Source organism: Aotus nancymaae, unplaced genomic scaffold (assembly GCF_030222135.1).
Source record: "Aotus nancymaae isolate 86718 unplaced genomic scaffold, 86718_ANA_hifiasm-v0.15.2.pri h1tg000124l, whole genome shotgun sequence".
NCBI classification, from domain to species: domain Eukaryota; kingdom Metazoa; phylum Chordata; class Mammalia; order Primates; family Aotidae; genus Aotus; species Aotus nancymaae.
The window spans coordinates 961,703-1,083,598 of NW_026988539.1; the positions used below are offsets into that span (position 1 = coordinate 961,703).

General features: G+C 58.8%; 4 protein-coding genes across 9 annotated transcripts; all 4 read left to right on the top strand.

The window, feature by feature from the left end:
* The first annotated feature begins 24,756 nt into the window (after positions 1-24,756).
* On the top strand, positions 24,757-71,201 carry TCF3 (transcription factor 3). Its single transcript, XM_064371199.1, has 20 exons — positions 24,757-25,701; positions 26,088-26,198; positions 30,164-30,236; positions 50,055-50,128; positions 50,330-50,408; positions 54,029-54,096; positions 55,056-55,188; positions 56,374-56,423; positions 57,643-57,745; positions 57,827-57,996; positions 58,079-58,211; positions 58,682-58,740; positions 58,825-58,903; positions 59,913-59,986; positions 60,281-60,439; positions 60,520-60,643; positions 64,525-64,663; positions 64,830-65,065; positions 68,767-68,912; positions 69,242-71,201. The coding sequence occupies exons 2-19, from the start codon at positions 26,127-26,129 to the stop codon at positions 68,907-68,909; spliced, it is 1,968 nt and encodes a 655-aa protein (XP_064227269.1). The 5' UTR covers positions 24,757-25,701; positions 26,088-26,126; the 3' UTR covers positions 68,910-68,912; positions 69,242-71,201.
* Positions 71,202-73,244: 2,043 nt separating this feature from the next.
* Positions 73,245-77,852, top strand: LOC105706155 (cytochrome b-c1 complex subunit 10). The gene is made up of 3 exons (XM_012436327.3): positions 73,245-73,352; positions 76,512-76,660; positions 77,688-77,852. Exons 1-2 carry the CDS (start codon positions 73,303-73,305, stop codon positions 76,630-76,632), a joined length of 171 nt encoding a protein of 56 aa, XP_012291750.1. The 5' UTR covers positions 73,245-73,302; the 3' UTR covers positions 76,633-76,660; positions 77,688-77,852.
* A 4,416-nt stretch (positions 77,853-82,268) lies between these two features.
* Positions 82,269-98,275, top strand: MBD3 (methyl-CpG binding domain protein 3). Of its 5 annotated transcripts, XM_012436328.2 has the most exons (7): positions 87,526-88,170; positions 88,631-89,518; positions 89,839-89,998; positions 90,410-90,547; positions 92,499-92,589; positions 93,474-93,651; positions 96,606-98,275. In XM_012436328.2, exons 2-7 carry the CDS (start codon positions 89,328-89,330, stop codon positions 96,802-96,804), a joined length of 957 nt encoding a protein of 318 aa, XP_012291751.2. In that variant the 5' UTR covers positions 87,526-88,170; positions 88,631-89,327; the 3' UTR covers positions 96,805-98,275. The 5 variants fall into 5 exon arrangements, with proteins under 5 accessions (XP_021532368.1, XP_021532367.1, XP_012291752.1 ...); XM_021676693.2 differs by lacking the exons at positions 87,526-88,170; positions 88,631-89,518 and adding an exon at positions 82,269-82,321; XM_021676692.2 differs by lacking the exons at positions 87,526-88,170; positions 88,631-89,518 and adding an exon at positions 82,308-82,417.
* Positions 98,276-108,684: 10,409 nt separating this feature from the next.
* MEX3D (mex-3 RNA binding family member D) lies at positions 108,685-121,486 on the top strand. 2 transcript variants are annotated; one of them, XM_064371221.1, is made up of 3 exons: positions 108,685-109,291; positions 119,291-120,640; positions 120,778-121,486. In XM_064371221.1, exons 1-3 carry the CDS (start codon positions 108,685-108,687, stop codon positions 120,825-120,827), a joined length of 2,007 nt encoding a protein of 668 aa, XP_064227291.1. In that variant the 3' UTR covers positions 120,828-121,486. The 2 variants fall into 2 exon arrangements, with proteins under 2 accessions (XP_064227291.1, XP_064227292.1); XM_064371222.1 differs by lacking the exon at positions 120,778-121,486 and having other exon boundaries at positions 119,291-120,654.
* The last annotated feature ends 410 nt before the right edge of the window (positions 121,487-121,896 follow it).

The following is a 121,896-nucleotide window of genomic DNA, read 5'->3' on the forward strand; positions in this document are numbered from 1 at the left end:
GCAGCTGGGCGAGTCAGCGCGTCTTCCTGGGTCTGCGAATCCTCCCTCTGCGCCTCAATTTCCAAACCCACAAAACGGGGGCTCCGGTTCCCCATGCCCCGTCTCGGGAGCGCAGGGCCGCGCCGCACCCGGACGCCCCCCGGGAACGCGCCCCCCAGGCCCCGGCCGCAGCGCCTTCGGGGAGCCGTTTACAAGAAGCGGCGCTTCCCCCGCGCTCCCCCGCGCGGCCGCGGTTCCCAGCCGGGATAATCTAATCGCGTTTCCAAGGCTGCGATCGATAACCCCGAGGCGGCGCCAAAACGAGGCTCTTAAAGGGCCAGCAGCCCCGCCCGAGCCGGCGGGGAGGGGGTCGTGAGGCTGGGACGGGCTTTGCGGGTCCACGCCGCCGGCTTGAACCCCACCTCCAGGCTGCGGTGCCGCAGTCGGAAACCGGGGTCCCGGGAGGCTCAGGGCAAACCTATTCCCTATCTGTGTCTTCTCCCATTGCCCGGATGGGGAAACTGAGGCTTGGGAAAGGAAGGGAGCCGCCTGAGCTAAGCCCACCCTCTGTGGCCTCTGCCCCCCCAAGGCCTTGCCTCCCCTCCCGCTCGGGGGCCCAGACTACCTGTCCCAGAATCCATACAAACGCCTTTAGCACTGAAAGTCCTCCAGAGCCCGGCTCACCAGCCTGCTCCGGGGCTCCTGTGTGCCTGGAGGGTCATCTTCCTGCCTAGCCTGCGCACCTGCTCCCCAAAACCTCAGGCCGGGCACCTCTTTTCTTCTGCCCTGGTGGCTGGAATGGGGAGCTGCTCAGAGAAGGAACAATGGAAGCTTCCAGAAACGGCCATGGTGGAATCTTCTAGAAGCAGCAATGGTGGCCTGCCCAGGAGCTCTAATGGTGAGTTCTTTTCTGGTTGGTCCCCACCTCTGACCACTGCCTAGCCGGCGGCCTGAGGCCAGTGTCTTCTCCCGGGTGTGTACATTGGGATGAGGGCAGCACTGTCAGCCCAGGGACTGTGTCTTTCATGTACTCGGTTCTCCAAAGGACTGGCCTGGACTGGACCCAGAGTCCGGACATCAGAGAGGCTGAGCCTCGAGGGAAACTGAGGCACAGGGAGGGTCAGGGTGAGTGTGTGGCCCAGGGCTCGCCGGACCTCTGGCCCTGCTGACACTCCCACCTGGGACCGGCTCACCCTTGTGAGTCCCACCACCCCTGCTCCAACTGAGCGAAGCCCTGTCCTACTCACACTGGGAAGCCAGGCCTGACCCCACTTCCGTGTCACCTTCCGGGTCCGGGGTCGGGGGCTGCAGGGGTGACAGGAGATTGATCCGGTAGACGACCTTCTGGCCACTGTTGCCAAGGCGATGGCCCCTGGGGGCGGTGGGGGTAGACAGGGGCAGGGAGTGACAGAGGGACAGAGGGAGGGAGGGGTGAAGGGAAGGAGGGAGGGACAGCGGGAGGAAGGGAGGGAGAGCAGGAGGCGCCAGCAGCAGTACGGTCCCCAGATCAGAGCCTCCTAGGCAGCTGGCCTGCTAGGGCGACACAGCCCAGGGATGCCTGGGAATGAGTGTTCACCCCTCCCTGGCAGTCTGCCATTGACGAACCACCATTGGGCTGCTGTCCACAGCTTTGGCTTGGAAGCCAGACACAGTAGCCACCACCCAGGTTCACCCAGGAGGGCCGGAAGCCTGGGAGCTGGCACCTTGTCTGCTCTCCAAGGTAGCCTCTGGTCCATTCACCCACCAGGACCGGGGTAGAGATCCTAGAAGAGGGTCCAATATCCCAGGGCCCTGCAGGATGAATAGGAGTTCGCCAGGTGGAGAGGGAACGGTAAGGAGGAGGGAGGCAGCCAGCTCATCCAGCCAGACCAGTGGAGAGGAAGGGGTGGGTGAGTGTCAGGAGGGTCTCTGCTTGGCAGGCTCTGTGACGGGGGAAGCTCTGGCTGAGGCCAGCTGGTGACGGCTGGGTTGTGGAAGCTGAGCATGGATTTCCCATTATGACGGGTGCTGCTGAGCATGGCTGGAGGACGGTTAGGCTTCTGAGCTGGTGACTGCGTGCCCGCTGGATGCCGGAGATCAGGGTGCAGCATGGACCCCATACGTGGCCCTGCCTCCTAAGAGCTCCACTCTGCATCTCTCGGCACAGGCAGCAGCTGAGGCTGACTGGGGACCTGTGGACCCCACACACGGCCCTGCCTCCTAAGAGCTCCGCTCTGCCTCAGCACAGGCAGCAGCTGAGGCTGACTGGGGACCTGTGGCAGGAGGAAGGTGCCAGGTGCCGGAGGCTGCAGCCCCTGGAAGGGAGGAGATGGAGTGGAGAGCTAGGAGGTGGGGGCAGGGGCGGGGGAGACCAGGGAGAGGCCAGCTGGGGGCGACCTGGACCCTTGGGCTGCAGGAGTCGGATCATGGTGTCACGATGTTTGGAGCAGCAGAGCTGTGGGAGGGCCTGGGGTATGTGGGGCCTGACTCAGGGGTGTCCTGCTGGGACCCCATCCATCAGGTGCCATTGCACTTGGGGATCCGAGCATGGACTGTGGCTGTGTGCCCCCATGCACACACACAAATGTACCTGTGTGAACATGCAGTCTCACCAGAACACGCAAACAAGGCCGGGCGCGGCGGCTCACGCCTGTAATCCCAGCACTGCGGGAGGCCGAGGCGGGCGGATCACCTGATGTCAGGAGTTCGAGACCACCCTGGCCAACGTGGTGAAACCCGTCTCTACTAAAAATACAAAAATTAGCCGGGTGTAGTGGTGGATGCCTGTAATCCCAGCTACTCAGGAGGCCGAGGAATCGCTTGAACCCGGGAGGCAGAGGTTGCAGTGAGCCAAGATCGCACCACTGCAGTCCAGTCTGGTGCGATAATAAGAGTGAAACTCTCCCCCACCCCCAAAAAAAGGGCTGGGCGTGGTAGTGCCGTGCCTGTAGTCCCAGCTACTTGGGAGGCTGACGCTGGAGGATGGCTTGAGCCCAGGAGTTCTGGGCTGTAGTGCGCTGTGCCGATGAGGTGTCCGTGCTAAGTTTGGCATCAGTATGGTGAAGCGGAGGACCACCAGGTTGCCAAAGGTCGGAGACGGAGCGGGTCAAAACTCCCGTGCTGATCAGTAGTGGGATCGCGTCTGTGAATAGTCACTGCACTCCAGCCTGGGCAACATAGCAAGACCCCGTCTCTAAAAAAAAGAAAAAGAAAAAGAACACACAAACACACGTGTTTACCAGGGCACACGTGCAGACACAGCAGGCCACACGTGAACATGTGTATGTGTGAAAATTCCTGGCACATAAATGCAGGTGCACAAAAACAAGCATGTCTCGGATGTAGCAGCATGCAAACGCGTGTGCCATGCACGCACAGGTGTAAACATGGCTGATCATGTGTGAATACCTGAGAACACGGCAACGCGCTAACACGTCACAGTCCATGTGCCCCCACGCGAACGTGCCGGCACACGGATGCAAATCTGTACACAGGAGTAAGCCCGCTCGAATTAATTATAAATCTTCTGGGGCTTAAAAAAAAGAAATGAAAAAGGACTGAGCCCACAAGCCAGAATGCCCAGGAGCACGGTCGATCACGCATGAACATGCCTGTCTGTACGCATCACGTGTGGCACACCTGAATCTACCTGAGCGCCGCACACGCAGAAGCACACCCAGCACACGGGAGCACGCTGTTGGGGTAAAAACGCCTGAGCCGGCCGGGCGCGGTGGCTCACGCCTGTCATCCCAGCACTGTGGGAGGCCGAGGCGGGCGGATCACCTGAGGTCGGGAGTTCAAGACCAGCCTGGGCAACATGGTGAAACCCGACTCTACTAAAAATACAAAAATTAGCCAGGCTTGGTGGTGCGCGCCTGTCGTCCCAGCTGCTCGGGAGGCTGAGGCAGGAGAATCGCTTGAACCCGGGGGGGTGGAGGTTGCGCTGAGCCGAGATCGCGCCACTGCGCTCCAGCCTGGGCGACAGAGCGAGACTGTCTCAACAAAACACAACAAAACAGCCTGGGCCTGCGGGGCACTTGGGGAGGGGAGCGGGTGCACGTGGGAGCGCGCGCCCTGGGAGCGCCTGCGGGTTTCTGCGCTGCGGGCGCGCCCTGGTGGATGCCAGCCCCGCTGCAGCCCCAGCCCCGTCCGGGAAAGGGGGGTCCCAGGCCCGCCTCCCTTGGTCTGGGCGTCACGCAGGGGTGAGGAGGGGACCGGACGGGGCCAGCAGCAGCAGGACACGCACCGCGGGACCCCCACTTCTTCTTCATCCCGCTCCCTCCATTCTTCCCGTGGCGCACGCCGAGTCTGGGGGAGTCTGGGGAAGCTCCGTGTCCCACACCCCTGGCGTCCCGAGCGGGGCCGAGGCCTTCCTGAGCCCACCTCCCCCAGTGCAGGGTGGGGTCTGCGAGGTGGAGGCTCCGGTGCGGAGTGGGGGAGGGGAGGGGAGGACCCGCGGCCTCACCCCAGTGGCCACCAGGTGGCAGCACGCGCGCTCGAGTGAACCCCGGGATCAGCGAGCCCCACCCGCCACCGCACCGCATCCCAGGCCCACTGGGAGGGGACGAGTCTGGGGCGGACCCTGGGGGATCCCGAGCACCAGCCTCGCTGCTCTGTGCGTCGGTTTCCCCACTTCCCAGGGAGAGGAACTGAAGCCACAGGCGGCCGGGCGCGGTGGCTCACGCCTGTCATCCCAACACTGTGGGAGGCCGAGGCAGGCGGATCACCTGAGGTCAGGAGTTCGAGACCAGCCTGGCCAACATGGAGAAACCCCATCTCACAGATGCGTGGTGGCATGCATCTGTAGTCCCAGCTACTCAGGAGGCTGAGGCAGGAGAACCTCTTGAACCTGGGAGGCAGAGGTTGCAGTGAGCCGAGATCATTCCACTGCACTCCAGCCTGGGTGAAAAAAGTGAAACTCCTCTCAAAAAAAAAAAAAAAAGATATTCTTGGCCAGTATGTAATCTTACCATCCTCAACTTCAATGGGTAAAATCCAAACGTTTTAATATACTCCGATCTTGAATTCACAACTTTCCAAATATGGGATTCTCAGGATGGAGCCAATTGGAGAAAATTCCAGAATCCCGGTTACCCTGGCCAATGGCAGTATTGATACCCAAATGCAAGCGTGGGAAAGGCTGGGTGTGGTGGCTCACACCTGTAATACCAGCACTTTTGGAGGCTGGGACAGGAGGCTTATTTAAGCCCAGGAGTTCGAGACCAGTCTGAGCAACATAGCAAGACTCTGTCCTACAAAAATTTATTTATTTATCTATTTGTTTATGTATTTTTGAGACAGAGTTTCACTCTGTCGCACAGGCTGGAGTGCAGTAGCTCAATCTTGGCTCACTGCAGTCTCTGCTTCCTGGGATCAAGTGATTCTCTTGCCTCACCTCCCAGGTACCTGAGATTACAGGCGCCCGCCACCACGCCCGGCTCTAATTTTTGTATTTTTAGTAGAGATGGGGTTTCCCTAGATTGGCCAGGCTGGTCTCCAACTCCTGACCTCAAGTGATGCGCCGGCCACGGCCTCCCAAATTGCTGGGATTACCGGCATGAACCACGGCGCCCAGCCTCAAAAATTTAAATAATTAGCCAAGTGTGGGAGTGCACCCCTGTGGTCCCAGCCACTTAGAAGGTGGGAGGATCGCTTGAGCCAGGAGGTGGAGGCTGCAGTGAGCTATGATTGCACCACTGCACCCCAGCTTGGGCGACACAGCAAGATCCTGTCTCAAAAGAAAAGAAAAAGAGCGGCCAGGCATGGTGGCTCACGCCTGTCATCCCAGCCCTTTGGGAGGCCGAGGCAGGCAGGTCACCTGAGGTCAGGAGTTTGAGACCAGCCTGGCCAACAGGGAGAAACGCTGTCTCGACTAAAAGTACAAAATCAGCTGGGTGTGGTGGCGCACACCTATAATCCCAGCTACTCGGGAGGCTGAGGCAGGAGAATCGCTTCAACCCAGGAGGTGGAGGTTGCGGTGAGCCGAGATCGCGCCACTACACTCCAGCCTGGGGAAGAAGAGCGAAACTCGGTCTCAAATAAAAAAGAAAACAAAAAAAGCATTGGCAGAGACTCCATGATTCCCGTGAGCCTCAGAGCAGGGACCCCATAATGCCGAAGAGTCCCTGCAGCTCCCAGAGGCAGAGACTCTGCAACCTGTAACCTGCGGGCCAGCACCCCCAGCCAGGTGAGGAGGGCCCTGGTCCTCACCCCCTCCCCGCCTCCGTGGTTTCAGAGCCACTGCACCTTTAAAACCATGTGCCAAAATTAGCAGCTCTGCTGTCATTAATATGCAAAGATGCAAATCAGGAAGTGATTAAGCCGCAGCCCCAGAGGAGGTTTCTGCAGCCGTGGATTCTATTGTCTGTGAGGGTTGGTGGGGTGGGTATCCTGGTGGGGGGATCAGGGGTGCAGATCCCGGGAGGGAGAGTCCTGGGGGGGTAGTCCCAGCTCTCAGGCTCCCGCCCCACACACACAGCCCCTCCCAGCTGCCCTCCCCAGGACCAGTGGGTAGGGGTGACCTGGGAATGTGTCTGGGGGCGGCCCTGGGAGGGACCCTCAAGGCCCTGGTCCTGCCTGCTCCCCCAGCCGGGATTCCTCTGGTCTCAACGGACAGTTTCAAATGCCTGTAGGCGATTCCTTCGAAATTCTCCTTCCCCATCTGGCTGGGAGCCCCGAGGGGCTGAGACCTCTGCCCTGTGGTTCCGGAGCACACGGCCCAGAAGGTCCCTGCAAACACCTGCACGTGGGAAGTGGAGGTGCGTCACGCAGGGTGTCCGGCCTGTGAGAGGGCTCATGGCTTCTCCCCAGGGGCAGAGACCTCAGCGCAGGCTCAGAGGCACTGGCTGACCCAGGGGTGCAGCCAGCAGGGGGTAGGGCGGGGTGGCAGCCCTGGAAGAGAGGGAGTAGCGGTGCACCCAGCCCCCATCAGGGCCAGTCAGGGGAGGCCCAGTGAGGAGGGGAGAGAGAGACAGACAGAGACAGAGAGATAGAGACACACAGAGGCAGAGAGAAAGAGACAGAGAAACAGAGACAGAGAGACAAAGAGATAGAGACACAGAGAGAGAAAGAGACAGAGAAACAGAGACAGAGAGACAAAGAGATAGAGACACAGAGAGAGAAAGAGACAGAGAAACAGAGACAGAGAGACACAGAGATACAGAGAGACACACAGGCAGAGAGAAAGAGACAGAGACAGATAGAGAAACAGATAGACAGAGAGAGACAGACACAGAGAGAGACAGAGACAGAGACATAGATTGACAGAGACAGAGAGTCAGAGAATGAGACACAAAGAAACAGAAAGAGAGACAGGGGAAGAGAAAGAGACAGAGACAGGGAGGCAGAGAGACAAAGCCAGAGACGGAGGCCAGCTGAGAGAGGCAGAGGGGGACCCAGAGAGGGGACCCAGAGGCGGCGAGAGCCGACCCAGCGCCGCCCCCCGCGGGGGCTCCAGCTGGCCCCCAGCCAGCCGCCAGCTGCTGCCTCCTGCCCACCCTCCCCCGCGGCCAGAGCCCCAGCTGCCGCCGCCACACACGAGGCCACCCTTCAGCGGCCCCAGCAGCTGCCCCGGGACCCCGAGGCGCCCTGGGCTGGGAGGAAATGCCTTCTCCTGGACTGGGCTCCCCCGCGCCTGCCAGGCCTCCTGAGCCTCAGTTTCCTCACCTGTGAGATGGGGACCCCAGCCCACTCGGCCTGGGACTTTATGGAGCACCTACTGTGTGCCAGGCCTCAGCTGGAGGCTGGAGGTGCGGGGCGGCCAGCCTGGGCCGGGGCTTCTCTCGGGAGCCGGGCAAGCCGGGAGTCGGGGCGCAAGCGGGGCTGATGATGATGTTAAACCCCCGAAGTTGATGGGGAATGAGGAGGAGCGGCACAGGCCCTGAGGTTCAAGCACCGGGGAGGCTGCGGGGAGGGGGGCAGAGGGGTCTGGGGCACCGGACGTGGAGGGGAATGGGGCCTGCCAAGAGAAAATAAAGCTCAGGGCCAGCCGGGCCAGTGCTGGGAGGGTCCCACCTGTGATCCCCAGTGCTGTGGGAGGCTGAGGCGGGAGGATTGCTTGAGGCCAGGGGTTCGAGACCAGCCTGGGCAACACATCGAGACCCCGGCTACACAAAACATAAAAATTAGCTAGGCGCAGTGACGTGTGCCTGTGGTTCCAGCTGCTTCGTGGGAGGCCGAGGTAGGGGGACCGTGGGAGGCCGAGGAAGGGGGACCGTGGGAGGCCGAGGAAGGGGGACCGTGGGAGGCCGAGGAAGGGGGACTGTGGGAGGCCGAGGTAGGGGGACTGTGGGAGGCCGAGGTAGGGGGACTGTGGGAGGCCGAGGTAGGGGGACCGTGGGAGGCCGAGGTAGGGGGATCGCTTGAGCCCAGGAGGTAGAGTCTGCAGTAATGATTGTGTTGCTGCACTGCAGCATGGGGGACAGAGCAAGACCTTGTTCAAAATCATAAGAAGGAAGGAAGGAGGAGGAGGGAGAGGGGGAGGGGGGGAAAGACAGGGGGAGGGGGGAGGAGGAAGCAGCAGCCCCACCGGCCTTTGCAGGGCTTCACACCCCTTCCCCAGTTTATTGCTCCCTCTGGGTTCCGCCCCCGGCCCTGGGCCTGCCCTGACTCAGCCCTAGCTGCAGGTGCCTGTGCCCGGGTCTGTGTCCCCTCGGGGTCAGGCCCAGGCCAGGACGGGAGCGTGAGCGCAGGCATCGGGGCGGCTCCGTGGGGCCATATGACCCCGTTCCTCCCGGGCAGCCCTCCCATCCCCTCGGGACCGTCCCTGGCCTCCCGAAGGGGCCTCCCCTCCTCACTCCGCGGGCACCTGCTGGGAGGTTGACAAGCCCAGCCTCTGAGAATGCGGGCTCCTTGCCGGGCAGGACCGGGCCAAGGCGCTTTTGCCATCCCGAGTCCTTTTCTCCGTTAAAAAGTAGGACCGTGGCGGCTAGCCTTGTTATGAATTCATTATTATTACAGTTTGTGGGAAAACGATTATTGTTCATTGTTTTTCTTCTGGTTTAACTTTTTTTTCCTCTGAGACAGGGTCTCACTTTGTCTTCCATCCTGGAGCGCAGACCAAGGCTGCAGCCCTGGGTCACTGCGGCCTCCACCTCCTGGGCTTAAGCCATCCTCCTGTCTGGGCCTCCCCAGGACTGAAATACAAGTGCCTGCCACCACGCCTGGCTTTTTGTATTTTGTTTTTTTTTTTTGAGACAGGGTCTCACTGTGTGGGCCAGGCTGGTCTTGAACTCCTGGGCTCAAGTGATCTTTCTGCCTCGGCCTCCGAAAGTGTTAGGATAATAGGTGTGACCCCCACAGTGCCTGGCCCTGATTTTAAAATAAATTAAAATATGTTTGGCTGGGCATGGTGGCTCACACCTGTAATCCCAGCACTTTGAGAGACTGTGGCAGGGGGAGCACCTGAGGTCAGAAGTTCGAGACCACCCTGACCAACATGGTGAAACCCTGTCTCTACTAAAAATACAGCAATTAGCCAGACATGGTGGCACTCGGGAGGCTGAGGCAGAAGAATCGCTTGAACCTGGGAGGCCGAGGTTGTAGTGAGCCGAGATCACGCCACTGCACTCCAGCCTGGGCGACAGAGCGCTCACGCCTGTAATCCCAGCACTTTGGGAGGCCAAGGCGGGGCGGATCATGAGGTCAAGAGATCAAGACCATCCTGGCCGACACGGTGAAACCCCGTCTCTACTAAAAATACAAATATTAGGCCAGGCGCGGTGGCTCACACCTGTAATCCCAGCACTTAGGGAGGCCGAGGCGGGTGGATCACGAGGTCAAGAGATCGAGACCATCCTGGCCAACATGGTGAAACCCCGTCTCTACTAAAAATACAAAAAATTAGCTGGGCACGGTGGCGCGTGCCTGTAATCCCAGCTACTCAGGAGGCTCAGGCAGGAGAATTGCCTGAACCCAGGAGGCGGAGGTTGCGGTGAGCCGAGATCGCGCCATTGCACTCCAGCCTGGGCAACAAGAGCGAAACTCCGTCTCAAAAAAAAAAAAAAAAAAAAAAAAAAAAATACAAATATTAGCTGGGCGTAGTAATGGATGCCTGTAGTCCCAGCTACTCGGGAGGCTGAGGCAGGAGAACACTTGAACCTGGGAGGCGGAGGTTGCAGTGAGCCGAGAATGTGCCACTGCACTCCAGCCTGGGTACAGAGCGAGACTCTGTGTCAAAAATAAAAAAAGAGAGAAAGGGGGAAAGAGAGAAGGAAGGAGGGAAGGGAGAGAGGGGGAGGGGGAGGGAAGGGGAGGGAGAGAAAGAAAAAGAAAGAGGGAAAGGAAGGAGGGGGAGGGGAGGAGAAAGGAGGAGGGGAGGAGAGAAAGAGGAAGGAAGGAGAAGGAAGGGAGCAAGGGAGGGAGGACGGGAGGGAGGGAGGGAAGAAGGAAAGGGGGGAGGGGGAAGGGGGGGAGGGGAGGGAGGAGGAAAGGAGGGGGGAAGGAGGGAGGGGGAGGGAGGAAGGAGGGAGGGGGAGGGAGGAAGGAGGGAGGGGGGAAAGGAGAGAGGGAGGAAGAGACGAAGGAAGGAAGGAAGGGAGGAGGGAAGGAAGACAGGAAGACATTTTCATGGGCCCCTAAAAGCCTCCCAGGCTTCGTCCTGTTGTGTCCTCTGGACAGATGGAACTAACCTCCTTTGACAGATGAGAGCTCACACGGTTGTATGATCACAACCACAGTGGACTCACTCAGCAGTGCTCTTTGTCCTGAGCTCATGCTCAGGATCAACCTGGTGGGGCCTCCCCAGAACACCAGGGGTTTCCCCCAGCGGACCCCGGGACAGCAAGAGGCCTCCCCACCCCCAGGGAAACGCCCAGAAAGTGCCGATACTGGAGGAGGAGGGGGTACCCCGTGGAAGTCCACCCACTCCCATCCACGGTTCTGCAATCTTAGTCATGCAGCATCTTCAGCAAGGTGACGAACTAAATGTTCTTTTCATTTTAAAAAGGGGCCGGGCATGGTGGCTCATGCCTGTAATCTCAACACTTTGGGAGGCCAAGTCAGGAGGCTGGCTTGAGCCCAGGAGTTGGAGACCTCACTGGGCAACATGGCGAGATCCCATCTCTACAAAAAATAAAGTTAGTGCGGTGTGGTGTGCCTGTAGTCCCAGCTACTTGGGAGGCTGAGGAAGGAGGATGGCTTGATCCCAGGAGTTGGAGGCTGCAGTGAGCCGTGATCGCACCTCTGTGCTTAAGCAGCCTGGGCAACAGAGCCAGACCCCACTTCTATTTTTTTTGTTTTTTTTGAGACCACTTTTGCCCAGGCTGGAGTTGAGTTGCAGCTCACTGCAACCTCGTCAGCCTCAGCCATCGCCTGAGGTTGGAAGTTCAAGACCAGCCTGACCAGCATGGTGAAACTCATCTCTACTAAAAATACAAAAATTAGCTTGGCATGGTGTCGGGCACCTGTAATCCCAGCTACTAGGGAAGCTGAGGCAGGAGAATCATTTGAACCCTGGAGGTGGAGGCTGCAGTGAGCTGAGATCGCGCCACTGCACTCCAGCCTGGGTGACAGAGGGAGGCTCCGTCTCAAAAAACAAACAAACAAAAACATAAAATACACACAGGCAGAAGCCGTCATCTTAGAGCGTGAAGATGAGGAGGGTGCTGAGAACCCTGGCAGTCTTTTCGCTTTTTGAGACGGAGTCTCACTCTGTCGCCCAGGCTGGAGTGCAGTGGCGCAATCTTGGCTCAGTGCAGCCTCCGCTTCCTGGGTTCAAACGATTCTCCTGCCTCAGCCTTCTGAGTAGGTGAGATTACAGGTGCCAACTACCATGCCTGGCTAATTTTTGAATTTTAGTAGAGAGAGGTTTCCGCAATGTTGGCCAGGCTGATTTCAAACTCCTGGCCTCAAGTGATCCGCCGACCTCGGCCTCCCAAAGTGCTGGGATAACAGTCAGGAGCCACTGCACCCGGCCCCCGTCAGTCATTAATCAATGTCTCCAGGACAGCGGCTCACTTCTCAGCCTCACTTTCCAAATATTCCATGGGTTTGTATCCAGTGGCCGTTTGTATTTCATCTTGTGCGAATTAATCATTCATTTCTTTGCATGGTTTTCTTTTTGAGTTTTTTCCTTATTGATTTGTTGGAACTCTTTATATATGAAGAACCCAAATCTTCTGCCTCTTATGATGTTGCAAGTGATGTTTCAGCTGAGCCTCATGCATGTGGCCTTATACATATTGTCAAAATGAAATTTTTCTGTAAGAGAGGAGAGCTTGGCCGGGCGCAGTGGCTCACGCCTGTAATCCCAGCACTTTGGAGTTTTTAACACTGGAGTTGGGGGTTGATCAAAGTCTGAGGCGGGCGATCAGGAGGTCAAGAGATCAAGACAATCCTGACCAACATAGTGAAACCACGTCTCTACTTAAAATATAAAAGTTAGCTGGGCGTGGTGGCACGCGCCTGTAGTCCCAGCTACTCGGGAGGCTGAGGCAGGAGAATTGCTTGAAGCCGGGAGGCAGAGGTTGCAGTGAGCCGAGATCACGCCACTGCACTCCAGCCTGGCGCCTGGCAAAAGAGCAAGACTCTGTCTTAAAAGAAAAAAAGAGAGACAAAATCTCACTCTGTCCCGCAGGCTGGAAGGCAGTGGTGCGATCATAGTTCACTGCAACCTCCAACTCCCAGCCTCAAGGGATCCTCCCACCTCAGCCTCCCTAGTAGCTGGGACTACAATTGCACACCACCAGGCCTGGCTAATTTTATTTATTAATTTATTGTAGAGATGAGGTCTTGCTATGTAGCCCAGGCTGGTCTTGAACTCCCGGCCTCAAGTAAGCCTCCCACTTCAACCTCCCAAAACACAGGGATGACAGACATGAACCACCATTCCTGGCTCCCAAAACAAACATTTTTCAACCAAGGGAAAGAGAAAAAAACGTCCAATATAAACTCTGAAGCTCATCCCACCTCTTCAAGATCTAAAGTAAGAACTGAAATTCTCCCCCACCCCCCAGAGTAACCGCCAAGCCCTGGGGCATTTCCTCCTGCACTTTTTCGATATGCTTTTTTTTCCCTTTACAAAAGCTTCACCCCAAAAGCATCGGGGTGAAGATCGGGGGTCTTTAACTTGTATTTCATTTCCCCAGAGAGACGGCCTCAGGAGTCTCTTGGCTCCGCCACGCAGGCACGGGAACCGACTTGCGGGATGGTGGACGGCGGGTTCTGTGTGCGGCCGGGATGGGGCTGCTGCACAGCTGGGTGGCTCCAAGTCAGGCGTTCTGTGCCGCGAACACAGCTCTAATGCACAGCCCTGCCCACGCCATCACGATGTGTCTTGTTTTTTGTTTTGTTTTTTTTTGTTTGTTTGTTTTTTCTTTTTTTTTATTTTTCTTTTTATTTTTTTAAAGACGGGGTTTCACCATATTGGTCAGGCTGGTCTTGAACTCCCGACCTCAGGTGATCCGCCGGCTTTGGCCTCCAAAGGGCTTGGATTACAGGCGTGAGCCACCACCCCCGGCCTGTTTTGGTTTTTTTTAAATTTATTTTTAAATTTTTTATTTTAAAGAGACTGGGGTTTTACCATGTTGGCCAAGCTGGTCTCGAACTCCTGGCCTCAAGTGATCCTGGGCCTCCCAAAGTGCTGGGATTACAGGCATGAGCCACCACGCCTGGCCAATGTGTCTTGTTTTTAAAGGACTGCCTTGGCATGGGTGAGCACTGGTCATGCCATCATATTTATTAGATTTATTAGACTTTGGTTTTATATTTTTAGCAGGGACTGGGTTTCAGCACATTGGTGAGGCTGGTCTCAAACTCCTGATGTGATCCACCCACCTCGGCCTCCCAAAGTGCTGGGATTATAGGCGTGAGCCACCGCACCCAGCCAATTGTTCATTGCTTTGCGTGAGTTTTTTTGTTTGTTTTTTCCTTATTGATTTGTTGGAACTCTTTATATCTGAAGCACCCAAACCCCTTGTTACAATGTTGCACATAGTTTCTCCTTAGCTTTCTCATCTCATCTAACTTCACTGTGAGTCTGTGACAACTCAGAAGTGTTTAATTTTTATGTAGTCAAAAAACACTTTTTTTTTTTTTTGAGTTGGGGTCTCACCGGGTCTCCCAGGCTGGAGTGCAGTGGCATGATCTCGGCTCACTGCAACCTCCACCTCCTAGGTTCAAGCGATTCTTCTGCCTCATTCAGCCTTTGAGTAGCTCGGATTACAGGTGTCTGCCATTGTGCTGGACTAATTTTTGTATTTTTAGCACAGAGGGGGTTTCAGCATCAGGCTGGTCTCGAACTCCTGATCTCAGGTGATCCGCGCACCTCGGCCCCACAAAGTGCTGGAATTACAGGTGTGAGTCACTGTGCCCAGCCTAAAAAAATACTTTTTTTTTTTTTTTTGAGACTGACTCTCGCTCTGTTGCCCAGGCTGGAGTGCAGTTGCACAACCACGGCTCACTGCAGCCTCCACCTTCCCAGGCTCAGGTTGATCCTCCTGCCTCAGCCTCCAGAGTAGCTGCGACTACAGGACATGCCACCATGCCCAGCCTAATGTTTGTATTTTTATGTAGAGATGGGGCTCTCAATATGCTGCCAAACTTGGTCTCAACCTCCCGATCTCAAGCAATCCTACTGCCTGGGCCTCCCAGAGTGCTGGGAATACGGACATGAGCCGCTGTGGCTGGCCTGTGTGGTCAAATTTGAAGAATTTTCTCCTTGCACAATTCTGGACTTCGTGCCTCCTCTATGCCTGAAGAGGGCAAGGAGACCGGGTGTGGGGTGACCTTTGCTGAGCCTCTTCTGATCCCTGCACCTCCTCACCCTAGCCCATCTCACACGCAGCCACCCCTAGTTGTTAGAAAACTCCTGACCTAGCCAGGCCTCATGGTGCATGCCTGTAATCCCAGCTACTTGTGAAGCTGAGGCAGGTGAATCGCTTGAACCGGGGGGTGGAGGTTGCAGTGAGCTGAGATCGAGCCACTGCACTCCAGCCTGGGCAACAAGAGCAAAACTCCGTCTCAAAAAAAAAAAGAAAGAAAGAAGAAAGAAAAAGAAATCTCCAGGCACAGTGGCTCATGCCTGTAGTCGCACTTTGGGAGGCCAAGGTAGGCGGATCACGAGGTCAGGAGTTTGAGACCAGCCTGGCCAACATGGTGAAACCGCATCTCTACTAAAAATTAGCTGGGTGTGATGGCAAGTCCCTGTAATCCCAGCTACTCGGGAGGCTGAGGCAGGAGAATCACTTGAACCTGGGAAGCAGAGTTGCAGTGAGCCGAGATCATGCCACTACACTCCAGCCTGGGCCACAAGAGTAAAACTCCGTCTAAAAAGAAAAAGAAAAGGCTGGGCATGGTGGCTCACGCCTATAATCCTAGCACTTTGGGAGGCCTAGGTTGGTGGATCACCTGAGGTCAGGAGTTCAAGACCAGCCTGGCCATCATGGTGAAACCCCATCTTTATTAAAAAAAAAAGAAAGAAAGAAAAGAAAAGAAAAAGAAAAAGAAAAATATTCCTGACCACACAAGAAGGACAAGTAGGGTGCAGACCTGAGGACCTGCAGAGGCCAGCCCTCGCCCCGGAGAGGAGAAACCGGGGCCCACCTGCCTGCCTCCCAGGCACCGATCTTGAATGATGTAACTTGTGCAACGTTTTCATTTTCTCTGCAAACACCCAGTGGGGCAGGCTGCAGCCGGGAGGGAGCGTGGACCACTGATCTGGCATCTTCGGACCTCAGCGTCCTCCTCTGTGAAGTGGGGCTAACCACAGCCCCAACTCCATGGGCCAGTGGGAGGTTCACAGCAGCAAGGTATAAAAACTGCATTGGTGGCTGGGCATGGTGGCACACGCCTGGAATCCCAGCATTGTGGGGGGCCGGGTGCGGTGGCACACACCTGGAATCCCAGCACTTCGGGAGACCAAGGCGGGCAGATCACGAGGTCAGGAGTTCAAGACCAGCCTGGCCAACACGGTGAAACCCCGTCTCTACTGAAAATGCAAGAAATTAGCTGGGCGTGGTGGCGGACGCCTGGAATCCCAGCTACTCGGGAGGCTGAGGCAGGAGAATCGCTTGAACCCGGGAGGCGGAGGATGCGGTGAGCCTAGATGGTGCCATTGCACTCCAGCCTGGGCAATGAGAGGGAAACTCTGTCTTGAAAAAAGCAAAAACAAATCAAGGGAGGCTCCCAGAGGAGGTGGTCCTCAAGCCAAGCGTGGAAGGATGAGGAAGAGAAGACAGCCAGGTACAAAGAGAGGAAAGTTGATCCAGGAGAGGACACAGCCGGGGCACAGGCTCAGAAACTGACAGGCTCTTGGAGGGGCGGCCCTGGAGCTTCGGAGATGAGGTGGGTGGGGACTTCGGGGCTCTGTGCAGCAGGAAGACATACAATGTCCATGGAATGCAGGGCCAGGCTGAGAGGGGGGCAGGGAGGGGGCAAAGCTGGGGTCCCAGCTACAGACATACAGTGTCCATGGAGTGCAGGGCCAGGCTGAGAGGGGGGCAGGGAGGGGGCAAAGCTGGGGTCCCAGCTACAGACATACAGTGTCCATGGAGTGCAGGGCCAGGCTGAGAGGGGGGCAGGGAGGGGGCAAAGCTGGGGTCCCAGCTACAGACATACAGTGTCCATGGAGTGCAGGGCCAGGCTGAGAGGGGGACAGGGAGGGGGCAAAGCTGGGGTCCCAGCTACAGACATACAGTGTCCACGGAGTGCAGGGCCAGGTTGGGGGGGGCAGGGAGGGGGCAAAGCTGGGGTCCCAGCTACAGACATACAATGTCCATGGAGTGCAGGGCCAGGCTGAGAGGGGGGCAGGGAGGGGGCAAGGCTGGGGTCCCAGCTACAGACATACAGTGTCCATGGAGTGCAGGGCCAGGCTGAGAGGGGGACAGGGAGGGGGCAAAGCTGGGGTCCCAGCTACAGACATACAGTGTCCACGGAGTGCAGGGCCAGGTTGGGGGGGGCAGGGAGGGGGCAAAGCTGGGGTCCCAGCTACAGACATACAGTGTCCATGGAGTGCAGGGCCAGGCTGAGAAGGGGGCACAGAGGGGGCAAAGCTGGGGTCCCAGCTATAAACAGGGTGGCCTGGATGGGGGTGGGTGGCACATTTGTCATTGCCACCCCCTTCCCCGGCCCTCAGCACAAACCCAGGGATCAGCTTCCAATTCCCCATCCCTTTTGCGTCTGCGTTCCCTCTGCCCCGTTGCCCTTCCTCCCTGTTCCAGCTTTGCAGGCTCAGCTCCAGGCAGCTACCCCTGCAGCCCTGGGGCTCCCCAGCCCTGAGTCTCCTCCTGGAGTCTAGTTCTCACCCCTTGGGGTTGCAGGCACCTGTGATCCCCTGCATCTTAGGGTCCTTGTCATCTTTCCCCAGGAGACCCCCCCACCAGTTTCCCGTCTGCCTGACAGGGGTCTCTTTCCGCCCTCCCTGTTGCTCTAGGCATCTCACCCCACAGCCTCCTCACCGGCCTCCACCTCCCAGACCCCCTCCTCCACCCGCAGTGAGACCTGTGGCCCCCTCAACTCCTCCAGACTCGAGAATAAAACCCAACCTCCTCAGCGTGGCAGGGTGTCCCTGGATGACTTCTGACCTCCTGGCCTTGGCAACCACAGGGCTGACAGCCTGGAATGCCCTCCCCCGTTTCTGGAAGGCACCAGGTGCAGGTGAAGGAGCCTGGGGGGGGCAGGTGGACGGGGGGCAGGAGCCCGGCTAAGCCTCAGGCGTGGGGCCACTTGGGTCCTGCCTCGATTTCCCCATCTGAATAATGGGATGACCTTCTCTGTCCCTTGTGCAAAGTTCAGGGGAGCCAGAGATCCCGGGAAGAAGGGAGGTGCCCTTACCATGCCCAGGGTGCACTACAGAGGCGCCACCACCCCCATGTCGAGGCGGGCACAGGTCAGCGGGGCTGCCTTTGGGCAGGTGCGTGGGTGGCGGGAACTGAGAATGGGGCTGGGCTCCCTGGTCCCTGGCCCGCCCCCGCCTCGGGGTAACTGGGCCAAACAATGCCCCGTGGGGGTGACGGGGAGGTGCCCCGTGTTTGCACAGGCCGCCCGGGAATGTGGTGGGACAGGCCCCCGGGGGCCCCTGAGTCAGGAGATGTGGGCACCTGGCCAGGAGGGGGCGGGCCGTCCTCAGCAGGTGGCCCTGGCCCTGGCCCTGGGAGTGGACGGGAACCCGGCAGGTGCAGAGAGGCTGCCGGGGGCGCGGATGGAAGCGGAGTGTGGATGGAAGGGGGCTCGGATGGAGGGGGGCTCGGATGGAGGGGGGCGCGGATGGAGGGGGGCGCAGATGGAGGGGGTGCTGATGGAGGGGGACGCGGATGGAGGGGGGCGCGGATGGAGGGGGACGCGGATGGAGGGGGGCGCAGATGGAGGGGGTGCTGATGGAGGGGGACGCGGATGGAGGGGGGCGCGGATGGAGGGGGACGCGGATGGACGGGGGCGCGGATGGAGGGGGGCGCGGATGGAGGGGGACGCGGATGGAAGGGGCGCGGATGGAATGGGGGCGTGGATGGAAGGAGGCTTGGTGGGGCCAGGCTACATCCAGAGCTGGGCTCACCCTGACTAGGGACTGACTGTGCCTTCTTCACACCCCTCCCATGCAGCCCCTCCTGGCCACGCCTCGCCTGGTCTCAGGAGGCCTGGACACCGCCCTGGACAGGGGCCTCCTGTTTCCCCTTGAGGCCTCTCCCTTGCCCCCGGCTGGCCCCACTCAGAGAAGGGTTCCCCCATTTACACGTCAGGTCCCTAACCGCACATCCAGCAGGTGGGCTGCTAACCCCTCACACCCTGCAGTTATCCCCCGAATGTACCTAGATCCACCCAGCTCATGGACCCCGCGATCCTGTGATCATACCCCTCTCCTGCTCAGATCCCACCAGGGTGCTCTAGTCCTCCCGCCGTGAGAACCCCGCCCCTCCCTGAGGCCTAAGAGGCCCTGCCCGCTCTCTGACCTTGGATCCTCTCCCCTGGACTTTTCTGGGCCCCGTTCCTTGAACACCCCGCACCCCTTCCCGCCTCAGCCCCCCGGCCAGGCATGCTGTCCGCTCTCTGCCTCTTGACCTCATGCATCTTGAGGCCATAGCCCAAGGTTCACTGCCCCAGGGGACCCGTCACCGTGGGAGGTGGTCCTGCTTTCCCTGAAGGCCGGACAGCAGGAGGTGTGAGGCTGCCACCAGTCACCCTCAAGCCTCCCACCCAGCGCTCCTGGCCCCCTGGCTCCCGGGGACAAGTCCAGATGGAGGAGCAGGAGTGGGATCACCAGCGAGCTCCTTCCCCTCCTTGGCGTCCTCACAGCTGGATGTCCCCGAGAAGTCAGGACCCCTTGTGATCAGGCCCCAGGGACTGTAGGATGCCCTCACTGCCCTATTTCACACCACAGTCTCCTCCCTCCTTGAGGGGGGAACGATCAGAAGCCACCCACCACCCCAAATCTCAGGAGATTTCCCGGCCCAGGTCCAGCCTGCAAGCCTGGAGACACCTCGTCCCAGAAGGCAGGAAGAATGGGGCTGGGTGTGGGGGCTCATGCTGCTAAAGCCAGCACTTTAGCAGGCCAAGGCAGGAGGATCGCTTGAGGCCATGAGTTCGAGACCAGCCTAGGCAACATAGTGAGACCTCATCTCTGCTGAAAAATAAATAAATAAAAGAAGGCCGGGCGTGGTGGCTCACACCTGTCATCCCAGCACTTTGGGAGGCCAAGGCAGGCAATCACCCCGGTCAGGAGATGGAGACCATCCTGGCCAATATGGTGAAACCCTGTCTGTACTAAAAATACAAAAATCAGCTGGGCATGGTGGCGCATGTCTGTAATCCCAGCTACTGGGGAGGCTGAGGCAGGAGAATTGCTTGAACCAGGTCCTGGGAGGTGGAGGTCGCCATGAGCCAAGAATGTGCCACCGCTCTCCAGCCTGGGCGACAGAGTGAGACGCTGTTTTAAAAAGATAAAAATAAATTAATTAAATAAAAATTACAGCAGGCCCCGTGCTCATAAGGCAATGAGCCCTACCCTGGCTGAGTCCCAGCCCGGGGCTCTGTGGGGTGGTCCTGAGCTGGTGGCGTTGGGATCAGCCCTTCGCTGGCAGTCTGAGCCGGAGCAGGAGGCCCCCCCCCCACCTCACCCCCCGCCGCTGCCTGGAGGCAACACCCATTGTTGTACTGGGGCCTGACGCGGGTGATAAGTGCTGACCCTGCCACTCCCTCCTCCGCCCTTGCTGGGGGGCGCCGGGGGTGGTGCCTGAGTGTGTTCACATCCCGGAGACGTCAAAGGTGCCCACTTTGGGGACAGATGGAACAGGAGTCCGGAGGCTGGCCCCGCGGTCCCGGTCCGAGTCCACCCTCTGTGTGGACAGCTGTGGCCTGCACACGTCCGGAGGCCTCCCCTCGCCCCCGGCTCCCGCACCGACCGCTGCCTGGTGGGAACCCATCCTCGGCCTGAGTTTTTCTGACAGAGGTGGTGCCGGTTGGTGGGGGCGCACACAGTAGGTGTGGCGGGAACAGGCGGCAGGTGGAGAGGCCCCACTCCTCCTCCAGCCCCAAAGCAGAATAAAGGCCGCAGTCAGGAGGCTGGCTGGCTGGCTGTCCCCGCACCAGGGCCCTGGAGGCAGCACCCAGGCCTCGGGGCTGGGCAGAGGTGGTGGCCGACTGGGGCCCCCCCACGGGCTGCCTCACCCAGTGACTCAGCCCAGGACGGACCTCCTGGGGGAAACAATGGAGGCCTGTGGTTGCCGGCAGAGAGATCTTTGAGCCTCAGTTTCCTCATCTGTACAATGGGTGGAACCACACAGGCGGGAGGACCTCACGGTAACCACATTCAGGACTAGACGAGGGACCCCTGATGGGCCACCTTTCCCGGGAGAGGAGGGCCCGGGAGTGTCACCGTCCGCAGGGCTTCCATGCCTGGTGCAAGGCCCCGTACACTGTCAGCACCCAATAATTGCACAGTCCTGCCCCGTGCAGGGGCACATGCCTGTAATCCCAGTACTGTGAGAGGCCGAGGCGGGAGGATCACTTGTGCCTAGGAGTTCAAGACCAGCCTGGCAAACACAGGGAGAAACCCCATCTGTACAAAGATACAAAATTATTAGGCCAGGTGTGGTGGCTCACGCCTGTCATCCCAGCACTTTGGGAGGCCGAGGCGGGTGGATCACGAGGTCAAGAGATCGAGACCATCCTGGCCAACATGGTGAAACCCCATCTCTACTAAAAATACAAAAAATTAGCTGGGCATGGTGGTGTGTGCCTGTAATCCCAGGTACTCGGGAGGCTGAGGCAGGAGAATTGCCTGAACCCAGGAGGCAGAGGTTGCGGTGAGCCGAGATCGCGCCACTGCACTCCAGCCCAGCGATGGAGCAAAACTCTGTCTCGGAAAAAAAAAAAAAAAAAAAGTGCCAGGTGTGGTGGCCCGTGCCTGTGGTCCCAGCTACTCAGGAGATGGAGGCGGGAGGATCGCTTGGGCCCAGGAGGTCAAGCAGTGAGCTGTGACTGCACCACCTCACTCCAGCCTGGGTGACAGAGTGAGACACTTTCTCAAAATAAGAGTAATAATAATGAGTGGTCTGTGAATGGATGGTTGCTTCCCTTCTGTGGGTGAAATTGAAGGGCTCCTCAGGGGGACTCTGGCCCCCACCCTGTGGCTCGGACCCTGAATGTGAGTGGGGAGTGGCCCACAGTGAGTGAGGCTCCAGCCCAGCCTTCAAGAGCCCCCTAAGCTGGAATAGGGAGAGCCAGACCCAGCCACAGACACCCCCACACCCATGGGGTCACAAGCAAGGGCCAGGGGCTGAGGAGGCTGGGGTGGGATGGGAGCTGCTTCGAGACCTTAGCTCCAGAGAGGCCTTGAAGCAGGGGGGCGGTGCAGGGAGGCAGGCATCAGCTGTGAGCACCTACTCTGTGCCCAACGCCCGCCCTTCCACTTTCTAGATGGGGAAACTGAGGTCCAGAGAGTAGCAGGAACGTGCCCGAGGTCACAGTGAGGTGGAGAGGGATGAGGGACTGCAGCGCACACCCCGGGACCCTCAGCCCTCTCACTAGATCTGCAGCAGGTGCGGGGAGTCTCTGGGCATGGAGGGTCAGAGTGTGCACGGCTCACTTTGGGTGCATAGCAGGAGGGGCTGCTGGTTTCGGTAGGGGGGCCCCTGTGGCCCCGCCTCCCTGCTGGCCTGGACTGGGCACAGTATTGACTCGGGCTCCAGATGGGGGTGGGCAAAGCACCCCAGGCAGAGGGCACAGCAGATGTGGAGACCCGGGGTGGGCATGAGCTTAGCAGGTTCTGGACCAATGGAGGCAGGGTGGCTGGAGCCAAGCGGGCCAGCGGGATGGTGGTGTCTTCCCAGGCTGGGAGTGGAGTGTAGATTTCTCTTTGGAGCCCTGGGAGATTGTGTTTTATTTATTTATTTATTGAGACGGAGTTTCACTCGTCACCCAGGCTGGAGTGCAGTGCCACGATCTCGGCTCACTGCAACCTCCGACTCCCGGGTTCAAACGATTCTCCTGCCTCAGCCTCCCGAATAGCTGGGACTCCAGGCGCTCGCCACCACGCCCAGCTAATTTTTGTATTTTTGGTAGAGATGGGGTTTCACCATGTTGACCAGGACGGTCTGGATCTCCTGGCCTCATGATTCGCCTGCCTCGGCCTCCCGAAGTGCTGGGATTACAAGTGTGAGCCACCGTGCCTGGCTAATTTTTGTATTTTTATTTCGTTTTATTTATTTATTTGAGATGGAGTTTAATTCTTGTTGCCCAGGCTGGAGGGCAGTGGCGCAATCTCCGCTCATTGCAACCTCTGCCTCCTGGGTTCAAGTGATTCCCCTGCCTCAGTCTCCCGGGTAGCTGGGATTACAGTCACATGCCACCACACCAGGTTAATTTTTTTATTTTTGTAGTGGTAGGGTTTCACCATGTTGGCCAGGCTGGTCTCAAACTCCTGACCTCAAGTGATCCACCTGCCTTGCCTTCCCAAAGTGATGGGATTACAGGCGCGAGCCACCGCGTCTGGTCAACTTTTTAAATTATTTCAAGTTATTTAAAAATGTTTAGAGATGAGGGGGAGGGTCTCATTATGTTTTCCAGGCTGGTCTCGAACTTCTGGCCTCAAGTGATCCTCTGGCTGTGGCCTCCCAAAGCGCTAGGATCACAGGTGGGAGCCACCTCGCCCGGCCTTAGGTGGGGTCACTTTTTACTAAGATGTAGACATCGACTACTAAGAATAAGGAAGCCGGATCCGGCCTGAGTTCTGTCCAAACTCAGTTCCAAATTCACATATGTTCGGGCTCTCCGCGGGGCTCTCGGACCCCAAGATGGAGAGAGCCTCGGTTTCCCTGCCAGGAAAATGGGTCTGACGTGGCCCCCTACGGGCCGGGATGCCCGCTCCAATTACTCGACACGAAGAGCCGACCCGAGGAACGCAAATACAACCAAGCCGAAGGGGTCGGGCGGGCGGCAACGCCAACTTGAGAACAAAACTCCAGGACCAACCCCTGCCGCTTCTCGCGGCCTCTCTCTCGCAGAGTCCCGCCTCTCCTGCGGGGCGGGGCCGAAAAGGGACAAGGCGGGGCCTCATTACGAATGGCTGGGATCCCCGCCCATCAGGCTTTTACGTCTCCCGATTGGCCAGGACGTTCTGCCTTATCTTTCAATCTCACGGTCCTTATCCGCTTACGTCAGATTAAGCGCACACCTTCGTGTGCCTCCGCGGGCGGGGATAGTCCGTGCTTTCTCCCCGTGCTGTGGCCCGACCGCCTCCACTGCGCGTCCGCGCCCCCGGCTCCGGGCCTGGCGGGGATTCGGGGACCTCACGAGCATGCTCGGGAGGCCTAGCTGCGAGGTTCGAGACCGAGCCGTCCGAAGATGGCGGAGGGGTCCGCGTAGGCCGCCGGGCGGGGCACGTGGGGGCGGGGCGAGGGCGGGGCCGCGCGGGGCGGGGCGGGGCGGCGCGGGCGAGGGGCGGAACATGTCTCCCGCCGCAGGAAGATGAGGCAGCGGCGGCGGCTGCGGGCGTAGCGGGCCGGAGCCGACGCGGCGGCGGGCACCGCGGGCACCGCGCACGGCGCTGCCCCAGGGGCTCCCCGGCCGGCCGCACTCACTGGCCCCGCGGGACGGGACACGCGGGTGTGGGAGGGGCCCGGGACACGCGCGCCGCCGCCGCCGCCCACGCGCGACCCTCGGGGGCCCAGCCGCGACTCCCCTTTGTCCGAGGGGGGGCCCCGCTTCATGCCGCCGCCCCCTGCGCGCCGCGTGCCCGGCCGCGCCCAGCAGGTGAGCCCGGTGGGGGGCGAGGGCCGCGCCCGGGACCCCCGCGCTTTGTGCCCAGGGGACTCCGGCCCGCCCCGCTCACGCTGGGGGGGGGCGCGGAGGAAGTCGGGGCGGGGGCGGCGTCGGGGGGCGCCCCGGGGCCCGGGAGTTATTGTTCTCCAACTTCGTGCGGCGCCTTGGGGGCGGCGACGAGGAGGGGCCCGGAGCTCGCCAGGCCCGCGTCCCCCCACCGTCGGGCCGGGCACTTCGGGAAACTTTGCGCAGCCCCGGGCGGGGGCGCGGGGGGCGCCGGACGGGCCGAGCAACTTGGGCGCGAGGACAGCCCCCGCCACCCGGGCGCGCGGGGACCCCGGGACTCCCCCTTCCCCGGGTGTTGGGGGGGCCCGGCCAGGGCGGCGGAGTTTCGGGGGGAGCGCGCAGGAGGGGCGTCCTTTTGTCTGCGCGGGGAAGGTGCCGCGCGCTGCAGGCGCTGGTCGGGGCCGGGCGGGCCGGGGGGGCGCGCGGGGAACATCTGCTCCGCGTTAATGCGGGCGAGGCGGCGGCCACGCTGCGAGCTTCAAAGGCTCCCGGGCCGCGCCGCCTGCACCGGCTGCGGGGGGAGGGGGGGTCCGGCTTCCTGGGCCGCCTCCCCCTGGGAAAAAGGCGTTTCAGGGTCCCTCTTCCGCGCCCTGCAAAGTGGCTTCAAACATCTTCCAAGTCTCCAAAAGTCCTTGGGACGCCCCAGAAGTCTTCCAGCTCACGTAGACATGCCCGTTTCAGCTTGCCACCCCCTCCAACTAAGTCTGTCTTAAAGTCGGTTTCAACTACTCCACAAAAAAGTGCGGTTTCGTAGCCCTCAAAGTCGGTTTCACACGCCCTCCAAAAAAGAAAAAAACTTAGCGGGGGAGGGGCTCCGCTGGGGCGCCCGTTTCACACCCGGCCTCCAGTTGGCAGACAAAGAGGGGATTTCTCCGCTTCTGAAGTTGGGTCTCTCTCCACCTCGGAGGCCCCTCTCCACCCCCAGCCTGGGAGGTGTCTCCCGGGCTGCCCCCGCCCCCTCCCCCACCTGGGGACCTCTTGGGGAAGGTGGAAACTGGAGGGGCCTGGAGTGGATTTCTTTGGGACGAAGATTTTTCTCTGCACCTTTTTCTGGGGGTGGAATGGGAACTGGCAGGTGGATTCCTCATCCCCCATTCTGGTATGGAACCCCCTGGGACCACGCAGGGGCATCCTGGTTTTGGGACCCCCGTACCCCCCACGTAGGGCAGGAGAGAGGAGATGTCAAAGTTTTGCTTAAAAATAATTCCCGGGTACATGGTGGCGGTAAAGCAACCTAGGCTTGTGTTTTTTTACCCCCTTATACTACTGGGGTTTTCTGGGGGGAGGAGATTGAAGGGTTGAGGGAAGCTTTGCCGGTCCCTACATAGGGCTCACCTCCCCCCCCCTTAAGTCGTGAAGTTTGTAAAAGGGCTTCGTGGTTTTCTGACTTGTGGGTTTCCTTCATGTTGAATTTAGGGGCAACCTGGCCTTCAACGTGCTGTGACATCTGCTGCTGGGGGGGAGTCATCAAATTTTCCTCGGGGTGGGGTAGGGTCGGGGTGTTCCTCCCCTTCTCGGAGGGGGGCCTGGGAGGAAGCCCGGGGGCGGTTGGAAATAGACGTGGTGGAGAAAGGAGAGGATCTGGCCGCCCTGTTTGCCCTTTAAAATTGTCAACTTGATTCCCTGGTGGTCCCTGGGGGAGGTAGGGAGTTTATATTTGCATGCCCTCCCCCCATTTTTCAGACTCCCTATGGCCTCTGGGGAGGGGTCTCAGGGACCCAGACTCTGGAATTCCAGCTTCCCTGGCCCCGCTCCCAGGGCCCGCCCAGAAGCCAGACCCCAGGGCAGGTGATTCCCTGCCCTGCGCTTTTGACATTAAGCTCTTCTTCCCTCCCTGTTTCTCCCTGTCCGTCTCTCCCACGTCCACCATGCAGGGATTCCAGTCCTGAGGTGCCCACCCTGGCCCCAGGAGAATGAACCAGCCGCAGAGAATGGCGCCCGTGGGCACGGACAAGGAGCTCAGTGACCTCCTGGACTTCAGCATGGTGAGCCAGGAACCCCCTCCAGCTGCCGACACCCCTCGCCCCCAGAGTTCACGGGAAGGTTTTCGGGGCGAGTATCTGCTGAATACTTGCAGCGATGGGGCCTCGGCTGTTTGGACGGGAGGTCCTGGATGGGGCTGGGAGAGTGGGCTGCTCTCTGGCAGGGATGCTGACAGCCCATGGCAAGGCCTGCGCCATTGGGATTTCTCCCGGACACAGCATGGTACAGCCCATTGCTTTACAGATGGGGAAACTGAGGTGGCAGGACCACCCAGGGTCTTCAGCTTCTCTGTGGGGAGGGCTTGGCCTCAGCAGCTTGGTCCTGGGGCCCCAGTTTGGCTGGCTAAGCAAACTTCGGCCTTGATCTTCTGATCTGTAAAATGGGTCTGATCAGGATTGTTTACTCCATTGTAGATAGAAAAATTAAAGGTAAAAGGCCTCAGGACTCCAGCCTGGATGACAGCAAGACCCTGTTTCAATAAATGGAAGCAGGGCTGGGCACAGTGGTTCACACCTACCGTCCCAGCACTTTGGGAGGCTGAGGCGAGAGGGTCACTTGAGGCCAGTAGTTCAAGTCCAGTCCAGGCAACATAGTGACACCCCATTTTTTTGGTGGGGGTGGGGATGGAGTTTCGCTCCTGCTGCCCAGGTTGGTGTGCAATGGCACGATATGGGCTCACTGCAACCTCTGCCTGCTGGGTTCAAGTGATTCTTCAGCCTCAGCCTCCCTAGTAGCTGGGATTACAGGCATGCGCCACCATACCCAGCTAATATTTTTTTTTTTAGTAGTGATGGAGTTTCACCATGTTGGCCAGGCTGGTCTTGAACTCCTGACCTCAGGTGATCCACCCACCTCGGCCTCCCAAAGTGCTAGGATTACAGGCGTGAGCCACCGTGCCTGGCCATCCCCATTTCTTTAAAAATAAATAAATAAATAAATAAATAAATTAGCTGGGCCTGATGGCATGTGCCTGTGGTCCCAGCTACTCTGGAGGCTGAGGCAGGAGGATCTCGTGATTCCTGAAGGTCGAGGCTGCAGTGATCTGTGATTGTGCCACTGCACTCCCTCCTGGGCATTAGAGTAAGGCTCTGTTTCAAAGAACAAAAGGGGGTGCCCCATGTTGAGTGGACCACCCTCTGTGAATGGGGCAGGCACGACCTGGCCCGTAACGGGACTCCCCTGGTGGGCAGAGGACACAGGCGTGAAGCTGTGCGGTTAGTCACACGTGGGTGCCGAAGTTACGATGCCAGGAGCCGGGCTTCAGGCCGGGTTAGGAGTGAGTGCGATCTGCAGGGCAGTGAGCAGACAGCAGCACCACCATTGTGACGGTCACGGTCATCACTGGGGAGCAGGCAGGCCGGTGGGGAGGGCAGAGCGGCTCCCTGGGAGTCCCAGGTGTTCGGGTCTGTCCCAGAACAGCCCATTTTCCAGCTGGGCGAATGGAGGCTCAGAGGGTGCCAGCCTTTGGAAGTCAGCTCAGGCAGGCACAGTGAGGCTGGAGCCCCAGAGCCCCGTCGTCGGGCACCGGCCGCTGCTGGGCGTCCTGAAGGCCCAGGGCCTCGGGGCCACGTGCTGTGCGTTCCTGGAGAAGCCAGGGACCTGGGTCCGTTTCTTCTGGCCTGTCTGCAGATGTGCTCGAGTCCTGCCCCCGCCCCCATGCCCAGTAGCAGCCTTTGGGGTTGAAACAGGTTAGGGGAGGGCACTTTCAGTCTGAATTTAACCTTCCCCCGGGTGAGGCGCAGGCCAAGGTCTGTCAAAAACAAAAGTCCCCAAACTGAAACACCACCAGCCCCCCTGCGGAAAAAAACAGCCCCGGGCCGGAGGGGCGGGAGGGGCCGAGGCCGAGGAAGGGCCGCGCTGGTATTTTTGAGCCTCGAGCCCGTTTTATTTCTGCCTCCCTGGCTGAGTAACCCAAGGTGCAGTTTGGTTGTTTTTGTTAAACTGACAAGTCACAGACCACTGGGCCGGAACGGATCGGGGTTTGGGGGGAGGGGGTGCAGGTTCAGCCTCAGGACCTGTTCCTCACCTCGCATCTCAGCTCGTCTCCCCATCTCAGGCTGGAGCCAGCAGCCCCTTTCCCAGGCAAGAAAACCGAGGCTGGGTGCAGCGAAGTGCACGTCCTCGCCAGCGTCTCCCCCCTCTGGCTTTACCCAGAGCTGGCGTTTCACCTGCTGGCCCGTTTGGGGGGCAGAGGCAGTCCTAATGCCTGCCCACAGCCCCAGAGTGGCCCTGTGCCCCCGCCACTCTGAATAACTGTGAGGGAGGAAGCTGACCGTGCTGCCCAGACCTCGGCTGGCTCTGTCGGGCAGGGAGGACTGGGGGATGCTGTCCTGCGCTGACCTGCCGTGCATGGGTCCCAGGCAGTCCCTGGCGGGAGTCCGGGGCTTAGTCCCGAGCCCAGGATTGCAGCCACGCCTGCCCAGCGCAGGTGCCCATGGGCGTTTGGGTTTCGCAGCATCCCACGCAGCCAGAGCCTGAGTCCATTTCACAGAAGAGGAAGCCGAGGCTCCAGGCGGCGCGGGGGCTTTTCTGGGCTGCTCACGAGGCCTGCGGAACCCCCAGGACGCAGCCCGCTACCCTGTGGCCCTCGCCACGTCAGCACAGCTCTGCCGTCCTAGGGGGCAAAGCAAATAGAGACGCGGTCGGCTGCAGCTCCTTACATGGGCTGGCTCAGGCCTGCCTGTCCCCGACGCTGGCCTCAGTTTCCCAAATGGAGAGTGGGCCTCGGAGATCATGGCCCTGGGGAGGCGGGCACCCCTGAGCCGGTGGGAGGGGTGCGGTCCGGGGCGAACTCTGCCTCCAGCCTGGGTGCCAGCCCTGCCCGCGTGACCGTTCTTCCCCTGGGGGGCTAGGTGAGAGTGCGACCTCCATTTCCCCTTCTGTGGAACCAGGGAGTGGGGGATGGAACCCCGTTTCCTGAGTCCTCTTTGCTGCGGTGACACCAGTCCCGGGATCGTGGCACAGGCACCATGCCTTCGCCTGGCTGGCTCGGGAAGGTTTCGGGGATGGTCGGGTTGGCCGCTCCTCAAAAAGCCCCTGGCCCCGATTCCAGCCACTTTGATCCCTCAAGCCCCAAATGGGAGCTTTAAAACCCAGCCCCCTGGGGAAGGGCAGGGCAGAGAGGGTTTTGTTTTTTTCTGTGGCAAAAGGTTTTGTTGATGTTGGCTTTTCCGGTTAATGCTGCTAAGCCGTTTAATCTTGAGGGACTTAGTGCCCTGGGTACCGGTGACCCGGGCGGGAGGAGGGTGGCAGTCCTACACCCCTGGCACCCAGACCCCGGATCAGCTGTGGTGCGGCCTCTCCCCAGCCCCTCTGGCTTCCTGCGGGCCCCGGGCTCCGTCCCGTGTCTTCGGCCTGCTGCCTGTCCACATCTCGATTTCCCCTTCTGCCAAGCAAACCCATACCCAGCCCTGGTAGGGGACACTGAGCCCCACCCGCTGCTGCAGGCCCTGCCGCCCAGGGCCAGTGCACACACCCGAAGCGGGGAGCTAGCCAGGCCTCAGGCGTCCGGGGGCTCGTGTCCACCTGTCCAGGGTGAACCTCTCACTTTTCAGAGCCGGCAAGTGAGGACAAGTTTATGTCACTCAGAAACACAACCTTGTGTCATCGTGAGAGCTGTTAAGTTGTATGTTTAGTCTAAACAGGACGCTCCGCCCCCCAAAGTGAATGCCTGGGAAACAGCAGATTTTCACTTCCAGGGATGCTGTGCCTGGCGGTGCAGCAGGATGGTCATTGTCTGGAGTTTCCTCGCTCTGGGCGTGGGTGTCGGGGTGCAGCGTGGCTGAGGGCCAGTGGGGCCTCAGAGTCTTCTGGTCTCTGGTGGGACGGAGCAGGACAGGACGGGCCTGGATGGAGGCTGGTTCCAGGTCCCCAGGGGTCCCCAGCTCTGCTCCCTGCCTGGGTTCTAGCCGGGATTGGGGTCTGGTTTGCTGCCTGCCCCGCTCACCTCACCCCTCCCTCCCTGCAGATGTTCCCGCTGCCTGTCACCAACGGGAAGGGCCGGCCCGCCTCCCTGGCCAGCGCGCAGTTCGGAGCTTCAGGTAGGACCTCGCCTTCCTGCCGGCGCCAGTGGAGTAGAGATGGAGGGTGTGCGGAAGACGGTGCATGGGGCCAGGGAGGCTGGGCGAGGGGCTGCACAGGCCGGGTCAGGGCCAGCCAGCCTGAGGACCCCCGGAATCAGCTGCTCCTGCCCGTGTGTCCCTGGAGCCTGGGGCAGGGGCAGGAGGGGGGCCTTGCTGTTAGGATGGCATTGGGGCTGGGCTTCTGTCTGGGTGAGGATCTCCAGCCATCCACAAGGGGGAAACTGAGGCCCTGGAGGGTTGTGGCGCAGAATCTCAGCTCACTACATCCCACCCACCTGGTGAGCCTCCACTGCTTTCCTTTAGGCATGGATTAGGCGCTTGCTGTATGCAGGGCCCAGCACCAGGGTGACTGGCCATCCTGGTTTGCCCAGGGTTAAGGGGCGATTCCTGGGACCTGGGACTCTGAGTGCTCAAACCAGAAAGATCCCAGGCGGACGTGGAAGAGCTGGTCACCCTCCCTGGTGACCCAACGGTGGGCGGGACAGATGGGGGAGACGTCTGAAAATCCTGAAAATCAAAACCAAATCATGGCCAGGACTTCACTGGCCCCAGCCAGGGCCAGGCTGCCCCAAATTGGGGACTCTGGGGAAGGTGTCTGCAGAGGGAGTGTCGGGCAGAGCCCTGAGGGTGAGAGCAAGGGGCTGGGGAACAGTGTGCCAGGCAGTGGGAACAGCTCCTACAGAAGCCCTGAGGCAGCACTGGTGGGGGTGGGGGGGTCACTGTGTTTGTATTGGGGCCAGCAGGGAGCCCTGGATGGTTGTGGAGAGAGGGTGGAGTCTGATGTGCATCGTGGGAGGCCCACTCTGGCTGTCGGCAGGTGTTGGGGGGCTGGGCCAGGTTCCCGATGCTGCTTCAGAGCCTGTGGGTGTCTGCGGACATCAGCATCTTTCTTGTTGGGGGGGGGCCTGTGGGACTGGGCCTCGAGGCTGTGTCCTTCCCACTTCTGGGACCTGGGGAGAAAGTTCCGTCTTGAAGTAGTTATCTGTAGGAGACCCCCGGGGTGGGCTCTGGCTGGAGTCTTGGGGTTCTGAGTGGTGGGTGGGGGGGTCTGTACTTGGGCACCCCCACCCCCACGTGGAGGGTCATCGGTTTTCCGCCCTCACTGCCCTGCGATGGCCTTCCCCTCTGCCTGAGGAAGTGGCCCCATGGCTAGCCGGAATGCTCCCTAAGGCATGGAAATCCCCGAACGCCACCCCGCCAGCCCCCCGGAAACAGCCTCAGGAACTGGACGTGCTGAGCTTCCCTTCTCGAGGCAGAGGGTCAACCCCCGGGGGCTTCCTGGAGGAGGAGGCGCAGCTCCCAAGGTCATCCATCCTCATCCGCCTGGGCCTCTGTGTGGGCTTACAGCAGGGCCTGGTGTGGAGGAGGGGTGGGAGGCGTCTTCCCTCGTCCGCTGTCTTCTCTCATCCCCTCAGCTCTGGCGCGCACCCCTGGCTTTGAGGCTGGTGCCCGGGTAGCCAGAGCTGTGGTGTGCAGGCCGCCTGGCCCTGAGAATGCTACCTCTGGGATGCCTCTGCCTGGACGCCCAGCCCGGTCCCAGCAGCAACCCTTCGAATGTTTGCAGATTGGTTTTCCCTGGTTCCTGACAGCCTCCTCGGGAGCTCTGGCCCTGCGCCAACGCTGTAGGTGGGGAGGGTCTTGCCTCGTCCCTGCCACAACATCGGGGCGGAGTCTTTGGCGGCCCAGGGAGGCCCAGCGTGTTGCCTTTCTCGCTCTTGAGGGACGTGTTGTGGCTGCTCCAGCCTGGGACCCCTGCCCCCCAGCTCCTGGACACAGTGAGGTCCCCCGACACCCCGGTTCAGTCCATGTGGTTAACACCAGCCTAAGCCTGGGGTGGTGCAGGACGCAGAGCCCCAAGGCTGGAGTTGGTGGCACCCCCCTCACTGCTGCCACTCTCCCGGCCCCTGCAGGCTGTGGCGCTGGCCCCGGATGCAGCCCCCCACAGAGCTCCCCCAAGATGGCCACCCGTTCTATCTTCGGGTTCAGTGAGTCGGTGGGTACGAGGGGTGGAGGGGTCCTGGCCGGGCCCGGAGCTGCTGTCATTTTCCTCCTCCTCCTGTTCTCCAAGGACCCGGGAAGAGGGGAGTTTGGGGCTCATCAGCAGGATGGAGCCTCGGAGCTGTGCGATTCCTTCCCAAACTGCCACCGCTTCCCGGGAATGGTGGGTGCGGCCTCCTTCCAGGCAGGGCCCGGTGGGCTTCAGGGACCCCGCCCTTCGCCAGGAGTCCCCAGCACTGGTGCGGTCCTCCGGCCGCGTTCTCCACCTGGGCCCCTTCCTCATGCACCCTGCTCTAGTTCCTGTTTAAGTCACCTCGCTTCTCTTAAACTCGATTGAAAGGAAATTTCAGATCTGAGAGTCAGAAGCCCAGGCAAGCGTGAAAGGTGTGCCTGAAAATTAACTAAACGTGAGCTTTGCCTTGTGAAGGTTCTGCCTGTTCTTCGACATTTATAATACTTAAAAATTGGCGTCAAGAGAGGAGTTAGGTACTGGGTGAGGTGGCTCATGCCTGTAATTCCAGCACTTATAGGAGGCTGAGGCAGGAGGATCGCTTGAGGCCGGGAGGTCAAGGCTGCGCTGAGCCATTGCACTCCAGCCTGGGTGATGGCAAGACCCCAATTCAAACAAGCAAAAAGGGGCGGGACACAGTGGTTCACGCCTGTGATCTCAGCACTTTGGGGTACCAAGGCGAAAGGATCACTTGAGCTCGAGCTTGAAACCAGCCTGGGCAACACAGCGAAACCCCATCTCTAGTAAAAGTACAAAACTCGGCTGGGCGTGGTGGCGCACACTTGTGGTTCCAGCTACTTGGGAGGCTGAGGCAGGAGGATTGCTGGAGCCTGGGGGGCGGAGGCTCCGGTGAGTCAAGATCGCACCTCTGCGCTGCAGCCTGGACACAACAGCCAGACCCTGTCTCAAAACAAAAGTAAAACAAATAAGGCATTAGAGATGAACTTAAGGAAAACCAGGATTTCCCGGTTGTCTGGGCTGGAAAGCATTTTAAACAGGAGTAATTTCTGTACGCCTTCTTCTGCCCACCACGTCCCATTTTTGGAAACTCAGGCACAGATCTCTGAGTGACACCTCATCTCCTGCCAAAAAAGACAGGATCCAGGGCCACGAGAGACACCAGGAAATGCTCGCTGACAGAGGAAAGGAAAGTCCTTCCTATTTTTAATTTCCCCGTAGCTTTCTCTGTGCGATTGTAAGTGTAACGCATGCTCAGAATGACAAGTCACAGAGCAGACACCTCTGTTTTTAGAGAAAACCCTGGAGTAACCTGGCGCCGGGGATTTCCTCTGGGTGAGTGTCAGGGAGTGGAATTGTTAGGTCCGTGGATTTTTTTTGTTTGGAGATTTGCTATTTTCACCCAGGCTGGAGTGCGGTGGCGCCATCTCAGCTCACCCTAACCTCCACCTCCCTGGCTCAAGCGATTCTCCTGCCTCAGCCTCCCGAGTAGCTAGGACCACAAGTGCATGCCATCATGCCCAGCTAATTTTGGTATTTTTAGTAGAGATGGGGTTTCACTATGTTGGCCAGGCTGGTCTCAAACTCCTGTCCTCAGGCGATCCGCCCGCCTTGGCCTCCCAAAGTGCTGGGATTACAGGTGTGAGCCCCTGTGCCTGACCTCCGTGGATGTTTTTTCACTTAAAAACGTCCCTTGTGGCCGGTCGCAGCGGCTCACGCCTGTAATACCAGCACTTTGGGAGGCTGAGGCAAAAGGGTCACCTGGGGCTAGGAGTTCGAGACCAGCCTGGCCAACATGGTGACAACATGGTCTCTCATGTGATAGGTGACAAAGCTGATGTCCTTTCCTGCCATTCATTTGGTTAATAGAGGGTGATCTTTTCGGAAGGAGATAGACCCTGTGCGTGGCTTTTTGGTGAATTTTCTGTTACTCTCTTGAGCCCTCGTTCGTGGAGTCGATCCACTTTTTTTATTCTGAAGTCATTCAAGATTCATGGGAAGTGGCAGAGGGTGTGCTTCTCACGCGGCCAACCCAGGGGTACCGTCCTGCCCACCCACTGCCCGTGGTGCCGTCAGACCTGGGAAGCTGGCATCGCTGCCACCCGTGGAGCCTGGTCACGTTCCACCGCTTCACACTCACGTGTGCGTGCGTGTGTGTGTGGGTGTATGCATGTGTCGGTGTGTGCGCGTGCGAGTGTGTGTGCGGGTGTCTGAGCATCTGAATGTATGTGTGTTGGTGTGTGTCTGCGTGTGTGCACCTGAGTGTGTGCAGATGTCTGAGCATCTGGATGTGCGTGTGTATGCATTTGCGTTTGTACATGCGTGTGTCTGAGCGTGTGTCTGCGTATTTGTGAGTGCGTGCAAGTGTGTGTGTGCGTGTATCTGCGTGTTTGAGTGCATGCGTGTGTGTGAGTGCGTGTGTGTGCATGTGTGTGTGGAGACTTCTCTGCACTTTCAAGGCATGCACGTTTCTTAACCCCGGGAATCAGTAATCTGTTCTTCATCTCTACATTTTTTTTTTTAATCCCTGGGTCTCACTTTGTTATCCAGGCTGGAGTGCAGTGGTGCAGTCATAACTCACTGTATCATGGAACGTCTGGGCTCAAGTGAGCTTCCCACCTCAGCCTTGTGAGCAGCTGGGACCACAGGCCCGCACCACCTAGCTAATTGCAAAAGTATCTCATTTGTAGAGGGCTGGGTCAGCAACTCACACCAGTAATCCCAGCACTTTGGGAGATCGAGGTGGGAGGACTGCTGGAACCTGGGAGTTCAAGACCAGCCTGGGCAACATGGTGAGACCCTGTCTCTAAAAAATGTCAACTGGGTGTGGTGGCTTACACCTATAATACCAGCATTTTGGGAGGCCAAGATGGGTGGATCACATGTGGCCAGGAGTTGAAGACCAGCCTGGCCAACATGATGAAACCCTGTCTCTACTAAAAATACAAAAATTAGCTGAGTGTGGTGGTGCATACCTGTAGTCCCAGCTACTCAGGTGGCTAAGGCATGAAAATCACTTGAAACTGGCGGGTGGGGGGAGGTTGCAATGAGCTGAGATTGTGCCCCTGCACTTTGGCCTGGGGGACAGAGGGAGACCCTGTCTGCAGAAGGGAAACAAATGTATAAATGGCGTTTTGCTGTGTTTCCCAGGCTGGTCTTGAACTCATGAGCTCAAGTGATCCTCCTGCCTCAGCCTCCCAAAGTGCTGTGATTACACATCTGAGCCATTGTGCCCAGCCCAGTTTTTCACTTTGAATATTGGCTTTTTTCTATTATGTTAGCATAATTCCCTGGAGATCCACCCAAGCTGTTGGCTATATCATTTTTCTTTTTATTGTTGCCTCGTTAATATATTTTTTGAGACTGAGTTTTGCTCTTGTTGCCCGGGCTGGAGTGCCATTGTGCAGTTTCAGCTCACTGCAACCTCTGCCTCCCAGGTTCAAGTGATTCTCCTGCCTCAGCCTCCTGAGTAGCTGGGACTACAGGCACCTGCCACCACGTGTGGATAAGTTTTTGTATTTTTAGTAGAGACGGGGTTTCACCATGTTGGCCAGGCTGGTCTTGAACTCCTGGCCTCAGGTGAGCCACCGTGCCCGCCTACCTCATTGACTTTTTCACAACAGCAGTAGTACAACCGTTTACATTACTTTTTTTTTTCTTAACAAATTGTTTTTGTTGCCCGGGCTAGCCTGGAACGCGTAGCCTCCTCAAGCGCCAGGACAGCTGGCCTGAGCCGCTGCAGCTCCCCTTTTTTACAGAATTTTCACAATGGAGACGGGTTCTCAATTGAACTGGGCTCAAGCAGTCGCCTGCCTGGGCCTCCCAGGGTGCCGGGATACAGGTGTGAGCCACCGCTCACCTCACCGTTTCTTGAGCACCGTGTGTCGGACACAGAGCTTGGCTTATTCGCTGGACATTCTCAGTCCTAACAGGTCAGCAAAGTAGGCGCGGTTATTACCCCACGTTACCGGCCAAGAAGCTGAAACTCAGTGTTTCGTTTATGTTGCGGCCTTTCTTCTGACTTTTCGTTTGTAAATGTTACTAATGATGGAGGTTTTCAGTTTGTCTTGGTGGCTTACAGGTTTAATTTTCTAGGGTCTCACCCTATTGCCCAGGCTAGTCTTGACCCCCTGCTCTGAAGCTGTGTTCTTGCCTCAGCCTTCTGAGTAGCTGGGACTACAGGTGTGAGCAGCTGCACCCAGCTAATTAATTTCATTTTATTAATATTTATTTAGAGACGGAGCGTTGCTTTTTTTTTTTTTTTTTTTTTTTTGAGACTGTGTCTCGCTCTGTCGCCAGGCTGGAGTGGAGTGCAGTGGTGTGATCTCGGCTCACTGCAACCTGCACCTCCTGGGTTCAAGCGACTCTCCTGCCTCAGCCTCCCGAGTAGCTGGGATTACACGCCACTACGCCTAGCTAATTTTTTTTTTTTAATGGAGATGGGGTTTCACTATGTTGGCCGGGATGATCTTGATCCCCTGACCTCGTGATCCACCCACCTCAGCCTCCCAAAGTGTTAGGATGACAAGCGTGAGCCACTGTGCCCGGCCAAGTTTTGCTCTCATTGCCCAGGCTGGAGTGCAGTGGCACCATCTCGGCTCACTACAACCACCACCTCCTGGATTCAGGAGATTCTTTCACCTCAGCCTCCCGAGTAGCTGGGATTCCAGGCACCCACCACCATGCCCGGCTGATTTTTGTATTTTTAGTAGAGATGGGGTTTCACCGTGTTGGCCAGGCTGGTCTTAAACTCCTGACCTCAGGTGATCTGCCACCTCAGCCTCCCAAAGTGCTGGGATTACAGGTGTGAGCCACCATGCCCGGCCATATTTTATTTTTTAGCAGAGATGGGGTCTCCCTCTGTTGCCCAGGCTGGTCTTGAACTCCTGGGCTCAAGTGATCTCCTGCCTCAGGCTTCTGAGGTGCTGGGACTACAGGCTTGAGCCATCATGCCGGGCCTCTGCGAAGTCTTAATCTCAGATGTGTGGTTTTCTGGCCTGGGTGCCCTTCCTGAAACTCTTCTCACTTCTAGGTGGGACGGTGTGATCCTTTCTCATAGGCCTGTTTCCCACCACCTCAGCGTGAGGAGGAGATGGCAGAAGATAGTAGAGGGGAGAAAGGTGTGCCTGGGCGGTCCTGGGCAGAGGAAGGGAGTGAGAACGGGTGAGAGGGAGGGGCCCTGAAGAGTGAAAGGGCGAGGGTGGAGCTGAGGCAGGTCAGCATCGTCTGCCCCATGGGGCTACTCAGAGCACACCTTGGCTTCCCACCCAGCACCACTACAAGGAAGGAAGGCTGGGTGGGCCTGCGAGAGCGTCCCTGGTGATTCTGGGGAGAAGCACTTGTCTGCTTTGTTTTAAAGGTCATGCCTGTAAATAAGGACCACATCCTTTTTATAAAATTGGGTATATGGCTGGGCTGTGGTTCGCACCTGTAACCTCAGCACTTTGGGAGGCCGAGGCAGGCAGATCATGAAGTCAAGAGAGCGAGACCCTCCTGGCCAACATGTTGAAACCCTGTCTCTACTAAAAACACAAAAATTAGTGGGGTATGGTGGCAGGCACCTGTAATCCCAGCTACTCGGGAGGGTGAGGCAGGAGAATCGCTTGAACCTGGGAGGTGGAGGTTGCAGTGATCTGAGATCACAGCACTCCACTCCAGCCTGGCAACAGAGCAAGAATCCATCTCAAAAAAAAAAAAAAAAAAATCGGTATACATATTTGGTACAAAGAAAACTTGTAGCATGAAAGAAAATAAGGATAAGCCACATCCTCTGAGATGAATGTAGTAAAAGCAGAAATAAAAGACCAGAAAGCCAGGCTGGGTGCAGTGGCTCACGCCTGTAATCCCAGCACCTTGGGAGGCCAAGGCATGCAGATCATTTGAGGTTGGGAGTTTGAGACCAGCCTGACCAATGTGGAGAAACCTCTTCTCAATTTAAAAAAAAAAAAAAAAGGACCAAAAAGGACCAAAAAGCAGAAAAAGAGCCTTGCTACTGGGAAGTTTTTATCCATCTGTTGGGTTAAAGAGGAATTAAAACGGTTGTGACACAATAGACAGGAGTTGGCAGTAATGTAAACTCAGAAACTATGAGGTGTGGCCAAAGCTGCGCTTGGGGGAAGAATCATAGTCTTCTGCATTCTCGTTATTAGCACAAATGGAACAAACAGAAACAGAAGTAGTAGTTAAATTAAGAGGTTATCCAACAACAGAATAAACCAAGTGAAATCTTTTCTTGATGATTCCAAGTGCCTTGTAGCGTTTCCTATGTTGCTGCTTGTTTTTTGTTGTTTTTCTTTGGAGACAGGGTTTTGCCTGTTGCCCAGGCTGGAGGACGCTGGTACAACCATACCTCGCTGCAGCCTCGACCTCCTGGGCTCAAGCCATCCTCCCATCTCACCCTCCCGAGTAGCTGAGACCATAGGCGCACACTACCACACGTGGCTAATTTTTAATTTTTTCTAGAGGCAGGGGTCTTGCCGCGTTGCCCAGGCTGGTCTTGAACTCTTGGGCTCAGGGGAAGCTCTTGCTTCGGCCTCCCAGAGTGCTGGAATCACAGGCGTAAGCCTCGGCGCCCAGCCAGCGGCTCGGTTTTAGTTGCCGTCCTGCTTCTGTTCTGTTTTAGATGTCCTTTCCCCCATACTTTCCAGCGTGCCGATTCTGCTGATTCCTTTTTTTTTTTTTTTTTTGAGTTAGAGTTTTGCCCTGTCGCCCAGGCTGGAGTACAGTGGTACGATCTCAGGTCACTACAAGCTCGACTTCCCGGGTTCAAGCGATTCTCCAGCCTCAGCCTCCTGAGTAGCTGGGACTGCGTGTGCTCATTCTCATGCCCAACTAATTGTGTATTTTTATTAGAGACGGGGTTTCATGGCCAGGCTGGTCCTGATCCTGACCTCAGGTGCCACCTGCCTCAGCCTCCTAGAGTGTTGGGATTACAGGCATGAGCCACCGCCCCCGACCTGATTCTTGTTCATGATCTTTACAACAATTAAGTCACATGTCCTGCCCCTCCCCACAAGAAACTTGAGCTTTTTTTTTTATGTTAAATTCATAGACAAATTTGGCAAGAAGCGTTTGCCTTTACAGTGCTGAGTCGTCCCATCGTGAGGACCTGGTATCGGACCCGCTCATTTAAGCTCTCCTTTGTCGTCCGCAGTTTGAAAATAAGCTTTGGCCGGGCGCGGTGGCTCACGCCTGTAATCCCAGCACTTTGGGAGGCCGAGGTGCGTGGATCACGAGGTCAAGAGATCGAGACCATCCTGGTCAACATGGTGAAACCCCGTCTCTACTAAAAATACAAAAAATTAGCTGGGCATGGTGGCGCACACCTGTAATCCCAGCTACTCAGGAGACGGAGGTTGCGGTGAGCCAAGATCGCACCATTGCACTCCAGCCTGGGTAACAAGAGCGAAACTCCGTCTCAAAAAAAAAACAAAACAAAAAAAATAAGCTTTGAAAATTGCAGCGTAAGACGCTTAATCGTGTTGCTGGTTTGGGGTGTAATTTGGTCGCACGTACGTCAGACAGGGTGGCGTGTAGGTGTTTGAGGATTTTCTGTGTAACAGTGTACGGTGGTTTCCCTCGTTCGTTTGGGTTTTGGGTTTTTTTTTTTTTTTTTTTCTGCGACCGGGTCTCACTCTGTCACCCGTGATGGAGTGCAGTCGCCCGTTCGTGGTTCACCGCAGCCTCGACCTCCTGGACCGCGCGTAGCTGAGACTATGAATGTGCGCCACCATGCCCAGCGAATTTTGGTATTCGTTGTAGAGATAGGGTCTGTGTTGCCCAGGTTAGTCTCAAACTCCTGAGCTGACGCAATCCTCCTGCCTTGGCCTCGCGAAGAGTGGTGTTTCAGGCGTGAGCCGCCACGCTCGGCCGTGCTCGTTTTCTGTCTTTGTTCACTCCTGAGACATCCCTTCGGTTTTTCTGTTTGTTTTCACACGGAGTTTCGCTCTTGTTGCCCAGAGTGGAGGGCAATGACTGCTGTGATCTCAGCTCACCGCAACCTCCACCTCCTGGGTTCAAGCGATTCTCCTGACTCAGCCTCCCAAGTATCTGGGATTACAGGTGTGCGCCACCACACCCAGCTAATTTTTTATTTTTAGTAGAGATGAAGTTTCTCCATCTTGGCCAGGCTGGTCTCGAACTCCTGACTTCAGGTGATCCGCCCGCCTTGGCCTCCCGAAATGTCAAGATTACAGGCGTGAGCTGCCGCGCCCGGCCAGTTATTTGTGTTTTTTACTTGGTCCAGTTTTCCAGGTGAGCCATCACTGTTTTATCCCCAGACCCACAGCTTCCCCCCACCCTAGCGTTGCCTCTGTGCTTTTTACATTGTATGGTTTTTCTAGAACCAAATGGTGGGGGCGATGGTGGGGACCCCACTCTGGGCAGGCGGGTTGGCTCAGCCCTCCTTGGCAAGCCTGACACTGGCTGTGGGTTCAAGATGGACCTTCTGTCTGCCTGCTTTTGCCATGTTCAGGATGTGACCCCTGTCCTGTTTGAAGATCCATGGCGGGCGGCCAGCAGCAGTGCATACGGGACCCGGAAGGTCCCGGCTTCCCACTCACCCGCTGCTCAGCCAGCTGCGCTGCCTCACGCCTGTAATCCTAGCACTTTGGGAGGCTGAGGAGGGCAGATAACTTCATCAGGAGTTCGAGAGTAGCCTGACCAATGTGGCAAAACCTTGTCTTTACTAAAAGTATAAGAGTTAGGGCCAGCCACGATGGCTTATACTCCCAGCACTTTGGGAGGCCGAGCAGGGCAGATCACAAGGTCAGGAGTTTGAGACCAGCCTGGCGAATACAGTAAAACCTGTCTGTACTAAAAATACAAAAATTAGCCGGGCATGGTGATGGGTCCTTATAATCCTAGTTACTTGGGAGGCTGAGGCAGGAGAATCGCTTGAACCCGGGAGGCAGAGTTTGCAGTGAGCCAGGATGGCGCCGTTGCACTCCAGCCTGGGCCACAGAGTGAGACTGTGTCTCAAAAATATATATGTATATATTTTAAATCATTTCAGTCACATCTTAAGCTGTGCTACCGTTCGGCTCTCAGACAGCACTCGGAAGCACCCGTCCTTAAGTCTGTGCGGGGCAGCCGGGCCCGTGTCCTCAGTGCGCTCACTCTGGTTTCTTTGCCCTTCACTGGGCTGCCCCGTGCATCCTCCATTTCATTGACTTTGCTTCCGAAGAATCCGATTCATTGGCAAATCGATACTGATCAGTTGACTGCTTTTCTGTCGGCATTTCTTCTTCTAAAGGTTTTCTGGTGACTCTGAAATCGCAGGCCCCCTTTGCTGACGTCCGCCGTCTGCTGTTTCATCACGGGGCTGTTGAGGACTGCGCCCCGGGGACCCTGTCTCATTGGCTTCCATAGTGCATGTTTTTCTGGTATTACTGACGTTTCATGCTTTTTTTTTTTCTAATGTCCTCTTGAAGGCAGGTTTCTTCAGAGGTTTCTGAGTTCCAAGTTGGAGGGCCCTTCTTGACTTCCAGGTCTCCAGGGCCAACAATCAGCTTTGGCTTGAATGCTAGCTACCGTTTGGAGGGTGCGGACCTCCTCTGCCGAGGCTGAAACACGGGCTGTTTCTGCCCTCCTTCACGAGTGCTTGAGGGCTTCTTGGGTTTGAAGCTGCGAGGCCTGTAGGTTTCAGCTGGACCATATTTGGATTTTTTTTTTTTTTTTTTTTGAGACAGAGTTTCGCTCTTGTCGCTCAGGCTGGAGTGCAGTGGCGCATTCTCAGCTCACTGCGACCTCCGCCTCCAGGGTTCAAGCAATTCTTCTGTCTCAGTCTCCCAAGTAGCTGGGACTACAGGCATGCGCCACCACACCCGGCTAATTTTTTGTATTTTTAGCAAAGACAGGGTTTCACCATGTTGGCCAGGATGGTGTCGATCTCTTGACCTCGTGGTCCGTCCACCTCGGCCTCCCAAAGTGCTGGGATTACGGCCGTGAGCCACCGCGCCCGGCCCATATTTAGATGTTTAATCTTTTTCATGTCAGGCTGAGAGCACCGCCCTTCCCCGCCATGCTGTTTGTCAGTTTCTCGTATATTTTGAAGTATTTGGATGCCAGGTTTGTGGGCACATGCGGGCTCAGGACAGTTGGATTTCACTGTGGACTGAGTCATTGTCAGCAACAAAAGAAAAGTCCCTTGGCCTGCTGCAGTGGCTCGCGCCCGTAATCCCAGCACTTTGGGAGGTCGAGGTGGGCGGATCATCTGAGGTCAGTAGTTTGATACCAGCCTGGCCAGCAAAGTGAAACTCCGTCTCTACTAAAATACAAAAAATTAGCTGGATTTCATAGCAGATGCCTGTAATCCTAGCTACTCAGGAGGCTGAGGCAGGAGAATCACTTGAACCCAGGAGGCGGAGGTTACAGTGAGCTCAGATCGTTCCATTGCACTCCAGCCTGGGTGGCACAGCGACGCTCCATCTCAAAGAAACCTCCCTTGAATTGAGACTTTGATATGTGGCTGAGCACAGTGGCTCAAGCCTGTAATCCCAGCACTTTGGGAGGCCGAGGTGGACGCATCACCTGAGGCCGGGAGTTCAAGACCACCCTGACCAGCATGGAGAAATCCTGTCTGTACTAAAAATACAAAAAATTACCGAGGCGTGGTAGTGCACACCTGTAATCCCAGCTACTCGGGAGGCTGAGGCAGGAAAATCGCTTGAACCTGGGAGGCAGAGATTGCAGTGAGCCAAGAACATACCACTGCACTCCAGCCTGAGCAACAGAGTGAGACTCCGTCTCAAGAGAAAAAACCAAAGGGACCGGGCGCGGTGGCTCACACCTGTAATCCCAGCACTTAGGGAGGCCGAGATGGGTGGATCACCTGAGGTCAGGAGTTAGAGACCAGCCTGACCAACATGGTGACACCCCATCTCTGTTAAAAAAAAAAAAAAAAAAAAAGGAAGAAACTTTGAAACGAATGTTACGACCCTTCCTTTTCATTCGCGTTGCTTGGCAGATCTCCGCGTACCTGGTTGTGTCTCCTGAGTCGCTTGTTCTGCAAGTGTCTTTTGTAGGCGCCGTGTTTTTAGATGAGGCATTAAACGCCCGTCCATCTTAATTCTCAGCCTTTCCTTCCGTAGGCTTAGTGTCTGTTTTTCCGCCTGTGTGCTGCCGCCCCTGGATCGCTTCTGCGGCGCGCGCGTTTTCCCGCGCGGTTTCGCTTCCAGGGCGCGCGCGTTTTCCCGCGCGGTTTCGCTTCCAGGGCGCGCGCGTTTTCCCGCGCGGTTTCGCTTCCAGAGCACTCGCGTTTTCTCGCGCGGTTTCGCTTCCTCGGCGCGCGCGTTTTCCCGCGTGGTTTCGCTTCTAGGACACTCGTGTTTTCTCGCGCGGTTTCGCTTCCGTTGCGCGCGCGTTTTCCCGCGCGGTTTCGCTTCCAGGGCGCGCGTGTTTTCCCGCGCCGTTTCGCAGGCTCTGTGCTGCTTGGCGCCTCTGCTGCCGGTTGCCTTCCTGGTTTTGAATGGCGCGTTTAAGGCCGTGATTCTGTGTAGTGGTCGGTACTCTGCGTTATGAGTAACGCGCTTAAACACTCCGTTTCTCGCGCTCTCAGCTTCCGTAGTGAAATCGCACGTGCCCCCTTCCGTGAGAAAGTGAAAATGGAGCCTGTGTGTTTCTCTTCCCTGCGGGTATTTGGTGTCAGCAAATCGCTCCTTTTAAAAAACATTGCATCCGTTCATAATTGTGTGTGTGCGTCTTACTAGGGGGCGTTTGTACCTTTATGTAGTGGCTTCTGCTTACCGTGAGGGCCTGAGCAAATGACATCTGTGTTTCGCATGGGTTTCCTCATCTGTACGGTGGGGATGATGGAAGCCATTGCAAGGTTTTGGTGAAATGAGAAAAAACTCGCAGAATGCCCCCTCGGGGCTTGCGCTCGTTTGCCTGTTTGGCACGGGTTCTGGGAGTCTCTGGTTAGTGGTTAAATGTGCTCACTGCCCCACTTCATTCCGTAAAACCCCAGGCTGTGTCATTTCTTTCTTCTTTTTTTTTTTTTTTAAAATAAATACGGGGTTTCACCACGTTGGTCAGACTGGCCTTGAACTCCCAACCTCAGGTGATCCGCCCGGCCCGGCTGTGACATTTCTTTAAGGATCTGTGAGGCTTGCAGTCTTGACAGTCTTCTGTTTTTTAGAGTAAACAGTTGAACTCCTCTGTCTTTTCCCCATGTGTTGGGTTCCCTCTCGTGTCTGCTGCTTGTTCAGAGATCACAGGTTGGATTCTCGTTTGGTTTTGAGGTGGGATCTCACTCTGTCACCCAGGCTGGAGTACAGTGGTGCCGTCACTGCCCGCTGCAGCCTCGACCTCCCGGGCTAAAGCAGCCCTCCCGCCTCGGCCTCCCAGAGTGCTGGGATTGTAGGCGTGAGCCACTGTGCCCAGCCCCGGCTTGGTTTCTGAACTTGTTTTGAGGGGCGGGCTCTCTGGTCCCCACACCCGGAAGCAGGCGTGGGATGGGGGTGTCAGTTCTCTCTGCGGTCACTGACATCCAGAGTGGGGCCTGTTTCTCTGAGTTGTTACTTACATCTGTGTGCCACGCCCACTGTTGGGGTAAGCTGTGCCCTCCAGGGAAACCCCAGGGCCCGGGGGAGCGGGTTGCGAGGCGTCCCTGGTTCTGAGGGAGGGAGTTGCCTGTGTTCCCTGCCCAGCCTCGTTGCCTGCCCGAGGACACGTCCGGCCACTCTCGGGGCTCAGGACTGCCACTCTTGGGTGCTGTGTGGTTCCACTCGCTTTCTCCAGCCTCGGGGGTGTCTGCTCAGGGTTAGGCCACAGGGCCCTGCTTTCCTCCCCGCCACCCCCAGACATCAGGGACAGATGGAGGAGGGCTCCCACGGGATCTCCTCAGCCGTCCAACAGGGAAGGGCTCTGCGCTGCCCCAGGCACGTTTTCTCCCCACTGCTGGCCCTCTCAGAATGCTGGGTGCGTGTGCCACGGCCTGCGGCCCCTGAGCAAGAAAACAAAGCAAGAGGATGGACCCAGAGCGGCCACAGGGCGGGGCTGGGCTGCAGCACGTGCCGGCCTCACCTTCTCCCACGGCTTGAACTCAGGTGAAGTGGATGCTCTGCTGGTGGCCCGTGCCTGTGATCCCACACTTCCGGGGAGGGCAGGGTGGGAGGATCGCTTGAGGCCAGGAGTTTGAGGCCAGCCTGGGCAATGTAGTGAGACCCCACCGCTACAAAAAAATTCAAAAAATTCACCAGGCACGGTGGCTCAAGCCTGTAATCTCGGCACTTGGGGAGTCCGAGGCGGACGGATAACCTGAGGTCTGGGGTTCAAGACTAGCCTGGCCAACACGTATGAAACTCCCTCTCTGCTAAAAATATAAAAATTAGCTGGGCGTGGTGGCAGGCGCCTGTGGTCACAGCTACTTGTGAGGTTGAGGTGGGAAAATCACTGAACCCAGGAGGCGGGTGCTGCAGCGAGCCGAGATCACAACACCGCACGCCAGCCTGAGTCACGGCACGAGGCCCTGTCTCAAAATAATAATGATAATAATTTTTTTGAATGCTGTCCTACCCAAGTAAAAGCCACCCCCAAGTCCAAACCTCTGTCTGATCTCACCCCTCCGCACCCCACAGGAGACTGGGAATGGGTCTGAGGAGCATCGTAAACCGCAGGGGCCAGACCTCAGGCAGGGCAGTGGGACAGGCTCACATCGGCGGCCTTCAAGATTTTAATAGTAAAGAGAAAGAGACAAGGTGAGCCCCAGGCCTGGGGGTCATAGTGACCCTGTATCTGACAGCCGCCTTCCACGCCCCAGTGAACGGAGCCCGCATGAGCACCGCGTGTGGTGGCCATGGGGGCGTTAATTGGTTCTCAGGTGCGATCATGGTACTTGGTGGTGGTTGTTGCATGAGCAGCGTGTGTGGTGGCCGTGGAGGCATTAATTGGTTCTCATGTGGGATCGTGGTACTTGGTGGTCGTCGCGTGAGCAGCGCGTGTGGTGGTACTTGGTGGTCGTCGCGTGAGCAGCGCGTGTGGTGGTACTTGGTGGTGGTTGTCGCGTGAGCAGCGCGTGTGGTGGCCGTGGAAGCGTTAATTGGTTCTCAGGTGCGATCGTGGTACTTGGTGGTCGTTGTCGCGTGAGCAGCGCGTGTGGTGGCCGTGCAGGCGTTAATTGGTTCTCAGGTGCAATCGTGGTACTTGGTGTTTGTTGCTGTTACTTTATTTGCTGTTGAGGACTGGGTTGTTCAGCACAACAGGCACATGTATGCATTTTTTAATGTAATTTTTAACGTGATTTAAAAAAGGCCACGTTTCCAGCAGTTGGTAGCGTGGCTCCCGTGTTGGACAGCCAGGGTGGAGAACATTTTTTTTTTTCTTTTTTTTTTTTTTTTTGAGACGGAGTTTCGCTCTTGTTACCCAGGCTGGAGTGCAATGGCGCGATCTCGGCTCACCGCAATCTCCGCCTCCTGGGTTCAGGCAATTCTCCTGCCTCAGCCTCCCGAGTAGCTGGGACTACAGGCACAAGCCACCGTGCCCGGCTAATTTTTGTATTTTTAGTAGAGACAGGGTTTCACCATGTGGGCCAGGATGGTCTCGATCTCTTGACCTCGTGATCCACCCACCTCGGCCTCCCAAAGTGCTGGGATTACAGGCATGAGCCACCGCGCCCGGCGCGAGGTGGAGAACATTTTTATCCTCCCAAGTTTTCTTGGGAGCACAGTAATTTATGAGTAAAATGAAGATGTTGAAGATGGACGTTTTGGGGGCCCCAGGCTGGGAAGGGGCTCAGGCAGGGGGCGTGGATGGGGGTCACCTCGTGTGTGGGGGAAGAGGAGAGAGGTGAGGTCAGGGAAGAGTTGGTTCTTTACCCTGAGGGCGATGGGGAGCCATGGGAGAGGCTAGAAGGAGGGAGAAGAGCCAAGTTTTGCTTCTCAAGGCTCCATCAGGCTGCCTGAGGATGTCGACAGACTGGGGAGGAAGCTGCCACAGGGACTGGGCTGCGCCGGAGCTGCTGTTCCTTTGGGAGGAGGGCAGGTGGGAGGGGGACTCCCCAAACTGTAGCCTGAGCACCTGAGTGGGGCGTGCGTTGCAGAGCTGGGGCTGCAGGATGACGTCCCCAGGACATCTGAAGCCAGACCACTCGGTGTGCCTGAGGGTTTGGGGCAGGGGCGGTACACAGGGCTGTGTTCAGGGCCCGTGTCCACCAAGGGTTTTGCCTGCCTGGCGTGGTGACCCCACTCCTGGTACTGAAGTCGGTCGATTGGGTTTCTTGTGCAGAGGTAGCTGAAGCCACTTGGGCAGTATTCTTCTGTATCAAGGTCAGCCAGCCTTCTCCAGAAAGGAGCAGGGAGTCAATATTTCTGGCTGTGCAGGACGAGTGGTCTCTATGGCAATTGCTGGACTCTGCTGTTGTAGCAAAAGCAGCCACAGACAGTACATGGACAGACGCGCCCAGCTTGTGCCCGTGAAAGTTGACTGGAAGCAGGCTGGGGTCCAGACTTGGTTCATGTGGACTATTTGCTGACCCCTTCAGTCTTACCCAGTACTTACTGAACGCCTTTTGAAGCCCCCTCTCCCATTTACCAACGAGCCACCAGGCCAGGATCAGCCCCCAGTCCCTCTCAGGAGGGGCCCGGTGGAGACCGGGGCTGGGAAGTCATCAGCACTGAGCATCCCTCGGCCACTGACGGCCTCTCTGAAAGAGCATCTTCCCTGGTTACCCTCACGGCAGCCCAGGCAGGTGGGCAGCTTCCACACCCCTGTCGCTGGAATTGGATCCGAAGCCCGGGGGGTGGGCAGCTCCTGGGCCCGCTTCCGAGCGCCCTGGCCCGTCCGCTTGCAGGCCTCTCCCGAGGCGGCCAGGGTGGCCCAGGCAGGAAGGTGTCCTTCCCACAGGGACCCACTCTGCAGTGCTGCACCCAGAAAGTCACAAAAAAAACACTCTGACAGCAGCGCCTTGTTCTATTAGTACATTTTAATTAGAACAAGAGCAAGGGATGCACTATGAATATTCATGTTGGGTTATTAAAATGCATAATTAATTGGCGGGGGGACTTTAATAACTGTATTAATGTGGGGGCTGTCCCTATTTTTGTCATTTCTAGAAGGAGGAGGCCGAGGGCTGGGTGAGGGAGGGTTCCCCGAAAGGGCAGATTGAGGCTGCGTTGCCTCTGCAGGAGCTTGTTGGAGTGAGCCTCAGGGGCGATCCCTGGGTGTGGGGTCTCAGGCGGCCCCCCCCATGCCAGGCCTTCCAGGGGGTGAGGGCTGGGGTGCCAGGAGGATCCCGTTTGCTCGGTTGGGGGTCTTCGCAACTCCTGGGGCGCCTTGAGCATGGACGAGCTTGTCTCCAGTGGGGCTATGGCTGGAGGGGACCGGGCAACAGGTGGGTGTGTAGAGGGGAAACTGAGGCCCAGAGGTGCTGGCGCTGTGCCCATCCTCACTCAACCAGCCCGCACTGGCCTCGGCAGCTGCCCTGTTTGCTGGGGCACACGTATGGGACCAGGATCTTGGGGTGCAGATGCCCCAGACCTGGCAGCCAATGCCACGTGGATTCCTGGAGACCACAGGAACCCCCTGCCTGGCCCCCCAACCAGCCAAGGCCACATCCCAGCCCCCCGCTCATAATCACATTGGAAATTTTTGATTAGAAAACAAAATCTAAATGAGATGTATGAATATTCATTAGATGGGGAGATTAATATGCATAATTATGTAAATTAGACAGCAATTAAACACCAATACTTCCCGAGGGGAATGAGTAACACAAAGGCACTGAAATAGAAAGATGCAATTTGAAAGAAGTTTCTGGTGCAGGCGAGCTGGGCGGGCGGAGGAGCGGGGCTGGGTCCGGCAGCCTGCAGTGTGGAGTCAGCGTTGGGGAGGACAGCCTGAGCTTCTACCTGTCACAGACATGCTGCTGGGCTGGGTCCCCCTAGCCTGGCTCTTGGGAGGCCTCTGGACCGGAGAGCTGGACATGGGCACCGCCAGCCTTCAAAAATATGGCCTGTTTGTAATTCCGTTTATTATAGAGGGAAACTGAGGCAGGGCCGCGACCCCCTGGCCAAGCTGAGGCGCCCCAGGGCCACAGTCCTGCTTCTCCAAGGGTGTGCTTTGTGGCCCTCCATGGATGGGGGAAGGGTCTGAACAGGCCTGCCCTGCCCAGGGCAGAAGATTCCGGAGTCCTGGGTGGTTGCCTGTGAGTGTTCCGAGCGATAAGGGCTCCACCCGCCACACCCCACCCCACCCCACCCCGCCCCGGGACCAAGGTCCTTGGCCCAGCCCGAGCTGCGGGCTGGGAACTCCTGCCCCAGTGCAGGCCTCTGGTCTCCACATGGGGCTTGTTCCTGGGTGACGCGATTCGGCTCCACCCTCTCGGGCTGCCAGCCTCCTGCTCAGTGGGTCGGCCTCTGCTGCAGCTTCAGCAAAGGGTGGCCCCACCTGGAGCTCATTGTTCACTCCCACACCCTCAGGCTCTTGAGAAGAGTCCACCTGACACAGAGTCCCCGGCCCACGTGGTCAGGGCTGTGCCAGAGGGAGGCACTTGGGGCTGCAAGGGAGGAGGCTCGGCATGAGAGCGAGGGCTCTGCCCAAGGAGGCCATGATTGGCTGGGGCTTCAGTGGGTGGGTAGGAGTTTGCCAGCAGAGAGCTGATGGAAGAATTACTTAAGTGTGTGAACCTGGGAGTCCTAGGGTGTCTGGGTGTCACCTGCTGACTGGTGTCCCTGTGAGTCAGACTGGGTTAGGAAGGGTTCCACATACCCCCCTGGATCCACTGAGACTTGGCCCCGAGACGCCAGGAACCCAGCCTGGCTTTAGAGCTGGGCCTGGTGTGAGGGTGACCGTAACTCTCTCTGTCCTGCCTGCAGGTCTTGAGGACCGGCCCAGCTCAGCCTCCTGGGGCAGCAGCGACCAGAACAGCTCCTCCTTTGACCCCAGCCGGGTAGGAGCCCCCATGAGACCTCAGATCCTGAGTTTCCTATCCCAGAGCAGGGGGATGTGTGGGGAACCGAGGCTGAGAGAAGGGGCCAGCCTTCCAGGGGTTTGGACTGGGAGACGTAGGTTTGAGTCCTCCTGTCCAGCCATAATGCGGGGTGGGGGGCCTGTGGCGCCCAGCACGCCTCATTCCCACCGTCTCCCGTAGACCTTCGGCGAGGGCGCCCACTTCACCGAGTCGCACGGCAGCCTCTCTTCGTCCACATTCCTGGGACCGGGACTCGGAGGTGAGTGCCTGCCTGGCGCGGTCCCTCTGCCGTGCACGGATGTGCAGACATCGGCGTGGTCAGTGCACGCACAGCGGCAGGCATCCCCAGCGTTCACCCAGAGGGTGTGGGCAGCCGAAGCCTCCGCCCGTCCTGGGAGCGGGTGCAGGAGGGCACAGCCCGGCCTTCCCGTCACGGCGCCGTGCGACTCGGCTTCCCCACCTGGGTGTAGAGGCAGGGAGGCCGCTCCAGACCCCCGTCCTCCCTGCGATTTGCGCAGGGCACCTCCTGCTTCCCGGGGAGGGGTCAGCAGGGCCGGCTGTCACCCACTGGAAAGGAGGCGTAGGAGTCCTGGAGACTCAAGGAGGCGGCCTGCACGTGTGGTGGTCAGAGCCTGCGCTGTTCCGTAGGCCGCCGCCCTCTCTCCCTGGGGGCCTCTTGTTAACCGAGAGGACCGTGACTCAGGCCGGGGCAGGGGCTCACGCCTGTCATCCCAGCACTTCGGGAGGCCGAGGTGAGTGGATCACCTGAGGTCGGGAGTTCGAGACCAGCCTGGCCAACACAGTGAAATCTCATCTCTACTAAAAATACAAAAATTAGCCAGGCGTGGTGCTGGGTGTTTGTAATCCCAGCTACTCAGGAGGCTGAGGCGGGAGAATCGCTTGAACCCAGGAAATGGAGGTTCCAGTGAGCTGAGAGCAAACCATTGCACTTCAACCTGGGTGACAGAGCGAAACTCAGTCTCAAACAAATAAGAATGACGACTCAGACCTGGCGTGTCATCCCACGCCGCTGTGTACCCTGGGCCAGAGCCATCCTCTTCTGAGCCTCGGTTTCCCCACTGTGGGAAAGGGACCCTCCCAGAACCTTCCTGGAGGGAGACAGCGAGAGGTGACCCAGCTTGGCAGACCCTGCCGATCGCGGGGTCGTGGTTGGTGACTGGTCGTTGCTGGCCCACCCGGTCTTGTGACTATCCCAGCCCCGCTGCTGGCCCACCCGTGCTTGGAAAGCGGCGCCCTGGCGCGTGGTCTATGGCTGGGCGGGGCTGACCAGGGTGTACCCCGCTCCAGGGACCTGGGGCAGCGGCTGGGACGGTGACCGAAACCCCCAGGCTTCACAGCCCCCCTCCTGTGAGGCTGTCAAGTCCAGTGCCCCGGGGTTCGGGGAGCTTGGATAGGGGTCTTGGGGGACTAGCAGGGGGCTCGGGGGTCCCGCTGCCGTGGTGCCTCAGCTGTGGAATTTGTGGTTCCATCCCTCGGTCATCCTGGGCCGTGGGATCCTTCCCCGTCTCTGGAACCCGGTGGTTCGAGGCAGTGTTTGTGCGTGGTTTTCATGGTGCGGTGGAGGCGGGCGCTGCTTAGAAGCCGCGAGCTGTGGGGCGCGGGACCCGCTGCTGGGCTCACGCGTACCGTGTACCCCTCAGCATTGTGGGCTGGGGGAAGCTGAGGCCCGAAGGACTTTGGGGACTCAGCCTTTTCCCTGGACCTTGAGGGGCAGCCGCTGGTTGGGCCCCATGGCGGGCCGGTTTGTCCTGCCTCGCTTTGCCCGGCCTAGGACCTGGCATGCAGTGGGTTGGTGTCCTGGGTAGGAAGCACATGGCATGAAGGTGGGGAGGGTGTGCCTGAGACCCACCACATGCCAGGGGGGATGTCTGCCCATTTCCCAGACGAGGAAGGTGAGGCCTAGCCCCACCCCAACCTGGGGTGGTCTCTGTACCTGGAGGCCTGGTTCTCTGCTGGCTGTCCTTCCTCATACCCCTGATGGCCCCAGGGTGGGCAGGGCTGACACGGGCAGTTCCCGTGGACTGGCCAGCAGTGCCCAGAGCCCAGTCGTGTCCTACCTGCCACCCGTGGGGCCTGGGCCCCAGCCAAGCAGCTTCGAGAGGGCAGCGGGGGTCCCGGGAGGCACTGGGGGCATTGGCGTAACCTCAGCCTCCCCTGGCCTCAGTTTCTTATCCGAGAAGCCGCGCAAGCGGCTGCTGTGGCCTGGGGTGGCCTGTGGGTGGGTTGTGGCTGTCGTCTCCCGCATGTCCCCAGGGTCACCAAGATGAGGAAACGGGGCAAAAAACAGCATCTGTTCCAGGAGTTGGGAAATTGTTGAACTTGTTTTCTTTTGAGATGCAGTCTCGCTCTGTCCCCAGGCTGGAGTGCAGTGGCCTGATCTGGGCTCACTACAACCTCTGCCTCCCGGGTTCAAGTGATCCTCCTGCCTCAGCCTCCCGAGTAGCTGGGACTACAGGCGTGTGCCACCACACCCGGCTAATTTTTTTACTTTTTTTTTTTTTGAGACGGAGTTTTACTCTTGTCCAGGCTGGAGTGCAATGGCCTGATCTGGGCTCACTGCAGCCTCTGCTTCCCGGGTTCAAGTGATTCTCCTGCCTCAGCTTCCCGAGTAGCTGGGACTACAGGTGTGCACCACCATGCCTGGCTAATTTTTGTATTTTTAGTAGAGTTGGGGTTTCACCATGTTGGCCAGGCTGGTCTCAAACTCACCTCCTAATCCACCCGCCTCGGCCTCGCAGAGTGCTGGGATTGCAGGCGTGCATTACCGTACCCGGCTGTTGAGCTTAAGATTCGGAAATCGGGGAATTTTTTTCATGGTTTGAGAATAATGTATGTTATTCAGTTGTGCGTTTCATCCCCTCCCGGCAGGGCCGGGGACTGTGCCTCCCGTCACGTTCCTCGCCCAATGTAAGCCAGAAGGGGATTTAAGTGGCTCAGGTCCTGAGTAGTCGGGGACCTGCGTCAGGCAAGGCTGGATCGAGGTGTCTCTGCATCAGACCCAGGCCCTCCACTCTGGGGGCTCACCCCAGCCAGCTGTCCCCCTCCATAGCCCAGGCCTCACCTGCCCTTTGTCACTGAGCACCCCAGGGAGGTGCCAGTCATTGGTGGAGGGCAGGTCACATGCTCATTTATGAACAAACCCTGGCCTGAAGGCGCAAGCTGGTCTCTTAGGGGAAGCCTGTGCCAGGGAACCCCGGGGCCTGGGCGCTGAACCTGAGGCTATGTTGACAGTCCCTGGGGCTCCCCCCCAGGGCCCCCAGACCTGTCCCTTGGGGCAGACAAATGCCTCTGATCCCAGCTCCCCAGGGCATCGGCCTGTCTATGCCTGGAACTGAGGAAACTGAGGCTCAGGAAGGGCGGGGACTGGCCGGCAGGAGGCAGGACCCTTTTAAGCTCTGCTGTTCCTTCCCTGTCCCCCAGGCAGGGCTTGTGTGGGCTGCAGACGCTCCGAGTTGGCCCCGAAATCATCAGGGATCCCTTCTTGTCCCCAAACCCGTCGCTAGTGGATGGGAGGGCCCTCTCAGCCACATGCACTTACAGAGTGCCTGTTGTATGTGGGTGCTGCCTCAGCCCTGTGCACTTAACAGGCGCCTGTTGTATGTGGGTGCTGTCTCAGCCCTGTGCACTTAACGGGTGCCTGTTGTATGTGGGCGCTGTCTCAGCCCTGTGCACTTAATGGGCGCCTGTTGTATGTGGGCGCTGTCTCAGCTCTGTGCACTTACTGAGCACCTGTTGTATCTGTGTTCTCTCTCAGCCGTGTGCACTTATGGAGCGCCTGTTGTATGCGGGCATGTGCCAGGCACAGGGCAGGGATGGTTCTTGGGTGGCCTCCCACTGACCTTCCTTCTCCCCTTGCAGGCAAGAGCGGCGAGCGGGGTGCCTATGCCTCCTTTGGGAGAGACGCAGGCGTGGGCGGCCTGACTCAGGTGAGGAGTTCCGGCGGGGCTGGGTGCGTTTTAATTCAAATCAAATCTGTCGCTGTGAGCTGCAGAAGCTGTGCTGGCTCAGCCAGGTTCTGTTTGCCTCCTGATAGCAGCGACAGCAGGCCCGGCTGGGCCAGAGTGGGCTGGTTGGGTGTGGACCGGGCAGCGGGAGAGGCAGGTAGGACAGGAAGGGTAAGGCCTGCGGGGCTGCCATGCCCAGCTCCAGGGCTCAGATGCCCGCACACCCGAGTGGCAGGCAGGAAGACTGCTCTCTGGCGCCCTCTGGCCACTCAGCAAGCCTGCAGTAGCCACACGGGGTGCAGGCTCAGCAGCGGCTGGGCCTGGGGAGAAGGCCCTGCCCTGGGCGCTCGGCCACCCCGTGGGGCCACCGGATGATGGAGCAGATGAAACACAGGAGTCAGTGCCGGCCGGGACCTGGCTCAGGCCAGCCCTGGTTCCCCAGAAAGAAAGCCCATTTTCACACTAACACATTCAGAATCAAACTGAGGGCTTCATACGACAAAATCAAAAAGACAGGAAGCAGCTGGGTGCGCGCAGACACCCGGCCTCGCAGAATCCGGGGAGCGGGGCGCGCAGACACCCGGCCTCGCAGAATCTGGGGAGCAGGGCGCGCAGACACCCGGCCTCGCAGAATCCAGGGAGCGGGGCGCACAGACACCCAGCCGCGCAGAATCCGGGGAGTAGCTCCTCGGGTCAGCAGCACTGGTGTCTTTTTCTCAGTCTGTCATTCTTCATGGAAACAACAGTATGGCTGTCAGGGTCAGTCTTAAGTCAGAGAAACACAGCAGGTGTCGGAGAGAATCGCCGTGAGCAGGCAGAAGGGGCGTCACTTGCCGAGGGGCAAGTCCGAGCGGCTTCAGCCTTGGCAGTTTTTTCTTGAATGGAACGGCCTGGGGCTTGAATGCCAGCCCCATTCCTCCTGACGCCCCGCTCCCCACCAGGCTGGCTTCCTGCCAGGCGAGCTGGCCCTCAACAGCCCTGGGCCCCTGTCCCCATCCGGCATGAAGGGGACCTCCCAGTACTACCCCTCCTACTCCAGCAGCTCCCGGCGGAGAGCGGCGGACGGTGGCCTGGGTGAGCAGGGTCTGGCAGGGGCAGCGGGGGCATCCGAGAGGGAGCCTGCAGAGGGAGGTGGGTGGTCGCCTGTTAGCTGAGGGCATGGGAGGCGACGGACCCTATACCTTCCAGGTCCTGGCTGGACACCAGGCGCTTGGGCGTTGGGAGGGATGGATGGTGACGGGATGGCCCAGTGCAGTCTGTGCCCACCACTCCCGGTGGCCCCGGCCCACAGGGCTGCCATAGACTGTTGCAGCCAAACCCGCAATTTCTTTTGCACCACCCTGATAGATTGGTGCTGTGACGAGCCAGGGAGAGGGTCCTGCCAGCCTCTGGTCGTGAGGTTCCTGCAGCTGATGGGTGCGGGCTCCGTGCACATGGTTTCTGTTTAAGACGCCTCCCGGGCCCGTCCCAGGCATGGTGGCGCCCACCCGGGGTCCCAGCTACTCGGGAGGCCGAGGCAGGAGGATCAGTTGAGGCCAAAAGTTCAAAACCTTCCTGGGCAACATAGGGAGATGTCATCTTTACAGAAAATTTTAAAAATTAGCTAAATATGGTGGCACACGCTTGTGGGCCCAGCTTCTCAGGAGGCCAAGGCAGGAGGATGGCTTGGCCCTGGGAGTTTGAGGCTGCAGTGAGCTACAGTTGCACCATTGCACTCCAGCCTGAGCAGTAGAGTGAGACCCACTTAGTGAAATCACCAGTAAAAAGCACAAAAATGTAACAGATGGTGGCTCTGAATAGACCACGGACAGGAGCCCCCACGTGATGTCAGAGGAGGCCCCGTTCCGCCTCAGCTGGGCCGTGCACCTCGGCGACTCAAATTCCACTCACGTCCCTGAGTGCTCAGGAAGGCGCTGGAGCACTGATTTCCAGGGTACAGATTTTATCCAGTAAGCGAGTTTGCAGACAGCAGCCTTGAGTGGTGAGGACTGATTGCATGTGATCACTGGGGCCATCCTGGAAGCAGAGTGGGCCAGGGCTTCTCAGCAGAGCCCCGCTCAGGATCCATCAGCTCCTCATTTTCCGCACTCCGCGTCACAGGAGAAAACCCTTGTGGTCCGTTTTCGTCTTTGGACGCACGTAGATAGACCCCAGGTTTTTGATTTATGAAGCGGGAACCGCGGGGGTCTCCCGTCCAGGCGTAGGACAGGTGCTGTGATCATGGCGGTGGCCGCGTCTCACCCCTTTTGCTCCGTACAGACACACAGCCCAAGAAGGTCCGGAAGGTCCCGCCGGGTCTTCCATCCTCGGTGAGTTGCACGAGGGAGAAGGGAGCCCAGAGCTCCTCAGTGTGTCCCAGGGAAGCTTGGGAACACATGTGGGGCAGTAGGCACTGGGTGGACAGGACCCCCGAGGTTTCTGAACCAAGATCTGCCCCGAGGCCCTGGCTCCGACCGGAGGCCACCTGAGGGAAGGCAGGGAAGTTCTTCCCTAGGTCCAATCTCTGTCTCTCTTGCTTTGAGAGAAAGGTGGTTCTGGTGACTGAGGCCCCCTGAGAAAGGGCACAAATGGGGCTCCCCGTTCCGTCCTCGCGGGTTCAGGCTGCCCTGCGTCCCTGCCTCCCTGCCTGGGGCCGGCAGTGTGCCAAGCCCTACAGATGGTCTAGGCTGCGTGACGCACTCCTGCGATCTCATCTCGGTGGAGGGAGAGGACTTGGCTGATTCCCCAGCTCTGTAGCCACCAACCACCCTCTGCCCGGTGCCCGTGCTGGCCCCAAGAGCCCTGGGCATACTTCTCCTCGCTGTTTGGGCTGGCCAGCTCCTCACAGGCCTGGGTTCAGAGTCATACTGACTTCAGGCCAAAGGCATGGTCAGACTCTGCTCCCGACGGTCCTGCTCCCCTCCTTCTCCAGGGCCACTTTCTCTCAGCTGGACCCGCCACCCAGTTTCTTACAGCATCAGACCCACCCAGCATACTCTTCAGCACAGGGGCAGACCTTATCAACTGGCCCAAGCCCCAGAGTCCAGGCAGTGCCAGGCAGTCGGAGTTGGCACTAATCACAGACCCCTCTTCCTTTTGATTCAGCCAAGGACCAGTGTTGCTCTGGGGCCAAGGGAATTGTGGCACCGGGGGATTGATTCCAGCTGGGGAACAAAGGAGAAGGATGGGATGGGGGTGTTGGAGCTGGGGTTTTGATGGATCAATAGGAGTTTCCTGGATTAAGGCAGAAAAAGGCTTTAAAGACAGAGCCAGCGCTAAGGCCTCAGGTACAGTGGTCAGTCGTTCAGGGAGGCAGGAGGTGGGGGCTGGAAAGGGAGCAGGAGCGAGGCCGTCAGACCCTGAATCTGGGCCGAGGAGCTGGGGTTTGTCCAAAGCAGGGGAGGCTTTACAGGCAGGGGAAACGGGGTGTGGTAGATGCGCTACTGGGAGGGGCAGGGGGAGGGGCTTAGGGAGGGCAGCAAGGTGCGTGGGCTCATTAACCCTGGGGCCCCTCCGTCCTGACCATGCACCCCGCCCGCCCCCCTGCAGGTGTACCCGCCCAGCTCAGGTGAGGACTACGGCAGGGACGCCGCAACCTACCCGTCCGCCAAGACCCCCAGCAGCGCCTATCCCACCCCCTTCTACGTGGCAGGTACATGGGGGCTCGCCTGAGAAGGTGGGGGTGGGCTGAGGTGCCCCACCTGGACCCTGCCTTACCAGCCCCACCCCGCAGATGGCAGCCTGCACCCTTCAGCTGAGCTCTGGAGTCCCCCAGGCCAGGCGGGCTTCGGACCCATGCTGGGCGGGGGCTCATCCCCCCTGCCCCTCCCGCCTGGCAGCGGCCCTGTGGCCAGTGGTGGAGGCAGCGGCACGTTTGGCGGCCTGCACCAGCACGAGCGCATGGTAGGACCGGGGCACAGGGCCGGTGGGCGGGCGGAGGGTGGCAGTGCCCCATCTAACCCACCGTCCTGCCTGATGCCCCCAGGGCTACCAGCTGCACGGAGCAGAGGTGAACGGCGGGCTCCCGGCTGCATCCACCTTCTCCTCAGCCCCCACAGCCGCGTACGGCGGCGTCTCCAGTCACACGCCGCCTGTCACTGGGGCCGACAGCCTCCTGGGTACGGCCCCTGCCCGGGTTCGGCCCCTCCGGGGGGACACTGAGCTGCAGGCAGGGCCTCGGTGGGCTCGGCAGGGGACCTGGCGGGGACTCCACGGTGGGCGCAGGCGCGGTTGCTGGCCAGGAGCTGGGTTGGCATGAGTTCACATCGTCCGCCGTCTGCAGGGCGTGCCGCGTGCGTTGGGATGGGGATATCTGGAAACAGCTCTTTGAGGAGTGGGTTGTTTCCGTTTTACAGCTGGGGAAACTGAGGCTCAGAGGGGACTCGATCACCCAGGGTCTGTCGAGGCTCCCTGTCCCCAGAGCCCCTGTGAAGGCTGGTTTTGGGGGATCACGCTACTCTGGCCACCGCTGCGGTGTCCGTGCAGGATGGCGGAGTGCAGGGAGCTTCCTGTCAGCTGTAGCACCCAGGCTGGGCCACGTGGGGTGGAGGCTCCCCCCAGGCTGGGTCTCACCTCTCTCCACCCACAGGCTCCCGAGGGACCACAGCCGGCAGCTCTGGGGACGCCCTCGGGAAGGCACTGGCCTCGGTGAGGCGTGGGGCATGGGGGGTGGCCAGGCGAGTGACCCGAGAGGCCGACCCCTGACCGCCCGTCTCTCCTGGTCCCACTCAGATCTACTCCCCGGATCACTCAAGCAATAACTTCTCGTCCAGCCCCTCTACCCCTGTGGGCTCCCCACAGGGCCTGGCAGGTCTGTAAGGGTTTTGGGGGGGTGAGGGCGGCTGTTTCTGGTGCCTCTGCGTTGCTGGGATGGGCAGCAGGTGGAAAGGGAGCAGCTCACCCTCGGGGGCCCGTGGCATCTCTGGTCAGGAACCAGACAGTGGAACAGAATCAATCCACCGTGAGCTTATCTTTCACTGGGCAATCTAGTAAGGCTGCCTGGTGGAAGCAGCCTCCAAGCCAGCCTTCCAAGGCTATGGCACATAACCAGACAGTGAGGGCTGGGAGGTGGCGTCCTGGTTAGGTCACAGCACAGGCAGAGACGTAGGGCAGGACCTGGCGGTTCACGCTGCATGAACACGAGGGGATGCAGGCGTGCCCAGCAGCTCCCAGATCGCATAGGGCAGGAGTGCCAGGGCTGTGGACCGGGCTCTAGATCGTGGGTGTGTTGCCATGTGCTCACCCACAGGGTATTTATTAGGTACCAGCTGTTTACCTCGTGTGAGGCTCTGTCGCGTGGGGGCAGACTCTCTATCCCTGTAAGGATGTGCCTGGCCGCAGCAGGGGTGTTGGAGGGAGGAGTGGGAGCAGGAGGTTTCCAGAAGGTCTGGGTGGTTCCACTTCTGCCCCATGGGAGGCGTCAGGGACCCTCACTTCACCTCGGCCTGTCTGGTTCTACCTGGAGCTAACCAGCTCCCTGCCTGCTGCTGGAGCCCAGAGTGGGTCGGCCAGGGCAGGGCAGCATGGGGAGGAGCCGCTGGCCATGCACCCCGAGCCGCTTTACCCCTGGTGTAGGGGTGGTTGTATTTTGTAGATGGGGAACCTGAGGCTCAGAGATTGGAATGGCAGTGCCCACTGGGCACCCAGCATCCCTGCCTGGCAGACAGCTTTTCCAGTCGATGTGGGGTGTCCTGGAGTGGGCATCATGGGCAGGTGGAGGCTGGTCAGGCAGTTCATGAATCCCTCCCCGTGGGGGTCACGCTGCACTCACACCCTGCTCCTTGCACCCCATTCATGTGCCCCCCCCCCCCCGCTTCCAGGGACGTCGCAGTGGCCCCGAGCAGGAGCCCCCGGTGCCTTATCGCCCAGCTACGACGGGGGCCTCCACGGCCTGGTGAGCGCCTATCCCGCCCCATCCCACCTCACCCCCCTCTTCTCCCACAGAATTTACAGGGCAGATGCCCCTTGAGAAGGAGAAACCTTTTTGCTAATTTCTCATAAGTAAGCCCTAAGCTGTGGCTGAGGCCCTGTGGCTGCCAAGGCACAGACGTTTTGAGCTGGTTGAAAACGCAGGCTCCGGGGGACGGGGAAACAGGACCGCCTGCCACTTGCATGCAAAAGGGGACATGGACGGGGTCCTGTGGGGTCCCGTGGCCCCGGCCCCTCACCACCCACCCCTGCCCCGCAGCAGAGTAAGATAGAAGACCACCTGGACGAGGCCATCCATGTGCTCCGCAGCCACGCCGTGGGCACGGCCGGTGACGTGCATGCACTGCTGCCCGGCCACGGGGCGCTGGCCTCGGGCTTCGCCGGTCCCATGCCGCTGGGCGGCCGGCACGCAGGCCTGGTGAGCTCTGGGCAAGGGTGGGGCTGGGCCGCGGGCAGGGACCCCAGCTCCTGCTGACTGGCCCCTCTCCCCACCCACAGGCCGGAGCCGGACACCCCGAGGACAGCCTTGCAGGCAGCGCCAGCCTCATGCACAGCCACACGGCCCTCCCCAGCCAGCCAGGCGCCCTCCCCGACCTCTCCCGGCCTCCCGACTCGTACAGTGGTAAGCCCTCGAGCTCAGGTCGTCTCACTCCTGGTTCCAGTTGAGAAAACCGAGGCACTCCAGTGGTGGGAGTCAGGGGAACCTGGGGCAGGTGTGGTCACCGTGGGGGCACCTGGTGACATGGGTGGAGGGTGGGCTCCGGGCTACCTCTTAATCCGCCTGCTCCCGTATGCCATGTGCCTGGCAGCGCTCAGCCCTGGGGGCGGGACGGGGTGTGCAGCAGGATGCCCCTGCCTCAGGGGAGACGGACCCGGAGCTCACTGCACAGCGCAGGTGCTGGGGAGAATGAACCAAGTGGCTGGCATGGGTTGGGGTTTTTGTATGGTTTTAAAGACGGTGGCCCTGGAGGCCAGAAAGTGACGTTTGAGCAGCACCTATGAGGAGGCGAGTACCTGGAGGAGGAGGAGGGTTCCAGTCTGAGGGCGCAGCCCAGGCAAAGGCCCTGGGGCCAGACCATACCTGGGAGGAGCAGCCAGGAGACCCTTGGGGTTGGAGCAGAGGGAGGAGGGGAGAGGGAGGAGGAGGGAGAGGGAGAAGGAGGGAGAGAGGGAGAAGGAGGGAGAAGAAGGGAAGAGGGAGGAGGAGCGAGAGGGAGGAGGGGGAGAGGGAGGAGGGGGAGAGGGAGGAAGAGGGAGAGAGGGATCTCCCACATATACAAAGGGGAGAGGGGACGTCATGCAGGGCCATGTGGGCCGCAGGGAGGACTCAGGCTTTGACGGCTAGGGAGATAGGAGGCATGGAGGGCTGTGGCGAGGAGGGTTGGGACCTGACCCAGGTGTTCACAGACAGCCTCTGGTGGCTGCTTGGAGGACACACCGTGAGTGGCACCGTGGGTCCAGGGCAGAGGCCACAGGGTTGCTCCAGGGTTCATGGAGGGTGAGTAGTGGGTGGGTTCTTCATCTCCTGAAGGCGCGGCCCGCAGGGTTTGTGACTCAAGACTGAGAGGAGGCAGGGCGGCCCTGGCATTTCTGGCCCGAGCTGTGGGTGGCTTTGGGGCTGGGAACCCCGTAAGGAAGGGGACAAAGGAACGAGTTTGGGGCAAATCTGCCTGAGCCTGGGGATTGTCAGCATCTGACACCCGTGAGAGGCCCAGGAGGAGGCAGGGTCGCTGTGGGCCCTTTCCCAGCCCCATCGCTCCACCACGCCAGGAATCCCACCTGCCTTCCAGTCAGGTTTCCAGGAACCTTGATTTTTATCACTGCAGCAGCTCTGCCCCAGGGGACACCGGGTGATGCCTGGGGACATCTGCGGTTGTCAGCGCCGGGGGTGCTCCCAGCACAGAGTGGGTGCGGGCCAGCAATGCTGCTCAGCACCCTGGAGTGCCCAGGACGGCCCCAGCCCAGAGAAGGGTCCGGGCTCACGGCTACCCCAGAGAAGGGCCCAGGCTCACTGCTACCCCAGAGAAGGGTCCGGGCTCACGGCTACCCCAGAGAAGGGTCCGGGCTCACGGCTGGCAGTGCCCAGGATGGCCCCACCCCAGAGAAGGGTCCGGGCTCATGGCTGGCAGTGCCCAGGACGGCCCTGAGCTTAGTCTTATGCCCACAAGTTCTCTTGTTTCCTTCCTGTCTTTCATGTGCTGAGGCCTCAGCTGGTCCTGGTGGCTGACGTTGGTCGATTGCACCAGAGTTCACTGTGGGGAGCAGGTGCATTTCTGAGGCTCCCCCTCAGGGTGTGGGGGTCTCGGGGAATGGGAGCTGGTTTGCTCCATGTGAGCCCTGACTCTGAGTCCTGGACTCCCCAAACCCTGGTTTTGGGGATGGCCCAGGCCTTTGCCTGCTGAATGCAGAGTGGCTGCTTTGTTCTGGGGTAGCTGTGTGCCTTTAAGCCACACGTTTTAAAGCTTTTACTGGGCCCGGCGCGGTGGCTCACGCCTGTAATCCCAGCACTTTGGGAGGCTGAGGCGGGTGGATCACGAGATCAAGAGATCAAGACCATCCTGGCCCACATGGTGAAACCCCGTCTCTACTAAAAATACAAAAATTAGCTGGGCATGGTGGCACGTGCCTGTAATCCCAGCTACTCAGGAGGCTGAGGCAGGAGAATTGCCTGAACCTAGGAGGAGGAGGCTGAGGTGAGCCGAGATCACGCCATTGCACTCCAGCCTGGGTAACAAGAGTGAAACTCCGTCTCAAAAAAAAAAAAAAAAAAAAAAAAGCTTTTACTGTTACTGAAGTTCACGAACACAGCGTCCGACTGGCGTGTTTTTTACACCTTGGTTTGCTGGCTCGCGTTGCGTGTGGGGCACCTGTGTGGTGTGAGTGAGGGGTTCCCATTGTGAGCGCACTGTTGTCCCTGACCTGGGTGTGGGGCACTGGAACATGCCCACATCACGCTTTCCTGCTGACCTGCCGATCAAGGGCGTGATACGCCCGTCGTCAGCTCAGAGGAAAGGCTGCTCAGTAGTTTTCCAAAGCAGCCGCACCAGCTTCCCCTCCCACAGGCAAGATTTTCAGTGTTCAGGCCTCTCAGCTTTGCCAGCTGAGTGGGTATGAAGGGTAGCGCACTGCAGCCCTCATTTGCGTTGCCTTAATTTCCTGATACGCCGAAGGACTTCCACGTGTTTCTGGCCACGTGGTTTCCCTGTTGACGAGATGCCTGTTTGGATACCTTGCTTATTTTTGTCCTTTCTCATTGATTTGTCAGAGTTCTTTGTATATGTGGGAGATCACCCCCTCGCTGGCTACGTCTGTGGCGGGTGTCTTGTATTCCGTGGCAGAGCCTTTCATTTTCCTGGTGTCTTTGCTGATCAGAACTCTCAGTTTTCATGTAGTTGAGCTTGTTGATTTTGGGTTTCTCTTTTTTACTTATTTTATTTCGGGTTTTTTTGAGACGGGGTCTCACCCTCTCACACAGAGTGCAGGGGTGTGATCACAGCTCACTGTAGCCTTGATCCATGGCCTCAAATGATCCTCCCACCTCAGCCTCCCAGAGTGCTGGGATTACAGGCCTGAGTCAGTCACCGTGCCTGGCCTGTGTTCTTTCAGAAACAGTTCTTTGGGTATATACTTGGACAGCAGGTGGACTAAAATGAGATGACCGATTAGCATAGCATTTGCACAAAGATGACACGAAAATTCCTGAAGTGTTCCTTTTTTTTTTTTTTGAGACAGAGTCTCACTCTGTCGCCCAGGCTGGAGCGCAGTGGCACAATCTCGGCTCACTGCAATCATCTCCCGGGTTCAAGCAATTCTCCTGCCTCAGCCTACCGAGTATCCAGGATTACAGGCATGTGCCACCACACCCAGCTAATTTTTAAAATATTTTTAGTAGAGAAACAGGGTTTCACCATGTTGGCCAGGATGGTCTTGATCTCCTGACCTTGTGATCTGCCTGCCTTGGCCTCCCAAAGTGCTGGGATTACAGGCATGAGCCACTGCACCTGGCCGTGTTCCATATATATATATATTTTTTAAGACGAGGTTTCACCATGTTGGTCAGGCTGGTCTTGAACTCCCGACCTGAGGTGATCCACCCGCCTTGGCCTCCAAAGTGCTTAGATTACAGGTGTGAGCTACCACGCCCGGCCCGTGTTCCATATTTTTAAGTCAATGATTTAAACAGTTTTCTTCCCCAAAAAAGCAAAGAGTTCTTTTAGCATTTTAATAGGTTCCTGCCTGAGTTGCCACAGAATTTCTGCACTTTCTTCCAAAGATGGTAAAGCTCTTTTCCTTTCACCTTCTGGTCCTTAGTTTTTCTGGCATTGGTAAGGACGTGTGGTGTGAGGTAGGGATCCAGTTCTGGTTGTTGGTTTTTTGTTTTTATTTTTGGCAAAGACCCGGTTTTTCCAGGAGGGCCCAAGTCCCTCACCACAGGAGCACAAAGAGATGTGTTCACGTGGCCTTGGAGGCCGATACCAGCCCCTGACCCCTGGCCTGTTGCAGGGCTAGGCCGAGCAGGTGCCACAGCATCTGCTGCCGGCGAAATCAAGCGGGAGGAGAAGGAGGACGAGGAGAATACCTCGGCAGCCGACCACGCGGAGGAGGAGAAGAAGGAGCTGAAGGCCCCCCGTGCCCGGACCAGGTGCCAGCCCCCACCTCGGCCCTTCCCATCCCCAGCCCGTCAGGACGCACACGCACACAGGCCACACGCACACCGTACCCACACCGGGAGGCCGTCGGCGGGCCCCACGCCCGTCCCCCAACCTCACTGTCTCCCTCTGGCCCCCTCCCGGCGCCCTCCCCCATAGCCCAGACGAGGACGAGGACGACCTTCTCCCCCCAGAGCAGAAGGCCGAGCGGGAGAAGGAGCGCCGGGTGGCCAATAACGCCCGGGAGCGGCTGCGGGTCCGCGACATCAACGAGGCCTTTAAGGAGCTGGGGCGCATGTGCCAGCTGCACCTCAACAGCGAGAAGCCCCAGACCAAACTGCTCATCCTGCACCAGGCCGTCTCGGTCATCCTCAACTTGGAGCAGCAAGTGCGAGGTCAGTGGGGGCGCGGGCCACCAGCGTCCCCGCAGCGCCACCCTCCCTCGTGTTCCTGCCCTCGCTCTCCTTCCCCACCCGCCTTCCTGGAGCCAGCCTTCCCTCTGCAGCAGCGGCCCCTTGCCGTGACTGTGCCCCTCACTCACCCCCTGACCTCACTGCAGTGACTGCCCCTCCTGACTGCCCGCTCTCCTGTTTGCCGGCCTCAGCATCCCCTCCGCAGTGGGAGGACTAGACTGTTTCTGGACCTCTAAGCCCGCAAGCCAGGGCTTCGTGGCTCGAAACTGCACCCCCACCCCAGGGGCTCCCACCCTCCCTGTTGTTCTTGGGAAGCCCAGAGCCTGGCTCACAGGGGCCGGTGTCCCCACAGCCCAGAGACAGGAGCTGTTGTGCAAACCATCCTGGCTCCTTCCCCTCGAGCAGATGCCACGCAGGGCCACATGAGCCTGTCCCCCTCCCTCCGACTCACTTTCCCAGTCTGGGGGTGGGTGTTCATCACCCCCATTTCCCAGGGCCAGGGCAATGAAGGATCGGGACAGACCTGCCCAACCCCCAGATGTGAGCTGACTCCCTCCCCCTGCTGGCGGCTGCTTCCTTTACTCCTTCCTCTCTTCGCCTGCACCCCATTAACCCTTTCTCTCCTGCAGCATTGTTGCTGGGACCGGAGCCAGAGCCCTGGCCCGGCCGACCCGTTGTCCCCTCTGCTCTAAGGTTTCTGAGTCTCCAGCCCTGTGTGTGGCCTGCCTCTGCTGTCTGCCCTCCGCTCTCCCCTCCATCCCGCCCGCCCGTCCCTCTGCTTCCTGCGGCAGCCCCTCCACACCTCGCACTTGCTGCCCGAGCACAGGAGGCCGGGCTGCAGCCTCAGGGCCTTTCCTCCCCCAAAGCCCCCCATCAGGGCTTGTGGGAAGAAACCGACCCAGGACCCACGCAGCCCCCGGCCCTCACTGTCAGTTTGGTCTGTGCGCTTGTCCTGGGCTCCAGGGGCCATCCCTGCCACCTGGAGGGATCCCCTCAGGCTGCAAAGGCAGGCTGGGCAGGCAGGTGGGTGAGGCAGCCCCCCAGGGACTAGGGCAGGGCACCAGGCATGCTGGGCACCGGGACAGGCCTTCACCCATTTCATCATCACAACCCAGAGCAGTGGGTGCCCAGATGGGGACTGGCATCCATTCTGCCGAATAGGCGCCAGGGAATAGGGCGAGGTCACCTGTGCAGGGCCATGCGGCACGTAGGCCTGGCCTGAGACCTGTCCCCAATGCAGCAGCGACCACTCGCTGGCTCCATGCGGCTCAGCAGGAGAGGAGGCTCAGCCCTGGGCCTGGCACAGAGCAGGCACTGGGAACCTGAGAGCTGCCACTGCGACCATCCACAGTGGCAGTGATGACAGGGGTCCCGGGGCACTAGGGAGCCAGCGCTCCCACCCAGGGCAGGTGCCATAGGTGGGGCTCACCTTGGGGCAGCCAGAGTTCACTGTCGGGGGGTGTGCATTTCTGTGGCTCCCCCTCGGGGTGTGGGGGTCTCAGGGGATGGGAGCTGGTTTGCTCCATGTGAGTCCTGACTCTTGAGTCCTGGACTCCCCAGTCCCAGGTTTCAGGGATGGTCCAGGCCTTTGCCTGGTCAGCCTGTGTCTTTAAGGACCCCTCTGTCCACAGTGGGTCTGGCCAGGCCTAGCTGTCCATCACCCCACAAGCTGCTGCTCAGAGCGGGAAGGTGATTATCTTGAGAGGGATGAATAGAGAGGAGCTGGCACTGGCCCCCCCGCCGCACCCCGGCCCTGCCCGGGGCCCACAGAGTGAACAGGGTCAAGGGAGAACCAGTTACCCTGCCGGTTCTCAGATGCAGAAGCAGGGCCCCGCCTCCCTCCACACAGACGTCCTGGGAACAGTCAGACCTTGGTCCTTCTTGGATGTGACCACATCCGTAGCCTCCCCTAGAGCTGAGGGCACGTGCACCTGGCCAGTCACTCACACACACAGGCTCTGCTGCTTTCCAGGGAGCACATTTTCACGGATGTGACAGCAGGCGCATCAGCATGTGCACCCGCACTGCTGCCCACGCCAGCACCATCCATGCACCCAAATTACTACCCACGCCAACACCATCTGTGCACCCACACTGCTGCCCACACCAACACGGTCCATGCACCCAAATTACTACCCACACCAACACCATCTGTGCACCCGCACTGCTGCCCACGCCAGCACCATCCATGCACCCAAACTACTACTCACGCCAACACCATCTGTGCACCCACACTGCTGCCCACACCAACACGGTCCATGCACCCAAATTACTACCCACACCAACACCATCCGTGCACCCGCACTGCTGCCCACGCCAGCACCATCCGTGCACCCGCACTGCTGCCCACGCCAGCACCCTCCATGCACCCAAATTACTACCCACACCAGCACCATCCATGCACCCGCACTGCTGCCCACGCCAGCACCATCCCTGCACCCAAATTAGTACCCACGCCAGCACCATCCGTGCACCCGCACTGTGACCCACGCCAGCACCATCCGTGCACCTGCACTGCTGCCCACACCAACACCGTCCGTGCACCCGCACTGCTGCCCATACCAGGACCATCTGTGCACCCAGATTACTACCCATGCCAACACCATCCGTGCACCCGCACTGCTGCCCATGCCAGCACCATCCGTGCACCCAAATTACTACCCACGCCAGCACCGTCCGTGCACCCGCACTGCTGCCCACGCCAGGACCATCCATGCACCCAAATTACCGCCCACACCAACACCATCCGTGCACCTGCACTGCTGCCCACGCCAGCACCATCCGTGCACCCAGATTACTACCCATGCCAACACCATCGTGCACCCGCACTGCTGCCCACGCCAGCACCATCCGTGCACCCAAATTACTACCCACGCCAACACCGTCCGTGCACCTGCACTGCTGCCCACACCAGGACCATCCGTGCACCCAGATTACTACCCATGCCAACACCATCCGTGCACCCGCACTGCTGCCCACACCACCAGCCATGTACCCGCACTGCTGCACCCAATACCACACAAACACAAGTAGCTGGATACCCTCTCCGTCACCCAGCCCCGCCCTCCTGCCCAGCCCTGGCGCATCACTAACAGAGGCCTCGGTGCTGTGACCCAGCAGTACGGAGGAGGTGCTGTCCCTGGAGGAGAAAGACCTGAGGGACCGGGAGAGGCGCATGGCCAATAACGCGCGGGAGCGGGTGCGCGTGCGGGATATTAACGAGGCCTTCCGGGAGCTGGGGCGCATGTGCCAGATGCACCTCAAGTCGGACAAAGCGCAGACCAAGCTGCTCATCCTGCAGCAGGCCGTGCAGGTCATCCTGGGGCTGGAGCAGCAGGTGCGAGGTAGGCTCCCCGGCCAGGGCGGCCCCGGCACCCTCCCCTTCCCTCACCACAGTGCAGATGCTGGGGTCCTGTGCTTGCTGGCCCCGGACTCTCCACGTCTCTCTGTGGCTGGCCTCAGATCCTGTGACCTTCCCCAGACACCCTCTGATACCCAGTCTCTTCTTTACAACCCCCCCACCCCCCCAGCCTTCTCAAGGAAGGAGATGAGAGCTGGAGATACAGGTGGCCACACGTGACAGGGCCCGGCACCCACCCCCACCTCCCCGACATCCTGTACCCCACTCTCCCCACCACTCCTCCCAGGGACCCTCTCCCACAGAGCTCTCCCCCTACCCCCAGAGCGGAACCTGAACCCCAAAGCTGCCTGTTTGAAACGGCGAGAAGAGGAGAAGGTGTCGGGTGTGGTTGGAGACCCCCAGATGGTGCTTTCCGCGGCCCACCCAGGCCTGACTGAGACCCACAACCCCACCGGGCACATGTGAAAGGTACGCCTCCGTGGGACAAGCCACCCACCCTCAGCCCTGTGCACCGGGCCCAGAACATCCACCCGAGGCCCCGGGCCTCATCACATCCACACCTCACATGCCTTTTGTCAGCATCGAGCCGGCGCCGACCTGACGAGTTTCAGAGCGAAGGGGGCGACGAAGGCGACGCCGGGTCCAGGAGTTTCTGGGACCCCAGCTCACCCCTCACTGGCTTCGATCCCCCTGCCCCCAAATCTCAGCCACCATGTCACCCCGTGATCTGCCCCATGGATCCTGAAACTGCGTCTTGGCCCGTTGCCTGGGCTGATGGGAGCATACTTTTTTTGCAGTAAACAAAACCTGAAAGCACGCAACAAAACGTACACTTTGTCAGAAAAGAGAAAATGCCTTAACTATGAAATGTGGAGCAGCGGAAGCACACCACTGACGGAGAGGCCGTGGGGACCCGGCTTCCTCTTCAAAAGCCACCAGCAAATTGTGCCTACGCGTACTATTTTTTTTAAGGAAAATGAAAACATTAGTTACAAGATTTTTTTTTCTTAATAGAGATGAAAACGAGCACGGATGCTGCCTTTGGTCTCTGGTTTTTTTTAAGCTTTTTTTGCATACGTTTTGTAAGCAACACGTTTTTTTGTATAAAAATTCCGTGTCTCTCGCTACTTCTGCTGCTGTTTCTAGACTGAGCATTGCATTTCCCGGTCAACCCGATGATTAAACGTATTAAGAAGACCCCGTGTAACCCTGAGCCCCCCGCCCCGTGCCCCGGAAGGCAGTGCACTGCAGACAGCACGGGGCAGGCGGCCGGGCCTCCGCCTGCTTCACGTTGGGGGTTCCCCTCTGGGTTCTGTCTTGTGCAGAGTGACACCTGGGCATTCCCCGGTGAAGGCTCCTTGGGGCTGCCCTGCCCCACCCTCTCCCCTCAGGAAGGGGCGGATCTGGGCATAGGGGAAGGGACGGCAAGGTGGCTCTGACCCTCCCAGATGACTGCCGAGCAGCTCCGGCCCCCGGAGCTGCCCCAAAGCAGCATCCTCCCCAGGTCCCCATAAGCTGCTCTCCCTTGGAACCTGCACACCTCTCTGAAATGGGGCATTTTGTTGGGACCAGCGACCCCTGGCACAGGGCCACATCCTGGAGCCCGGTGCTGGGGCCTCCCAGACCACCCGTCCTTCGCTCCTCTGCCACAAGGACCCAAGACCATGCTCCAGACTCTGGCTGATGGGATGCAGGTTCGGGGCCAGCACAGGACACCCCCACCCCAGCATGTCCCTGTCACAGCGGAGGGCCATTGTGGCATGCACAGGATGCATCCTGGCGGCATCCCCCAGTGCTGGGAAGCATCCCTGGGCTGGGGCCGCACCTGCTGCCCTCCCACTGTGGGGCCCAAGGGCAGGAGCTGCTGGAGCGGGAAACAGTGCTGGTCCCTGAGCCCTACGAAGGCCTGGGCTGTGTGTCCAACTGCCACAGAACCAGCAGGGCCGTCCATCTGTATCCTGGGCCCTGTGTCCCAGCACCCAGGCCTCTCTCCAGTCCCCTTTGCTGGCCTCTTGCCATGAGGGTAACCAGCTCTTCCCAGCAGGCTGTCCCAGGATCCCCTCCCGCTCCACACAGACCACAGCGATGGTCACTGTGGCACCACATGTGGGCCGGGCCTGCGGGGCGCCTGCCTTCCCCCTCCTCACATTGAGGCCTTGTGGATCCCAGGCTGACTACTCACCCCAGCAGCAGCTCTGGCGTCTTCCCCCAGTGCCACCCCCAAGAAACCGTGGGCTGCCTGACTCCCCTCCCCAGACTGGCTGGGTAGCCTGGGCCTCGTGGCGGATTCAAGGGGAACCCCAAGGCCCAGGATCTGCCCCGGGTGGAGGGGAGGGGCTGTCCAGCGGTGTCTCCAGGCCCTGGGGACGGGGTCTCTTAGGGAACCTGCCTCTCTCCCACTCTTGTTTTGCCTCTGGTTCCTGCCCCTAGGTCTGGGTGGGCAGTGACCCCGTAGCCTCTGGAACTGTGTGTTCTGCACAGAATTTAAATGAGATTCACCCAGCACGAGGAGGAAGAAACGCAGCAGTTCATGGGGGAAACCACAGTTACCGGGTGGGGGGGCGGGGGTGTGTGTGCTCTGAGTGCCTCAAGATGGTTTTCAAAAAGTAATGTTTTTTTTAAAGAAAATAATTTTATACGTGTCTACACAGCTGGCTGGATTATTGGGACTTTTAAACGATCCCCTTTGAAGTGGATCCAGAGACCTGTCCTGTACATAACAGCACTGTAGCAATAAACGTAATGTTTTATAACGACGCTCGGCCACCCCGATCCTTTCTGGTGTCGCATGCTTAGGAAGGGAAGTGGGGGGCAGGTCAGAGGTCTTGCCCCGAATTCTTGTCCCCTGACACCCTCCTCAGCGAGTGCAGCCAGGACTGTGGTGCACCCCGTGCACGGGGCTTCCTCACAGGGACTGCTCGCTCGGAACCCCGGCACACAGCTCCCAGGGCAGCTGCTAACCTGCACCTGTACTCAGGCCACCGGGAAGCAGGCTTGGCTCCCGGGGAAAAGTGGCTTCCTGGGGGCGGCAGTGGGGAGCGTGGGAACGGTCCAGGACCTGCGGTTCTCCCAGCCCCGGGGCTCCTGATCTCCCCACGTTGCCCCAGCCTGTTGGAACCGACTTCTCCACTGCCCCAAATGCTCTCGAGTCGGCAGAAGTCTGAGCCCGTCACTGCTTCTCTGGAAACTTCCATGACTCCCTGTTGCTGGCAGCATCGACTCCACACTCCCAAGCGGGGCGTCTGCGACTTCCCCAACACCGGACACCCGCAAAACCCATGGACAAGGCTCTCTGGGGGCAAGAGGTGTGGCAGGAGGTGCAGGGGTGCTGCTCACCCTAAAGTGCACGCTGGCTGCTGCTGTGCCAGGGGCTTCCCTGCTCCGTCTGTGTGCGAGGAGGACACAGCTGCACTGCCCCGCTCCTCTACAGGCCGGGGGTGGAAGGAGGCCTTCCTGGCCACTTGAGGCGGGTGGGCCCAGGAGAGAGCGCTTTGGTGCACAAGAGCCTTAGGGAGGAGAAGGTGCAGTGGTTCACGCCTGTGATCCCAGCACTTCAGGGGGGTGAGGTGGGAGGATCTCCTGAGGCCAGGAGTTCCAGTCCACCCTGGGCAACATAGTGAGACCCCATGTCTATTTAAGAGGAAGAGAGTGCCCAGGAATTGATGGAAGGTGCTGAGGGACCCCCTGTCCGCCACTCATAGCAACCGGCTCACCTCTAAATTTCTATATTCCTGCCGGAAATCAACTTCTGAAATATACATTTAGGCCAAGCCGGGTGGCTCACGTCTGTAATCCCAGCACTTTGGGACGCTGAGGTGGGCTGGCCCCAAGAGGACAGGGCAGGCTGAGCACACGAACTCATGGTGTCCATTCCTTACCACCAGGCCTGCAGGGCACGCTGGAGCCCCAGAGACAAATCACGGCCACTCCCCTCTCTAGACTACTGGCCTTTCCGTTCATGCTGTCAAGGTGCCTGGGGGTCAGGCAGTCCAGGAGGGCTTCCTGAAGGAGGCAGCTCTTGAAAATGGTGGGAAAGGCGCAAAAGTGCAATGGCGGTGTCTGGGAATGTGCCCCTCTTCCTTCTGCCCACACTGGGCTGGTGTGCAGGCGGGAGGCTGGGAGCTGAGTGAGCATTTCCGATGCTGCGCCGGGCTGTGGGACAGCAGAGGAGGCCCGGACTGGAGAAAGCAAGACCAAGCAAGCCTGGTGCACTGGAAAGCAGGAACCAGAAGGACCTGCCTGCCATCAGCTAAGAGCATCCAGAGACGTTCACCGTGCGAGGAGCCAGGCCTCCCTCTGCTGCCAGAACGAGGAATCACCCTGCAAAGAGATTTCCAACTAGGCTTCCAAGCAGCGGGCAACCCAGGATGCCCACACCGAGGCTCGGGGAAGCACTGCCGCTCGGCCAAAGTCCTACAGCGAAGCAGGGACGACTGACGCCTCCAAAAGTGGGCTCCAATCCCAGCCCTTCTCCTCTGTGTGACTCTGGGCAACACCCATCCCCGTTGGACCTCAGTTTCCTTCATTGTAAATAACGTTCTAGCACATACTAGGGGCATAAAGTCACTGGCCGGCAGCCCCGCGGCTGGGGGCCACCCTGACCGCGGGAGCCCTGAAACACCATCGGCCGCCAGAGCACGTGGTCAAACACCCCCGCCCTAACCCCGCCCACTTGGGGGGCGCCACCGCTCCGCGGTCTTGCAACCCTCGCCGGAAGTTACTGTAAGTAGCTTCCGGGTCTGCGCGCGCAGGGCGGTTTTTTTTTTTTGTCCCAGCGCTCCTGCGCACCGCGGCCGCGCCTGCGCACTGTGTCCGGGTCGGCTGGACAGGGTCACCCTGAGGTTGCTACTCCGCCGCGATGTTGACCCGGTTACTGGGCCCGCGCTACCGGGAGCTGGTCAAGAACTGGTGAGGACGCAGCCCCACCGCCCCACTCGCCCCGGCCCAGCCTCGCGCCGCTGCGTTCCGCGTTTGTGCCCGTTCCTGGGGGCCGAGCCCAGGTCCCCTATTGTGCCCAGTGACGGGGGGGAAACTGAGGCCGAGAGGCGGAGCATAGCGTCCAGGCGCGAACTGGACGTGGCAGACCCAAGGCAAAACCCCAGCATGCTCGGCTCCGCGACTAGGCAGCTCTGAGCCTCAGTTTCCCCATCTTTACCGGGGGATCCGAGTGGTGACCCCATGGACCGAGACTCCCAGCACCTCAAAAGGCGCTGAGGCCCGAACCCCAGCCCAGCACCCACGACATTTTCGACCTTTGCCATTGTTTTGGTTATTATGATTTTTAACAAGTAGTGAAAGCTGCAGCTGCTCCTGATCCCACCTGGGCGGCGGGACGGCACGGGGTTGACCCCCATGGGAGCCAGGCTGGGGGTGGCCTCTATAGGGTTGTCTGGTGTTTCCACGTGGGATGCTAAGAAGCAAGCCTGGCCAGGTGCGGTGGCTCCCACCTTTTATCCCAGCGCTTGGGGAGGCTAAGGCGGGCAGATCACCCGAGGTCAGGAGTTCAAGACCAGCCTGGCCAACATGGGTCTTTACTAAAATTGCAAAAATTAGCCAGGCGTGCTGGCGGGTGCCTGTAATCCCAGCTACTCCGGAAGCTGAGGTAGGAGAATCACTGGAACCCAGGTGGCGGAGGTTGCAGTGAGCTGAGATTGCTCCATTGCACTCCAGCCTGGGTGATAGAGCAAAACTCAGTCTCAAAAAGAAAAAAAGAATAAAAATAGCAAGGCCTTACCCGGGCACGGTGGCGCCCCGCTGTGATCCCAGCGATTTGGGAGGCCTGGGCTGCAGAATGATTTGAGCCTGGGAGTGGGAGACCAGCTTGGACAACACAATGAGCCCATCTTTACAAAACATTAAAAACATATCGGGGCATGTTGGTGCCTGTCTGTACTCCCAGCTACTGGGGAGGCTAAGGTGGGAGGGTCGCTTGAACCTTGGAGTTTGAGACCAGCCTGACCCTATCTCTACAAAAAAAATTAAAGCTACAGCCAAGCGAGGTGACTGACGCCTGTAATCTCAGTACTTTGGAAGGCTGAGGTAGGTGGATCACCTGAAGTCAGGAGTTCCAGAGCATCCTGGCCAACATGGTGAGACCCGGTCTCTACTAAAAACACAAAAATCTGTGAGGCATGGTGACAGACACCTCTAATCCCAGCTACTTGGGAGGCTGAGGCAGGAGAATCTCTTGAACCTGGGGGATGGAGGTTGCAGTGAGCAGAGATTGTGCCAGTGCACTGTCGCCTGGGTGACAGAGCGAGACTCCATCTCAGAAAAATTTTAAAAATAAAGCTACTCTGGAGGTTGAGATGGGAGGGGCCCTTGAGCCCAGCAGGTCAAGGCTGCAGTGAATGGTGACTGCATTGCCCTCCAGCCTGGGTGACAGAGCTAGGCCCTGTCTCAAAAAAAAGAGAAAAAAAACGGGCCAGGTGTGGTCGCTCACTCCTGTAATTCCAGCACTTTGGGAGGCCGAGGTGGGTGGATCACCTGAGGTCAGGAGTTTGAGACCAGCATGGTGAAATCCCATCTCTACTAAAAATACAAAATTAGCCAGGCGTGGTGGCAGGTGCCTGTAATCCCAGCTACTCCAGAGGCTGAGGCAGGAGAATCACTTGAACCTGGGAGGCGGAGGTTGCAGTGAGCTGAGATCGCACCACTGCACTCCAGCCTGGGTGACAGAGCAAGACTCCATCTCAAAAAAAAAAAAAAAAAATTACCCAGAATGCCAACAAGACACAGGTGCAAAGATTCCTGCTCTGCTGGTGGCATCTGCCTCCGAGCCAGGTTTCAGAAGCAGCTGTGTGTGCCACTAGCAGGCGATCTCAGCTCACTGCAACCTCTGCCTCCCAAGTTCAAGTGATTCTCCCGCCTCAGCCTCCCGAGTAGCTGGGATTACAGGTGACTGCCACCACGCCAGGCCAGTTTTTGTATTTTTAGTAGAGATGGGGTTTCGCCATGTTGGTCAGGCTGGTCTTGAACTCCTGACCTCAGGTGATCTGCCCTCCTCGGCCTCCCAAAGTGCTGGGATTACAGGCGTGAGCCACCGCGCCCAACCACTTTTTCTTTTTTAATTTAATTTTAATTATAATTTCTTTTGAGATGATGGTCTCATATTCACCCAGGCTGGAATGCAGTGGTGCGGTCACAGTTCCATGCAGCCTCTGATTCCCGGGCTCAAGCGGTCCTCCTGCCTCAGCTTTTCTAGTACCTGGGACTACTGGCATGTGCCGCCACACTCGCCTAATTTTTGAAAATGTTGTGTAGAGATGGGGTCTTACTCTGTTGTCCAGGCTGGTCTCAAACTCCTGGCCTCAAGTGAGCCTCCTGCCTCAACCTTCCAAAGTGCTGGGATTCCCCTCGTGAGCCCGAGTGCCTGGAGTGTCTTTTCTCGCCTGACTTGGGAAGTGCAGCCCCATGGCTTGCATTGTGCACGATAGAAGCCACGGCCTGAGTCCGTAGGAGGGTGCGAACGCCTGCAGGCGGGATTGCCGGGCCTCCCTAGAATCTGCTGGGCACAGGCACCTCGGGAACGCTCATGGTGCCTGCCATGGTGGGCAAGGGCGTGGGCTTGGAACCCGAGGCCTTGAGACTCGGCAGCTGTGTGGCCTCAGGCAAGGGCCTCGCCCCCTCTGTTGTTTGGAGTCCTCACCTGGGAAACGGGGACTCTGATCGTGGCACTTCCCGGAGTCTTGCAGCTGGGGCAGGGAAGGATGAGTTTCCTGCAGACTGCAGCAGACCGTGATGACACTCGGACTGGACCCACCATCGCGGTGGTTGCAAACTGACAAATACCTACACGTTCCCGAGGGCCAGCCTCCCCACAACAGCGCTCCCTCCCGCAGCCCCTTGAGCAATTCCTGGCCTGGCAGGAGCCTGGCTTCCTGAGGGCCGGCAGTGTGGGCGGGGCCTGTGCTGCCCTGAGCCCGCAGGACCTGCAGCTCCAGGCAGCACGGACACCAGGCCGGCGCCCCAGCTTCGCAGCTCAGTGCCGGGGCACAGGTGTGGGGCAGGAGACGCTCTTGGAGACAGCATCTGGAGCAAGCCTGACCATCACCTCTCCTCTGGCAGGTGGCCCACGGCCTACACATGGGGCGCTGTTGGCACTGTGGGGCTGGTGTGGGCCACTGACTGGCGGCTGATCCTGGACTGGGTTCCTTACATCAATGGCAAGTTTAAAAAGGATGATTGATTACGCCGACCCTTCGCAGACCTGTCTGGTAAGTCTCAGCAGGCTGCGGCCTCCCTGGCCGCGGTGGGTGGGTGGACTGCAGGACTGCTGGATGGTGGTGGAACAGCGGGCTCTTCAGGCTCCCAGAGCCAGGGCGAGGAGAGGCCTGTTCACCCTGGAGAGGCCTGCCTGAGAGCGGGGCCCTGGGTGCCCATTCCAGCACCTCCCACCACAGGCATAGAGCTGGCCGCCCCACAGCCTTGGTTATGTGGTTGGGGCATGGCCCCTCCCTCTGTCTAGACACCCCCTGCTAGTCTTCCAGGCGGATCCATGCTCCCATCTCGGCCTGCACCCCAGCCTGAACTGGGTGAGGGGCCCCATGTACAGGCAGGGCAGGGGAGGCTGGTCCAGAGTGGCTGGCCCCCCACAAGCTCTCGCCAGCACCTGTGAGGCCGTGGAAGCATCCATGTTTTTCTCCAGCATGCCAACTGCCCTCCGAACCACCGTGCTTGAGGTGTCTGCCCGGTACCCACGTAACAGTCCTGCATGGCCCTGCTCTTACACCCCATTTTCCAGATGCCGGCCTGAGGCCCGAGGCCATGCCACCTGGGCCTCAGACCCCTGCTCCAGTCCGTCTCCCTCCCGACTGTGTGGAGCCTGGGGCCTGTGCCGCGTTACTGTCCCTGCCAGGCCGCCATCCTGGGCCAGCTTCATATGCAAGAGACATTTCTTTTTTTCTTTTTATTTTTTTGAGACGGAGTTTTGCTCTGTCACCAGGCTGGAGTGCAATGGTGCCATCTCGACTCACTGCAACATCCGCCTCCCAGGTTCAAGCCATTCTCCTGCCTCAGCCTCCTGAGCAGCTGGGACTACAGGTGTGCACCACCACGCCTGGCTAATTTTTGTATTTTTAGTAGAAACAGGGCTTCAACATGTTGGCCAGGATGGTCTCAAACTCCTGACCTTGTGATCCGCCCTCCTCAGCCTCCCCAAGTGCTGGGATTACAGGCGTGAGCCACCACGCCCAGCCTGGAAAGGACATTTCTACTCACCCTGCCTCGTCCCCTCTCCCTCAGGTGCCTGGTGGCGCCAGCTCATCCCACCTCAGCGCCTGCTGTGTCTGGAGCAGTGCACATCCTCAGGATGGACAGGAGGAAATCCACAGCTCCACTTCGGACTTCTGCTTCTGAAAACAGCTTGGATGTTTCAATGCACGTTGTATTAAACCTCACTGAAACCTGCTCCGTGCCCAGATGTTGATCATGCTGGTGGCTTGGTTACTGTGGCTATAGCTGGGGTGGCTCAGGTGACCCAGGGGTCCTTTCAGCTCCAAAATGTTACAGATCTAGGAGAGTTTTTCAATGGCTGGCAGAACCCGCTGAATTATTTAAAATGTTTCATAAGTAGTATCTGCAGTGTGTTTCTCCATTGCTGCGTTAACAAGTTACCCCACAGTGTAGTGGCTTAAACGGCCGAGCGCAGTGGCTCACCTGTCATCCCAGCACTGTGGGAGGCCACGGCAGGTGGATCACCTGAGGTCGAGAGTTCGAGACCAGCCTGACCAACATAGTGAAACCCTGTCTCTACTAAAATACAAAAAAGTAGCCGGACATGGTGGTGGGCTCCTGTAATCCCAGCTACTGAGGAGGCTGAGGCTGAAGAATCGCTTGAACCCGGGAGGCGGAGGTTGGGGTGAGTGAAGATCGTGCCGCTGCACTTCAGCCTGGGGGACAAGAGCGAGACTCCATCTCAAAAAAAAAAAAAAAAGCAATGAACATTCGCTGTCTCACAGTTTGTGTCAGTCAAGGATTTGGGAGTGATGTGTCTGGGTGGTCGTGGCCCAGAGTCTCTCGTGAGGTTGCAGCTAAGACATCAGACAGGGCTGCCTCATCTGAGGAAGGCTCAGCCGGGGCTGGAGGAGCCACTTCCAAGCCGGTGCCCTCACGTGGCTGTCAGTGACAGCGCAGTTCCTTCCTGTGGGGAACCCTGCACAGCGCTGATTGAGCATCCTCACGACATGGCCTCTGCCTTCCTCAGAGCAAGTGAACCCAGGGAGAGCAAGGAGAAGGCCACAGTGCTCTTATACCCCACCCTCAGAAGTCTCATGTCATCATTTCCACCACACTGTGTTCATCAGAAGCAAGCCCCCTAGGTCCAGCCCACGTGCAAAGGGAGGGCAAGTAGGTTTTGTGTTTTGAAGGGAAGAATATTGGAATCAGACATTTCAAACTATCATATTAGGGGTACAAAAATGAACAGGCCGGGCACGGTGGCTCACGCCTGTAATCCCAGCACTTTGGGAGGCCAAGGCAGGCAGATCATGAGGTCAAGAGATCGAGACCATCCTGGCCAACGTGGTGAAACCCTGTCTTAAAAAAAAAAGGAAAATAAAAATGAACAGGTACAAAAAGAGTGTATGGGCAAAGTCACAGTCTCTCTGCATACGTAAGTGTGTTTATGGAAATAGCTGTCGTATTAGTTTCCTATGGTTCCCATAACAAAATACCACAGATTTTGCATGGCTCAAACAACAGAAAATCTACTTATTTATTTTATTTATTTATTTATTTATTTATTTTGAGACGGAGTTTCGCTCTTGTTACCCAGGCTGGAGTGCAATGGCGCGATCTCGGCTCACCGCAACCTCCGCCTCCTGGGTTCAGGCAATTCTCCTGCCTCAGCCTCCTGAGTAGCTGGGATTACAGGCACGTGCCACCATGCCCAGCTAATTTTTTGTATTTTTAGTACAGACGGGGTTTCACCTTGTTGACCAGGATGGTCTCGATATCTTGGCCTCATGATCCACCCGCCCCGGCCTCCCAAACTGCTGGGATTACAGGCGTGAGCCACCGTGCCGGCCTATTTATTTATTTTAAGACAGGTTTTCACCATGTTGGTCAGGCTGGTCTTGAACTCTCAACCTCAGGTGATCTGCCTGCTTTGGGCTCCAAAGTGCTTGGATTACAGGCGTGAGCCACCATGCCCAGCCCATTTATTTATATTTGGAGACAGGGTCTCACTCTGTCACCCAGGCTGGAGTGCAATGGCGCGATCTCAGCTTACCGCAACCTCCGCCTCCTGGGTTCAAGCCATTCTCCTGCTTCAGCCTCCCGAGTAGCTGGGACCACGGGCACGCGCCACCACGCCCAGCTAATTTTTTTGTATTTTTAGTACAGATGGGGTTTCGCCGTGTTGGCCAGGATGGTCTCCATCTCTTGACCCCGTGATCCGCACGCCTTGGCCTCCCAAGGTGCTGGGATTACAGGCGTGAGCCACCGCGCCCGGCCAGGTATAAACCATTTCTAAAGCTTGACCATCGTGAGCCCCTTCCACATGGGTTCCTGTGTCCATCTGATATGTCCCAGGTCATTTTTTTTGTTGTTACTGAGGTGAAATTTACATAACATAAAATTAAACATTTTAAAGTGTACAATTGTTTTACTACATTCACAATGGTAAGCACCCACCGCCTCTATCTAGTTCACAAACATTCCATCACCCCAAATGGAAGCCTCATCCCCATCAGCTGTCACTCCCCAGCCCCTCCCCACCCCTGACCCTCACACATTCACTTCCTGTCTCTGTGCATCAGCCTGTCTTAGACATGTCGTAGAAATGGGCTCACACACTGCGTGGCCTGTCGTGCCTGGAGTCTCACTGAGCATGATACCCTCAAGGTGCATGCAGGGTGTGGCCTGCGCCCAAGCTGCACTCCTGTTCACGCCGAACGCTATTCCACAGAGTGGTGGGCCTTGCTGGGTTTATCCCTTGTTCCATCTGGAGACACTGGCTGTTTCCACCCTTCAGCTCTTGGAATGTGCTGTCAAGTGTGTGTGCAAGTATTTGTTTGCTTTCCTGCTTTTTACGCCTTTGGGTGTATACCTAGGGGTGAATCGCCAGGTCCTATGGTAATTCTGTACTGAGCTTTTCTTTTTTTTTTTTTCTTTGAGATGGAGTCTCACTCTGCCGCCCAGGCTGGAGTGCAGTGGTGTAATCTCAGCTCACTGTAACCTCCACCTCCCAGGTTCAAGTGATTCTCCTGCCTCAGCCTCCTGAGTAGCTGGGATTACAGGTGTGCACCACCAAAGGTTCCAGTTTCTCCACCTCCTCCCCAACACTTATTTTTCTTTGCCCAGCCCCCCCACCATACTTTTGGAAACAAGATTCCCAGTTCACTTTAGGGTGGAAGCACTTACCCTGCCTCAGCACTGGAATTGGCTTTTTTTTTTGAGATGAGAGTTTTGCTCTTGTTGCCCAGGCTAGAGTGCAATGGTGCAATCTCGGCTCACCGCAACCTCACCCACTGCACTCCAGCCTGGGTGACACAGTGAGACTCTGTCTCAAAAAATGAATAATAATATAAAAGTGCCTGTCCTACTCCCTGGAACCTGCAGCTAAAGGGACGGTGAAAATGGGATGAGCTCTTCCAGCAGCAGAAAACCCCAGATTGTTTAGGTAGACCCAGTGTCAACAAAGGGGTCCTTAGAAGCAGGGGAGCTTCTCCAGCTGGAGGCATGGGGACACAGCAGCTAGACTCAGTCCTTGAACACGTGTCCCAGGCCAGCCCAGTCCTACCCCCGGGAGTGATGCTGTCAGTGAAGGGACTGAAAGGGCGCGGCCCACCCGCTTCCCTTTCAGGATCCCTCTGGCTTACAACAGGGAGTGGGCGATTCCACAGGAAGGTCTTGGAACTCTCCTAGACTAGTGCATGCGGGGGAGCGGGGAGCTCAGATTCCTGGATTTTGAGGGGTCAGAAAGCTACTGGGTGGGGCGCGGTGGCTCACGCCTGTGGTCCTAGCACACTGGGAAGCCGAGGCGGGCGGATTACCTGTAGTCAGGAGTTCCAGTCCAGCCTGGCCACCAACGTGGTGAAACCCCGTCTCTACTAAAAATACAAAAATTAGCTGGGCGTGATGGTGCACACCTGTAGTCCCAGCTACTCGGGAGGCTGAGGCAGGAGAATCACTTGAATCCGGGAGGTGGGGGCTGCAGTGAGCCAAGATCGCGCCACTGCACTGCAGCCTGGACGACAGAGTGAGACTCTGTCTCAAAAAAACAAAAAAGCTACGGGGGGAGGCGGTGGTGGTCACGGAGGAAACCCTTCAGATTTGGACGCCTGTAAAAAGCTCGGAAGCTGGGAGATCAGGAGGTCGGGGAAGTCGAGGTCCAGGCAATGGGCTAGGGTCCCCAAGACCTGGGCCGGAGAAAGGCCGAGGGGAAAGACCCCCACTAGTCCGAAAGCATCTCCCCGCGCAGGCGCCCCAGGCGGACGAGGACGATGCGGCACAGCGGAAGCGGCTGTCTGGACTCCGGGTACCACTGCCCGGCATGGGAGGCTCGCGGGGTCCAAGGCGCAGGCGCGCACGCCGCCGGAGGCCCGGCATCCTGCCCACGCGATGATTGGCGAGGCCAGAGAGGGGCGGGGCCTGGCGCTGCAGCTGCGCAGAACGGGGCCCCGCGCGGGCGGGTGGGCGGAGCGGGCCCCCCGAGCGGGGGCTGGCGAGCGCGGGGAGGGGGCCGAGAGGGCGGCAAAGCCGGCGCGCGCCCGGCTGGGGGCGGAGGGTGGGGGCCCGCGGGCCGGAACAGCCGCGGCAAGTGGCGGCGACGGCAGCAGCAGCGGAGGCAGCTGAGGCGGCGGCGGCAAGCGGGGGTTCGGGAGGCGGCAGGCCCGGCGGCAGGCCGAGGAGCCGGGCGCGATGGAGCGGAAGAGGTGGGAGTGCCCGGCGCTCCCGCAGGGCTGGGAGAGGGAAGAAGTGCCCAGAAGGTCGGGGCTGTCGGCCGGCCACAGGGATGTCTTTTACTATAGGTGAATGAGCGCGCCGGCCGCGCAGGGCCTCAACGGGCGCCTCCCAGCGGCCTCTGCGGCGGCCTCGGCGCCCCTGCCCTGGGCCGCGGCCTGGGCCCCGCGCGTGCGTCGTGCGTCTGTGCGTGCGTCCTGCGTGCGTGTCCGTCCCGCTCGCGGAGGCCCAGTGCGCGTGCGCCGCTTGCTGGGCCTCATGGCTTTCGCCAGGCCGCGGACTGGCTGACGGGCAGCGGCGGCCGCCTTTGTTCGTGCGCACTGGGCCAGGGGCGCCTGGCGGCGGCGAGACGCTGCTGGGAGGCAGGGGTGGGGGCTGGGCTGTCCGTTTGGTTCCCGAGAAACGCAGAGGGGCCCTCCTTGGGGCGCTCCTAGGGTGGCGTGGAGCCCGAGGGGTGGCCAGCCGGGGTTTCGGGGAGCAGGGCTCATGGCGGGATCGGGGAGGGCGTGCGTGAAAATGCGCGTTCCTAGGCTCACCGCAACCCTGGGAATAAGCGCCGCAGAGTGCCTGGGTCCCCGAGCAGCGTTGGGTTTTTTTTTTTTTTTAAAGAAGGATTCCCCCCGACTTCTGAGTCCTCTGCCCCGCGTGGGTCGTGGCCCCTTCAGGGTGGAGACCCGAGGCTCCCGACTTTCCCACCCACCAGATGGTAATCTTTACGTCGATGTTACCGGTGTTCCGAGGCTTTCAGAAACCCCCTCCCCAAATTGAAAAAGGTGCTGCTCAGAAAGGTCACACGGAACCCCCTCCGTGGAACAAAGACATAGTGGCCTCTGCAGCCAGGCCCCAGACAGTCGGCCACCTGCTGTTTGTCTTCCCGTTTTTTTTTTCCTGCTGGCTGGGGAAGGATGCTTTTGATTCTGAGCCAGCTTTCATTGCGCCCTCGCCTTGGTTCAGTGTCCCGCGGCGCCTTCAGGTCCCTCCCTGAGGGGAAAGCGGACAACTGCTCTGTGCTCAGCGCTGTGTGAAAGGGGGTGTGCAGCCGGTCCCCGTTTTTCCCGTAGCTCGGGGTCACGGGCCGGAGACCGCCCAGGCGAGGGCGAGTGGTGTTCACGAGCCGAGGAACCACGGCGGGCAGAACCACCGCTCTGTCCACTGTGCACCTTGGTCCCCTGTGGTTCTTGACTGTCCCGGTTTTGGGAGATAAAATGAGGAAACAGCAGGGAAGGGATGGGTTTGATCAGAAGCAGTGTGTGCGGCCTCCTCCTGCGGGAGGAGCTCAGGGGCTGGTGTCTGGAAAGTGGGAGGACAGCAAGAAAGAGGTGGAGCTTGGTCCCCAAATGTGTACCCTGAGGAGCTGGAACCCTGTAATGCAGGCAGTGGCATAGTAGGACTGCAAGATGTGTCTCTTAGGGACAGAGTGGTGCATTCGCTTTTGGTCCCCAGCCCCTTCGCTGGCTCTTTAGAAAGCCAGAAGCCTTGCGTTTCTGTCCTCTGGCGTTGAGGAGGCCGGGGCCTTCCAGCATGCTAACTCCAAGCATGGTTCTGGGCTTCCTTCTCCCAGAGGCTGCTGTAGAGTCCACAGCAGGTCTGTGTCGGCCTCTGCAGTCCTGTCAAAAACAGCACCAGGCACCGCTTGGATCCCAGCCGTTCAGCCAGGAGTGAGGCTGGGCCCTCCCGCTTGCAGATGACAGCCAGGGCACCGGCCACCTCCTGCTACAGCCGTGGGTATACGTGCTGAGATGTGCCGTGACACATGCTGAAATCCGGAAGGGGGCCTCTCTGAGGAGGTGACGTTGAATGGAGCAGGGAGAGGCATCCAGGCAGCAGGAACCCCCTAAGACGTGGCTGCAGCTTGGGAGCTGGAACCAAGGCCAGCTTGAGCGGAGTGTTCTGAGGCTGTCATCGCCCCACCTCTCTCATCCCACTCTACCTGCCCCTGAGCATGGGGGTCTAGTTAGCAGTGGAGTAAAGCAGGGAAAAGCTTTCCTCTAAACAGACCTGAGAGATTTCAGGTTTCTCTGCAAAGGGTGAACCCAGACTCAGCCCAGAGCCGCCCTCTGCAGGTCTGGGGCCTCCTCAACCCAGGCTTTCATCAGAGGCTTCAGGCTCCTAGGCTGAGTGGTACGGGGACCTGGGAGAGTTGAGGCCATGGTGCCTACCGTTTTTCTATATGTGTGGTTTTATCAAGGCTGTTCTTTTTTCATTGAATGTCAGGGACATCTTTCCGTGTCAGTAGAGCTGCCTAACCTTTATTAAAAATTGAGATATAATTCACATTCCACAGAAGCTACCTGAGACAGGGTCTCACCCAGGCTGGGGTGCAGTGGTGTGATCACGGCTTACTGCATTCTCGACCTTCCAGGCTCAGGTGACCCTCTCAGCTCAGCCTCCCAAGTAGCTGGAATTACAGGCATGTGCCACCATGCCTGGCTTATTTTTATAGAGATGGAGTTTCACTGTGATGCCTAGACTCGTCTCGAACTCCTGGACTCAAGCAATTCACCTGGCTTGGCCTCCCAAAGTGCTGGGATTACAGGCATGGGCCACTGCCTGGCGAAAGCTACTTTTAAAATGTACAGTTCAGTGGGTAATTTGTTTTGAGATGGAGTTGGACTCCTTTTGCTCAGACTGCAGCGGAATGGGGCTCTCTTAGCCCACTACAACCTCTGCCTCCTCAGTTCAGGAGATTCTCCTGTCTCAGCCTGTCGAGTAGCTGGGCTTACAGGTATCCACCACCATGTCCGGTTAATTTTTGTATTTTTAGTGGAGATCAGGTTTCGCCATGTTGGCCAGGCTGGTCTCAAACTCCTGACCTCAGATAATCAGCTCACCTCGGCCTCCCAACATGCTGGGATTACAGGCGTGAGCTACCACACCTGGCCACCAGTGGTTTTTAGTACATTCACAAAGCTGTGCAACCACCACCAGTAATTCCAGAACATTCTCATATTCCCAAAAGCAGCTCTGTCCTCATTATGAGTCACTCCCACTTCCTCCCCCAGCCCCTGGTAACCACTAATCCCCTCCACCTTGCATTTGCTTTTATTTTATTTATTTATTTTTTGAGACAGAGTCTCACTCTGTCACCAGGCTGGAGTGCAGTGGCACAATCTCAGCTCACTGCAACCTCCACCTCCCAGGCTTAAGGGTTTCTCCAGCCTCTGCCTCCCGAGTAGCTGGGACTACACTACAGCATGTGCCACCACACCTGGCTTTTTTTTTTTTTTTTTTTTGAGACAGAGTCTTGTTTTTGTCACCCAGGCTAGAGTGCAGTGGTACAGTCATAGCCCACTGTAGCCTTGACCTCCTGGGCTCAAGCGGTCCTCCCTCCTCAGCCTCTGGAGTAGATGGGACCACAGGCAATGTGCCACCATGCCTGGTTAATTTTTATTTTATTTATTTTGAGAGAGAGCCTCACTCTGTCACCCAAGCTGGAGTGCAGTGGTGTGATCTTGGCTCACTGCAAACTCTGCCTCCTGGGTTCAAGGGATTCTCCTGCCTCAGCCCCCCAAGTATCTGGGATTACAGGCCGCTGCCACCACCTCCAGCTGAGTTTTGCATTTTTAGTAGAAACAGGATTTCACTGTTATTTGGCCAGGCTGGTCTCGAACTCCTGACCTCAGGTGAGCTGTCGGGCTTGGCCTCCCAAAGTGCTGGGATTACAGACGAGAGCCATTATGCCTGCCCTCATTTTTTAAATTTTTTTTAGAGGTGGGTCTTACTTTGTTGCCCAGGCTGGACTCGAACTCCTGAGCTCAAGCAATTCTCCTGTCTCAGCCTCCCAAAATGCTGGGATTACAGGCGTGAGGTATTGCACTTACTCTTTTTGAGAGGATATTATTGAGATACAGTTCGTGTACCATAGGCTCATTTAAAGTGCACGAGTCAGTGGGTTTTAGCATTTTCACGTATTTGCAGATACGTGCAGCTATCCTCAGAGCCAGTTACAGAATTTCCATCACCCCAGAAAGAACCCCAGGCCCATTTATCTATCACTGCCTTGTATGCCCACTCCCAGCTCTTGTTCACCTCTGTCTTAAAAGGCAGACAGCCTCTCTTTGGGGTGACCGGAGGCAAAGAACTGCTGGCGGTGTTTTGTGGGGGTCTCTTCTTCCTTCCTGGTGTCTGCGTGAGGCCTGAGTCAGGGCCTGGGGCTTCTTGGTCTCTTTCCACTGCCCTGGGCAAACCTCAGGTTTAATAACGTCAGCCAGCCCGCACAGTAATTAGAAAAGGAACTCTCCAGAAGGAGCCCTCAGTGGTTTCGGACCCCAGGCACTTGTCCTTGTCCCTCCCAGTGGCGCCCTGTCCGAGTGGACGTGCTAGAGCCAGCCGTGTCCTTGTGTACCATGGAATTTGCCCGAGGCGGAGAGAAATACAACTTCCTGCGATCTGTGTATTAGCCTTGTACACAGATCCTGGATAGAGGCTATTGAGCTAAGCATGTGACCACATACTTCTGTGCGGTGCCTGCAGAATTGAGTTTCCTTCTGGCTAGAAGAGATTCTGAGCTGTCTTAGTTGTCTGGCATCTGGCGTCTACCGTGGGCCAAGATGCCTGGGGCAGGGGCAGAGGAGGACAGGAGGAGCCTGCCCTGGAGGGTTCTGGGAAACCAGCAAAACAGCCATCCGCCAGGCTCAGGCGGATGCATTATCACTCAGTGACTTTTGACCGAGTTGAGAATGTGCTTAAGGTACCTGGCCTACTAAGCACCATACAAGTGCTATTATTTCTGCATCATTTTCTTGAGATAAACCAGCCAGGCATAGTGGCTCACACCTGTAATCCCTTTGGGAGGGGGAGGCAGGAGGATCGTGAGATCAGAAGTTGGAGACCAACCTGGGCAACATAGTGAGACCCCCATCTCTGCAAAAAATTTAAAACTTAGCTAGACATGGCTGGGCACCATGGCTAACGCCTGTAATCCTCACACTTGGGAGGCCAAGGCAGGTGGATCACCTGACATCGGGTGTTCAAGACCAGTCTTGGCCAACATGGTGAAACTCTGTCTCTACTAAAAATAACAAAAATTAGCCAGGCATTGTGGCAGGTGCCTGTATCTCCAGCTACTTGGGAGGCTGAGGCAGGAGAACTGCTTGAACCTGGGAGACAGAGGTTGCAGGGAGCCAAGATTGTGCCACTGCACTCCAGCCTGGGTGACAGAGTGAGACTCTGTCTCAAAAAAATAAATGAAATAAAAGTGAGCTGGGCATGATGGTGCACCCTTGTAGTCCCAGCTACTCAGGAGGCTGAGGCAGGACTATCCCTTGAACCCAGGAGGTCACGGCTGCAGTGTGCTCTGATCACACCACTGCACTCCAGCCTGGGCAACAAAAGGAGACCTTGTCTCTAAAAGAAAAATGGAAAAAAAAAGAAAGAAAGAAATGAATCGGCAGGGCGTGGTGCTCATACCTGTAATCCCAACGCTTTGGGAGGCAAGGTGGGAGGCTTGCTTGAGCTCAGGAGTTCCAGACCAGCCTGGACAGCATGGTGAGACCCCATCTCTATAAAAAATATGAATATAAATTAGGCTGGGTTGGTGGCTCACACTTGTAATCCCAGCATTTTGGGAGGCCGAGGCGGACAGATCACCTGAGATCAGGAGTTGGCAACCGGCCTTGCCATCTTGGTCAGGGGTGAAACCCTGTCTCTACTAAAAGAATAAAACATTAGCCAGGCGTGGTGGCGGGCACCTGTAATCCCAGCCACTCAGGAGGCTGAGGCAGGAGAATCACTTGAACCTGAAGGTGGAGGTTGCAGTGAGCCGAGATCACACCACTTCACTCCAGGATGGGCAACAGAGCGAGACTCCTTATATATGTATGTATGTATGTATGTATGTATGTATGTATGTATAAAAGCCGTGCGTGGTGGCTCGTGCCTGTCTCCCAGCTACTTGGGAGGCTAGGGTGGAAGGATCACCCTCGCCCAGGAGTTCAGGGTTGCAGTGAACTGTGACTGAGCCGCTGCATTCCAGCCTGGGCGACAATGAGAACCAATCTCCAGAAAGAAAGAAAGGAAGCTCCGTGCATATCGGCAGCCGCTGCACATCCTCACCCCAGCCCCGGGCACTGCGCATCCCTTTCCTGTCTCTGCTGTTGTAGACTTTTTTTTTTTTGAGACAAACTTTTGCTCTTGTTGCCCAGGCTGGAGTGCAATGGCATGATCTTGGCTCACCGCAACCTCTGCCTCCCAGGTTCAAGTGATTCTCCTGCCTCAGCCTCCCAAGTAGCTGGGATTACAGGCTTGCACCACCACACCCGGCTAAGGTTTTGTATTTTTAGTAGAGATGGGGTTTCTCCATGTTGGTCAGGCTGGTCTTGAACTCCCGACCTCAGGTCACCCACCTGCCTTGGACTCCAAAAGTGCTAGGATTACAAGCGTGAGCCACCTCGCCCTGTTCTAGACGTTTCAAAGAAATGGGATCACACACCGTGTGGCCTTCTGTGTCTGGCGTCTCTCACTGAGTGTGATGTCCCCAAGGTTCATCCACACTGGCCTGTCTCAGAGCGTTGCTCCTTTTCATGGCTGAGTAATATTCCACTGCGTGGATGGGCCATGTTGCATTGGTCCGTTCATGTGCTGAGCGCGTCTGGGCTGCCTCCACCTTCTGGCTGCCATGGTAGGGCTCCTGGGGAGTTCGTGTAGAGCTGATGGTGTGGATGTGTGCCCTCATTTCTCTCGGGCAGATACCTAAGACTAGCATGGCCGGGTCATCTGCAGATTTGCTGGGGAGCTGCCAGGCTTTCCCAACATGGCTGTTCCATTTTTACATCCCAGCCATGATGGTGATGTGTTGGGTTGGGTGCCTGTCATCTTGTAGTGTGACCACATGTGACATGCAGGGCAACCTGTAGGTGGGTGCCCTCATTTCCTGGAGAGCATGAGTTGCTAGCGCTTGTCTGCGGCAGGCTGAGAGCAGAGCCCCGTGTCCAGGTCTGTGCGTGCCCGGCTGCCTCACTGCAAGCTCCACCCCGGGTTATGCGCAAGCAACTGTTGGGGCCTGGCCCTGCCGCTGGAACCTGGAGATGGAAGGAGATTGCTCTTACAGCTGTCCCTCACATACCTGTTCTCTGTGGGGTCTTTTCTCAAGAATGTGACCCAAATTCCGTTTCTAGAATGTTCTGGAAATACGAGGCATCCTCCCAGAGCCGGGGCCCATCCTCTTGTAGGTAATGGCGTTTGTTCCAGAGCTCACAGTTGTCTGCTGTGCCTGATGCTGCCAGGGCCTGGGGAGGGGATGGCTGGAGGGTACCAGGATTGGGGGTCTGGGGCTAGGGCCAGGGTCTGAGTGTCAGGGCCAGGGCTCTGGGGCTGGCGCCCAGATTTGGGGGCCAATTTTGGAGTCTGGAGGTCAGGGCTGGGGTCTGGGTCTGGACTTACGACCTGGGACTCAGGCTGGGTTTGGATCTGGGGCCAAGGCCTGGGTTTGGGGTCCGGGGCCTGGGGTCTGGGGTCCGGCCGGGGCGCCGACCGTCCTGCCTCTCCGCAGCCCAAGCGGGAAGAAGTTCCGCAGCAAGCCGCAGCTGGCGCGCTACCTGGGCGGCTCCATGGACCTGAGCACCTTCGACTTCCGCACCGGGAAGATGCTGATGAGCAAGATGAACAAGAGCCGCCAGCGCGTGCGCTACGACTCCTCCAACCAGGTCAAGGTGAGCGGTGGCGTCACGCGGGTGACGTCAGTGCAGGGCGTTTTAGGCTGGGACGCGGCCATGACGTGAGCGGCAGGCGACGCAGCCCGGCGCCCAGAGCGCGGGAGGTCACAGCGGGCGGAGGACACAGGGTGCAGGGCGCGGCGCGGCGCGGGGTGGAGGGTGCAGAGCGGAAGGCGCCGGGCACAGAGCGCTGCGCGCATGGCGAGGACGCGACCCACGACGGGGGCTCTGGAGGAGCTGGCCGGGCCCAGCCTGCGAGAGCGGCCTCCCCGGAGCGTGGGGGTCCTGGAGGGCGTGGGGGACGCGAGGGGCGCCCGCAGGGCGGGGGGTCGTCCGGGCCCCGCGTCCCTGGAGGCCCTGAGCCGCTGGGGAGACCCCAGGCCGGGCTGCAGCGCCTTTCTCCCACAGGGCAAGCCCGACCTGAACACGGCGCTGCCCGTGCGCCAGACAGCGTCCATCTTCAAGCAGCCGGTGACCAAGATTACCAATCACCCCAGCAACAAGGTCAAGAGCGACCCGCAGAAGGCGGTGGACCAGCCGCGCCAGGTGAGCCAGCGCACGGCGACCCCAGCCTTCCCGGCCAGCTTGTTCACCTTGGTGGGTGACGTTTGGAATAAGATCGTACGTGGAGCGGACGAATGGAGCGCAGGAGTTCCAAGCCAGCCTGGGCAACATGGGAGGCAAAAACGTGAAAAAAATGGCTGGACGTGGTGGCGCTGGCCTGTAGTCCCTGCTCCTTAGGAGGCTGAGGTGGGAGGATTGCTTGAGCCTAGGAGGCTAAGGCTGCAGTGAGCTGTGATCACACCACTGCTCTCCAGCCTCTGGGCGGCAGCAAGAACCGGTCCTGTGGGCCCCCCTTGGGATGCGCAGGGAATTAGTTCAGGACACACCCCACCCTCTTTGGTATCCCCAGATACCAAACTCCAGGGATGATCAGGCCCCTCATAGAAAATGGTCTAGCAGGCTGGGTGCGGTGTGGCTCACGCCTGTAATCCCAGCGCTCTGGGAGGTCAAGGCAGGTGGATCACCTGAGGTCAGGAGTTCGAGACCAGTCTGGCCAACATGGCAACACCCCGTCTCTACTAAAAGTACAAAACTTAGCTGAACGTGGTGGCAGCACCTCTACTCCCAGCTACTTGGGAAGTTGAGGCAAGAGAGTCGCTTAAACCCAGGAGGCGGGGGCTGCAGCGAGCTGAGATCTCGCGCCACTACACTCCGGCCTGGGCAACAAGAGCGAAACTCCATCTCAAAAAAAAAGAAGAAGAAGAAGAGAAAACAGTCTAGTAAGTCCTCTTCACGGTGGCTCATGCCTGTAATCCCAGCACTTTGGGAGGCCGAGGCGGGTGGATTACCTGCGGTAAAGGGTCCTAGACCAGCCTGACCAACATGGCCAAACCCCGTCTCTACTAAAAATACAAAAATTAACTGGGCACGGTGGTGCGTGCCTGTAGTCCCAGTTACTCAGGAGGCTGAGAGAGGAGGATCACTTGAACCTGGGTGGCGGAGGCTGCAGTGAGTGAAGATCGTGCCACTGCACTCCAGCCTGGGCGACAGAGCAAGACTGTCTCAGAAATAAAATTTAAAAAAACTTTTTTAATGAAAGTGGTCTGGAATTTGCATGTAAACTAGAGGTCCTGGATTCCTTCTACTACTTCATAAGGTGTAGATGGTTGTAACACTCCTTGTTTTTTGTGTGTGTTACTAGTTTTTTAGTTTTCGCTTTTGAGACAGTGTCTCTCTGTGTTGCCCAGGTTGGTCTCAAGCTCCTGCTGTCAGTCAAGTGATCCTCCCACCTCCGCCTCCCGAGCTGTGGGGATCACAGGCAGGAGCCAATTCACTTGGCCAGTTGTTGAATTATGTTTATTTGTTTTTCCCCCAAATATTTTCAGTCTGCAGCTGGTCGGGTGGATGGTTGTGGAACCCACAGATATGGGGGGCTGACTGCCCATATGTGGCTGTGTGACCCACTTCTTAAAAACTGAGAACCATGTGCTTTTTTTTATTTTTTTGAGACAGTCTTGCTCTGTCACCCAGGCTAGAGTGCAGTGGCCGGGATCTTAACTCACTGCAGCCTCCGCCTCCTGGGTTCAACCGGGTTGAAGTGATCTTCCCACCTCAGCCTCCTGAGTAGCTGGGATTACAGGCCTCCATCACTGCGCCAGCTAATTTTGTGTTTTTTTGAGACGGAGTCTCATCATGTTGGCCTGGCTGGTCTCTAACTCCCAACTTCAGGTGATCCATCCGCCTCGGCCTCCCAAAGCACTGGGATTACAAGCGTGAGCCACCTCGTGTGTAGTTTTTATTCTTACAAACGTCCACTGGATACCAGGCTGTGGAAAGCCTGGGCAGGAGCAGGAGGCCCAAGGCCCTGGGAGGCAAGAGGTCCCTGGGGACGCACATGGGAAAGGAGACCAGGTGGGCCTCCATGGAGCCTTCGAGGCCCTGGAAGGGGGAGGGGCAGGGCCACCCTTGGGGTTCACACGTGTGTCTGGGGCAGCTCTTCTGGGAGAAGAAGCTGAGCGGCCTGAACGCCTTCGACATTGCCGAGGAGCTGGTCAAGACCATGGACCTCCCCAAGGGCCTGCAGGGTGAGCGGGTGCCCCTTGGGGGAGCCGGAAGGGGATGGGCTGGGTAGGGTGGAGTGCTGGGGGCGCCCTCATCTCCTAGCAGGGTGGAGGGCTGTTCATGATGCGGGCACTGAGGGCAAATCTGCCTGCGGCTGGGGCAGGAGGAGGGGACCCAGGGCGCCTGGTTGGGCCCTTCGTACTTGGAGACCTGCGGTGGGGCTTTGTGGCCTCCAGGTGCAGTGCACGCCCGGGGCGTTTTGACCTGTGTCCTAAGAAAACAAGGAGGCCTGGTTTTGCTCCTGCACAGAACAAGGAATGCAGAGCTGGTGTGGTTTCAGCGGTTTTTTAGAGACCGGGTCGGCCGGGCGCGGTGGCTGACGCCTGTAATCCAGCATTTTGGGAGGCTGAGGCAGGAGTAGCACGAGCTCAGAAGCTCAAGACCAGCTTGGGCAGCATAGTGAGACCCGTATCTCTACCTCCCTACAGAAAATACAGACCAAGACCCTGTCTCAAAAAACAAAAGGTGGGCTTTCTGTCGCCCAGGCTGGAGCACAGCGGGGCCATCACTGCTCACAGCAGCCTGTACCTCCTGGCTCAGCTGGTTCTCTCGGCTCAGCCTCCTGAGTAGCTGGGACCGCGCAGCGCCACACCCGGCTGATGTTTTAGTTCTTGTGTGGAGACGGGGATCTCACTATGTTGTCCAGGCCAGCCTCCAGCTCCTCAGCTCATCGGTCCTCCCCGCGTCGCCCTCCCAAATGCTGGGGTTGGGACCTGCTCAAGGGGAAATGGAGATGTGAAACCCGGTCGGGGAGAAGGTAGCAGCTCCATTCTTGGGGCATTCCGTGACCTGCCTGGGTCACGGCTGTGACCTCTCCCCTCGGGGCTGCCTCTCCACTGCCTGGCAGGGGTGGGACCCGGCTGCACGGACGAGACGCTGCTGTCGGCCATCGCCAGCGCCCTGCACACCAGCACCATGCCCATCACCGGGCAACTGTCAGCCGCCGTGGAGAAGAACCCCGGCGTGTGGCTCAACACCACGCAGCCCCTGTGCAAAGCCTTCATGGTGACCGACGAGGACATCAGGTAGCCCCTGGTCCCCTGCTTGTCTGCCCCGTCTCTCGGGTGTTTGGGGTCCCTGAGCGTCCCCGCTAATTCCTGTCTCCCCACGACTCTCCCGTCTCTGTGGACGCTGCCCTGGTTTTTTGAAACATAAATAGCCGGGGGAAGGGGACCCGTCATCGGAGCCAGTGTGAACGGCTCCACCCGCATCCTTGGGCCAGGGCCAGCCAGGCACCTCTCGAAGGCATGTTCTTGCAAAGGGTGTGAAGCTCTCATCCCAGCACTTTGAGAGGCTGAGGCAGGCGGATCACTTGGTCAGTGGTTCGAGACCAACCTGACCAACATGGCGAATCCTCATGTCTGCTTAAAATACAAAAATGAGCCTGGCGTGATGGTGCATGCCTGTAATCGCAGCTACTTGGGAGGCTGAGGCGGGAGAATCGCTTGAACCTGGGAGATGAAGGTTGCAGTGAGCCGAGATCCTGCTGCTGCACTCCAGCCTGAGTGACAGAGTGAGTCTCCGACTCAAAAAAAAAATGAAAAAAGAAAAGATTGTGGTCCTGGGAGCCCATAGGGACTGGCTGTGCTGGGTGCTGGGCTCCATGCTGGGCCCTGGGGACAGAGGGACAAGGCAGGCCAGGGTTCTGCCTTTGGGGAGATGGCTCGGGGTGCCCGCGGAGGGACAGTTCCGGGTGGCAGTGGCCAGCATGCGGAGCCTGGAACAGCAGGGAGTGGGGCTGCTGCAAGAACAGGCAGGATGGTGGTGGGTTGAGCTGAGCTGTGAGGTGTGGGCGCCCAGGGTGAGCCCTCCTTCGGGGCTTCATGGCACATCAGACTCGAGTCTGGTGTGCAGGGTGGCCGCACGGCCTCTGGTGACGGAGGTGCCTGCAGGAAGCCCTGGAGTGCTGAAGAGAAGACGGGCTTTTCTCGGTCAACCTAGCAGACGGCTGAGGTCAGAGAAGAAAAGGAAACTCCTGAGGGTTCCAGAAATGGGGACTTAAGACCCAGAACGGCCAGGGAGGTGCTTGGGCATGGGGGCTTCCTGTGGCAGCAGCCAGGGGTTAAAGGCCACGTGGGCACAAGGAGAAGATACCCTGTGCCCCCAGGCAGGATGGAGAGATGGACCTAAGACGTCACCCCCGCAAGCAGACAGTATGGGCGCCGAGGGTTCCGTTGTGGGTGGCCGGCGGCAGCCTCCTCCAGCCGTGCTACCGTTGGGCCCCCTCATTAGGGTTTGAGGTCAATTTACACTCTCTACAGACTCAGGGAACTTCCCCAAAATGAACATGGTGAGGGCCGGGTACGGTGGCTCACGCCTGTAATCCCAGCACTTTGGGAGGCCAAGGCGGGTGGATCACGAGGTCAAGAGATCGAGACCATCCTGGTCAACATGGTGAAACCCCGTCTCTACTAAAAATACAAAAAATTAGCTGGGCATGGTGGTGCATGCCTGTAATCCCAGCTACTCAGGAGGCTGAGGCAGGAGAATTGCCTGAACCCAGGAGGCGGAGGTTGCGGTGAGCCGAGATCGCGCCATTGCACTCCAGCCTGGGTAACAAGAGCGAGACTCCATCTCAAAAAAAAAAAAAAAATGAAGATGGTGAAACAGGAAGAATTGACAAGTTAAGAAAAGAACAAGACTGTGAAGAAAAGCAGGCAGATAATTAAAAGCCCCTGCAGAGCATGTAGAAGTAAGGCCGAGCGCAGTGGCTCACACCTGTAATCCCGGCACTTTGGGAGGCTGAGGTGGGTGGATTACGAGGTCAGGAGATCGAGACCGTCCTGGCCAAAACGGTGAAACCCTGTTTCTACTAAAAGTACAGAAAATTAGCCCGGCGTGGTGGCGTGTGCCTGTAGTCTCTGCTACTCAGGAGGCTGACAGGAGAATTGCTTGAACCTGGGATACAGAGGTTGCAGTGAGCTGAAATCGTGCCACTGCACTCCAGCCTGGGTGACGGAGTAAGACTCTCTCAAAAAAAAAACAAAAAACTTGTAGACATCGAAAAGGACACTGAAATTTGGAACTTGGTGGTGGGTTGAGCAGAAGGTGGAGTCCTGTCTGGAAGGACAGTGAGCAGGTGGTGGCTGCAGTGGGGTCGGTGACCCAGGGTGTTCTGGGTGGCAGGGACAGCCCAGGTACAGAGGAGCCGCTGGAGAGAGACCCCGGGTGGGAGGGCGCTGCTGAGCGTTGGCCAACTGGGGACGTACACGGAATCAGCCTCACCTGGGAGTGAAAGACAAGAAAGGGCTTTTCGGCAGATGGAGAGGGGGGTGGGCAGAGGCACGTGCGGCGGACCCAGAGTCGGCAGGCAGAGTCGGTCACCCCGGAGTCGCCGGTCAGCTTGTAATCCTGAAGGTGGAGGCCCCTGGTGCGGTCCTTGCTGGTGGGTTGGGACATGGGTTTCTTTTTTTTTTTTTTTGAGATGGAGTCTCACTCTGTCGCCCAGGCTGGAGTGCAGTCACTGCAACCTCCGCCTCCTGGGTTCAATCGATTCTCCTGACTCAGCCTCCCAAGGAGCTAGGACTACAGCCACCACACCAGCCCGTGTTGGCCAGGCTGGTCTCGAACTCCTAACCTCAGGTGATCCGCCCACCTTGGCCTCCCAGAATGCTGGGATGACAGGCGTGAGCCGCTGTGCCCTGGTGAGGCTTTTCCTGCCCCACTCGGTGCCTGTTGGGGGTCAGGAGCAAGGGTTTACGCAGCTGAGCCCAGGGGAGGCTCAGGGCCTGGTCTGGAGACTGAGGGGTGGGGCCCCTCCCTTGGCCCCGAGAGAGATGGCAGGTGGGCCATACAGGAGGATGGCGGTTGCTGGCACTGGCCAGTGGCAGCCGGTCATTCTCTGTTGATTGTGAAGGGAGGGACCCCTGCGGATTCCTCAGCCACTCCTCCCAGCCGAGGGCCCCTCCCCTTGCTCTTCCCGTGTCCGCATCCTCCTGGCCGCTGGCCTGGGTGTGACGCGACGCCCCTGTGTCCCCAGGAAGCAGGAGGAGCTGGTGCAGCAGGTGCGGAAGCGGCTGGAGGAGGCGCTGATGGCCGACATGCTGGCGCACGTGGAGGAGCTGGCGCGTGACGGCGAGGCGCCACTGGACAAGGCCTGCACCGAGGAGGACGACGAGGAGGACGAGGACGAGGAGGAGGAGGAGCCCGACCCGGACCCGGAGATGGAGCACGTCTAGGGCAGGTGCTGCGGACCGCGGGGGCTGCCTGCCACGCATGGAGTGCCCCGTCTTCCCCGAAGAGCCCAGGCGTCCCCATCCCGTGGAGTCGCTAAAGCAGCCCTCCCTGTCCTTTCGGAAGCCCTGCCGAGAGCCCGTGCTGTGAGCGCCGCCCGCTGGAGCCGCCTGCAGTTGTGGACCCGACTTGGGGCTGGGCCCGGCCCTGGAGACGCCTGTGAGGAAGACTCCTGGCTCCCTCCTTGGCCGTCTTCCCTTCTCCGGGCCTCGGGGCACACAGCTGGGGCTGCCTCACCTGAAAGACCCTCCCTGCTCGTCCTCGAAAGGGCCCGGGTTCTGCCTGGCTCCCCATGACCTCGGGTCTTGAGGCTGGAGAGCAGCCAGCAGGTGCCCTGCAGCTTGGCACCAAGGAGCGTGGACACCTGGGAGGGTTTCTCAGTCTGAAGGCGTGTTTTTGAAACGCACATCACCCGCTGTGTGGCAGCAGGACGGGACTCTGGTCCTCTGTAGGGGACGTCCAGGACGGTGCCACCCTCTGCCCTGCCACGGGGCTGGCGGCACCACAGACCCTCACAGCCCACGTGGCACGCCCGGGAGGCCGTGCTCCTTCAGTAAATCTGTGACCGTCAAGGCTGGACGTGCACATCACCAGGCGGCCTCTCTGCTGCCGCAGGGACGCAAGCCTTTGCTTCCAAAAACGGTACTCCAGCCGCTGCCAGAATGCTGTCAGCCAGCCCCCCGCCTCAGTTTCCCTTCTGTGTAGTGGGGACACAGGCACCCAGCTTTGGGGTGGTTCTGACGCTCCTGGAGGTGTCAGGAGCCACTTGGGCAGGACAAGTCTCCCAGACACTTGAGGTGCCCAGGTATCTGAGGAGCTTCTGGTCTGAGGCCGTCTGAAGGATCTCATGTGCTCCTGAACCCCCAGTGCCTCGGTGAGGGCAGGTTCCAGTCCGCGGGGGACCTGCCGCAAGTGAACCCTGGGCTCCTGCGGGTGGGTTTGTTCCCTGCATTGGCCTTAGGCCCATCGAGAGGGCCCGTCCTGGCTCTGCCCCACCCAGGGTCTGGGATCTGGTCGCTGGCTGGGGCAGACTGATGGGCAGTGTCACCCCTGTGGCTGGGCCGTGACCCCTGATGGTGCCAGACTGTGGGGGCCAAGGAAGTGCCACTCGGGAGCCAAGCTCACCACTCTGCCAGGTGCCCTGCAAGGACAGCCACAGGGCAGTGGGCTGGCGGCTTCTTGCTGCTCCCTGTCACAGTCAAAGCACAAATTTTCGGGGCGGGCTTAAGGACTGGGCCCCCGAGGGACCCTCCAGGTGGGGACTGCATCTTCCTGGGGTTGGTGCCCTCTGGCCGGGACCCTTTGCCGGCCCGAGGTCCCCAGGCACTGTGGTGGGGTGGCCTCCCCTCTGCCTGGTGGAGGAAGCTGTGGGCGTGGGCACGTGACTGAATAAAGCCACCGTGGGATGTGCTTGGAGCCTGGAGTGGTGCGTCCTCGACCTTGGTGCCCGCATTGGAGCGTCCGTCGCCAGCTGAGTGACGGGAGGTGACAGCCCGGCTGTTCTGCAGCCTCACTAACGTTCCTGACCCCAGATGCTCACGCAGAGCAGGCTTGGGGTGTTCAGGGAAGCCTGGGCTGGCCTGGGCATCTGTGGGCGAGGGCCGTGCCTCCCGAGCTGCCACCGGCTTGACCTGGGTACTGTGGGTGTTGGCCTTGCTGCCCGGGTCAGGACAGTGGGCAGGGCTCAGACCCAGCACCGCTCCTTCCAGTGAAGCAGGAGAGGCTGCCCGGACGGAGGCTCCTCAGCTCCTCAGGCCTGCACCGCCTCTGCGGGAGGGGAGCTGGGCCCCAGGGCGCTGTTCCACTCAGCAGCCAAGGCCCATGGAAGCTGCTTTCTGGACCTGAAAGCTGGGAGGCCGCCCTCCCCTCACCTGCCTGGCCACCTGAGGGTCTGCCTACCCCGGGACACCAGGGTCCCTCCGGCTCTCCTCCCTTTTTCCTTCTGTCTCTGTCTCCGTCTCTGTCTCTGTCTCTGTCTCTGTCTCTCCTGCTTTTCTTGCTATCTCTCTCCCTGTCTGTCTGTCCTGATCTCTCTGTTTCTCTCTCCTGCTCTTGCTATCTCTCTCCCTGTCTCTGTCTCTCCTGATCTCTCTCTTGCTCTGTCTCCCTCTGTCTCAGCCCAGCTTCCTGTCACTGACAGGCCCTGATTGGTCCCTCTGGACTGCTGGCCTTGGTTGGAGATGTGAGAGCCCCCACCCCTGCCACAGGGCCCTCCCTACCAGAAGCCTGTCCAGGCCCTGAGCTGATGCTGTTGCTGACCTTTCCTCTCCCTGAAACCCTGGGGTCCCCCACAGGCCGAGGCGATGCTACCCAGTGCTGGAGGCCGTGCCCAGCAAGAAGTGAGTTGGTGTGGGTCCTCAGTGCTCAGGCCCCCTTCAAATTCCTGCCCTGGAGAAGCCTCACAGACCCTCTGGCTGGACCTGCCTGGTGCACTGAGGCCCCGCAACCCAGACCTGGTCCTGGGTGGGGTAACCTGAGCCCCCAGCGCCGGGATCGTTCGTGGGGACCTCGCGACCAGCCCTGTGCGGTGCAGGTCCCATCCAGAGGTCACCTTGCCGCCCATGTCTCAGTCCCAAGATTTTCTGGGACTTTCTTGTTTTTTGAGAGTTTCTCTCTGTTGCCCGGGCTGGAGTGCAATGGCATGATCCTGGTTCACTGCAACCTCCACCTCCTGGGTTCCAGTGACTCTCCTGCCTCAGCCTTCCAAGTAGCCACCATGCCCAGCTAATTTTTATATTTTTAGTAGAGATGGGGATTCAGCAGGCTGGTCAGGTAACCCTAACCCTAACTCCTGACCTCAGGTGATCCGCCCGCCTCAGCTTCCCCGTGCTGGGATCACAGGCGTGAGCCACCACATCCGGCCCTCATGGCACTTTCCAGCAGCAGCAAGAGCCTCACGTGTCCAGCGCCTCCCCTCAGACCAAGCTCCCCACCGAACTCCATAGAGGGCACAGGAGGAGAGGCCTCAGGCCCCTGTGACAAAGCTGTGCCTCCCAGCCCTGGGCTCAGCCACATGGACCCACCGGGCTCCCGACTCTCCCTCAGCGACTTCAACTCGGGGGCATCGTGCCCCTCTGCCAGGCCCAGGGCCTCCACCTTGCTGTCCCTGCAGCCCCCAGCTCCCAGCCCCAGGCAGGCAGGGACAGCCTTTCCCACCTCCCCACACCTCCCCCACCCTCGAAGGCCCTTCCCACCCCCCCACCTCCCCCACCCCCGAAGGCCCTTCCAACCCCCCCTCACACCTCCCCCACCCCCAAAGGCCCTTCCAACCCCCCTTACACCTCCCCACCCCCCGAAGGCCCTTCCAACCCCCCCACCTCCCCCACCCCGAAGGCCCTTCCAACCCCCCTCACACTTCCCCCACCCCCGAAGGCCCTTCCCACCCCCCCACCTCCCCCACCCCCGAAGGCCCTTCCAACCACCCTCACACTTCCCCCCCCTGAAGGCACTTCCAACCCCCCCTCACACCTCCCCGACCCCCAAAGGCCCTTCCAACCTCCCTCACACCTCCCCCACCCCCGAAGGCCCTTCCCACCCCCCCACACCTCCCCCACAGCCCTTCTCACCACCCCACATCGCCTGACTGCCCTTCGGACCCCACACCTCACCACCACACAGACCCCCAGGGACGCCCGTCGCCTGTGTGCACCCCCCTGTGGCTGCCACTGCAGCTGTCCAGGCGCCTGGAGGTGCCCATGGAAAACGTCCCCAGCTTCAGGACGATCTTTTAGACAGGCCATTCCAGAGCAGGACGCAGCCTGTGAGCTCAGTCACACTTGTTCCAGATTCAAGGGGCCCAGAAAGTGGAAGCAAGTCCAGTGCCTATCCACGGATGAGAGAAGCACCCGGCCCAGCCACGCCACGGAGGAGGACTCCGCCATGAACAGGAACCAGGCTCTGACTCCCACCACGGTGCGGATGCCCCGGAGGACGCCAGCACAGCGTGTGATCCCAGTGCTGTGAATGTTTAGGACAGGCCGATGCACAGGGACAGGAAGGGGTGCGTGGGTGCCGGGGCGGGGTATTATGTGGCGTGGGGGGAATGGATAAAAGGTACCCACAAAAGTTAACAATAACGTTCCACACTGGTCTCTGTGGCCCAGGCTGGAGTGCAGTGGCTCGATCTCCGCCCACTGCAACCTCCTCCTCCCAGGTTCCAGCAATTTGCCCACCTCTGCCTCCCAGGTAGCTGGGGTTACAGGTTCCCACCACCACCCCCAGTTAATTTTTTTTGTATTTTTAGTAGAGACGGGATTTCACCTTGTTAGCCAGGCTGGTCTTGAACTCCTGACCTCAGGTGATCCACCCGCTTTGACCTCCCAAAGTGCTGGGATTATAGGTGTGAGCCACCGCGCCCGGCCACAGTTTTTTCTTTTAGTTTTGTTTTTTGTTCTTTGGCTTTTGGTTTTTTTGCAGTCTCTGTCGCCCAGGCCGGAGTGCAGTGGCACGATCTCAGCTCCCTGCTGCCTCTGCCTCCAGGGTTCAAGTAATTCTCCTGCCTCAGCCTCCTGAATAGCTGGAATTACATGCACCAACCACCACGCCCAGCTAATTTTTTGTACGTTTAGTAGAGATGAGGTGTCGCCATGTTGGCCGGGCTGGTCTCGAACTCCTGACCTCAGGTGATCCACCCGCCTCAGCCTCGCAAAGTGCTGGGATTACAGGTGTGAGCCACCTCACCAGCCACAGTTTTGTTTTGTTTTTAGGCAGGGTTTCACGCTATCACCCAGGCTGGTGTGCAATGTTGAAATCATAGCTCACTGCAGCCTCAAACTCCCAGGCTCAGGTGGTCCTCCTGACTCAGCCTTCAAAGTAGCTGGGACCACAGGTGCACACCAGCATGCTTGGCTAATTTTGTTATTTTGTTATTTTTTGTATTTTTTGTAGCGATGGGGTCTCTCTATATTGCCTAGACTAGTTTCAAATTCCTGGGTGTCAATGGTGCGATCTCAGCTCAGCAGCCTCCGCCTCCCAGGTTCAAGCGATTCTCCAGCCTCAGCCTCCCTAGTAGCTAAGATTATAGGCGGCCGCCATCATGCCCGGCTAATTTTTCTATTTTCGTCCATGCCAGTGCAGAACTTTTTTTTTTTAATTTTTGTATTTTCAGTAGAGATGGGGTTTTGCCTTGTTGGCCAGGCTGGTCTTGAACTCCTGACTTCAGGTGATCCACCTGCCTCAGCCTCCCAAAGTGCTGGGATTACAGACATGACCCCACTGTGCCCCCACCAAAATTGAGTACTTTTAAAGGGTAAGCTTTGATGTATGTCAACTATGTATATACATATATGTATATTTTTTCAAATAGAGTCTCACTCTGTCATCCAGGCTAGAACGCAATGGCTTCATCATTGCTCACTGCAGCCTCGAACTCCTGGGCTCAAGTGATGCTCCCACCTCAGCCTCTGAAGTAGCTGGGACTATAGGCTTTACCACCACTCTGGATTTGTATTTGAATTTTTTAAAAAAACGGATTTGGTGGCTCAGCCCGTAATCCCAGCATTTTGGGAGGCCGAGGCGGGAGGATCACAAGGTCAGGAGTTCGAGACCATCCTGACCAACACGGTGAGACCCCCATCTCTACTAAAAATACAAAAATGAGCCGGTGTGGTGGCGGATACCTGTAATCCCAGCCACTCGGGAGGCTGAGGCAGGAGAATCTCTTGAACCCGGGAGGCGGAGGTTTCCGTGAGCCGAGATCACGCCACTGCACTCCAGCCTGGGTGATAGAGCAAGACACCTTCTCAAAAAAAAAAAAAAAAGATTTCAGGGAAGTTGCAGCCTGTCCACAGATCCCACCCATAGAGGTGGAGTTGTCAGGGAGCAGTTTGTAGGGAAAAGTGGGGTCCCCAAGCAGCCAGTAGGGGAAAGTGGCCCACAGATAATGCCCATGGAGTCCTGTGGGGGAGCCTGTGAGGGGGTGTGGGTGCACCACTGCCAGCTGAGAATATCAAAAAAAGGCCAGTGAGGTGGCTCACGCCTGTGATCCCGGCACTTTGGGAGGCCGAGGGGGGAGGATCGCTGGAGCCCAGGAGGTTGAGGCTGCAGTGAGCGGTGATCGAACCACTGCACTCTGTGCGCTGCAGTCTGGGGGACAGAGCAAGGCCACGTCACCAACAAACATAGAGCAAAAATGATTTTGGGCTGAGTGCAAAAAACTTGCCACAAGAGAGCAGAGATTGGCCGGGCGCGGTGGCTCCCGCCTGTGATCCCAGCCCTGTGTGCGGCCAAGGTGGGCAGATCACTAGAGGTCAAGAGTTCGAGACCACCCTGACCGTGGTGAAACCCCCTGCCTCTACTAAAAATACAAAAAATAGCCGTGTGTGGTGGCACGTGCCTGTAGTCCCCGCTACTCAGGAGGCTGAGGCAGGAGAATTGCTTGAACCCGGGAGGTGGAGGCTGCGGTGAGCTGAGGTCACACCTACTGCACTCCAGCCTGGACGACAGAGTGAGACCCTGTCTCAGAAAAAAAAAAAAAAGAGCATAGAATGATTACGCTTGGGGCTGATTCTCTTGGGTGTTCACTTGGCTGTGTCTGCCTGGGCTGGGCATGGCCCAACAGAACAGGCAAAAGAATTTTGTTGAGGGCAAATAACAGGAGACCACAAAAGTGCCTTCCATGCGCACTTTCCATTTCCAGCCTTCTCTGGCCACCAAAACAACGCACGCTGCTTGTGGCCAGTCATCTCAAGATGTTTCTGGTTAACTGGTGTGAAGCGGGTTTGTTGAGATGTAACTTACAAGCAATAAAATGCTCCTGCTTCTTCTCCTGTCCTGCCTGCCTTTCTTCTCTATTGAAGTGGATCTCCCAGGACAATTCCCTTTTCCTTTCTGTTTTTTGCTGCTTCTTCCGCAGGCTGGGGTGCAGTGGTGCGATCTCAGCTCGCGGCAACCTCCGCCTCCCGGATTCAAGCGATTCTTCTGCCTCAGCCGCCCGAGTAGCTGGGATTACAGGCGTGTGCCACCACACCCGGCTAATTTTTGTATTTTTTTTTTTCTTCGTTGTTTTTGAGACAGAGTCTCACTCTGTCACCCAGGCTGGGGTGCAGAGGTGCAATCCCGGCTCACTGCAACCTCCGCTTCCCAGGTTCAAGCTGTTCTCCTGCCTCAGCCTCCCCAGTAGCTGGGATTACGGATGTGCACCACCACACCTGGTTTTTGTATTTTTAATTAATTAATTAATTTATTTATTTATTTATTATTTTTTTGAGATGGAGTTTTGCTCTTGTTGCCCAGGCTGGAGTACAGTCGTGTGATCTCGACTCACTGCAACCTCTACCTTTCGGGTTCAACCAATTCTCCTGCCTAAGCCTCCTGAGTAGCTGGGATTACAGGCATGTGCCACCATGCCTGACTAATTTTGTATTTTTAGTAGAGACAGGGTTTCTCCACGTTGGTCAAGATGGTCCCAACCTCAGGTGATCCACCTGCCTCGGCCTCCCAAAGTGCTGGGATTACTTTTTTTTTTTTTTTTGAGACCGAGTCTCCCTATGTCACCAGGCTGGAGTGCAGTGACACAATTTTGGCTCACTGCATCCTCCACCTCCTGGGTTCAAGTGATTCACCTGCCTGAGTCTCCTGAGTAGCTGGGATTACAGGTGCGCGCCACCACGCCCGGCTAATTTTTGTATTTTTAGTAGAGATGGGGTTTCGCCATCTTGGCCAGGCTGGTCTCGAATTCTTGACCTCAGGTAATCTGCCCGATTCGGCCTCCCAAAGTGCTGGGATTACAGGCATGAGCCAGCTCGCCTGGCCTAATTTTTGTATTTTTAGTAGAGACAGGGTTTCACCATGTTAGCCAGGATGGTCTCAATCTCCCGACCTCGTGATCCGCCTGCCTTAGCCTCCCAAAGTGCTGGGATTACAGGCGTGAGCCACCTTGCCTGGCCTAATTTTTTTATTTTTAATAGAGACGGGGTTTCGCCGTGTTGGCCAGGCTAGTCTCAAAGTCCTGACCTCAGGTGATCCACTGATCAACCTGCCTTGGCCTCCCAAAGTGCTGGGATTAGAAGCCTGAGCCACCACACCCTGACTTTTTTTTTTTTTTTTTTTTTTTCTCCTGAGGCAGGATCTCACTCTGTCGCCCAGGCTGGAGTGCAGTGGTGTAATCTCAGCTCACTGCAACTTCCTGGGCACAAGCAATCCTCCTACCTTAGCCTCCCACATAGCTGGGACCATAGGCATGTACCACCAGACCCGGATAATTTTTAAATGTTTTGAACAGGCTGGGCGAAGTGGGTCACACCTATAATCCTAGCACTTTGGGGGGCCTAGGCAGGCAGATCACTTGAGGCCAGGAGTTTGAGACCAGCATGGCCAACAGGTACTAGAAAGCAGAAAAATTACTTGGGCACGGTGGTAGGTGCCTATAATCCCAGCTACTCAGGAGGCTGAGGCAGGAAAATCCCTTGGGACAGGGAGGCAGAGGTTGCAGTGAGCCGATATCGTGACACTGCACTCCAGCCTGGGCAGCAGAGTGAGGGGATTCTGGCTTCAAAAAAATAATACTAAAATTAAAAATAAATCGATTTCTTGTAGAGACAGGGGTCTAACTGTGTTGGCCAGGCTTGTCTTGAACTCCTGGCCTCAGGTGATCCTCCCACCTCGGCGTTCCCAAAGTGTTGGGATTACAGGCACCACGCTGGGCTTCTTGTATTAAATATAATAAAAGCAAAAAGACAGTAAAGCAAACCCAGCTGCCCCACTGGCCGTGCCCAGCTAATTTTTGGCATTTTTAGTAGAGACAGGGTTTCACTGTGTTAGCCAGATGGTCTCAATCTGCTGATCTTGTGATCCACCCGCCTCGGCCGCCCAAAACGCTGGGATTACAGGCGTGAGCCACCGCGCCCGGCCTACGGTGCCACTAATAATTGCAGCTGGCCGGGCACAGTGTTGCACACCTGTAGTCCCAGCACTTTTGGAGGCTGAGGCAGGAGGATTGCTTGAGGCCAGGAGTTCAAGACCAGCCGAGGCAACAAAACCAGACCCCATCTCTACAAATACAAAAATGAGCTGGGTGTGGTGGCGCACACCTGTGGTCCCAGCTACTCACGAGGCTGAGGCGGGAGGACGGCTTGAGCCTGTGAGTTCTGGGCTGTAGTGAGCTTTGCTGATCCAGGGTTCACGTCAATGTGGTGACCTCCCTGGACTGTCAGGACCACCAGGTTGCCTAAGGATGAACCCATCCAAGTCAGAAACGAAGCAGGGCAAAACTCCCATGCTCATCTGACCTGGGACCACACCTGTGAATAGCCACTGCACCCGGCTGGGCAACGCAGCGAGACCCTGTGGCTAAAAGAAAGAAAAAAATTGAGGCAGGGTGCAGTAGCTCAGGCCTGTAATTCCAGAACTTTGGGAGGCCGAGGCAGGAGGATCACCAGAGGTCAGGAGTTCAAGACCACCCTGGCCAACATTGTGAAATCTTGTCTCTACTAAAAATACAAAAATTAGCTGGGTGTGGCAGCACACACCTGTGATCCCAGGTACTAGGGAGATTGAGGCAGGAGGATTGCTTGAACCCAGGAGGTGGAGGTTGCAGTGAGCTGAGATTGCACCACCTCACTCCAGCCTGGGCAACAGAGCAAGACTCTGTCTAAAAAAAAAAAATTAATTAATTAAAAAAAAAGGGAGAGAGAGAGAGAGAAGAAGAAGAAAGGAAAGAAGAAAAGATGGTCGGGTGGGGAGGCTCACGCCAGCACTCTGGGAGGCCGAGGAGGGCAGATCACCTGACATCGGGAGTTTGAGACTGGCCTGACCAACATGGAGAACTCCTGTTTCTACTAAAAATACAAAATTAGCCAGGCGTGGTGATGTATACTTGTAATCCCAGCTACTCAGGAGGCTGAGGCAGAATTGCTACAACTCAGGAGGCGGAGGTTGCAGTGAGCTGAGATCACGCCATTGCACTCCAGCCTAGGCAACAGGAGCTAAACTCTATCTCAAAAAAAGAAAAAGAAAGAAAAAGAAAAGGAGAGAGGAGGGGAGGGGAGGGGAGGGAAGGGAAAGGAAGGGAGAGAAAGGGAGGGAGGGAGGGGGAAAGGGAAAATAAAAAATGAAAAAGAAAAATGGAGGCCGGGCGCGGTGGCTCACGCCTGTAATCCTAGCATTTTGGGAGGCCGAGGTGGGTGGATCACCTGAGGTCAGGCATTCAAGACCAGCCTGGCCATCATGGTGAAACCCCATCTTAAAAAAAAAAAAGAAAGAAAAAGAAAAATGGAAAAACAATTCCCAGCATGGGGGTGCACAAAAGAGAAGTCCAGGACCCCAGGAGGGGAAGTGGGGTTGGGCACAGACTGGGGTCCAGAGAGAGATTTTGAGTGCGGAAGGGCTCCAGGCAGGGGATCCTGACCATGCCTGCCTGAAAGATGTGGGCAGAGAAGCCACCAGAAATGAAGGGCCCAATAGTGGGTGGCTGTGGCTGGGGGACTAGATGAACAGCTGAGGGGGACCCAGGGTGGGTGAGACTGGGGGAGGGGACAGAGGAGAAGCCGTGCTAGGCAAAGGGGTAGGTGGTCCCTTTGTCTGGGCAAAGGCCCAGACAGTCCTGCTTTGGGTCTAGTTTGCACAGCTAGCCAGGGACAGGTCTGGAAGAAGACCGGGGCAGGTGGACCCAGGCAGGTAGACTGATCACAGAAAAATCCCACAGGAGCAAGGAAGGCACCGAAGGGCGGCTGGAGGAAGAGCCGCTGGGAAAGGGAGGCTTTAGAGGTGGACAGCGCCTGGTTTCGGGGCCAGGCACCCCAGGAGAGGGTGGGGGTGCACATGGAGGGTTCCGGCTGGTGTGAAACTGCCCATGCCAGGGAAGCACCACTGAGGTACAGAGGTCTCTGGCTGGGGGCACAGAGACTGGATCTGTGGCCTTGGACAGGGTGGAGGAGGTGGCCTGACCCCAAAGCCAGGAGCCGGCCAGAGGGGAGCTAGGGAAGACTAGGGAGAGGGACCCTAGGCCCTGAGGCGTGCACGGTTGCGGGGTGGTCGTGGCACAGTGGCTGAAGGTGGGGCAGGGGCCTGATTCTAAAGCCCACCCTGATAGCAAGGGGTACTTGGGAACTGGAACGCCAGGCCCTGGGGCGTGCACCGTGGGTCGGGGGGGTGGTCCCTCGCACAAAGGCGGTGGGTGGGGCGCGAGCCTGACCGAAGTCCAGTGGCATCGCGAGGGGGACTTGGAGAGACGGACCCCACGCCTCGGTGCAGGGAGGTGGGGTTCGGCGGCACAAGGAAGCGGGCGTGGGGCCGGGGACCTGGCTTGGGGGTGACCTCGATCGCGAGGGGGAACTGGGGAGCGGAACCTCGGGCCCGGGGGCGCGCGAGGCAGGGACTCTCAGGCTCGGGGCGGGAAGCACACACCCGCCGCCGCGCCCGCACGTGCGGATGCGCCCGGGTTCCCGCCCGAGCGCCAGAGGGGGCGGGGCCTGGCCCACGTGCCCGCCCCCAGCCCCGCCCCGCGCGCCTGCGCCCTGCGGGCCGCCCATTGTTGGGCCGCGGCGTGACGTCGCGGGGGCGGGGTCGGGGCGGGGCCGCAGGAGGCGGCGGGAGGGAAGGAGCGTCCCGCGCCGCCGCCGCCGCCGCCGCCGCCGCTTCGGCCGCCGAGGAGCCGGAGCCGCCGCCGCCGCCGCCAAGCCGCAGTCAGAGTCGCCGCCACCCGGCCCGGCCCCGGCCAGGCCTCGAGCAGCCCCGCGCCGCCGCCGCCCGGCCCGCCCGGCCCCCCGCGCCCGCCCCCGCCGCTGGATGCAGGCGGCCGGCGGCCCAGCTCTCAGAGGCGGAGGGCGGCGCGGGCGGCGGCGGCGGCGCGGGCGGCAGGAGCGCGGGCCCCAGCGCTAGCGCCCGCCATGCCCAGCTCGCTCGGCCAGCCCGACGGCGGCGGGGGCGGGGGCGCGGGCGGCGGCGGCGCGGGGGCGGTGGGGGAGGACCCCGGCCCCGGCCCCGCACCCGCGCCCCCGCCCGAGGGCGCCCGGGAGGCCGCGCCCGCGCCCCGGCCGCCGCCCGAGCCCGACGACGCGGCCGCCGCGCTGCGCCTGTCCCTGGACCAGCTTTCGGCGCTCGGGCTGGGGGGCGCGGGCGACACCGACGAGGAGGGGGCGGCCGGGGACGGCGCGGCGGCTGCGGACGGCGCGGACGGCGGGACGGCTCCGGAGCCCGCGCCCCCCGACGGGCCCGAGGCCGGCGCGCCCGCCACCCTAGCCCCCGCTGTGGCCGCGTCGGTGGCCCCCGGGTCGCTGCCGCTGCTGGACCCCGGCACGAGCCCCCCGCCGCCGCCCCGGCCGTCGCCCCCCGACGTGTTCGCCGGCTTCACGCCCCACCCCGCGGCCCTGGGCCCTCCGACGCTGCTGGCCGAGCAGATGAGCGCGATCGGCAGCCGCAAGAAGAGCGTCAACATGACCGAGTGCGTCCCGGTGCCCAGCTCCGAGCACGTCGCCGAGATCGTGGGTCGCCAGGGTGAGTGGCCCCGGCCCGGGGCTCTGTCCGGGAGGGGGGTCCCCGCCCGGGGAGGGGGTCGCCCGAGCCCAGCCCAGCCCGCGCCGGACGCCCCGCACCGGACACGCCCCGCGTGGGCTCTGGCCTCGGCGGCTGTCTGTGCGCCTTTGTCCTGCAGCGGCCGCGGGACAAAGTTGGGCGCAGCCCGCGCTCCTCCCCTGCCCGCTCCGGTCCCGCCGCCGCCTTTGTCTGGGCCGCCTCCGGCCCAGAATGGCTCCCGGGAGCCGCGCCGCACCCCAGGCCCTCGGCCGCCCGCAGGGGCACCCCAGAGAGGGGCCGGTGGGCGGGGCACGCGCAGGTTTAGGGGTGGCCAAGGGGGGCCGCCGGCGGGGCCGGGAGGGAGGGCTGGCAGTACAAAGCGCGCGGGTCTCTGTCCCCAGCCTGGGGCCCTGACCGGGGTGGGGACGGGCCGGGCCGGAGAGGGTCCCTGCCCACTCTCCAGCCCCGAGTCGGAGATCTGGGGGCGGGCCTGTGGAGGGACCGGCTGTCAAAGCCACTTCTGGGGTGCAGCCCCGCGGCCCTCCTGGGCAGGCGGGCGGGCGGCAGGCCCCGGGCGTGGGGTCCGGCGGTGGCATCGTCGGAGCTTCCCTCTGGCCGCCCCATTGTTCTCTTTGTTAGAGAGCTAGGCTGAGATTTGCAGGGTGACATCAGGCCGGCCGCTGCTCATTGGCCCCCGAGCTGCGGGGCGGGCAGGCGGGTGGGTGGTGGGCAGTGCCTGGCCCAGCACACACCCACCACCCCTTTGGCCGCCCACCTGCCCCCCTCAACTTTCTCCTGCCTTCCCGCCACCCCTCCCTCCTGGCTCCCCGCTGACCGCCAGCGATCAGCCAGGTTCTAGAACTTGGGGTGGGGCCTTGGCGTGGCCGGAGGTGGGGCCACAGGACACTTGGGCTGGAGGTCCCCGCCTCTCCCCCCACCATGGCCCTCAGGAACCCGGGCTAGAGAAAGGTGTGGGGGCTGGGATTGCAAGGCCACCTATGGCCCTGGACGCAGGGGAGGACCACCAGGATGCCCTCCCTCCGCACCTCCCCTTGTCCCAGGTGGGTGGGGCAGCACGGCCTCCTGTCTTCTGGTCGGTCATTTGTCCGGCTCAGGTGGGGTCCGGCTCAGGTGGGGATGCACAGAGGGTCAGGCATTGTGCTGGGCCCGGGAAGCACACTCTGGAGTGGTGGGTGGGGAGGGGCGTTCTCGGCCCTGCTGGCTGCCCTCAGCGGGACCTCAGGCTGGAGGGCTTCCCTCCTGTCGCGTTTCTGCCTCCCCATTGAGGCCCTCCACCCGGCCTCCATGTCCCGTAACCGCACCAGGGCCTAGAACAGGACAGCCGCCCTGTGCGGAGTGTCCAGGGTCCTGTGGAGACAGATGTCCAAGCCCAGGCCTGGGGACCGAGTGCCCGAAGGCAGCAGGCTGAGCGGCCAGGTGGTGGAGGGTGTGGCTGTGTTGTGTGAATACGAGTGTCCTGGCACCTCTGAGAGAGGCCGTGGCTACGAGTGAGCCAGCAGGAGTCAGGCCGAGGGCGTGTGGGACCTGTGACCTCAGGGTGGAAATTCTCTAGGGGCAGGCCCCTGGGAGATGAGCCTCCCCACCTCCCCATCTGCGTTCCACACCCGCTTACTGGGCTCTTGCTGCTGGACACAGTGGGGGTGGGGTTAGAGTGGGCTCTGACTGCTGGCCCTGCCCAGATGACACCTTCTTTCTGGTGTGCGTTCGTCACCTCTGTTGGGGTTGAGGATTCTGGGGGAAGACGCTGGTTTTATTTCTGTTTTCGTTTTTATTTTTAAAACTTGTAGAGACACGTCTCGCTCTGTTGCCCAGGCTGGTCTTGAACTCCTGGCCTCAAGCGATTCTCCCACTTCAGGCTGCCTGAGTGCTGGGGTTACAGGTGTGGGCCATCATGCTTGGACCCAAGTTGCTGGTTTTAATCCCAGCTCCGGGTCACACACAGCAGCCACCCCGTAAGTGGAGTGCAGGGTGCCAGGGATGTGACCGTGAATGCCGGGCAGGTTGGCGGCTTCAGTGGTCCTTGCGTCTCCCATACTCTAGAACCTTCTGTGGCTCCCAGCTTCTCCCAGCCACCCCGTTCTCAAGCATACCTTTCCGCGCCCTTCGTACCCCAAGCCTGCCCCTTCACTTCCCTCCCTCTCCACCCTGGAGGTCTCTGAACTTCTCATTATTCTCTGTCAAACCCAAGCTCAGAGGCTACCCCTTCCCTGGAGGGCAGCAAGGTGCATCTGCCCGGGCTCCCCACCTAGACCAGAGTCGCAGGCCCGGCACCAGCCCTGTCCCCGATAGCCACGTGCTGCTCTCTGAGCCTCAGTTCTCTCGATCCGTGGGTGGGTCCAAGTGCTTTCTGGGCAGACCGTGGTCATTCACACTCATCCACCTGCTGGAGGCTCCAGTTCACTCATTTGCTAGATCTTCCTTGAGTGCCTGCTGTGTGCTGAGCCTGCACCGGACTGGACCTGCCCCATCTCACTGAGGCCCGTAATGTGCCTGCGGGGAGGTCCTGCAGCTCCCAGGCCACAGGTGGTGAGGCAGAGGCTGCGGGAGGTGAAGGGAGGTAAAACCTGAGGGGCTGAGGCAGGGGGATCCCTTGAGCCCAGGCATTGCAACCAGCCTGGCCAACGTGGCAAAACCCCGTCTCTATTAAAAAATAAAAATGTGGCCGGGCGCGGTGGCTCAAGCCTGTAATCCCAGCACTTTGGGAGGCCAAGGCGGGTGGATCACGAGGTCAAGAGATCGAGACCATCCTGGCCAACATGGCAAAACCCCATCTCTATTTAAAAAATATAAAAATTATCAGGCTTGGTGGCAGGCTCTTGTGGCCCCAGCTACTTAGGAGGCTGAGGCAGGAGGATTACTTGAGCCTGGGAGGTGGAGGCCGCAGTGAGCTAGGATGACATCACTGCACTCCAGCGTGGACCACAGAGCAAGGCCCTGTCTCCAAAACAAAACAAACTAATAGGCTGGGATTCAAACCCTCGTTTCTCTGGTGGGTCAGTGGAGAAAATTTCAGATTCCAAAGCTCAAGGACTGGGGGTGGGGCAGGGCAGCCCGGCTTTGGAGACAGGCAGAGTGGAGATCCCGGAGGACGGAGGACAGGCATCTCCTTCCAGCCGGCCAGCAAAGGCCCTCTGGGGGACCTCGGGCCTTGCTCCTGCTGAGACCCAACATGTACCCTCCTTTCGCGCCCCACTTGCCGGGACCCTGGGTGGGTCTGTGCTCCATGGACGTTTCCCCCCACTTTCTGGGACCCTGGGTGGGTCTGTGCTCCATGGACGTTTCCCCCCACTTTCTGGGACCCTGGGTGGGTCTGTGCTCCGTGGACGTTTCCGCCCACTTTCCGGGACCCTGGGTGGGTCTGTGCTCCGTGGACGTTTCCCCTACACGTTCCCAGGGACTGGAACCAGGGCAGGTGATTGGTCATGGTTGAATCTTCAGTAGTTGCAGGGGCCTGCACACAGTAGGTGTTCAGTAATGAACGAATGAATGAGCGATGTTGAAGGCAGGGCTCCGTCTCCCTCTGTTGGCGAAGGCTGAGGATTGTGGCTTTAGACTGTCCCCCGCAGCTGGGGGACACCCCCTGCTCACTGTTCCTCTCCTGGCCCGAGCCCCAGAGGCTCCTCCCCTTCTCCCATCCCTGCAGGCCTCGGGTGTTTCTCTGGTGGCCGGGGACAGTGCCGGGTGCTGGTGGGACCATGCCTGGCTTTTCCTGTGCATACGCTGCAGCGGGCTAGAAAGAACGGGTCGGCTGGTCACCTCCACACGGCAGACCAGTTCTCACCTTAGCAAGGGTAGATGTTCCCTTCATTCCCCGAGAGGTTTATTCATTTCTTTTTGAGACAGGGTCTTGCTCTCTTGCCCAGGCTGGAGGGTAATGACTCAGGCTCGGCTCACTGCAGCCTCCGCCTCCTGGGTTCAAGCGATTCTCCCACCTCAGCCTCCCAAGTAGCTGGGACTGCAGGCTTGTGACACCACGCCCGGGTCATTTTTTGTATTTTTAGTAGAGACGGGGTTTCTCCACGTTGGCCAGGCTGGTTTCAAACTCCTGACCTCAGTGATCCGCCCACCTCGGCCTCCCACAGTGCTGGGATCACAGGCGTGAGCCACCGCGCCCGGGAGTTGTTTTGTTCTGTTTTGTTTTGTGTTTGAGACAGGGTCTGGTTCTGTTGCTGCTCTGTGTGGAGTCCAGTGGTGCAGTCAGCTCACTGCAGCCTCTACCTCCGGGGCTCGGGTCATCCTCCCACCTCCACCTCCTGACTAGCTGGGACCACACTTGTGCGCCCATGCCCGGCTAATTGTTTTTTTAATTTATACACACACACACACACAGACACACACACACACACACACACATATATTTATTTATTTTTGTAAAGACAGGGTTTCACCATGTTGGTCAAGCTGGTCTTGAACTCCCGACCTCAGGTGATCCACCCGCCTTGGCTTCCAAAGTGCTTGGATTACAGGCGTGAGCCACCGCGCCCGGCTACACGGCTACTTTTTAAAAAATTTTTGTAGAGGCTGGAGGTGGCAGCTCATACCTGGAATTCTAGCACTCTGGGAGGCTGAGATGGGAGGATCACCTGAGCTCAAGAGTTCAAGACCAGCCCGGGCAACATATGACTCTGTCTCTGCAGAAAAACTTTAAACAAGCCGGGTATGGTGGTGCATAACTGTAGTCCCAGCTACTCAGGACGCTGAGGTGGGAGGATCGCTTGAGCCAGGAGGTCAAGGCTGCAGTAAGCTATGATGGCGTCACTGCACTCCAGCCTGCGCGACAGAGGGAGACACCTTCATAGAGACAGGCTCTTGCTATGTAGGCCTGGCTGGTCTTGAACTCCTTGGCTCAAGTGATCCTTCTGCCTTGGCCTCCCAAAGTGCTGGGAGTACACGTGGGAGCCACTGTGCCTGGCCTGGAAGAGGGGTTTTGCTGTCCCTGTTTGACAGCGGAGCCAGCTTCCTTCCTCCCCTGGGACCGCTCAGCTCCCATGGCGGCCCGTCTGGGATACTGCCGTCCCGTGCGTCCCGATGCCTGGTTAGGGGCGGCCGCGTGCTGGATGGAGTATTGGCTGTGGGGCCTTGTCCTGGCCCCGTCCTACTTCCAGAATTCTACTCTTGCTGTTCCCCCAGCGACTCCCTGGGATTCATGTCCCCCTTCCTGCCGTGGCAAACCCGTCCAGCCTGGGGTGGCGGCCTCTGCTCCCACGCCAGGACTTGTGGTCTCATGGGTGAGCCCGTAGTGCACGGTCATCTGCAGCCGGGACCCCGGCCGGGTCGGATGTGTGCTCTGCGTGGGGCCCCGAGGCCCTGCCTGGGCGTGGGAAGACTTGGCTGCTGTGGGTTGGGGGTGTGGGGCAGGTCAGGGCCAGCCTCTGGGGCGGTCACCCCAATTCCCAGGCATCCCAAGCCCTTGGAGTTGGATTCCTGGGGGGCATGGTGCAGGAATCTGTGTTTCCATGTCTGCCAACCGTTGGTGTTCCCCAGGGCCCCCCTCGGGCTTCCTGTCAATCTGGCCTCGCTGTGTCCTTTCCAGTGGGGCGAGGGTGGGGCGGGGGTCACTCCTGGAGCCCTGATTCCTTGGCCTCTTTGGGTCTTGATGTGGGTGGGGCATGGGGGCCAGCACGTGTTGAAGCGGAGGCAGCATCCGTGAACTGGGCTCCAGTTCTGTCTCTGGGATCCTAGAGGCCTTGCAGCTGTGAGTCTCCACCCCGAGCCACCACCAGGGACAGGACAGGGCGGGTACGGGGAGCTGGAGGCTGCCGGCGCCCCCCACGCCCCAACACACCCGTGGCTCCCAGCACCATCCTGGTTTCTGCCCAGTCACATGCCCCCTTCCCCACGGTCCCTTTCCAGCTCGCTTCCCGCCAGCCCCATCTCCCAAATTTGTCATCTCATCCAGACCAGACTTTCTGTGACCACAGCCTGCGAGCTCAGCGGTGGCCACATCAGGGCAGCCTCTCCCATGTGTGACCCTCTGGGGACCCGGGTCACCTCCCAGATCAGCAGGGGAGGACCCCGTGCTGCACCGTGCCCTCACCGGCGGGCTCTGCTCTCTGCCGGGTCTGTGCATTGGGAAGAGGCTCACTTCCTGCCTGTGGGCAGGGCAGCGGAGCCCCCATCTGTGGGTGGCACCTCCTGCCCCAGCCTTGCTGAGTCCCCTCTCTCTGTGCCTCAGTTTCCCCTCCCCAAGGAGGATCTGCCTAAAGCAGGCACTGTGGGCTGTAGTGAGACCTGCCAGGGTGGCTGCCGGGGCCACCTGCGTGGCCATGACCCGCTGAGGCTCGCCCCGAGCCAGTGAAGCCAGGCCGGTTACCTTTCCCCTTTCACAGTGAAGAAACAGGCATAGCAAGGTCCCCCGAGGGCCCAGGGACTCCCCAGCCTGGACCCCTGGCCTCAGGGAGGCAGCTCAGAAAGCTAGGCACGTGGCCGGGCGCGGTGGCTCATTCCTGTAATCCCAGCACTGTGGGAGGCTGAGGCGGACGGATCACTTGAGGTCAGGAGTGCGAGACCACCCTGGCCAACATGGCGAAATCCTGTCTCTACTAAAAATACAAAAATTAACCAAGCTTGGTGGCACACACCTGTAGTCCCAACTACTTGGGAGGCCGAGGCAGGGGAATCGCTTGAACCCGGGAGGCGAAGGTTGCAGTGAGCCGAGGTTGTGCCACTGCCCTCCAGCCTGGGTGACAGAGCGAGACTCCGTCCCCCCACAAAAAAAAAGGCATGTGAAGAGAGACTTAGAAGTGCAGGCCCAACCCAGTGCAGTCAAGGTTGGCTTCCTGGAGGAGGGTGACACTGGACTGCATAGAGAAATGGACGGCACTGGGTGTGACAGAGGCGAACAGAATGCTTTGGATGGGAACACAGGTGTGGAGGCAGCGCAGCTGGGGTGGGAGAACTGTCCCCCTCTGAGCGGGTGTGCCCCCGCCGCTTCCTCCCGGGGTCCTCCCCACTGAGCCCTGGGAACACTGGCCTGGTGCAGGCAGTCTCTGACCCTGCTCGTTTTCTTTTACTCTGGGAGATTCAGCCACACTGTCCTCCTCTCAGACCCGCTTGCTGTTTTCAAACAATATCCGAGGCCCTCTGCTTCCCCGGAGCCTGGGGGCGGAGCGGTGGCGTCTCAAAACTCCTTCAAGGGCTGGACTTGGCGGCTCATGCCTGGAATCCCAGCACTTTGGGAGGCCAAGGCAGGAGGATTGCTTGAGCCCAGGAGTTTGAAACCAGCCTGGGCGGCATAGTGAGAACCCATCTCTACAAAAAAATAAAAATAGGCAGGACGCAGGGGCTCATGCCTGTAATCGCAGCACTCTGGGAGGCCGAGGCGGGTGCATCACCTGAGGTCAGGAGTTTGAGACCAGACTGGCCAACATGGCGAAACCCCGTCTCTACTAAAAATACAAAAAATTATCTGGGTGTGGTGGGTGTTGTGGTGGACGCCTGTAATCCCAGCTACTCCGGAGGCTGAGGCAAGATAATTTTTTGAATGGGGAGTGGAGGTTGCAGTGAGCTGAGGTGGTGCCACTGCTCTCCAGCCTGGGCAAGAGTGAAACTCCTTCTCAGTATATAATTAATTAATAAGCTGGGCATGGTGGAGGTGGGAGGATCACTTGAGCCCAGGAGTTCAAGGCTGCAGTGACCTATGATCACAGCACTGCACTCTAGCCTGGTGACAGAGTGAGTGAGACTATCTCAAAAAAAGAAAAAGAAAAAGAAAAAGAAAAAAAACCTTTGAGGCCCCAGAGGAGCGGGTAGGGATGTCTAGGACCCCGAGAAGGCCACTCCCGGTCAGTGGCTGCCTAGACAATCGGTGGAGAGCCCTGCCCCCCACCAGGTCAGACCCCAACCCAGCCACCAAGGAGGACGCCCCAGCAGACCCCTCAGGGACCCACCCACAGCCTGCCGAGGCGTCTGGAGTCAGTGCGGCGCCGGCAGTCCAGCTGAGACCTCCTCTCAGGCCGGGGCCTTTGTAGTCTTGGGAGGGTCTTTTGGCGGGAAGGAAGCCGTAGGCACTTTCCAGCATCTGAGTCTCGGCTTCCCCTGCCGCTGGACTGGGAGGTGGTGTCGGAGAGTCTGTGTTTGCTCCCTGGGCTGACACGCTGGAGGCCTGAAACAGTGGAAATTGTCCTCTCTCATTTCTGAAAGATGAAACTTCCAAGTCAAGGTGTGGGCAGGGAGGGCTTCATGGTGGAAGGGGTTGGGGGGGCGCCCTCAGTTTCTGGGGGCTGTGACTTGGAGAGATACCACTGCAGTCTCTCTCTGTCCCCACAAGGCCAGCTCCTCTGTGTGTGTCTGTCTCCCCTTCTTTTTTCTGAGATGAGGTCTTGCTCTGTCACTCAGGCTGGAGTGCAGTGGTGTGATCGTAGCTCACTGCAGCCTCCACCCCCAGGCTCAGGTGATCCTCCCACTTCAGCCTCCCAAGTAAAGATGACAGGTGTGCACCACCACACTGGCTAATTTTTTGTATTTTAGTAGAGACAGGGTCCTGCTGTGCTGCCCAGGCTGGTCTCAAACAGTGATCCTCCTGCCTCAGCCTCCCAAAGTACTAGGATTAAGGGTGTGAGCCACTGTGGCTTTTTGAGACAGTCTTTTTGTGTTGCCCAGGCTGGAGTGCAGTGGTGTGGTGTTGGCTCACTGCAACCTCTGCCTCTGAGGTTCAAGCGATTGCCCTGCCTCAGCCTCCCCAGTGGCTGGGATTACAGGCGCGTGCCACCATGCCCGGCTAATTAAGGCTTTTTTTTTTTTTTTTTCTTTTCGAGACGGAGTCTCGCTCTGTAGCCCAGGCAGGAGTGCAGTGGTGCAGTCTCCACCTCCCGGGTTCAAATGATTCTCCTGCCTCAGCCTCCCAACTAGCTGGGACTACAGGCACCCACCACCAAGCCTGGCTAACTTTTGTATATTTGCTAGAGATGGGTTTCACCATGTTGACCAGGCTGGTCTCAAACTCCTGACCTCAGGTGATCTGCCCGCCTCGACCTCCCAAAGTGCTGGGATTACGCCGGCCTGCGGCTCTTCTGACAGGGATTTGCAGCCCACCCTGATCCAGTGTGACCTCATCTCAACTACTTATATCTGCAGAGACCCTGTTTACAAATAGGGTCACTTAGTCTGTCCCTGCTGCCATAATTTACAAACCACAGACATTTGCTGCTCATGGTTCTGGAGGCTGGGAAGTCCAAGATCAGGCGCCATCGGGTTCTGTGTCTGGCGCAGAGCTTGCGTGTCCTGGCCTGGCAGAAGGGGCAGGGAAGCTAGCTGGAGCCTCTGCCATATATCTCATTATGAGGGTGGTGGCCTGACCACTCCGCAGAGTCCCTCCCTCTCCCCCCCCCTTTTTTTTTTAAGAGGGAATCTTGCTTTGTCATTCAGGCTGGAGTGCAGTGGCGCGATCTCCGCTCACTGTGACTTTCGTCTCCTGGGTTCAAGAGATTCTCCTGTCTCAGCCTCCCAAGTACTTGGGACTGCTGGTGCCCGCTCATTACCCATGCCCGGCTAATTTTTTATATTTTTAGTAGAGATGGGGTTTCACCATGTTGGCCAGGCGTGTCTCAGACTTTTGACCTCAAGTGATCTGCCTCCTCCTCTCAAAGTGCTGGGATGACAGGTGAGGCACCGCGCCCAGCAGAGCTACCTATTAATACCATCAACACTGGGTATTAGGGTCCAGCTTATGAACTCGGAAACATTCACACCCCATCTGTGACACCCTGCATTCCAGGTGTACGTAACTAACAGGGCACACCTTTCAACCTAAAACCGTCCGCTTGCTGCCTGCTTTTATGCCAAACCCCAGAGCCCAGAGGGGAAACTGAGGCTCAGGGAAGAAGGGACGTGAAGTGTCTGAGGATGACGTGGTGTTGGGCACAGGCTGGGAGGTAGGGGCTCCCTCATTGGCCCCGCATCCCCAGAGGGGCTGAGCTGCTCAGGGGGCTGGGGTCACCCTGTCTCTCTCTCCCCTCCCAGGTTGCAAGATCAAGGCCCTGCGGGCCAAGACAAACACCTACATCAAGACCCCGGTGCGGGGTGAGGAGCCGGTCTTCATCGTGACGGGCCGAAAGGAGGACGTGGAGATGGCCAAGCGTGAGATCCTGTCGGCGGCGGAGCACTTCTCCATCATCCGCGCCACGCGCAGCAAGGCCGGGGGTCTGCCCGGCACTGCCCAGGGCCCGCCCAACCTCCCGGGACAGACCACCATCCAGGTGCGCGTGCCCTACCGAGTGGTGGGGCTGGTGGTGGGGCCCAAGGGCGCCACCATCAAGCGTATCCAGCAGCGGACGCACACCTACATTGTGACGCCCGGCCGCGACAAGGAGCCGGTGTTCGCGGTCACCGGGATGCCCGAGAACGTGGACCGTGCGCGCGAGGAGATCGAGGCTCACATCACCCTGCGCACCGGCGCCTTCACCGACGCGGGCCCTGACAGCGACTTCCACGCCAACGGCACCGACGTCTGCCTGGACCTGCTCGGGGCGGCCGCCAGCCTCTGGGCCAAGACCCCCAACCCCGGACGACGGCCCCCCACGGCCACTGCCGGCCTCCGCGGGGACACGGCCCTGGGCGCCCCCAGCGCCCCCGAGGCCTTCTACGCGGGCAGCCGCGGGGGTCCCCCTGTCCCGGACCCGGGCCCCGCCAGCCCCTACAGCGGCTCCGGCAACCCGGGCTTCGCCTTCGGCGCAGAGGATGCGGGCGCCGCGGTGGGGACCGCCGCCCCCGAGGACTGCGACTTCGGTTTCGACTTCCTGGCGCTGGACCTGACCGTTCCCACCGCGGCCACCATCTGGGCGCCCTTCGAGCGCGCGGCCCCCCTGCCCGCCTTCAGCGGCTGCTCCACCGTCAACGGGGCCCCGGGACCGCCCGCCGCCAGCGCCCGGCGCAGCAGTGGGGCAGGGACCCCCCGCCACTCACCCACGCTGCCCGAGCCCAGCGGCCTCCGCCTGGAGCTCCCGCTGTCCCGCCGGGGCGCCCCGGACCCGGTGGGCGCGCTGTCCTGGCGACCCCCGCAGGGACCCCTGTCCTTCCCTGGCGGCGCCGCCTTCTCCACGGCCACCTCGCTTCCCGGCAGCCCCGCCGCCTCCTCCTGCCCCCCGCTGGACTCCGGTGCTGCCTCCGAGAACAGCCGCAAGCCCCCATCGGCGTCCTCCGCGCCGGCCCCGGCCCTGGCACGGGAGTGCGTGGTGTGCGCGGAGGGCGAGGTGATGGCCGCGCTGGTGCCCTGCGGCCACAACCTCTTCTGCATGGACTGCGCCGTCCGCATCTGCGGCAAGAGCGAGCCCGAGTGTCCCGCCTGCCGCACGCCGGCCACGCAGGCCATTCATATCTTTTCCTAGAGCGCGCACCTGCACGCGGTCACCGGCGGGGCCGGCGGGAGAGGGGCGGGGCCGGCGGGAGAGGGGCGGGGCCTGGGCGGAGGGTCGCAGGTGTTCACAGATGAGCTTTAACTACCGTCCCAGGCGTGGAGACCGAGACCCCGCAGCCCGGCGGCGCCCCAGCCCTTCCCTAACAGTATTGAGTGGTCAGGTTTCAATAAACCAGAGAGAAAAGGTCCGCTTGCACTTTTTTTTTTCCTTTTTTTTTTTTTCTAGACACCCCTCCCTTCCAGGGTGATCTTAAAAAAAACAAAAAACAAAAACACGATTTTTACAGCACTCAGTGTTTTCCTTTCTGATTTGACTGTTTTCTCGCCGGCTGGTCTCAGCCCGCACGGAAGTTTCCAGAGGAGGAGGGTGACGTTTTTACTCCCTTTTTGGGGCTAACCATTTATGCTTTTGTACATGAACCATGCGCGGCCGGAGGGGCGCAGGGGGGGCGGGGGGCGAGGGGCGTTCCAATCAGAAGTTTCTAACTCTCTGTTAATTATTAATCCCCTTTCTACTGCCGTTTCTGTTGTCATTTTTTAAATTTTTAAATTTTTTTTTTTTTTTTACTTTTTACCTCTTGTGTATATGTAGGAATTTATAGGGAAATATGTACTTTATGGAATAAATTTTAAGAACTAAAATATATTTTATTTTAAATAAAGTAATGGACCTTTAATCTTACACAGCTAAATTACTGATTATATATTTGCTGAGCTGATTTAAGGGTTAAAAAAATTGTATCAAGAGTTTTATTTTTTGACTTCAAAGCCTTCTTAATAAAGCCTCTTTTCTACATGTGAAATCACGGCCTCAGCGTGGTGTGGGGGGTGGGCGCCAGGGGGGCAACCCCGGGGCGGGGGACACTGGGATCCAGCCCCCCACCCCCCACCCCCGGTTCCGTGGTCCAAGCTCTTCCCTCTCAGCCAGGCACTGTCTCTTGTTCCAGAAGAAGGGATCGGGTCTGTGGGGGCGGGTCTAGCCGGGCTCCCCCTGAGCAAACCTCAGGCCCCCCACGTCCCAGTGTGTGTCCAACCATGGCTTCCACGGAGAAAGGGGACCCGGGCTGTCCCTCCTCGGGGACCTCTGCCCAGCTCTGTGGGTGTGTGGGACCCATCCCAGCAGACCGTTCGGCAGTCGTGCAGATGGGGAAACTGAGGCCTGGAAATGCCCATCCCAGGTTTGACTCATACCTCCTGGTCTGTGAAGGACGAT

What these genes read in the sequence shown, in the direction of transcription:
- TCF3 (XM_064371199.1), top strand. Translation starts at nt 26,127, where the DNA reads ATGAACCAGCCGCAGAGAATGGCGCCCGTGGGCACGGACAAGGAGCTC. An exon ending in CCTGGGACCGGGACTCGGAG is followed by an intron (nt 50,409 to 54,028) that starts GTGAGTGCCTGC and finishes CTCCCCTTGCAG; the next exon opens with GCAAGAGCGGCGAGCGGGGT. An exon ending in GCGGCCGGCACGCAGGCCTG is followed by an intron (nt 60,440 to 60,519) that starts GTGAGCTCTGGG and finishes CCCCACCCACAG; the next exon opens with GCCGGAGCCGGACACCCCGA.
- LOC105706155 (XM_012436327.3), top strand. Translation starts at nt 73,303, where the DNA reads ATGTTGACCCGGTTACTGGGCCCGCGCTACCGGGAGCTGGTCAAGAAC. An exon ending in CGGGAGCTGGTCAAGAACTG is followed by an intron (nt 73,353 to 76,511) that starts GTGAGGACGCAG and finishes CTCCTCTGGCAG; the next exon opens with GTGGCCCACGGCCTACACAT.
- MBD3 (XM_012436328.2), top strand. Translation starts at nt 89,328, where the DNA reads ATGCGCAAGCAACTGTTGGGGCCTGGCCCTGCCGCTGGAACCTGGAGA. An exon ending in CGGGGCCCATCCTCTTGTAG is followed by an intron (nt 89,519 to 89,838) that starts GTAATGGCGTTT and finishes GCCTCTCCGCAG; the next exon opens with CCCAAGCGGGAAGAAGTTCC. An exon ending in GTGACCGACGAGGACATCAG is followed by an intron (nt 93,652 to 96,605) that starts GTAGCCCCTGGT and finishes CTGTGTCCCCAG; the next exon opens with GAAGCAGGAGGAGCTGGTGC.
- MEX3D (XM_064371221.1), top strand. Translation starts at nt 108,685, where the DNA reads ATGCCCAGCTCGCTCGGCCAGCCCGACGGCGGCGGGGGCGGGGGCGCG. An exon ending in CGAGATCGTGGGTCGCCAGG is followed by an intron (nt 109,292 to 119,290) that starts GTGAGTGGCCCC and finishes CTCCCCTCCCAG; the next exon opens with GTTGCAAGATCAAGGCCCTG. An exon ending in GCCGGCCACGCAGGCCATTC is followed by an intron (nt 120,641 to 120,777) that starts ATATCTTTTCCT and finishes CTACCGTCCCAG; the next exon opens with GCGTGGAGACCGAGACCCCG.